General features: G+C 39.4%; 1 protein-coding gene across 2 annotated transcripts; it reads left to right on the plus strand.

Annotated features, from left to right (window-relative positions):
• The first annotated feature begins 11,532 nt into the window (after nt 1–11,532).
• ca16b (carbonic anhydrase XVI b) lies at nt 11,533–117,832 on the plus strand. 2 transcript variants are annotated; one of them, XM_046075676.1, is made up of 30 exons: nt 11,533–12,213; nt 35,485–35,592; nt 70,046–70,225; nt 76,293–76,441; nt 85,933–86,028; nt 88,404–88,470; nt 90,976–91,133; nt 92,312–92,504; nt 96,494–96,678; nt 96,807–96,854; nt 100,045–100,153; nt 100,271–100,320; nt 100,423–101,167; nt 102,051–102,189; nt 104,961–105,052; nt 106,780–106,871; nt 108,338–108,434; nt 108,551–108,633; nt 109,041–109,175; nt 109,296–109,430; nt 110,160–110,332; nt 110,466–110,601; nt 111,443–111,589; nt 112,028–112,121; nt 112,647–112,723; nt 112,910–113,038; nt 113,266–113,412; nt 113,551–113,693; nt 114,662–114,797; nt 115,387–117,832. In XM_046075676.1, the coding sequence occupies exons 1-30, from the start codon at nt 12,129–12,131 to the stop codon at nt 115,531–115,533; spliced, it is 4,275 nt and encodes a 1,424-aa protein (XP_045931632.1). In that variant the 5' UTR covers nt 11,533–12,128; the 3' UTR covers nt 115,534–117,832. The 2 variants fall into 2 exon arrangements, with proteins under 2 accessions (XP_045931632.1, XP_045931633.1); XM_046075677.1 differs by lacking the exon at nt 96,807–96,854.
• The last annotated feature ends 2,356 nt before the right edge of the window (nt 117,833–120,188 follow it).

Here is a 120,188-nt window from a genome sequence, read left to right on the forward strand (position 1 = left end):
ATTTAACCTCAGTGCTTCACAAACCTTTGGAAACCGTTTTTTAATTACACAACACTTTTTGGGCAAAACGTCAAATGAAAAGGGGAAATAAGATAAACAAATGAGACAGTAATCACTGCAGATTGTTGCAGTTCCAAACACTTTGCAACTCCCAGATTACCATGAGGTGCTAATTGTTGTTACATATGCATCTTGTTTGGGGGCGGTTTAACCAGTCACGAGGGATCACATCCATAATTCATTATTTTACCTATAAATTTAGATCACAAAGAGGGAAGAATTACCTTTTCTGAACATGGTAGAAAAACAGCTTCTGCATTAAGATACACTGTGCAAACACAGCATCAGCAACTTAAGTGAAAACATCAAAGATGGTGAATTGATTTGAGAATTGTCATTTCCACAGTTCCCAGTAAATACTAATAATCCCAGTACATATTTTTCCTCTGATTTGTGTTCTGTTTTGTTACCGTTATTTTTATCCAGCATTTAAAAGTGGTATACCACAATATAATGTAAGCAGATATAAGGACATCTCAAGTGTTTATTATACTCTGTTATCAGTCATTTGTTATACATATAGGGGAAGTTATCAATGCTGGCAAATATGTTAATAAATATTTAGAATTCACTTGTATCTGCTTAAAATTACATTACTGTGTATTGTAATAAAAAATATATACTATACACCAATACTTAGCACACTATGCTATATAGGGGGTGTAAACTGTGACTCTGAATTGAATTGTAGTGAATACGAGAACAGTCCATCCACCCTGTACATCCATACAGGGTGGGTGGACTGTTTTTGGCAACATCACCTGAAAACATACAAAGCCTGTCATCCGAGTCAGATCCTGCTGTCCATTTGTCAATATCACTTGTCATTTCTGCTTTCAAGGGCACACAAACGAAAGGTTGATCGCAGACATTGAACCTAATTATGCTGATGGTTGTGTGACTCTAAAAGCTGTGGGTCATTAGCTCTGATAAAGGTCCACATGCTGTCCCCTGAGTGACGTTCTGCTGAGGACAGGGAGATGCATCTGATGCATTTTTATGATAGACTCCACAATGACTGCGCCGAGAGGTTGGTCGATAAAACAAAGGCTTGGGGAGTGTCAGGAGTATATTGTTTTTTCAACTGTCAGGCCTGGCATCACGTGTTTAAATTGAATCTATGCTCTGTATGCAGGCCTGTATCATATATCTGCCGAGTAAGCCACTATTGTCGTCGCAGCAGTGCGGTGAAGAAATTCAATGCATGATTTCTGCTATGAAAGGGACTTAAAAACTAAATAAAACGTGTTTGTCTGCCTTCCTTATCACAAATATATTTCTACTTCAGCTGAGGATATTTTCCTGAGAGCTAAGTTTACAAATGCAAGACAGCTGTGCAACATAATTTAGAAAAACATGCTTCATTTCTTGCTATTGAAAACTGCAGCACTTTAGTGTACTCCCTTTAATTTTAAATTCTTGTGCATGTTTTGAGCTGGCTGTTCTCCCACGGGACATGTATCTATCTCCTCCACACAATAAAGCTTGATTTATTTTCAGTCTTCGCTGTGCATTGGATAATGTAGTTAAATCTGATTCAAGGCAGAATCCTGGCATCCAGGTAGGGAACGCTTCTATTTGTCTACTCTTGGATTTGGATCCATCTTTTTCTCTGGGACCTAAAACAAAGCGTGTGCTGGATGCAAGCCACTACACAGACGAGTAGCTCAGAAAATGATCTTCAGCATGCATCAATCCAGCAATGATTCAGGTGGGGAGACTGAATGGAGCTCGTCTGCAAAGCTCTCATTGCAAAGCAAACAAATGAAGGTGTCTGGATAGTTCCTCTTTGCATAGCATTGGATGGATAACAGCTTGTGAGAAAATAAGCTTTATGATTAAATGTGCTGTCTGTTTATATATTTAAAACATATCCAACACATTTCAAATGGAAGAAATACTAGGTCACGATTCCATACATTAAGTTATGCTACCACTGCATAATACTTCAAAGGTGAATTATCTGTTTCATAAAGGTCACACATATGGATTTTAATTGGATTTCATTGTTACTGTACAACCAGACCACCACAAAAATGTAACAGTATAAGACAGTTTAAAGCACACAAAGACTTGTGAGTGTGCATTGATGGTAAAATTGATTTTTCCGTCCTTCTCCATGTGATATCACATCTCCTATATACAAAAATAGTACGAGCAATAATCTCACACTTGACTGCAAGGTTTTATCATGTTATCCTTCGCCCATGAACAATAAACCCCAGGTGACATATTTCACTGAGAGCACACAAAGATTGCTTCACAGGTGATCTTGTGTTAGGAAGAATCAAATGGAAAACAAAACAAAATTAAAAAAATATAAAGTATATAGACCTGGGTCCAGGCATATTTGTCACGGCAAAATAAGATGCTCATTCACTTGGCAAGGAGATGTTTTAAAAAACGGTCTTCATGGGATTCGACTCATCTGTTCAAGCTCAGCTGCTCAGCTGTGATTTGTTTCTGTTTTTTCCCTTCATTCCAGTGATATATGCTGTACATCTGCATGCTTTGTATACACCAGTTTTACAAAGCATCATACTGGAAAATGACCCTGAAATATAACATAAGCATGACAACAACAGCAGCACTACATTTAACCTGTCTTCTGCATGTGTGAATGCTGTCTTGACAAGGTCTCCCTTACAAACGGATGGTTGATCTAATGGATTGATCTGGGTAACAGGTAGTGAAGTAACATGAGCAAATAAAATAAGTAGAACATAGTCTTTGTTATCAAATACCATTTGGAGGTACTGAGCCGACATGCTCAAACATTGAACTTATGATGCCCTCATAGCAGACATCAACACTATTCTGAAATGTTTACAAATAAAATTCACATGAACTAATTATTTTTTGCAAAGGCAATAGCCTTCTCTATAGCAGGACTATTTGTCTCTGTTAGATATAATAGCCCTTGTTAAATATGTTCCAGAAAATGTGAATTTAAAAAATCAATCTTTATAGACATAAATAAATAATACATGAAGTATTTGCATGGAGATTTTTTTATTTATTTCTGTATTAATTTCAAAGGACAGTTATGCTCAGGGTCAATTTGACCCAACGAACATCATTAATGGGTCCGAAAAGTGTTGTTAAAGAAAATATAATGAATATAGAGATGAAGGCAACAGGATTTACGCTCAAACGTTATCAACCTGGGCAACAGTGCCTCCTAACAGAGGAACAAAAGTGTGCCAGGTCATCTTTCCAGACCTCCGTGGTCCACCTGGAGTTAATTGAAGTCCACTGAAAGTAAAGGTTTTGAACATGTTGAATTTAATTCAATCGAGCAGATAAAGGGCAAAATAAATGTAGAGAAATGGAATATGTATCACTGCTGTCCTCACTGGAAAGGTTCAAAATGTGTCCTTGTTGATTGTACCTCAGCATGTTTAATTAGTTTTGGAATAAATTGTGTATAAGTTCACTGATGGGATCAGGTTTCACATTAGTATATGGTGTAGACATTAGCAAGATTCAGAATTTTTTACAAATAAAATTCATATGCAAATGTCAACTGATTACACACGGTATGTTCTACCTGTGGGTTAAACAGATAAAGGCTGTCTAAAAGCAATTTAGTGTTCAGACATTTAACACTTTCATTTAAAACCGCAAGGAGAGAAAAGATAGATTGTTCCATTATAAGAGTAAAGAAACCTAATTTAGACTAATAAAGTGCTGTAAGCAGTTTGACCTTGCTGCTGGGTTGTTTGTAGAGCTAAGCACTGCCAAGCATGGCTACTGCCTGGAATCTATTTTTCTTTTCTTTTAACCTGATTGGGTCAATAAAACACTGGACACATAATAGCAGTGAAGTTAAGCCTGTTCCACACATATACAGAGTTATAGTTTCTGTTATGATTCTTCTTTTTATTAATGTACATGACAAGAATAGAGGACAACAACACATTTCCCAATAGCAATACTTTTGTTCATCTGCATAACTCCACTTTTCATAATTGCATTGCTCAAATGGAACTCCAGGCACCTGCCCAGCAGCGCTATTTGGCGCTCTCCCTTATGCTGGATTCAGACTCTGGCTAGTGATTTTTCACACTTAGATAAAAAATATCGGAGATAAAAAATAATTAAAAAGCAGGCTAGTAAAATATTCATCCCTCAGTTTCGCATAAATTACATCTCATTATCAGTTGTGCATACAGTTGCGTACTTTTACAGATATTATTGATGTTATAGCAATGTAGTCTCTTCTGGGTGAGTTATGTCATTTCAAGCTACGTTATACTCCCACTCTACTGAATTTTGTCAGATATTGGACTTTTTACTTCACTCCATTTATTTGATAACTTTGCATATTTAGATTTTTAATACAAAATATAACTTTTTTTTTTATAGGTTATGCTACCGCGGTGTATAAAATAAGTAAATGGTTCTGAAATAGGCCATTCAGCAAATTGAGTACTTGGACAGTCATTTCCAGGGTCAATTTGAGCCAGCGAATATCATTAATGGGACCAAAAAGTGAATACTATAGAAGGATTAAAGAAAATATAATGAATATAGAAATGAAGGCAACAGGAATGAGTCAGAACCTTCTGATGTTGTCAAATTGAGGAACAGAACCTTGTAACAGAGGAACAAAAGTGTGTCAGGGCATCTTTCCAGACCTCCTTGGTCCCCTGGAGTTAATAAAGGTCCACTGCAAGTAAAAGCACCTGTTTTGAATTTATTTAATTCAATCAAGCAGGAAAAGGGCAAAAGAAATGTAGAGAAATGGAATATGTATAACAGCTAGCCTCACTTGAAAGGTTAAAAATGTGTCCTTGTTTATTATAATAAAATTCTGTATCAGGCCAACACTCGCCACCTCAGCAGGTTTAATTAGTTTTGGAATAAATTGTCACTGATGGGATCCAAAGCCACGTTTGTATTTGGTGTTTTATATTGGTAATTATGCAGGTGAGTGGAGACTCATTTAAATGATTAGTTGTGGCAAGAAGACCCTGGGATACCTGATGTTCGTGGGAGGCTGTGGATGAGCTGAAGTACATGATACAAAGTTAAACAAGATTAGCTCTGAGGATCTTCACACTTAATGTGCACAGTTGTTAACTACCAGAAAAGACTTAGCTGAAACAGTAATGGGGGATATCATGCTCAAATCATGTTAAGGATGCGGTGTACAACACAGAGGATGCAGTTCTCTGATGTGATGCTGACAGACTGATTTCCTCGGGACACATTACTCTGACAGCTTATTTTGTACAGCTCTGTGTGCCCATGTGTCTAAACATCTGCCAGCTCGAGCAGTCACTCTGTGCCTAAAAAGACGCCAGCTATTGCCAGGAGGGAGATAAATGCAGCGACTTCTGAATTATTGATGAAATTCAGAGGTATCTTAATTTTAATGACTTTGGACATGAGGGGAATTTGAGGATTGTCATTGCTCTTTTCAGTCAGAGCAAGGACACAAAAGCATCCTCTAATTTAACAAGGAGCCAACTTCTAATCTATTTTAGAAACAGTGGAGATCCCACAGCAAGTGGAACCAGGCTTAATGATGAGACACAAACCTGTGTAGATTGTAGTGGACGACCATGATGCAGCAGCCAGAATGTATTACTGTTACCGCCGTTATTTAGAAACAGCTAAGGTGAGAAATTACATCACATGTATAAAGACAAAATGCTTGAAGTTTTAAACCCTAACCGTATTATTTCCCTCTGCATCTCAATATCCAGTATAGCCATTTTGTATCCATCCTAGTAAGCATTAGCATGGAATCTGTTGAGGATGATCCATGTATGCATGTATGCTAATTCCTCGAGCAATTCAAGAAAGATTCTGTTATTCTCTCTCTCAGTTTTTTACAGCTGTTTTGCATCATTTGATAAATGGTGATAACGTTCAACAGTCCTCTGTGACTTGCAAATTAACGCAAGTTGTTGGAAGTGAAATGAAAATTGATCCCTGAGCTTTGCTGATCCTGGTACAAACTTATCTGTAAATGAAAATAAATAAATTGCTGTTTTACTTCACAAAGACAGAAATGGAATCTTTTTCTGTATGACAATGCACACAAACAAAGGCAATAAACTGGTGTCTCACAGCTTGATATTATAAATAAGGTACAATCGGAAAATAATGTTTTTCTTCTGTTTGAACTCTTTTGATACTAAATACATAGTGGGCGTCATCTTTTAAAAAGTGATTACCGGTGCAAACGACTACACAAACACTGACTCTATACACCATATCAAGTCAATTAGTGTGGCTTCAATTTAACACGTTGATACTCTGGCTCTATATCCTTGATTTCTTGGCTATGAAGTCATCCATCCAAGTTCTTTGCTGGGATGCGTTTCCCTACTGTGACAAATGAATCTATTATATTCTTCAGGAGCTTCGTTGATGGTCCTGGGTGGTTTGAACAACTGTAGTGATTAATGGCAACATGAATTTTGCAAAAACCCTCTACTGGCTTCAAATAGGAACTACTACCGCCTAAAATCATTTGAGTCATAACTCTCCTTTTCTCTCTCAGCCAAACGCTTTTTTTTAATCTTAATTCTCAGATCTCCTTTATCCAATACTGACCACCCAAATCTAAAACCTTCCATGTTTCTCTCATTATCTCCTCATTACAGAAAATGATTCTCCGTCCTACGTAATTAGGTCAACTGCACCAAGACATTACATCATGGCAAAGCCGATCTGATTTTGACGGTACAGTATTACTTTGAAGAATGAAGTAATTTGCACATATGAAACAACTGTAGGATCTTAAAATGATTTCAAAACTGTGAAAATGGGAAAACGGTCATTCAGTTAACACTTGCAGTGCGAGAAGTGCAGCATCTCTGACTGCCAGTGTAAGCCTTCACACCGAGGGAGACAGATGACCAATATAATATCATTGATAATCAAAATAGGGGACAGTGGTTGCACGTCTGTAGATGAATTCTCCTGTTTCCACAGGAACTGCAGAGATTCCTTTCTGCTCCTCTCAAGGGAAGCTGTCTTGATGCATGATTGCAAAACAAAAAAATCCCTAAATCCCTGAGGGGAATTATGAGCACATTCAATATCCAAGACTTAGCTGGCTGCTACAAAAATTCACATTTGATTTTGCAACATCTACCTATTTGCTTATAGATTGTCTTCGCACCTTTCCATCAGCATGATGAATGCAATCCTGTTTTGGCACCTGGCTTCTCACAGCGCATGAATACACCACACAGGCAGACTTCTCAAATCAATCCATGCATTACAGCACTATAAAATCAGACGTAATGTTCTTTGTAATGGAGTTGTCTGTCATACCCTAGAAATACTGAAAAAAAATTAAATGCAACCAGTGATTGCCAAGGAGGCATCAAAAACACATTAAAAACCGTGGCAGCTATCCCTGTCACATTCTGCTTCTCTGTCTCCTCCCTCCAGCCGCATTTCCACTTTCCCACGGCCCTTCATTGCCATTCTCTACCTGTCCACCAGATGCCCTCAGACATTTACACCTCTTTCAGACACCTCCTCCCACATCCACCTGCTCACATTCCTTGGCCTTCAAGCCTCTGAAACCTTAATCCTGAACCTTGTAACCTGCACCCTGTAACCTACCATAACCCTGCTATCCTATGGATTCAATACTACAGTTACTACATGTTTGGACATGCCTGTAAGCTTTTGTATTTTCATTTTTAACAATAAATCACTGAACCCTTGCTGCCTTGTGCTCACCCGTGTAACAATCCCGAATACTTGTGATTTCAGTAAATTGGCTACAACATTAGTCCTTTAATCTTTGAATCAAAACTCAGCAGTTGCCTTAGATTTGATGTTGTCATAGCCAAAGTGCCTTTTTTTCAGACTCTGAGCCTATTATTGGCTCCTAAATTTGGCTTCAAAAACACCGCAGCCTCGTAAGGCTTAGCGTTATGTAGTTCTAACGCAAGTATAACATAACCTACATTTTTCATATTAGTTGGAACGCCACTGATGAAGACAGAAACACACTGTCAGGAAGGAAGCACATGAACTGGAGTGCTTCCCACTTCTTTTACATTTTGGTTTTAAAGCATTTTTTAAGAAAAGAAAACCAAAAACTGGTAATGTCTTGCCTGTGAAGGAATTTAGGGGTGCCGTAGTCATGATAGGGTCAATTAAGCTAAAGTAAGCCAAAGGTGACTGCCAGGGACTCTCCAAAACTGTAGGTCAGACTCTCTCTGCTTGTTGACTGACTGCTGCAGTTGCCTTAATAATGATGCACTGTTATCCACCAAGATATCTTTATTTTGTTTCATTACAAACAGAATGACTGGCTCCATGTAGAAAGTGTTGCATGTGGATTAAATAAAACTTTGTCTTGACCAATTTGAACCAATAACCAATAGACTCTGTATCTCCTTGTCCGGGCTCAATAAACCATGCTATGTAAGTCTTTATAAGTCTCCAAAACTTCTTCATCACACCTGAACCTGGCTCACAATATTTTCAATACACTGCTTACTTTTGAACCCCTCTTCACAGTTTTAGAGCGCTACCCTTTTTAAGGACATCCTACCCCGGCTGACAGACACTCGTGAATACCGTCCTGAAGCATTAATGCAGAGTAGATTCAGTGCAGAAACATGACACATTAATGTGGAGAACTAAGGGATGGACCAACAAAAGATCAAACTATTTGGGGAGAGTAATAATGTTAAAAATATCTTTTGATTAAATAATGTATGAGATTGAGAATCAAATAAATTATATATGGTCATAGCCTGAATTGCATTACATAATTAATGCACACAGTCGTACATTATGTACCAACTGTCAACATGTGAAATGTGTTTGAAAAAATAATACAAGTGTGATCCTCAAACCACTTAAGGGCAAAGCGGAAGGAAAGGCCCATGGGACATCGCTGGTGTCATGACTGGACTTGCATGAATCATGTATATCTCAGCTTTTCTTTTCCTTTTTTAATCCGAAGCACAATTGAACTGTCAGAGAAAGTGTTAGGGTGCCTTTAGGGCCTCAGCTCCCAAAGGTTGAAAAAGATTAGAATGTCGGAAGTCAGAGGACATGTTAAAAATTCCTCATGAAACTACCAGAAAGTGCAAAGAAATACTGTGGAGAGTGAAGGGTAGTTTGGGGAGTTTTCAAGGTCTTGGCATGAAGCCCTGCATGGCGCTTTAAAGACAGAAGAAAAAAAATGGTCATGACTCATTTTACACTATATTGGCTGTGATTGCTTTTATGTGTTTGCAGCTATCTGCATGAGAAGGCATGACGTTGACCAAATGAATGCAGCGTCACCTGGGTTCATTTGTCAGACTTCCAGGTTGGGTGCCATGAATGCAACATATTGCTGTAATATTAATTATACTGTTCCTTTATTTCCCATGTTTCAAACAACAGTGCACTTCATGCAGAGAGGGTAATAAATGTTACTATTCAGGAGAAAATTGAGTTACAACAGGGGCTGCGATGCAACCACTAAAATTAGTCAACAAGTACAAACACTCATCTGACAAGAGAGTCCTTATTTGCATTTTGTTTTTAATATTCTCAAGTTAAGATTTACTACGAAGAACATGTCACCCATATGAAACATTGTGGAGCTCTTATGTTCCCTTTTTTTAAGCTAATAAGCCTGGATAATGTCACGGTTGATTTCAAAACAGCTGCAAGGCAATGTTTTGCACAAGACACAAAGTATCTCACAGCCTTGGCACTGTGGCTTAAAATATGTCCAGAAATGTTACCTTTGCCTTTTCATTTTATACTGTTGATTACTTAAGTTTACACTGATTGCTTTTTGTGCGCAAATTTTCCGACTTAAAGGTTGCACATTCTACGACATGAAAAGTAATTTCCTGAAATAGCGGTGAAAAAGGACACTCATGGGGCTACTGCATGTTAATGTTTTAACTATAACATAAGGGCTGCATCTTCCAATTATTTTTGTGACTGACTCATTTGTTATTTTAACAATGAATCTTTAAGATGGCAGAAAATAGTCAAAATATCCATCCAGACATCTTTAAATAGCTTGTTTTGTCCGAACAACCGTCCCATACCAAAATATATTCAGCTTACTGTCATGTAAAACAAAGAAAAGCAGCAAATACTCACTATTGAGAAGCGAAGTACGGCATGTTTTGGCATTCTAACTTGTGAAATGTTGCAGAATGATTTTCTTTCGATCGACTAATCAATTAATTGTGTCAGCTCCATGTGACAGATATTCAACTGAGCAAACGCCACTCACTAATAAGATGCGGTTAAAAGATCTGAAAAGAAAATGTGGAGTTTGAGTTAAAGTTATTAAGTCAAAATGAAGTGGTGTTCTTACAATACATGATGCTGATAAATGTATAATTTACAATGGGATATATTTATGTTCATGTACTAATATGAACTATGAGTGACAGTTAACGTTGTTTGGTTATTCACATATGTTTGATTTGTGTTATTGGTTGGGTGACCTCTACACATACGCGTATATGTGCTGGGTCTACTGCATGATTAATTTAAAGGGCCATCCTGTTGTGTCACCTGACAGACCAAGACAGAAAACAAAACTGAAGAGTAAAAGTTCTGTTCAGGTTAATTGCACTTGATCAGTCAGAATACAGTCAGCTCTGGAGTATTGTCAACCGTGGTAATGTTTTGCAGTGTGTACGGAGGCAGTGCAGCCTGGAGGAACGTGCGAGGATGCCCACGAGGCTGTGGGGGCTTTGAAAAGGTAGGCATTTTGGAGAGGAAGCAGATGGCCCACATTAAAAGCAAAGGGCCCTTGTGACTGTCTTCAATGGCCCTGCAGAGAACTAGGTAATTAAATGAGAAATTTAATCATATTCCTCAAATTAAATGTCCAGCTGGATAGTTCTGCAAGAACACCACTGACTACACATTTACCTAGGGGAGTGTCACCGGTGGATGCATAATTCTCCAATCAGTACACACTCATACATGATGATATTTCAGGTGATGATTACTGCTAAAGTATTCCATTCACAGTTCTGCCAGCAGGAGGCAAAGGGACATCACGGTGTGGCCACAGGAGGGTCATTTTAATAACGGGGCCTGGGAGGAAGCAACAAAAAGATTAAATGACAGGATGGGGGGTTGGAAACAGTGGCTTTAGCAGGAAGACTATTTTCTGTTTTTGAACAAGGCTTCAGTCCACTGTATTTTCTGAAACGGCCTCGGCTAGATGATATTCTAATAGTATTTCATCATGATTGATGCAACATGTTTGATGCAACATGTTTGATGCAACATTTAAAAGAAGCGGTGGAATCCACGCTGGACTTGGTGACTTGACAATATCACATGAGCAATTGATTTCTGGAGTCTTCATCATCGCACCATAGACAGAAACCAGCCTCTCGGTCCGTTCCGAGTCATTTTGCATTCAGCAAATCCGAGAACCGCCTCCCCCCTCCCTCCTCCCCTCTCCTCCCCTCCGCTGCTCCCGCCCAGTGCTGGCTCCCTCTCACACGCAGCCTGTCCGGTAGGATGGGACCAGCAGCCAGATATCCATGCATGCCTGACCGCTAGTCTACTTCCTGGATGGAAGAATGGGACATTTCCAGCACCACTTTTCTTCGCATTGTGCATTGCGCTTCGCCACGCTGACGCCGCGGACAATCAGTTCATAATGACCATGCGTAATCAATATTATTCGACCACTTTTCCCCTGTAGTTAAAGACAGCGATTGATCGTCGATTGACCCCTCCACACTTCGGGAATGTCGCTATCTGGAAGCCCGCTACAGGCACGGTGGAGTCCAGCAGATTTTGAGCTGTTTTTGCACGGCTGTGGTGTACGCAACGTTTCATTATTCCTCGAAGCTGAAAACAGCCCTTGCTCGGACCGGAGGCGAATAAATGTGTCTTCTTAAAAAGACAAAACAGTGACTCTATCGTCGAACCGCTAACCATTACTTTGATGCTCTGCCTTCGTGGCTGCTGTGCCAACTTCGTTTCAGCGTCGGACGTGTGTGTATGTGATTTTTTTTTTTCCCCCTGAAGAAGAGAAAAGACTGAAAAACTTTGTCATCCGTTGCCTTCTTGTTACTCTCGATGAGTAGTCTAACATGTGGAGAATACGGGAACCGAGTTACTGGTGGATTTTATCCTTAATGTTTTTAACCTTGCCCAAACACAAAGATTGTCACCCTGGTAAGTATCGTTACTCGCAACACGGGATAGCCGTCATGTGTGTAGCCCAACTATTGTGTTGAATTGGTCTTTTATAATCAAAAAGAGACTTTTGGTTGTCGAGTTAAACGGTTTTTCAGAGGCAACCTTTATGCTGGCTTGCATTAACGGTTACAGGGCCGAGTGTAACGTCCAACGGTTATATGTTCACGCCGAGACGTTTAGCTTCCGTGATTTGTGCGCACGTTATTGATTAGGCAGCAAGACTATGGCGCAAACTAACCTCCTGCTTTACCGTAACGTCAAAGCTAAACGTAGTCCTGGTTCTGGTCCTTCAACTCCCGTTTGACCCCGCCGTGTTACACGTTAGCTACGACACCGGTTGTTCACACGACACGATCACACGAATCCGTATATCTCAGGAAATGTAGCTACTATAACATTCCTGCAGGCACTCAGAAGATGTTTGGTAACGTTATTCATTGAGTTGGTATACTTGATCTCCTGTGAAATTGCCAGGATTGCACTGTCCGTTAAGCCTGTAGTTTAGTTGTGGTGTTTATGAGGTGTCCCAAGTTGTATTATAGGCTTACTATAGTTGTGGTCTCGGTTTATGTGGACGTTTAATCTATGTGTCTGCTTGTTGTCATGTGCGTAGGTAGAAACGAGGATGAGGGCGATAGTTAGCGCTGTTGGCTCGTGGATGGATGTGCATGTATAAAGGGCGATTAATGCCATCGGGAGCACAAATGTAGTCCCGGAAAATCGGCTATCAGTTTGGGATTATCGATGTTCCACTGCAATTTGTGACCCATCAGATTATATGTTGTTACACAGATTTAACTATTAAGAAGATTGATGGTTTTTATTGAATATTAACAAGTGAAGCCACAGCCAGAGCTTAACACTACTGGGCACTGCTACTGGAATTAAATCGCAGCCACCAAAATGCGATTCTCCATAGTTTTTAGATTACGTCATATTTTCTTAGGTGTAACCATCGGCACTCCTGACAACAGCGATGCCAATACAATATAACCATGGCAGTCATTGCCACAGATATAAAGCTAAAATTTCAAACAAGTCACGGAACATGGTACACTGGTCTTGTGTCAAAGTCTGTTTTCTCTTTCAAATTGTGTTTCCCAAATTGCAGCTTTCTGTGGGTTTGGGATAGATTTAGGTTAGCATGATGTAAGTTTATGGTTGGGCGTCACACAGATGACTGGTTGGAGGGAGGGCTAAGGTTGGGTTGAGGTTAAGCATGGAACAATGCAACTGGTGGGGATTAAGTTTGAGATTGCATTCAGTTCTAGATGGGTTGGTATAAAAATCAGTGTAAGTAAAATGTGTATCTTTACGGTAACCCAAAGGAGGTCTGATTGCAACAAAGGACAATGGAAGTCCGACACCTTTTTAACGAGTTCAGATACTAAAGATAGTTTTTTTCTTCCCACTTTGAAGTTGAAATAATTTAACATGTTCATTTGGGAATAAACTATGACATCTGTGACATTGTTTGGTTTTTATCTGCCGATATTAAGGCAATTTTAACAAAATCACTGTCAGAACTAAGATGAATCTGCACCACACTGCTGTTTCCCATTCATTGATTTTTTTTTTTTGTGACGACACGACATGCCACAATATGAACGCTGACTGCCACATACTATATACCATTTAATGAGTAAAATCATAATTCATTGTGGAGCTGCACACAGTGCATAGATTTGCTCAGCAACTCTGCTTGCTCGCTCCCTCTCTCCCTCACAAACCCATTGCAACAGAGCCGTGTTTATGTAGAAAAATAAATGCAATCAAGTTTACTCTAAGAAGTTATTCTATTTTACTTAACACAATGCTGTTGCTGAGACCCACCTTCAAATAAGTTATAAGCAAGCATGTAAGGAGCCTAGCTAATAAGGATAGTTAACATTGGAATACAGCTGGGTTGTCGAGCACGCTGTATATAGCTTCTACTCTGTATCAAATGCATTACATTTTGAGTGGTGTATACAATTTTCTGTCATCAGATTTTTCCCATAGCTCTACTTTTTATTTTTAACAATACTGGATTTTTGAGGCAGATACCCATATTGACATTTGAGAGTTAAAAAATCTGATCATACATAGGCTGACATGACTTGACGTCATGACACATGAATATAAACATTTCTTCTGAACATCCCTTATATTTGGTTAGGAAAGAATTGTGGAAAAATGTACTGAGTGAGAAATCTTTTGACTTGTTAGTGCTCACTTGTGGACAGACTATGCTATCTAATGGCGAGAGTGCTTCTATATTGCTATAAACATTGGTGGCATTTCTTATTGTCAGACAACATACATGCTAGGACTTATAGCTGTGATAGGCTAATATTGGCTGATGATAATTGCTCTCCAGTCTCAGCATGATTCTATTATCGTGCCATTAGAAGCATTTGAAGAGTAGTTCCATTGTATAATATGTTACACATTTCATTTTAACATTGTGGCAAATGGAGTGACTGTGTTGTAATGCTTTTTTTTGCATGCATCCCAAGTATATTAGATGTTTTCAACTGAGTGGCACCAATCATCCTCCATAGAGAAGAAGCAGTGATGTAACACAGGAGAATGGTTCCTCTCTGAGTCACCCCACTTCTGCCCCAAAATCCCCCAGTTCCATGATTCCACGTCCTTAGTTTGCTGTTTTATTGACTAGTAGCCTTCCAAGCCCCTAACACAGCTGAGATTTCTCATATGGTGTGTTTCACCAGACCTCTGACACACAGCAGAAAGGCAATACAGGCTGACTGGCAGACCAGCTAGATGGTGGTGGGGGATAAATCCAATTTAACTACTTGTACACTGTCACGTAACTGTACACATCTACCACTTTAGGCTGGGTGACCTCAATCTTTCTCATCATAGATAGTACAACTAAATCAGTGCTTAAGTTAACATGAAAAGAAAAGATTTGAAAGGCAGAGGGATTATTTTCTTTCTTATATCAGTGCATAACAGATTTAAAGCCATAGCTGTCGATAAAATTGGCCTGATTTTCATGACATCTTAGAGAATTTTGTATATACGTAGAGGCAATAGACAATAATGTAACATTTTCAGTCCTATTTAGAAAAGCAGTCTTGCATGTCTTTTCTCATGAACACAAATGTCCTTGGGTGGTTTCCCCCTAAAATGTCACTCCCTACAATAATATGAAGATAAAAAATTCTGTTAGAAGAATGCCAGGAGTTGCAGTGTTGCTGAAAACCGATAAAAGTACACAACCACGTTTGTTTTAAAGTTGTGTGGTAGGAATTGCAGCTCCACAGTCCTTGTCAGAGGCATGGCTTGTCATTAATTATAGAAAATCTTCTGATTGCATCACTTAAGTAATGAGGAAATTATTGCATGTTTTATGTGAATATAACTGTACAAAAAAGGAGTAAAGCCTTGCTATACCGCTGGGGAATAATTTGTGGCATAGACAATAAGATTTTAATAGGGGTGGGAGAATACGTTTATTCTTAGATGCATCGCGATGCGGACGTGGAAGATTCTTACTCGATTAACAAATGTCAAAATTGATTATTTAAATGTTTATTGATAACATCATGTAGACGAAACGCAAATGGCGGAAGTGCAGCGCCCGGACCGTCTGTGGCGCGCACATAACTGAGACCAGTGTTCCCCCTTTATTCGTCACACCACCGCTGCAGAATGAATAACCACTCTACTTAAATGTCACACAATCATTTATATCAACGCGCAAGTAATTGATTTTAACTCGCACGTTGTGCGAGCATGGTGACACTCAGCCCTTGGCTAGCTCACTGCGTATCCTGTGTGTGAGGCCGAGTGAGTGAGATAAAGAGCGAGCAGAAGAACATATTAACAGTAAGTGTCAGTCTGTTAGTAAACGTGCAGCGTAAGTGTGTCAGTTAATAAAAGTCTATCGTTTCCCCAACAGCTGGAAAGTGCAGGCGATTAGCGCGAGCTAACATCTCCCTTGTACAGCATGTGTTTTGGCCCCTAAGATGTAACACCAGCTAAATCAGTAACAAAGTAAACGTTAATGTTAGCTGTATGCCATTATTACTTACTTGTCCAGGGCTGAGAACATCAGGTACTAGTTAAACTGGTGTACAGCTCTGTCCTGTTCATCTACTGTACATCCTGATACTAGTTAAATTATATATCAGTTTTAAGAAGAGTCAAAAAACTGGTTATTAAAGAGAAGAAGGTGACCAGGAGGAGCTGTGGTTAGTAAAGTAAATTAGGGAAGCAAGCTAGTCCTTTTAAGCTAAGGAGTTTCTTTTAGATATTACTGTGCAAATTAAATGCATAGTAATTATCCAGAAATCACATTAAAAAAAAAGATGCATCAAGATGCATCGATAATCTTTTTATAATCGCATCGCAGCCCTCTGAATTGTAATCAAATCGTGAGGTGCCCAGAGATTCACACCCCTAGAATTTAAGTTTAAAAATAATTACTACTTTTTCACAACCATAATGTATTCTATAATGATTTATATAGCATATATCATATTGTAGGGATGTCCTTTTCAAATTACACCATCATGGTCCACTAGGCCACCAAATAGAATATTAGTGAGCAAACCTGTTATTAGTTTTATTAATGAGGTCCTGATGCACCGCTGTGCCAGCAGGATGCCGGCTCTCTGGACATCACTGATGTTGGCAACAGCATCATTATCATCAGCGTCCTCCTCAGCCTTCTCTGGATAATTGGTTCAATATGGGCTGTACTGACAGAACATCTCAAAACTAACTTTCTCCTAGTTTTAAAAATAGCATCAGTAACGTGCTCAGTCTCGATCATGGATGGGCTCAGCGCACTGTTATCTGTTGTCTCTCCACCAGCTGCCTGTGCCACCCACTAAATGGTCCAATGGGAAAACATCGCAACTGTAATCACTTCTCATTCATGTGCAGATAATTCGCTGTTTATCCTTTTTGCTAGTGATGCTCATCCTTTGCTTATTGCTTTCAAATTTAATGACTAGCTTATCTATCTGTTTAATTAGACTGGATAAACTTTAAAACAACATTGCAATTTAGTTATTAATAACAGCGTTTGAACTATGATGGTGCCGCCTTGAGACAGAGGTTTTGGAGAACAGTTGTGACTGAGTGTGTTGTTCATAGTGTTATGGTGGTTAAGCAGTGATCATCATTGTGATTTGGGAAATGCTTGTTTTTCTTCAAACTGATCAGCTGTGAAAATAGCCTGTGAAATGAGCTACATTTGATTATTCCACAGTTTCCTCCATAAATTATAGTTACTGATAACAAAGTTAGTTTTGTTTATGCTACAACCTGGCAAATTAGGACAATTAGACCTACGCTAAATTGCTATGCTAAAACATTTAAAGTACCCTAAGGTAAATGGAACCAGTTTTTTTTTCTTGGGTCTGGAAAATGAGACCAGCTTTTGCCTGAACGCTTGAGGGATCATTTAAGGTTTGAAATGATTTCTTGCAGTAGTGTATTAATTATTTTTTGAACGTGATAAGTACTATTGTATGTATTCATTTCCGACTCCTAATGGCTGTGCTGCTTTTTTAAAGGTAGAGTGGTGTGAAGTTTTTTTTGTGTCCTTGAGGTCTAATGTTGAATGTTTTTTCTTCATCATACAATATTTGCCAAGCAGATTTAAAAAATAGATCTCCCCCGCCCAACAATTCGGAACACAGGCAAACTTCAGATTCATTGCAAAGTTTAACCATCATAGTGGGAAAATCGTTTTATTGCCGCCGTTACTTTTTAAAGTAATAATTAAGTACATCGTGATGCAGAGTTGCTGAGAAAAGACGGATGCATGCTCTGTTTAACTCTCACAACTGATTTAAAAGCCGTTGCTTTCGCCTCCACTGAGTGAAATCCCGTAGGCTGTGACTTGGGGCATGTTCAGTGGTGTAAGTGGGACACTGGGCATGCTAGTCGTCATAGAAACAGATCTTAAGATTGTGATGTTTATTGCAGCTTCAGTAATATCTGCCGCCTTGCCTTTGACACACTGCTCCTCTCGCTCACTGGAGCTGCTGGTCTGTTTGCCTGTTTTTGGCACAGCAGCATTCATGTGTTGATAGGCTATTACTTGTGACGTGTGACCAATCAGATAGGGCTGTGGGCGGGACACGGAGTGACACTACACTAGTGGCGACTACTGACAGAGAAAGGCAGCTATGTCAGATCCAAAGTAACGCATTTTTAAATAATTTAACCCTAACTTTATGTTTTGTGCTGTTCAGAAAAATGTGACTCAAAATCTTGGTATGGTCCGAACCGTGGGTTTTGTGATCTGTTGCACCCCTAATTTAAATAAATAATAATAAATCGTTCTTCTTCTTCCCAGCTTTGTTAACATGACTGTTGATCAGCAGAATAGTGTGAAATAAGCAGCAGGATATATCATGTCACCTGCATGCTCACGCAGGTGTCCTTCTTTGCATCGATGCTTCGTTTAATCCATGTAACTATACAGCACAGTGTTTCGACATTTATTACTGTCGCACATCGCGCTTACGCTGTGAACACAACATAATTTTAATGGAGCTGTTTGCAAAGTCGAGTAATAGAGAGAAAATAGAGAGGGACAAAGAAGAAAGTTTCCAAAGTATGGGATTTTTTCAAGCTAAAGAAAACAACTCTGTAATGTCACAGTCCATCCACCGTAAAACGAAACTTATGTCACCTCGGCGACAACACAACGGCAGCTGAACAAAAAGCCCCGGTTTTCTGCCAGCGGACCACAGACAAGGTAACAGCAACTTTAGCAATTAACTGAAATCCTGATTGATTGTTGAGTTGAAGGTTAACCAAAGTAAGCCGCAGACCTCAGCTGAAAATGTACACACGTGCGTTTGTTGTTCTCCTTTTTGGCCCGTGAGTTGTAACCTCACAGTAATGAGTTAACTGGCTGTTGGGGAGCGCCTCCGCCGCCAAGCAAAAGTACTTGACCATATGATGGCAGTCATGAAGATGATGTGGCATTCACACTACGTGTCACTATGGGACACACACACACTACAGGAGCTGACAGCAACTGTGTCACCCGACGCTGGTTTAAACCAGAAAACACGTCAAGAAAACACGTGAAATGTGAAACGGGAAATGAGGGATCCTGCACACGAAACAGCTGGTTGTTATTATAAAGATGACAATTATAAAGACAGAATCTGGGTGAAAGGATGGATTAGTACACGCTGGTAGCAGGGATTGTCTGAGCTACAGAGAGAGCTGGAGGTGAGTTAAAAGGTGCAGCTCCCCGACACCCAGTTAACTCATGACTGTGAGGTTACAACTCACGCTATTTACTCTCTCTTCTTCCACTTTGCAAACAGCTCCACTATAATCACGTCGTGCTCACAGCGTAAGCACGATGTGCCATAGTAATAAATGTCCCTGCGAAACACTGATTGTAAAGTTATATGGATTAAACGATGCAAAGAATTTGTGTCGATGCATTTTATTAATTGATTTTATCGATTGAATCGTTTCAGCCCTAAACAAGATGGCCCAGTAAACTGTTGTTGAGAAATAAACTGTTGTTGAGAAGCTAGTTGTCTAGCCAAACAGATATTTGTAATTTTCTAAACTTAATATAAGTTGAGATAAGTTAAGATAAGTTGATCAGATAATTTTGTAATTAAATTCAGTAATGTAATCAAGATTGTGTCAATTTTCCCCCATGATATCCAAAATTGATATTTTATCAAAGTTGGAAATTCCAGTATCGTGACAACACTTCTTATCATTCAGATTCAAAGTGCTACTAGTGGTCAGACACTCAACATGGTGCCTTTTAACACCTGCTGGATCGAAGTAGTTAAGACTGACCAAAGACTGATCACCAGCAGGGCGAAACATGCATGTAGAAGTAATAAACTCTAACAGTATACATACACTCTACCGCCTATATCCTGTCTCTCCCTGCTCTTCAGTTGTATGTTGTTATAATTCAATTATAAGGGAATCGATACCTATTATTTTGTGGAACATTAAGAAGTCAGATCAGTGCCAAGGTTGACCCACTCATGTCCACTGGGTACGACTACATCGATTTCCAGTTGTGCCCCAGCTCTGTCACGTCGTGATTTGAAATAGCGTTTCAGAAGTACAGTATCCTTGAGTCTTTTCTTCTGCAATCACATTTCCAATTTCCAAATGTTTGTTTATCTTTTTAGTTATAATTTTTTTGTCTGTTTATCCTGAATATCATGAATTAGCAGGAAAAACCATTGCAGGTATTGTCCTGCTTCCCAGTTACAGGAGACATAAAGAAACAAGACATCGATAAAGACCAAGTCAGTAACAAACAAATCGTCAATACTTTTTATACATTTTCACAAGTGAATTTCACGCTTCAGAGAAGTGATCTGCTCCGGCAAAAATAGACCCGGTGCATTAAAATAGCTAAGCAGGGATGGTTGGTTTGAGATGGTCCGTTCACACATCTGGTGCACATGGGCACACTGGCAGTGTACCATTTCCAGGAGGTGCAACTGAACCGGAACGACCAGTGGACATTACGGGTGAGGTCGTCCTGTCTGGAGATGCAGGCATTATTAATGAAGTGGAATGTTTCAGTTTATGTGAGCTGAATATTATGGGAACAATGCTTTATTTTATGTGATAATTATAGTAAATTGACATTAATTGTGATTAAACTGTTTATTTGTTTAACTTTATGTTAATCAAGGCAATCAGTCATCACTTCATTACTCGGTGTGTATGGTTGAGTTCACTCGCTCTTTCAGCCAAGATACTCCAAGCTGGTCACAGTAGCATTTTAATCATTTAGAATGACTCACAGCCACTTCACTCCGAATCATTTCATCCGTCCTAGCAACAGCCAACCCAAAACACGCACACAAGCACACACGCACACACAGAACACAAACTAGATTCGACCAGGCTGGTTGAAACAAGGGAAGAAAAATGCTGTTGGGGAAACTATTGTGCTTATTTCCTGTGCTTCATGACAATAGTGATTAATGTCCAGGCAATAAGGCACTGCCACCGAAGGACATATACTGCTGCACTCAAGGACTTGGCCATATCAATAAATGTCCCATGTCCTTCAGTTGCCACGTCCTCTTTCCCCTTAAACAATCTTGCCGTGATGTGATACTGTGTCAGCTTTACTTACAGCTGAACTGTCAGTCAACGCTGCCCTGTGGAGAGAGGAGACAATGGAAACCTTCAGGCTCCTTTTTCCTGCATTGTGTTATTGTGGGTCAACAGAGCATGTGTTTGCTTTGTGCTCATTGTTTTAAAAAAAAATTTTTTTGTGGGCAACATTCAAGATTGTTGGCGAGGAAAAACAAATTCAAAAGTAGGCTATCCCATCCGTCCATGAGGCTCATTTCCCCCGTTGTGAATTATGGAGACAATCACTGAAGATGTAGGACTGGGCTGTGCATGTTTTATCAAGCTCAAGGTGCTCTACAGAATGCAAAATGCGCTTGTTCAATAAGAGTCAACTTACATTTGATGAATTGAATTTTAACCGTCGCATAAATTATATTGTCATTTTGAGCGGCTGTACAAAAAGACTAAAATATATCTGTGCTTAAGTGATATTGTACATTTGTTGCTAGGCATTCAGGTCACTTTTAGTTCAAAACGCACTCACTACAGTATTTATATTTAAAAATATAGTCATTTCCCAACTCTTGAAACTCTACAGTGGTAGTCACTGTGTATAGTAGTCATCACTGTCAGGACAGACAAGTGTTTTGTTCGAAAGGAGCAGCAGCAGAATGCTTAAATGACATTGAAACGATGCCATGCAAACCTGACAGTCCCTTAGATCTTTGGCATTGGCTGCTTTTTCAGCAAAATCTGCAAAACAACACCCAGGGGTATTGTTTTATGCAACAGAAAGCTTTAACTGTGTCATTCCTTTTCAGTGAGCTGCTTTTAAATGTATTGATATATATATATATATTTTTTTTTTTAATTGTGTAAAAGACTATAGTTTTAAATGCCTTTTTATTATTTAGTGTTACTGTCAAGGCCAATGTCAATATTTGAGAGCTAAAGACAATGTACTGACAGATTTTCTGACATAAATGCAACACATTAACAGAAATTTTATGATTCCTTGTTGAGAGAGAGTTGTGACCAGGATATGTACTGAGTGGGGCATTTTACAGTTTACAGAAAAATAAACTTGAAAGAGCTCACTATGTAATGACAACTCTGTTTCTAAATGACTGCAAACATATCTTGGTTACATAAGCCGACATGTGCCAGCACCGATATATCTGTGATAAGCTTTGGGCCAGATGATTTATCAGTTTTGACTCTTTACATATAAATTGGTATGAAATTAATATACCAAAATATAGCAATTTTACCTTCAATGTTAGAACATAATCTTTACATTCATATACAATTGCTGTGAGTATGAGAGGAGTATGATGCGAGAAGTCGGCTTAAAAAACAAGTTTGTTTTTTTGTAGCTGCTGTTGGCTCTGTAATTTCCAGTTTGGCTGTTTTTGATCACTTTATGGGACTAATTTAAGTCACTGTTACAGAAAGAAGACAAACTATTGCACCCCGTTGCTCTGTAATCAACCTCTACCTTTTGAAAGTGTTGACTGTAGGAAGTCTGAAAAGGGCTTTTGCTAAGGGAGGAAAACAGCTGTTGCTACCCAACAGCCTAATACTCAAAAGATTTCGGGTATTAGACTTAGCGATGATTAAGCAGCTTCCAATCACCAGAATCAGCAGACTGAAGCGTTTACAAATTTGTGCTCCTGGAATTTAAATGTGTTGGAACCATGATAAGGAAGTAGCTTCGACATATCGCATCATAGTTTAAAGATATAGTGTTTAGTTTGGGATATAAACTAAACATTGTACTGCCGTTTACACAGAATTTTACTAAAGCTCACCACATATCAGACTTGATAATAGAATAATTATTTAGAGGTCATTCATCATGGGCATATGACATAAGTGGTAAATAAAGAAGAATGGTTGTAATCAAATACAGTTTGGCAGGCTATGACCGTAACGCTGAGTTGATATCCACTTTTCCACTCCAGTGCTAAACCCATTTCATTAATTCCTTGTCGAAGGCATTTTTTTTTCCTCCCTAAGTTAACACCCTGAGAGATCAGTCCCTAGGCTCTTTCCTTTGGGTTTAAAATGAGATTGATGTTCTGTTTGTTTCTCTCACACACTTTGACGGTCTCTCTGGGAGCTTTCTCCATTTTGAAAGAAAGTCCTTAAAACAACAATGGAAGGGGGTCAGTAGTATTTAACCATGTTAGTAAAAAGACGGCAAAGCATTCCAGGTGGTGGTTAGGCCCTTACTAGGTGACTCATATATATATATATATATATATATATATATATATATATATATATACTATACTATACTATTTCATCTGAAAGCTTACCTTTCGAATCTGTGGTATTGCGAAACTGACAGAGAAAAAAATTTGTGGAGAAGATGTGCTAAGTTAGATTTAGGAGGCAGAACACTGGTTTAGAGAGTACCCTATCGATCCTGTTGACATGCTCCCCCTTTGGGGAATGCAAATGTTTCGGTTCTTCAACACAAACATTCAAACCCTCCTGGTAGTGGAACCCTAATTAACTAGGGATTTGAATACCGTGGCCTTTTCATTTGACATTTTAATATTTCAGAAAGACCACTGTTCCACGCTTCCTCAAAAAAGACAACTCTCACATTTATTAGACTGTGAAAAGAACTTGTACGGCAACACGGTCAACAGTTGAATTAGTTGAGCATTGAAAAACACAGAAACTAAAACACCTCCCAGGTGAATCTCGGGTCACTTTAGCCCCGCTGCCATACAAATTCTGCCTCCCTGCTTATCTGTCATCCTCTGGTGTGAGCTGAAGGTGTGACAGCTGCTGTATGTTATTGTCACTGCTAATCTAAACCTCACAACACAAGTGTTTATCACAGCAGAGGAGACCCATCCCCAGGTAGGCGCTAATCACTCAGGGATTCCTGAGATCATCTGTCCCTGCATTTAACAGTCACCGTGAGGCAGGTGGGAGCTAACAACCACTCTGCCTCACCAGCCTCACAGTTTTCACGACAATCATCTGTGTCTCTGTAATGTGTAGAATTTAATGCTTTCAAGTGACGTTACTGAGTGCCATCTTTATGAAATGGAAATTGTTGCGTTTAGATAAAAGCCTATGAGTATTGTAATTGCCCCATTGCAGATAGATGAACATATTTTTTTATTTGGTGAGGAGGATTCAGAGGGCAGTATTGAGGCCATTCAGCATTGCACTGACAGGACTCACCATTTTGTGGTGAGCAGTTGTTCCCATGTCTGAAGATAACCGTAGATGTGACTGATTTGTGTAGAGCAGGAACAATTAGTCATTTAGTTGACTGACAAAAAATGAATTGTAAACTATTTTGATAATCAAAAAATCACTTTAGTCATTTTTTTTTAAATGGCAAGCATTGCCTAGTTCCAGCTTCTCAAATGTCAGGATTTGATAGTTGCTCTTTGTCATACATGGTAGTAAACTGAGTATTTTTGGGTTTTGTAAAATTGGTTGAACAAAACAAGACATTTGAAGACATCAGCTTGAACTGTGGGAAATTGCAACAGGCATTTTTCACTTTTTTTCCCTGATATTTTATAGACAAGGCAAATAATTGGTGATTGAGATTGATTGATGATGACAGTAATTGTTAGTTGCAGCCCCAGAACTCAGGAATGTACTGTAAATTTTGTCCTATTTTTTAAAGGTCAGGATTCAAAGCGTATTCCAGTGTGTGTCCTTACTGTGTTATGATCAATTACCTCTGACCTGTAGTCAGGTCAGGCCCACAAGAACTGCAGTATAAAATGATAAAAGGGCACATGGCTCTTGCTCATGACGTGAAGCAGTTTAGGTGCTTGGGTTTAGAACCAATAAGCCAATATGAGCAAAATGCAGATAAATCAGTATCTGTGTTTATAACCGCAGATAAATGACAATTAAAAATGAAACGAAGAGGCAGGTCCTTTAATCATGTTATGAGTGTTGCCGTTTAATAGTTTGTCCACCAGAGGGCACTCTGCAACTGCAAAGGTACTACTTTATGTTATGTGTTTCAGAAAAGCAGGGGGGAAAAAAAGAATATTGGCTGTTATGTTGGAAGATCGGATTTTAAAATCATAAAATATCATAATCGGCATCACTCTTAAAAATCCCATAATGGTTGGGCTATACGTGGGATGCAAGCGTTTCCATAAATGAGTCACAAGTGTTCGATAGTTGGTTTATTTTCATTCCCAAAGTAGAAATAATGTAGAACAGATTACTGCAGATGACTAATGGCACAGAATATGTGTTTTCTAGCACATACATTTTTTACATTCAGTTAAAATCAGAGTATCAGCAACTCATGTTTGAGAGGGCAGTGCGGAAGTCTCTGATATTATAATACCTGATATATACTGCTGTTGCTAATCTTTTTTTCATACCCGAGGTGGAAAGATGGGCTGTTTGTAAGATAAACAAGACAGCCCCGGAATCTTAAAGGAAACTGAATAGGACTTGAATATAGTTGATATTTAAAAACGAGCCCTGCGCTATAATCATAGACAACAGAAAACATGTCCATAGCATTTGTGACATCATCCATATGTTTCTGTTCTGATGATACACCGAGCAACTTTTAGAGCAATGGTTCTGGGCAATGTTGCCGTCAACGGTAATGAGTAAAGATTACTACTGTAATCCCCTTTCCCCATCACTCTGCCACCCTCCCCGCACCACCGCTATCTGTTGAAAACATAGTCGGACTTGCCACCAGCCAGATTGCCCAGCAACATTGCTCAAAAAGTTGCCCCATGTATCATCAGCTTAAAGGGATGTTTTAAAACCTTGATTTGGGTTTACTGTTGGGCTGCAACCAACATTATTCACTAAATGAATCAAATACTATTTCTTTTTGAACAAATTGTGAAAAATGTCTGTCAATATTACTCCAGAGCCCAAGGTGACATCTTCAAATTGCTTGTTTTGTCTAAAACATGGTGATATTCCTTTTACAATGATATAAAACTGAAAATCTCACATTTGAGAATCTAGCATCAGAGAATGTTTGGCATTTGTGCTTGACGAATTACTTCATTTTTTCTTTGAATTTGGTACAAATGCAGTCCGGCATTTTCCTGGACCAGCATGTATCTGGCCAGCAGTGCAGCTAAATGCACATGCTCCACCACTCAGCTGTTGTGTTGCTGCTTGATTAGAATCATTACCTTGAGTCACGGCCAAGTACGGCTCAATTGAATGCTGTTTTCCAGCCTTTGTTTGCTCCTGGTCTTGTGTGCATTACATCTCATGTTTATTAGCCTTGGATTTGTTTTGCTGCAAGTTTTACTACATTTAGGAGATGAAATCTGTGCCAAGGTGGCTTCAGTAAGTTTGATGTGAAATTGTTTGGTCTGCTGTTGATTGACCGGAATGGGATACACTTTCATATCAACAGACAACCGCCGGGCAGCCATGAATGTGAGCAAGGCCAAACAAGTGTGCGAGTGTGGAGGAGCCGTGGTCTGAGCAGATGTCCTCATTTGTCATGAGTTATATGTTGGCATAGCTGATGGGTACTGTAATAGTCTTGTAATCCCTTTTGGCTAATTAGCCACCATCTTATTGTGACATGCCAAAAGATTTCATGCATCGCAATACCTCTTAACTTAAACAGCGGGAACATCTTGTTGTTGATCGCGGCTATAAAACTCTGTCCCTATCCAAGATTTTAAGTGTGACATTTCTTTCCCTCTCAACAACTTTATATACGGACTCAGATGTTATTAGTTTTTTAGGAAACTGAATATGAGACCGTCAAACTTGACAAAATTTACTACTATTAGTAATTATAATGGTGTTTCTTTCCCCCCTTTCGTTTTAGAAAATGTCAGCAAAATTAATCAGTTTGAACAGTTGGAAACAAATACTGTAATTTGAGTTGGCAGAAAGGTAACAGTGGGGATGAGGGTAACTACAGGAGACTGACAGTATCATGGTGTGAAAAAGAAATATTTTCCTTTCTTGAACTCATAATTACATTTTAGCATGCTATTTTTGGGGTATTGTAATGATACTAAAACCTGACAGTAGGTAATGAATACATCAAGATTACTAGGAGTACTTGCAGCTTTGGTGTGCATGAAAAAATTGAATTTACTGTGCAGAATACATTTACATTTAATTTAAATTATAAAGTAAAAGTAAAAAAATAATCATCTGTAATTTGAGATGTTATCCAAGGGAAGCATGGACCCAGCATGCGGTAAATACACTGATAAAATCCAATTAATACAGTAGTAGTCACATGAAACATTGTATTAAATCATAAGAGGCTCAAATGATATTGTTTTTTGCACTTGGGTAAAATGTATGTTGGAACCTTCTGGCCTGGCAGGTCTATGCGGTATAGAGTTTTACAATGCGTACGCCTCTCATTACTTGCAAAGTTCCTAAGAAATAAATAATGAAATGCGTACAGTAAACCTTACATGCTAATGAGGCTGCTTATAAGGCTGTTGCCAAGACATCAAGTGCATCTCTCTTCGTGGTTTTATTTATCGTTTCTAAATTCTGCCTTCGAGTATTGATTAGAGTCCAACATCAAAAAGCATTTAAAAAGGAAGGGAGGAGGTCTGACTGCTTGTATGGCCCTGGGCAGGTGTGAAAAGCCTAGTTGGAAGTGATGCATGCTAAGTCCTAGTGCAGTGGTATTATTTATGGATAACATTGAGTCATTTGGCCGGTGAGCTGCAGGTTAGGTGTTTTTCATCCGTACTAGGCAGATGTTTTCTTCTCAAGCACATTTCCCCAGGTATTTGATTCCACTTGAATTTGCAGCTTTATTATAATGGTATTTTATGACTGCCGTTTTGTAGACGCTTTTACTTAAATCACCAAACTGTAGCCGTGACAACATACATTTTCAGTCTGGCTGGGTGTCCCGAGCTGTGATCAAATCACTGGCCTGGCGTTTTCAGTGCCACGCTCTACCCGTTGCGTTAGATGGACCCATTTACATCGCCAGTAATCAACCATCACCATTCATGAGTACCAGTAATGTGTGAGGAGTGTAATGTATGAGGCAGAGGCAGCTGAATTTATTTCAGAATCAATAACTAGACAATTCATGCGAGCCTGCACACCGTGTCCTGAGGAGTGACCTCATAAGCTCTTGGCACTTAAGTGATCCAATTGCCACATATTGAAAATTGAAAACCTCACTTTAAACAGTAAATTTTCCTGACACTGTCAGAGCTGTTATGTGTGTGGAGACAGTTTTGAGGATTGTTTATTGTAGTCTGCGGGGGGAACAAGCTATAGCTGGTCTGGTAAAGAGGTCACTAGCCCTGAATTTGTTTAATCTTGTTAATGGTTTTCATCAGAGCCCCTGATGCACTCAATCAGTGAGCGCTCCAGCTATTTATTGCACTTAATTCACTGTACCAGCGTTACCCATCGAAGCACACTCAACAGCAGATTGACACAATTCAGATTTACTGTATAATTTTTCAGAAGTAGCTGCTACTGTAGATACAGCCTGTATGTGAGTGGTTTTGTTAAACATTGACTTCTCCCCAGGAAGTCATGCAGTTTTAATTCATAAATGAGCCAGTTTTGGTCAGACAATAGAACAATAGTTCTTTACCAGCTCCTTATGAATAGAGAATAAATGCCAGGATGTGTTTTTTTTCTTTCTTTTCTGTCTTTTTTTCTATTCAAGGAAGACTGAATACACTGGAGACTTTCATCAAGACCTTTTCGCCCACATGCTCCATCAAAGTGTGACATTTGATGTACTGTGTTTCTCACTTATTCCTTGTAGTAAAAGGTTGAAGAACAGTGTAACACGCGACACATTGCGCTGCTCAGGCTTCATCACCTCTGACTCCTGTAATATTATAGCACAGATAAAATGAATCTTCAAATATACCTTTTAAAGAGGAGAAAAACTGCAGGGAATGCAGGTGTCTGGACTGAGAGTGGGTTGAGAGTCGGTGACACATTTGGATTTGATTATAATGAGATGGCCTTATCCACTTTTCATCAGATTCGTTTCGAGAAAAGACTGCAGAGAAGGTTTTTGCATAATGAGAATGTTGAGGATATCTCCTTTGCCCTTCCTCCTATTCTGCCGTCTTTGTTGTTCTTCAAGTTATTTAATGAAACGCAAACAAAAAAATGTTTTCTGTTTGGGAGGGAATCCAAGGCCGTAATGCACACAATACAAGTGTGTATGTGTGTGTGTTGGCATTATTTTGGACTTATTTAAAAGTTGGTTTTGAGTTTCTGTCACTTCACTGTTTCTACTTGTCTCTGTATCTCACTATGAAGATGTAGCCTACTTTGGGCTTTCAGCACCCTGCAAGGCATTGACAAAAACATCTCATCTGAGCTCTGTTGAATGTGCAGGAGCACATCCTGTCAATTACCATGATGAACAAACAGCCAGACAGGTCTTGACATGCACGCAGACATGCTCATACATGCAAAAGGAGGGGAAAAAAGAAGATTAAGACAAGGTGTCAGGGGGAATTTTTTTATTTTAGTTTATTTTTCAGTCAAGGAATAATGTTAACTCTAGACTAATGGGCTTAATTTTGCTGTAATATGGCTATATTTTTTTGGCCCAGGGGTGCTGTTGCCCTCTTTGCTGAAACAGCTTGTTTGCTTTTAGCTGTGTACGCCTAAATATCTGCATTGGGATTTTATCATATCTGAGCTTGATGTTTTAGCCTCGGCTGCCTCTGTGCCGTGTCTTTGGCTGATCTTAGCAGTTCTCATGTTCGCGAGGCCCTTGGTGTGACTCGAACACTTCCGGGGATATCTAGCCACGTCGCCCACTTCCCAAGGAATGAGAAACAACATGCACTCTCAAGATCAAGCTCCACTCACCCCTTTTCTATGCTCCTCTGCTTCACGGAGGGACTCCCAACCTCGTTTTACCACAGTTACTTGTAATGGTAACCATGTAAAGCTCGGATATTTGGCATTTGAAATAACATGAGCACATTTGTGTGTGTTTGTCATAAATAGTAATTCACCAAAACAGAGAGCTAAGCAGATGTCCTTACGTTTGACAGTTGACTCCATGCCTTGCAGATGAGATTGTACAGACAGCAGCTGTCTCCGTCAGTGTGCACACTTGTTTCTTATATACATAGGAATTTTGCATCAGGAGTCTGCCCTTTATGCACTCATGATGCCTGTGAAAATTACAGCTCCCTTTTGTTCAGTACAAATTCAGACAGAATAGTGTAAAAGTCGACTGTTTGTCTAATTACATTTAATGATATGCCTATATGCCTTCTCTCTATAATTAAAGGACAAACTAAGTAAGTGGGGATAGGTAAAATGAATGCTTCCCTCTCCCTCAATAACTCCTGTCAAAGTGTCTGTGTACGTAACTGTATGACTGTAAAGCGGGCCGATGCTGGAGGAGAATGTGAAAGATAACACTGACTGACGTGTTGGAAAAGTATTCATTTTAGCCTTCACCTTTTGGCACATCACGCTCATTAGGCATGTGAAGGTGATGTGGTGAAACACGTTATTTATTAAAGGATATAATATTATTTGAGGAAGTTAGTCATTTTTCACTGATTTTTCTTTTTTTTTTTTGAGCACCTGGTTGACTGGCGAAGTAGTGTCAGGACACATAATATATTGCGGAAAGAGTGCAAGTGAGCTGAGGCTGACTTTCCCCTGATAGTTAAGTTAAAATAAACGGAACTTCTCTCGCTGATAATGGCTTTTTAACAACACAAAGTAACACCAGTGCTGTGTGGCCACAAGGGATTTCAGCTGTTCCACTGCTAAGTGTGACACCCGGTTAAAGGTTGAAGAGGTTTCGCTGTGTATAAAACACAGCAGAATACCAAGACTATTCCATTGCCCTTTTTCTTGGGGTCAACAAATCCCATGGACACATCAAAACCAACAATGAATTGATCCTACTAACAAGTAATGTCTTGCGTTGCCAAAGCCTCCTCTGTGCCATAGATCTCAATTTATGTCCAAAACTGTCCAAAAACACATCAATCATCACATCACACTATTGTTCCTTTGTGACATGTTCCTTTATTACCATTACCATGGTAACTGTAGTTTGTATTGAGTCAATCCCACATACACTATCCTGTTTCAGTAATTACTCAGTAACGCTCACGGCTGAAAAATAGTCCTCAACAAGTAAGGCTTGCTTAAAAACTACAGTTCCCAGCTGGTCCGTAAAACAGGCCTAATATTTTATTTCTAGTGTTCTATTTTCACAGTGTATATTAGCCATTAGCCACCTATTGCCACAATGAATCACATTTGTGAGCGGAATAATATTTTTATCACATCTGACGCTGTTTCTGTGTATTGATAATATGCTAAGCACTCACACTATTTTAGTGGAAAGTGTTTATTTTGCACTGAAATGCTGGCATGCATTTTCTTTAAAAGTGGCGCCACACAATTAGGACAGCAGTTCTCACAGTTTTTGTATGTGGGTTAATGAATCTGGAGTCAACTATATTAGACAATCTGTAGGAAAAAAAATGAGAAAGGATAAATCTACCATCCCTAGAACTTGCGAGCTTAGAACTGCATGAGGCTCGAGAAAGTTGATTGCTTTAAGTACTTTAACAGCAGCGCATAATGTATAATTTAGAGTTGTACTTGTAGTATAATTCACCTCCTCACGCACATGTGGCATTGCTTTGCCACTCTTTGTTCACCCACATTACATGGACATTGTTACTCGGGATGCATTTTGATACCTTAATCCGTCCCCTAATAATCCTTCCGGTGACATGGACGTGTCAGCCTGGCTGTCCCTCACGTACCTGATGCTAACATTGTAGATGAGATTGATATTTCAACTCCAGCCCCCAATGACGAGTGCAAGTTGAACGGTCCTGTGGATGTTGTTAGGCTGCTGTTTTTCAATGGCTCTCAGGGGTTCTTGGCTTGTTGTTGAGTGTGATATTATGGAACAAATAGCAGGTGTAGATGATTTAACTGCCCTCTGGGCAATGAAAAAAGGAAAATGATTTTTTTATGCCTATGCATCGTACAAGGTGTTGTTCTGTAGGTGTTTTTGAAGCCTTTTTATTTTCTCTGCACTTCCTAAAAACATACTTGGATGTAAAAAATAAGGCAAAGTTTCACTATGTATGACAAAGTAAAAATACCTTTTAGGCCAAACTCTCTGTATAGAACATGTCATTCAAATTACCGGTTAACCTACATAATTGCTATTCACTTGTGTTTTAATTTAGGATTTATGAGCCTCGTTTGGGTGCAGCGCGGCTCAGCCTCAGTCTCCTTCAGGCCCAACACTGACTGTGTTGTCTGCTCTGCTCTATCATAGATGCTGTGGCTTTAATCCTTTGCCCACAGGGGACGGCTGACATGGATGAGTGTAAACTGTTGACATGGTGCTGTCTCCTATGCTCTCTGATCAAAGACGGTGTAGCCCAACCTGCCTTCAAATATGCTCCAAGTCTCTGCCACAGAGGCTCCCTTGCTCGCCATTTCACACTTTATGTTAACCTGTGTTTCCCCTTGGTGAATTGATACAGTACATCTGATAATAACAAAGCAGCCATTTATGACTTCACCCATTTAGCCTCTGTGGCTTCCCTCCAAGCAACGAGTTTGACTTAAGAAAACGGCGTGTAAGTGGCTCTTACCATAGCAGAGCCCATTTTTGGAGACAGCTATGCACTGACTTTAAGTGCAAGGAGCGACTTGGCTTGATGTAGTGCTTAGTTTAATTAATCCCCGGTAATGATGCAACTATTAGTAAGAGCTGAGCTTGTCTTAAGTGGCTGGAGGTGTGTGTCTGTGTGTGTGTGCGCGTGTGTGCAGATGCTGATCACACCAACTCCATCTCTCTAAAATGTAGCTTCAGTGAGCCCTGCTGTTGTTCTAAAGTTACCTTCAACTTCATGAGACTCTTAACAAGTGTGATGTACTGTAGTTGTCATGGTTACATTGTCATGATGTAGCATAATGTAGTGCTTATACAATCTGAAAAAGGAAACGTGTCACATGTACACTGTAAATAGGGATTTTAAAACTGGTATTAATGTTGTAGGAAAATCTATAAAACAAGCATATTCTGTATCGATTGAATCTTATGTGTAGTATATAAATATTTTTATTAGATAGTAGAGCTCTTTTTGCTAGTGTTAGAATGAACTGATGCTGAGACACTCCTGAATAGACTAGACTTTAGTGCTTTTTGGATGCGGTATTAACCGATGTGTGAAGGTACGTGGCAACTGTGTGAAGAGTATTAAAACGACGCGCACAGTATTGAGTACATACAATGTGTAACCACTTGTACAACAAAACTGATAAAACATGGATTATCTAAATGCATTGAGAAACAGTACCTCTGCAAGGAAACCGTGATTTCGGCCTCCATTTTGAGTACGGCAGATTGTCATCTTTGGTTTTGTTTTTCCTGCCATTCCCTTTTTATACAAACAATCTGGGTACCCAATTGTTAGAAGGATGCTAACAATCCTTCAAGCAACCGGGAACCAGTATTAGCCAATACATCCCCAGGTTTTGAATGCCACAGTGGGTTTTGACTGCTTAAAGCAACACAAAACACTGACAATGGCTTCAGCTAGACATTTTCCACTGGCACAGGCTGCATCCGTTGTGGAGCACATTCTCCCCAATGAGTTTGATTATTGCAAGTCTGGGACTATACATGCTCTGGGGAGTGTGTATGCTTAAGGACAATTTGTGCCTCTAGCCTTCGCTCTAATTCTGTTGACAATGTTTGATTTCTTTCAGGCCATTTGCCCCAAGAAGCTAAAGAGACTGTGCCCATAGGCTGTCTGTATTTTACTAAATGAAGTTTCCACAGCAGGGAAGCTGTTGTGGCATTATTATATCCATTTATATATATTATTAAATCCAGCCTACTTATTTATTTTTCCTTCCCAGCCCAGCTGCTGCTGTGAAGAATATGATTGATTGGAGCTGTAAGAGAGCAAAAAGCATCATAGGAGGAGATCCCTGATGGTGCTGATCATTACTACCCATTAAGGCATTGTGTCAAATGATGGTGCCTGGGCCTAAAACACACATGCAGTAGTCACCACAGTTGCTGCTGCTTCTGTTTTCACTGGTGCAGCTTGTAAGGCTAGGGAGTTCAGGAAGCCGAAATTTTTCAGAATAGGTAGACAGACCTGAAGATAAATGGTAGAGGTTCTCCTTGTTAAAGTGCGTTTCAGTTGCTGTCATCGGGGTGGGGTGGGGGTGGGGGGGTGTGGGGGAAGCTACAGTCCCTCGTGTAACAGCTGCAATTTGGGAGATGATTTGAGGCACTTTGACTGAATGTTGTTATTAAACTGAAGTATAAAGGTACTTTTAGCTGTAATTACAATGTAAATTACAATTTTGAGCATTTTTAAATTATATTTGTGTAAGTATTTACAACCCATTTGCAAAGCAGAACATTGATCTCGGACGATTTCCATGGCAGTATGTTTTTTTTTATTTTTTATTCTGTGTTTTTCACATGACAATTACAGTATGGTTAAGAGCTAAGGGAAAGCTCTGGGATGATATGGTAACAGGTGATATGGTTCAAATCAGTATCAAAATATGAGTATTTTTCCATAATAAATATATATTACAACAAGGCAAATGAACTTGCTAAATTGTAAAAGAAACATGCAAATGATGATCACTGTTGTGCATTACACCAAAAACATGTAAAACACCTTTAGGACCTTAAGGAACTCAATTAGGTAGTTTTATGATAAACTTTAAATTTAATAAATAATATATGTATATTATAATTAAATTTTTCACTTTGACCACAAAAATGTGTAAACTGATAACATTATGTTCACATCATCATGATACTGCTGCTGGTTGATTAAAGATAATTCTGAGTTATTGCCCACCACCAGGCTGCACACCCATCCATCACCCCACATTTCGCTAAGCTGCATTAAGGCCACACTTCTCTCTGCACTGGCAAAATACAAAACTGAACTGACAAAAACTGAATTCGAAGGGAGACTGGACTTTGCATTCAAGAATTTATTTATATTATTTATTTTTCTTTAGAAATCTCTCGCTATGACAACTTTTGACATCAGCCATAGACATTTTCTCATACTTTTAATAGATTGCTGCATAAGTTTCCGCAGAATTTTTTTTTCAGGTTGTGAATGACACTTTTCTTCCCCCGTGTATTTTCTTACCTCTGACTCTGACCTCCCACAGTTGCATCGGGTGGCCACCCTCACCTCCACGCTGGAGACGGGTACCATGGGAGCACAGTCGTAATGAGGGAGAGGAGGGCAGCTGGTGACCCCTACTGGTCCTATTCAGGTGAGCTCTCATTAGTGTGCCGACCGAAGCCCTGGGTAGAAAGGGAAATGCATTTACTTGCCCAGCGGTGCTCTATCTTGCCTATCATTTTCCCTTTTTTTGTCTACCATTAACCCCTTTTCTCTCTTCACTGCCATAGCCAGAAGGGCTGAATTAGGCAGTTAGGATTCATATAGTTCATACCTGTACTGTATGTTTTCATTGCTCTTAATAATTCTAATTCAACTAATGCACCGGAGAGAAGAAAACACTGACATATGGCAAAGTGAGTTGATGTTCAGATTATGTTGTAGCCAACTGTGATTAACTGCATATGAAGAGTCGGCTCGATTAAATTGTATTTATTTATTGTCAGGTTTTGTTCAGGCATTTAAATTGTGTGGATTGAAATGCATGAGGATCAGTTTGTGTGTGTGTGTGTGTGTGTGTGTGTGTGTGTGTAATTTAATGAAAACAAATTAGTTAGTGAACCCTACTCCGCTTCAACAAGCAAATAGGAAAGTCAAACACATGGCATAAAGGACGATTACAACCTTTAATATGCCACATTTAGTCGTGCAGTTGGCAGCTGTTTTCAGCAGACCTCCATTTGTATATTGTGTCAGAAATACAATAGGCCTAACTGTGAAAATCAAGCTCAGTTGTTTTTTTTAATTCCTGCCTCTATAATTGATAATGTATGCTTTAAATGCTTCTCGGAATTTAGGCTTTCCTCCTCCTCTAATCTAAAAATGGACGGATATTGCAGCCCAGAGTGAACAATCAGATGTACTTTCTAATGGATGATTCATTATGTCATTTTTGTGCTGGTAAATATTATCAGAGTATTATGTGTTTGCATATGTGTTTTTGGGCGCTAAAGCTGGGGTGTGTTTTCCCAGCCAAAGTGGCAAATTGATGCGACATGGAGTATTTTGCAGTATTTATACAGTAGACTAGTTTCGTATCCAACCACTTATAAAATTAAACATTTTAGTTACCATAAAGGTTTCTCATGAAAAAATTAAATTGGAGAGAAAGATGCAACTTCTGTGTTATTTATTCCTCTTTATGTTTAATTGTATGATGCTGTTATTTATTTATTTATTTATTTATTTTTCATTTTACATTTTTAGGCATGTGAATGCAGACTTGAAGGTGTGTTTTTTTTTTTGGTGAATAGTTCTGATAGGCACACATTAATGTTCTTTCAGAGCCCGGCTTCACATTCAGTCATACACATTCACACCTTACTGCAAAAACAGCCCTCTGTTGGCCATTGAGCAGCTCCGGTGGGAAATAGGGGTTATATGCTTTGATCGAGGGCACCTCATTGGAAGAGCTCAGGAAGGGGAGAGCAGTCAGTAGAATTTATATTTACAGGTTCCAAGGTCCAAAAACATCACCTAGCAAATAACCAACTTGGCCCCTCTGCACAGCTCTGAAAATAATTATACTGATGGAATATTTTGTCTTTTGACACTGCAAAAACATGTATGTATGTATGTATGTGTGCGCGCATTTACACATCAGGCTTGATCTGGACAATTAAATTTTAGGGCCGTATGTCTTTTATTTGACAGATTGTTATGTGTACTGCGTGTGTGCAGAGCTGCATGCATGTGCTTAGCAAGAAGCAGGCTGGTCATTAGAGAGAAGATAGGATCTCGAGGGCTATGCATCATTCTCCCTCTTTTTTTAAATGTCTGTATAGCGAGGGTGGATAAAAAATTAACAATCACTGGGTTAGGGAACCGGCTGACAAGGGTTGACTTTTGGACATTCATTTCAGGCCTGTGCAGAGCACTAATTCCAACCAGTGAAGGCAGCTGGCTGATTGTACTGAGAAAAAGGGAAGCATTGAGGGAACACAGAAATGTCCATTGCTTTGGAAAGGTAATTAGTGGCTAAGGCTGTGAATGGGGGACAGACAAGCGTGCCTTAGCAGCTAAATGGTTATTAAGGGCATTTGCTCTGAGCAAGTGAGTGTAAAAGAAATGCACACAGTAGGGTTAGCCTGAAGCTAGTAGTAACTAACTAGTGCAAGGCAGACTTAAGCTCTATGAGCGAGACACACATAGAGTACATAATGTATAGTGGAGCATATCACCCATTGTTTCACACATACTTTCCACACCCTTCACTGTGTATCCCAGTCTACAGAGCTGTCTGAAGAATGTGGAAAAATATGAGTCTCAGAAACTGGAGCAGTAGCAAATAAAATTCAGTAGCAATTTTATGAAGTAAATACTTAAATTTTTTTCTGTTGTTTGTTTCAGTTGTGAACGTTAAAATGTACAGCACATGTTGTAATGACGGTGGGAACAGAAACAAGTTTATACAGTGCTTTAAATGTTTGGTAATACATGCCATAATGGTTTGAGGTTTTTACATTACTTAATGATATTAATCTCATCAGCATCCAAATATATCCTGCTCTCATGATCAGGGAGATTGCTAAGCCCTTATATTTTACACGGTCTCACAGACTTGCAGTCCAATGCGTTGAGACATGAGGCACACAGTGCAATGAGAGCTCTTATCATCCCATGATGTGTCACCTTCCTGTGTGCTTTGGTTATGAACCTCAATGCGGTAGCCTCGAAACCCGCACCCTGAAATTTGATTAAAAGTTATTTAAGGCATGCTGTTGTGTGTGTATATGTCTGTCTCTGTGTGTGTGTGCGTGTGTGTGCGCGCATGGAGGCATTTTTCATAAGAGGGATGATATCATACTCACCATAACACTCCCACAGGAACAGGGCTATGCATCATTTTCCCCTTTTTATATCCCTGCAGGTTTTCACATCTTCTCTGTTAGTTTCTCTGGCTTCCTTTATCGGGAGTTTTATGTTTTTGGCCAGTATGTGCAGTAGTTTGCTTTTGATTGCACTCTAGTTTGATTTATTGTTCTAGTTTAATTACAGCACAACAGTTGGACTACCTTAATGTGCATTTGCAGAAGCATTAAGCTTGATCCCCTCTAACAGTGTGTAGAATGAAAAACAAAAAAGAAAAACCAAGCAAAGAAATAATGGAATTAGATGTAAGAAAATATAGATTAACGCCCTGGAGATAACCGTGTACTCTACACTCGATTTTTGATTTTCACTGTGTTATGAGATTTCATCAAGTCCCTGAATTAACTCGCATGTCATTCCAGACTGATATGAAGCAATTATGCCTAATGAAGGATTGATGTTCTTGCTGTTCTCCCCTGTGCATAGTTGGGGGGGAAAAATGCATTAAAGAGCACATGCTACTGCAGCCCAAATCGTTTAGATGATATGGTAGTGTGCCTCCACAAATGAATAATAGCTATTACAGCACTACATCTCAGTGATTTTTCACATTTATAACTTACTCTGAGCTCTGTGCTTTGTACAGATAGACCTCCTACTGTCTATTTTCATCCAGCAGTCATGGATGTTTGGATGGGAGCCACCCTGACAAGCTGTTGTGGCCACTGAAAGAGCCTGCGATTGTCTGATACGTGTGGATTGTAATTCCCCTCAGCCTGACTGTTTTATTCCACTTCACCGAGGTTGCCTGTGATCATTAGCAATATTTCCACTCATGTCTCACATAATGAAGTGAATGAAGTGTCATTTTCAATCAATTGCTATGTTGATCCAACTTAATTAGTACTTAGAGGATACAAAACAAGATTAGGTAAGTCACGGTGATTGCCAGGGCTGTTTGTTTTGGCTTTGAATTAACCCTCAATTCTCCCGCTGCATGTTCTTTCTGTGGCTTTGTGTCGTATTTCTTCACTACTTTAGCTCTATCTAATTATTCCCTTAATTCTTTGGTAAAAATATGTAGCTAAAAAATGCAGTAATTGGGTATCCCCAGCTTTTAGAGTAAACATGTCAATCAAACATTATTCTGCAGATGTACAATTGAACTCATTAGTAGAAATCTTTACAGTGAACCACAGTTGTTTGAACAAATACACCACGGGATGTCGGAGCAGAGTTTTTGGGGTTGACTTCAAAATGTGACTACGCCTCTCAGATTGATTAGTTGGTTTTTGACATGTTAAACCCTCTGATTCGCATAACCTTAAATTGGCTGGGTGCTTGTGAAGGCAGTGCACTTTGTCTCTTGTGGCCCGACACCCTCCCTACAAAGGCTGGAGGGAAAAGAGCGATGCCATGTTGTCATGGTGCCTGACAGAAAGAGCTCTGCCTCCTGGAGGTAATGAAACAAGGGGAGGATTGGTCCCGGTAGACCTTCATGTATGAGAGGCACTTTGCTTTAAAGCAAAGCTCCCTGACTATTCGGCCTTACGGGGGGTATATGAATGAAGGATAAAGTAATGCGAGTTCTATACAGGGTTTGAGGGACATACTCTTCAGGGATGAAGATAAAAATACCAGTGTATCCCAACGTATGTTTTCATCTGAGTTTTTCCTGATGAAAAATATGGAGGTAATTTTTACAAGAGCTCCAGGGAGCCTGCCCCACTCCCATTTGATGAAATCTGATTTATTCTAAATAATGATGTTTTCCCTCCTGATTGTTTTGAGACAATCAAATAATGGATATTAAAGCTATTGTGGGATTTGTATTGTACCATGAATCATGATGCGCAATTTTTGTTGTCCAAATGAACACAACAGTGCAATTGTTAAATCAGATTTCTGCCAGAATGAAGTACTTTCAATGGTAGCGGAAAAATCACAGTTGAATTGAATTTCCAATTATCATGCAGTCCAGTGACCATCAGCTAGACAATATGCCCTGTGATTTGCCAAACAAAGTGACTGTAAGTGATAGCATTAGTCGGTCCACAGGTGAATATATGCTATTGTCAACAGCATCTTCATTTTAGTTCAGGGAGGATTCGCTCTTCTCTTATACCTACCATTTTATCTCCATGCACACCGACCACTATGCATTCACACAAGATTTCCCTCTATTCAGATGACCGAACCTTGCATTGATTCCTGCTGGCACCCAGTCGGCTGGTTGGTAAAGCTTTGCCTCTGCCCACCAACCTCCACCCGCTAAAATCCAGTTAAGCCTTTAAAGTGATTTCCTGCTCTGTTCGAGTAATTAATTCCCCAAAGGGACTGTAGATTGTGTTGTTTCTGGTGTGTCACTCCTAACAACATCAATAGTGAATGTTTATCAAAGAAATTATTATTATATATTTTAGCGGCTCGAAAATGGTGTAGTGTTGCCAGAGCCGTCGTTTTGGAAGCCCATATGTTTAGTGTTGGCTAATGCTTCTGTCTGTATGGTGCATTAATGTGTGCTACAGGTTTCAGTCGAAGCAACGTTACGTGATGGGGCTGGTTTGTGTTGCACAAAACCCTCCCCTTTTCCCTTTATTTCGAGAAAAAGAACTGTGTTCATTTACAGTGGTGTGGAAACCTTAGGATCTTGTGAACTTTGTTGTGCTCATCCTGCACAGTTCCTCCATTGCCTCCTGTAGCCCCCATGCTTTCTGGACTTGATTAATTTCCTCCTCCTCGGAGAACAGAGCGAGATTCATCTGTCTCACACCCCTGCATTTATAGTCACAGCCATTCTCTGTGATGATGGAAGCTAAACACAACATCATCTATATTCCTCCAATCTTGCTGATGTGTTGTATCAACCTGTAGTTGTGCCTGCACTCATTTTCTGAGAAAATGAGAAGTGCAGGTACACTAATTATTAAAAATGAATTTTGCTGGGGCTTAAGCTGACTCATTATTCATCTTGGTTATTGCTAACAGTTTGGATCAGCCTTCGTCTGCCAGAATTGGTCCATTTGTCTCTGTCAGGGGTGGGCCCTTGACAGATGTGCCAATATGGCTGCCGAAGTTCTGCGCTGGGGGAGAGGCATCTTAATTCTCCATGATGTATCACACTGGCAGCAACCAATTTAGCAGAATTGAGCTCCAAATCATCTTACTTCCCACTGCTTCTGACAATCTGTTTCCTTTCTCTAGATGAGGTAAATATGTTAAGGATGGAAATAAATTAGGGATTCCTGTGCCCTCAGCTTATACTGTATCAGTGACTTTTTGTTTGAGTTGATTGTTTGGATTGTCACATTAGCCATCCAGAGAACAATTCAACTATGATAAATACAGCCAAATTTTTACTGGTTTTCCCTGTTTAGGGCAAAATGATGAATTGGACCGACAGATTTGTTGTGCAAACCTAACTAATTGAATTTCAGGTGTCATGTGGTTTCGGTGTGCCTTGTGGCAGCATATTAGGCCTTGTTGGTGGCTAAGATCCACCATAATGGATGTGGACATGCTTGGCCTGCTGGGATTGCAATATTGAGGAAGTGTGAGATTGCCAGCACACAGGTTTCTTCTCTAATGTGGTTATGCTGATGAGATGAAATGAGCTAGCTAGCAGCTCAGCACATTTTTAAACTCATAATCATGATGACTTACTTTGTAATGAGTACTTACCCCCCACCCCACCCCCACCCACGAGGTGAGGAGTTAATTGTAGGGGACAAAGCCATAATAATGGCATAATGGCACAGTGCTGGAAGATGTGCAATGCTTTTTTGAATTATAAAACGGTGTTTGATTGACAATCTTGTGTTCAAATGCTGTATGGTTGGTATGAAATTGCACATGTGACTGCGTGGCACTGAGTAGTAACTGTATAGAAGCAGTTGATTCCATTTAGTACTACATCACTAATAGATCACTGACGTTCCCAGGCTTGTTAGATCATTTATTCTGTGCTACTATCTCTAGTTTACTGAATTACACCACTAACTATTGATTTCTGTCTGGATTCTAAATTATAGGGACACTTGCTGTGTAAACATGTAGCCATTGTTGTCCCTGCTTAGCTTGCAGAACAACTGCAACATAGAAGAGTAATGGCTGCTGAGGGGGTGAGCTGGGCTTAGAGAGGGCAGTAGCTCAGAGTGGTTCAGGCTTTATTTTTCTGTGGGCTAATGGTGCCTTGTCTGGTGATATGGTTTGTTTAAAAAAAAAAAAAAAAACGTTAAAAATTTACGGATTTGATTTTTGTAATTGCGTAAATATAGTCTATAATTTGGTTTATCAGTCACACTTATTGTTGGTTAAGTATGTTAAAAACCTGCCCACACAATTCCACAGTGAAATCTGACAACCCACACCATTATCTTTCTGCAAAGACCTTTATGTTAATTTAAGGTGATCCAGCTTCATATTCACACAGTGGCAGGCAGAAGGAAGATCACTCAGGCCTGTCATTCTTTGTCTTGTAGAGCCTCATGACTCATTTAAGTGGGAGCTCATATACCTGCAAGGTGTAATAAATAATGTAGATGTATCATGGAATTATTGGGGTAGAAGCTGTTCTTTGCATATTGCTCAAAAGGTTTTGACTGTCACACATTTTAGAATGCAAACACCTTTTGTTTCTTGTCATATTTTCTGTTTTTTAAAGCTGAAAGCTGAAAAATATGACTTTTCATTTAGTGACAGCAGCATAAATGGATCTTTTTAATTGGAGCAAAAAATAATCCCCATGTTGGGAAACATTTTGAGTGTGCGAATGTGTCCAGTTTTCAGGAACATAAATAGACCAGTTTCCCTGTTCTTTTCTTTTTTTTTAAATAATATTTTTAACATCATGCAGCAGAGGGGAAACTTTCAAGCCAGAGGGGAAAGGTCCACTTTGTCAGTCATCCACGTGCACACCACTGCCTCTGCTTCTTCAGTCAATAGCTGCTTTGGTAACATCACCGAGCTCATATTTAATTTCTTTAGTCATCACTTAAAGTAAGCTGGACTCAGTGCATGTGTCTGTAGGAAGAAGGCGTGGTAAAGGTTCAACAGAAGGAGTCAGTGGAGGGGAATTTAGAGGAATTGTTACTTTTTCAGATAACTTTATTTTTAATTCCGTACCTAGTGGAGACCTACCCATACCATACATTAATTATGAAATTAATTTAACCGATCCTCACCGGCACTTACCCATCCTCTCCGATCAGTTTTCTGTTATGAGCTCCCTCCCTCCTTCTATCCCATAATTTCCCTCCTCATCTATCTTTCCTAATGCTGGCCGCATCTCAGTTGTGAGCAGGGGTTTGCATGAGGGTGCTATGGCAGGTAGTGAGGAGGGTGAGAGACACGGACTGGATTAAGCCTGGATTTAAAATGGCTGCTTGCCGTGCTTAGCTCACCACTCATCTGGGGATGTGGTCATGTGCTGTCTTGTGATTTGAGGCCAAATTAGCAGTTTTGGGGTACCCGAGGCTTTAAAAAAATAAAACCTGCACAGTTTCTTCCTGGGCTACACTCAGTTTTAATTTCTTCCACTCTCTTCCCTCTCTGTGTCTCTTGACGGACACATGTAACCCGCATATGCACACACTCACCCATTCTCAAGCTGTAAAAATACAAGCAAAGGTTGTGGACTGTGTGAAGGCAGTAGAATTGAGGGTTTCGCTGTGCAGAAGGAAGCTTCTCTATACAGCCAATTTGTCATCGTCTGCCGGAGTAAATAAATACATGTCTGTTTAGTTCAGGTCAAAGTGCACAGGTGCAAAACGGAAAGATCATTTGGCTAAAGTTGATTTTTACCTCCTCCTCCAAAAAGGTTATGTTAAGATGGCCTCTGGCTGTCTGTTTCAGTCTGTTACCAACATATCTCACACTAATGGCTGGATTCACTTGGATTTTATTATGTTCACCTGTGATCTCTTTAGAGAGTTAATGCAACAAACAGGACAGCACCTATTAGACGTGGAGACTCTAGTCTGTGACCTTTCCTACACAATCACCATCATCTGCAGTGTGGCTATATACAGTTCTACTGTGTTATCTGCCCAAGACACTGTTGATTATGAACGTAATGGTTAGCTCTGGAGGTTATTAGGACATGGTCGAGGTTTTTACTCTGTTAAGTGGTTACCTGTTTTTGCTTTGCCTTCCATATGCTTCTTGCTGATCAATCAACCTAAACTTTTCAGTGAGTGAAAATATTACACATTACTACGACTACTGTGCTACTAGTAACTAGCACATAGTAACTAGCAATTACTTCTAGTAGTGCGTATAGGAGAAGTTGTAGCATTTCACTGTTGTCTCACTGTCATTTTATTGTTAGTTTTTTTTATCTTACCTTTGTCAGTGAATTTCTGTCCAATTAACTGCCTGTTTGTGCACATTTTTGTATTTCTGTTTTCGACGAATAGAAAAATAAAAGCTCAAAAACCTTTGGAAGATAATTACAGTGTCAGGACAGTGCCTGCATCTCTGTCCCAGACAGCTGGCGTACATGTGATTTAAAAGATCACATGTACGCCAGATTGATAAAAGATGAAAATCAGACTTTTCTCCCTGATTTCAATCTGTATCTGATATTGAAAAATAAAATGGCCAATATTAGAGACAGGTTGTGTCCTCCACACATATTGTAAAGAAGACGTACTGTATGTGTAACCACCGTGTCACACTTTAGACATCTTGAGAAGAGATAAGCTTTTATATAATGGGCAATTTAGGGAGGATTTATTGAGACACATTCGCCGTTTTTCACAGAATAAAATTGCCATTGTAGGACCGAACACTTAAAGTAGCAGCTCTCGCAAAAAATAAAATGTACAAGCAGGCGAAATAAAAAAATATAACAGATAACATGTCATCTTAGGGTTCACTGCGTAGGTGGAGATCTTTAACCTCCACCTGCTGACTGTGACTAATGGTCTGCTTAGTGGTGACCTCATGCTGCGGGGTCGTCCCGACGCCGCGACAGGCAGGTAAGTGAGAGAGCTTGTGAGACGCACAGAAGCCTGTCCTCTGGGAGACAGCAGCCTGCCTGTCTTCTTATGCCTGTCCTGGTTTATCGCTCTGCAGTGACCCACACTCATCCTGCTGCCATTGCGTACCTCAGTCAAGGAGACGAGGGCCCTCTGGCAGGCATCTACCTGCGCTCTCTACCCTCCCCCCCTATCTGATGGCCAGCTGCTTTATGCAGGAAACTGTGACACAACTGGTTCTGTAATCCTTTTGTCTGACAAAAATAATATCATACCCATCTGCCTCAGCTGTGCTTTGTGTTTACAGCTAAGTAGAAAATGTTAGCATGCTAACACGCTAAACTCTGATGGTGAAAATAGTAAACACTTCCTGGTTAACATCAGCATGTTAGCATGCAGATGTTAGCATTTAGCCTAAAGCCCCGCTGTGCCTAAATACAGCTGCTAGCATGCTGCAGACTCTTAATCGTGTTTCCCATCATAATATCATAAACACGATTGGTGTTTTTCACTCCGCCATAACAAAATGCATATTTAAAACTGATACAAGACAACAAAGCCATAATCTAGAGAGCGTTTCTAACTGATTTACAATCCAGCATTATCATATTTAAAGTTCAGCACTCTCGTTAGTCAGTTGAGGAAGTGGCCGCAATAATAGTCAGGTGCAGAAGTCCTGTAGATTAGTGGAAGTTCCTAGAGCCAAAGAAGAGATAATTAAACTAATGGTTGAAGCTGCATAAATGGAATATGAGGGTATGAGAGTTCAAAAAGAGGTGATGGCTTAGAGAGAGATAAGGTGCTCTCTGAAAAGAAGCGTAACAATGGGAGTAGATGGAAAGGGTGATGTGACAAATTGGAGATGGATTCCGTTATATTTTTGCTGTGTGTGCGTGTGTGTGTGTGTTGGTGCACAGTCCAAATATGCAGGGCCCTGATAGGTTCAGTTTAGAGAAACAGATAATTTGCTGTTTCATCTGAGGACTTGCATAAATACATATTATGCAGATGTCCTCACACATTGCATGCATCTTATCTACTTCAGCTTCAGTGCATCATCTCCATTTTAAGGGTCCTCTGAATTTCATAACTACTGAAATTCTCACTAATTATTCCTTAATATAATATTGACTGTTGAATACAATCGCTGTTTCTGATATTAAAACGTCCATCAGGCGACCAGCTGCAGGACATTTATGAGTGCCGAGGTTAGCGTCTGTGCTTCCGACAGTTAGCTGATATGAAACAGTTGCCCTTGGACAAAGCAGAGTAATGTAGCGTCACTAATCAGTGTTTCACTTTGCGGCTCTACAGAGGAGATCGGTGTTCTGCTCGACAGAGTGCTCACCTCTCTCTCCTGTTTACAATTAGCAAGAGGTTTCCTTACACCAATGCAGCATTGGATTGGTGTCAATGAGCACTGATACACAGAGAGGGCAAAACCCAAGAGAAAACATTTACTGTTTCATACTGTGTGGAAAAACAACTTCTTAAATGTGTGGAAAAGCAACTATGAACTTTAAAGAAACGAGCTTCAATTTACTTGCTTTAATTACTTTAGTTATGCAAAACCCTCTCTCCGCAGACTTAGTCATTATAGCCAGACAAACATAAGGTTTGTATCCTAAACTAAATGAGCTAAAGTAGAGGGAAGTGTGTTATGTAACATCTTCACCAAATACAGCACTTATGAGCACCAGGGACCAAACTCATTTGAGCTGGATCTAAAAAAAAAAAAGAGACAATTGGTTAGACAAAGATATGTTTTCCCACAGAGCTGTGTTATTGAAAGGGAAGGTACCAAACATGAGCAACGAACATTGGTACATATTACAATAACACCTGCTTTTGAAACCATAGGGTTTTATTAGGGATTATTTTTTTATAACCGCATTAGGGATGAAACGATTACCGGTTTAATGGTAAACCATGGTAAAATTCCCGACGGTTATTATTATCGTACACATTTTAATTACCGTGATAACTGGGTACGGTTAACCGTACTGTTATAATCTCACGGCAAACACTGTCCAGCGTCTCCCAGACTCAGGCGCGCATGCGCAGAGTGCAGTGTGGGTTTGTTTGGGTCAATGACAACATGGTGGAAGACAACGCTGTGGAGATTTTTCAGTCACTCTGAAATCCGGTCATATTTTAGTTTTTATGAGAGCGCTGAGGGAAACTTGATTGAACAAAATAACCTTATAGTGAACGCAGGGTGAGTTAACTTTTAGCTTTGGTTTGTCTCTCTGACTTGCTAACAGCATGTAAACTGATGCTCTCAGTGTTGCTGCTCTTGTAAAAACGCTACACATTGTTCTGTTGCTGTGTGCGTCGTTTGTCGGCAGAGTCTATTCGTCCACTGCACATGATAACACGTTACGCAGTTTAGTCAACCAACCAGCATATCTAGAAACGCGACAGACTCCTCTATATTTATGTCAGTTTTTGGGCTCATTACAGTTACTATCACTGTCTTCTAAAGACTTATTTGTTTTCATGTAATTGTCCACGGGGTCATTGTATTACCTATATAATATACCATGGATATATACCTGGATACCATTACATGACAGCATCATAACAATGCACATTCATACACATTTAAATTGCATAACTAGATGTTTAAATATAAAATGTAATCACCCCTTCCAGTGTAGTTCTCCAGAAGCCACACAGCATTTAGGCAGCTTATTTTTTTTGGCCAAATGCAATTACCGGTCAGCTTTTCTTTACTAGAGTTTGATAATGTGATGACATGAATCTTTCTTTTAAGCTTTGTTTCCCTTTGGAGATGTTGAGCTTGTTTGAGTGGAGGTCATCTTTTTGACATGGTGAATGCACAAAGATAATGAACAAATTTGTCTACTTAAAACACTACAATTCTCATAACAAAGAAAATTGTCTCGCACTCTCAGTTCAAACATGGATCAGATTTCATCCACAACCCTGATGCACCAACAGAGGCTGACTGATCAGTTTGTCTCACTTTTGATTAAAGTTGTATTTAACTGTTTACATTGGCTGTTTACTACACAATGAAACATAATTTAATTCACAAGTTAAACATGCACAAGTGAATTATTTGAATCATAAATGAAATATTGTCATCTCTGTGCAGCACTTAAAGCCTAACTCATTCTTGGGTCAACAAAAAGGGCTATAGATTAAAATTGCTCACTATCATGCAGAAAAATAAAGTGGGCTGCTGACAACAGACCTTGGTCTTACTGGTTTTTATGTAAGAAAATGTAGGAGCTGACTGTTCACTCTAACTCCCTGTTGATCCAAATTTGGCAGATCAATTTTGCAAAGGATAACCGTGGACTGGGAGGGAATGGGGAACAGCCACAGTAAACTGGTGAGGTTCACTGAGCCATATTCAAGCCAACAGTGGCACAAGACCATCTTATCATAGAGAACACATGTAATTATTTGCTAGGAGATGAGAATGCATAGGTATTTGCTACATTTATAGTTTATCAAAATGTATTTTGCCTTTTAAGGAAGAGGTGCGGACACTCACTCACTCCCTTAGTACTGCTATTGATTTTCTTGCCATCGCCATGTAAAGCTTGGCGTGCAGTAAGACAGACATTCAGTATTTAGAATTCAGCCTTAACTTTTACTTGGTGTTAAATTTGAGTGGGTGCTCTCACTGCTAAGCAGAGATATCACATACAGTGTTTTTAGCTTTACAAACTGGAATGAGGTTAAAAGTGTGGTTAACTAAATAAACATGTTTTCAGGGGGCTGTTAACGCTCCCACATTGAGCGAAGAGACTCGCAGAGTGCTCTTATCACTCAAGTCACACCCACTTCTCTTTGCTTTGAAAACTTGATATTGGTTTAAGCTAATTATTTTGTGGACGTAAGTGCAGAAAGATACTACAGTCTACAGCTGTTTGATCTGACAGACCGAGCTGTCCACCTGCTGCTTTGTCTCCAGTCACCTGCCTTGCCTGTCGCAGAACAGCAGCTGTGCAGTGAGGCAGAACAGACAAACAGGGACACACAGAGAGTGATGGCCCACAAACCATGTCCATCTCGTCTTTCTTCGGCAGGCTGCATATAAGTTAGCTGTGTAACACCTATCATATTCAAGAATAAAGGTGTGGAACTCAAAATCGAAGTCTAACTGGGCCTGCGGGTATTTGTTTATTCTGGCTGTGTGTGGGCCTATTTCAATACATACTGGATCTGTGATTGCAAGCTACCCACTGCCCCCGTGTTCCTTCCCCCTACCTGCTTCTAGCCCCCATCGCTCGAGGTGTCTGCCTATTAAAAGGGAGTTTTTCCTTGCCACTGTTGCCAAGTGCTTGCATACGGTGGAAATTGTTTGGTCTCTGTTTATAATATTACAAAAAGTACAGTCTAGACCTGCTCTATCTGAAATAACTTCTGAGATAACTTCTGTAATGAATTGGCACTCTATAAATACAACTAAATTGAGCACTGAGGGCTCAAGTCAGGTTTAGCTATCAAATATAATTTTGCAATGAGGCATTGTTGGAATGTAAACTGATTTTGTCATAATTTTGCTCCATCCTCATCAGATCTTTTTGCAATGTGTTTGCAGTTAAGTTAACAACAAGGTGTTGATGAATCTTTAGGTAGCACAGTAATTTCTTGGGTAATGGGCCTTAATGAGTATAAATGTAACCTTGTTGGAATTCTGTCAAATGTATTTGCTGACCATCCAGAGTTCCCTTCAGAAGCACAGGATCATTTGTAGGCATGGCCCCTTGCCACATTGAAGGGGAAACTGTTAAAAGTTTTTGAATTGTAGGGGAAGCTCTTCCTCATGGGACAGAATGTATTTCTGTCCCTCTCTTTCTTCACACAAGGTCCTGGAGATTATTTTTACAGACTAGGGGATGTTGTACTTCTGCAGCAGCCAACACCCAAGAACAGGAAGCCACAGTTTCTATGAAAGTCCACGAGATGGAAGCAGATAGCGCCAAGGGAAAACAATATTTTGGCTGGAGCTCATTCTGGTGGCCAATTAGACCTCAATGTCTGTATGATTTACCACTTCCCCTACCTGCTTTTATGTGTTTGGGGCTGCTGTGTGGAACACAATGACCTCTGATTAAAGATTGAGCTCAGGCTCTGAGACGGCCGTGGCGCCATTCTTATCAGATGCCTTCTTCTCAGAACTGAGCACAACCAGCTGAAATCAGTGGTTGTATAGTCTGCCACACTGACTATACTGAGAGACAGTGAGGATATTTAGACTTTATTTTAAATATTGGCAGTTTTGTGAAAAAGCAATTAATTTTTATACCAATGATTCTGGTGCGACTTTTGCTTTTCATGCACTGTTCCCCAATGGTCTTACATAATGGAGGACTGATCCTGACAAATTCATAAATATATACAGAAATAAATAAATGCTCAATAAATAAATAAGCATCTGATTAAATGCACAAAAAATAAAGTAAATAAATGTAGGCAGTAATTAAATTATACTATGACACATAAATGTATATATCTATTTTAATTAGCTTCTTTACTTATTCACCTTCATAATAATTACCTTATTTATTCATTGTCTGTTATAATCTTCAACTTTATTTATTAATAACTTATTTTTTAAATGTATTTATTTATGTGTGTGTTTTTAATATTTTTGTCTGTTTTGTTCTTCCTTTGCATTTTCTACCCTATTTATTTCCCCAATGGTATTTATTTCTGCCTGTCCTTTTTACATTTCTCTATGCTTTTCTGCCTCATTATGCAAATGAGGAGGAGCTGTGTCTCAAGGGGTGAACTTCTCCCCTATTGGTGGACCAGTCAGACGGGAGAGCTCTAGGCCTACCCTACCTCCACACATCAACAAGCTTGCTCCTCACACAGTCAGATGGCTTCCTTCAGTGCGCTGAGGTGTTTAGCAACTCTATTTGAAGACAGTACTGCCAGCCATGTCTTCCTTCTTTTTTATGTGGACACTCTGACCTACAAAGTTTTCATTTAGCGACTTATATGGACACAGAACTGCTGGAAAGTGAGCTGTTGTTTCTGAGAACCACATGCTCAGTTAGCCGCAGCTAAATCTGGAGTGCATTCCTATTCGAGTATTTACGGTAAATGCTTCCACACGGAGCAGCTCCTTGCTCTGCTGTTAGCACCTGCTGTTTCAATAATAACACCATTCAGGGTGAAAATTCAACCGTGGTTTTGTGTCAGGAGATGCAGTGACTTAACTAGCGGTGAGTAAGAAATATTATGAATAATACATGTAATTTGTTAAGCAATGAGGAGAGTCCGCTAGCCGCTAGGCTAATTTATGTAGTGTTAATTTCATATAGGCTAAAGCTGTTAAGCTAGTGGTGGTGACTAACAAATAAACTAATCCTGGAAGTTACCATTAAGAAGAATTTTATGCTTCTGTTAAATGTGATTGCTATGAAGCCGTGTTTTATGTGTGGTAATGGAGTCCAATTTAAAGTTAACTTTACTGCACTTAACCAGTCGAAATGATTTAATGTAGGCTAGTTACTGTACTTCTATGTCTTGCACAGAAGACAGAGGAGGAGGCATGCGGAGAACATAACCATATTTGTCAGAGGAAAAGAAGAAGAAGAAGAAGGAGAGCAACAAAGAAAATAATAAAATAAATTCCTTTTATATTCCCCCTTACATGCCTTGTTGTTTGTGTAGATATAGAGGAAGATTTTTTTTTTATTTATTTATTTTTATTTAACCAGATGATCTCATTGAGATTTTAAACCTCTTTTCCAAGAGAGACCTGGCCAAAATAACAGCATATTGACAAAGCACAGTTACAAATATGAAACACACGCACACGCACAACAACAGAGAACAATTAACAAGACCCATACGATACATACAAACAACATTAGACCATTTAAAAGTACAATTTATACATACCATAAGTTTAAAGAATTTAGTTATTTTAAAAGCAGTGTTGAAATACGCCAAAAGGGATCAGATTTCGCAACTGCAAATCAGTCTGCAGTGTGTTCCAGGTGGATGGGGCAGCATAACTAAAGGCCTTTTTACCGAGCTCTGTACGGACCATAGGAACAGATAACAAATACAAGTTACCGGAGCGCAAATTGTAGGAACTGATGTTGCATGATATATAAGTGCAAAGATAAGAGTGGAGCATAATGCAACATAGACTTGTAAATAAAAGTGAGCCAATGTATGTGCCTCCTCACTGATAATGAGGGCCAGTTTGTCATTTTGTACAAGGTACAATGATGTTTTGATGCTTTACATCCAGTCACAAACCTCAAAGAACTATGGTGGACAGTATCTAACAAAGAAAAACATCGGCCAGGCGCATTTCTATAGAGCAGGTCACCGTAATCGAGTGCAGTGAGAGAGGTTGCAGCAACTAATCTCTTCCTGGTTTTCCAAGAAAAGCAAGATTTGTTTCTAAAATAAAATCCTATTTTTAGTTTGAGCTTTTGTACCAGTTTATCAATGTACGACTTAAAAGAGAGCTAATCATCATTAATATACCCAAATATTTGTACAATTGGATTTGTTCGATCTGCTCACCATGTATAGTAAAAATACTTGAAAGACTGTCCAGAGACTTCTTAGATTTTGAAAAAAGCATAATCTTTTCTCAACATTCAAAACTAGCTTTACTTGATACAGTTGAACCTGAACAAGGTTAAAAGCAGATTTTAAATAAAAAAAGCTTGATGTAAAGTAGCAGCCTTACAATAAATAATGGTTTCATCAGCATAAAAATTGAAATGAGACTGTGGGATGTCTTGACCCAAGTTATTAAGATAAATAGTAAATAAAATTGGACCCAAGACAGACCCTTGCGGTACACCACTAGATACATTCAGTGTTGCAGATTTGAGATCGTCAAAATAAACACACTGAAATCTGTCTGCCAAATAGTTGGTAAACCAGTCAACAGTATGGTCGGAAAAACCAATATTGCGTAGCTTTTCCAGTAAAATGCAATCAATATCAAATGGTATCAAATGGTTTCGATAAAGCTATAAAAAGAGCTACACAGGTGTTCTTGCAGTCCATTGCTTCAATAATGTCATTAATGACCTTCATTTTAGCAGTAGTTCGAAACCCAGACTGTGAGTCAGACAAAATATGGTTGGAAACCAAATGGTCCTATAACTGATCACCAACCAATGATTCTAAAACTTGAGCGAAACCTGGTAACTTGGAAATCGGTCTGTAATTATCCAAAAGCGAGGAATCACCTCCCTTTAAAAGAGGGAGTACATAGTCCAATTTCCAAATTATTGGAATCTCATTGTTGACCAGGGTAGGGTTAAAGATTTGAAATTGGTTTAGCAATAAAATCAGATTATCATGACCAGGAGATTTACTTGGGTCCAAGGCAATGAGAGCTGTTTGCACATCTGCAACAGAGAAAGGCGTTAGGCAAAAGGCCTCTTTACTCACCACAGATTTCGGGAGCGGACCTGAAGAATTTAAGCAGTTTGTCACGGTTGCATTGCTTGCAAAGAGCTGACGCTCAAACAAGGAACCAGCTTCCACAAAGTGCTTATTAAAACACTCCAACATTGCAGACTTTTCTGATATGACAACTTTGTCATTGATAATACATGGAGGTAATTCATTATGAGAATTTAAAGTGCCACCTGATTTCAGTGCTTTCCAGAAATTCCATGGATTGTTTAGGTTTTCTGTGGTAGCTGCTAGCCTTTTTAATAAAAAAGGTGCAGCGATTGCGCAGCTGTCTAAACCTGAGCCAGTCTGAATCTGTCCCAGATTGCCTGGCTTTAGCCAAGACTTGGTTTCTCTGCCGAAGAAAATGAGCCAACTCTGGGGTAAACCATGCTTTCACGTCCCTTTACCCTTAACCTCTGGAAGGGAGCATGCTTGTCAACAATTCCAATAAAACCATCATAAAAATATTTCCAAGCGAGCTCCACATTGTCAATAAGTGCAATTCTGTCCCAGTCAAAGTAAGACAAATCATGCAAAAATGTTTGCTCACAGAAGAGCTTCAAATTTTGTTTAAAGGTTATTCTAGGTTTAATCTTAGGGAGTTTACTTAAGAGTAGATTTAGGATTTATGGTATTAGATCTAGTGGGACTATTTATTATCTGTATAAGATTTATACCATTACAGTGATTTTTAAAATCACAATCCCAATTTAAATCTCCAACTAAAACAATTTCACTGCCGTTAAGTTCATTTAAAAATGCCATCATATTTGGTAATGCATCAGCAACAGCAGAAGGGGGTCTGTAAGAGCCAATAACAGTAATATGCTGACCTTTGGCTATTTCAAGGTCTAATGCTAAGATCTCAAATTGTTTAACAGTAGATTGAGAAAATAACATCCTGGTGTTAAATTTAGTCTTAACATAAATGGCAACACCGCCCCCCTTCTTTAGACGATCACAACAGAAAACTCTATAACCATTGATCACAATGTCCTTATCTAAGGTAGATTTTTTAAGCCAGGTTTCAGAAATTACTAGGACATCTGCATCTGTTTGAATAGCCCATGTCCTGACCAAGTCCATTTTTGGTAATAAACCACAAACATGTAAGTGAATAAAACCCCTCCTGGATTTAAAATCTTCAGGAGTACTAAGACTGTTAATGTTAGGGCCAGGATTAGAATGTATATTCCGTTTGATTAACAGTAAAATAAGAACAAGGCACTGCCTTTTTCGAGGTGTACATTGAGAGTCATTATAGGCATTGGTAACTAAAATGTGATTTAGGACAACAAAGCAGTCCTTATAACCCCCGTAGAACAGAGTCAGTAGTCACAAGGGATGATTGGTACAGTTTCACAGTAAGACCAATGTCGGAGGAGGTTCCTTCAGATGAGATGTAGAAGTATGTCCATACCTTTTGAGAGTGAACCACCGATGTCTTTTCATTCCCTGTGTAATCCACCGCGATCAGCAGGAGAAAGGCTGCTGTTAAAAACGCCATTCTGGAATGATGCGCTACTTGGCGTCTCCCAAAGTAGCCAGTGATGTTGTAATCAACTTCACGAAGGAGGAAGAATCCACAAGCAGCAATGCAATGTATGGCCCAACAAAGCCAAGCAAGTTTATTTCACGCGGATCCAAAGCGTGAGAGGAATGGGACACAGCACACATCTCATCGTTACTGTGTGATTATAGGGCATGGGAGAACAGTGGATACTTTTAATGCAGCCCACATCCCTAATATTGCTGTGTAACTACAGGATAACAAGTGGAGAACATTCAAGATTTTTTACAACTGTCTGCATAGTTAATTCATCTTGTGTAATGAATGAAAATAAATAGACCTACAAGGCTCCTCTCTACTTTGACATTTAAGATTAGGTCTGTTTGATCCACCTTCGTACACAAATGTGACATTACTGTACAACTTGAGAAAGGTAAGTTGTTTTCCGCTCCAGCCTGCCTAAAAGAAAAGCATTTTTGGGATTAAGTGGTCTTTATTAGCTGCTGCAGTGCAGGATGAACTAAGAACAGACCCATTTCTCAACTTATTATTCTAAATCATGCAATGAAGAAGAAGAAATGTCTGTCCACAAATACTGTACAGCATGTAGTCTAATGAACAATCCTTGTGTTATAGCTGACTTGGCAGTGAAATGTTTAATTTTTTTAACTCATGTGGTCATAGTTTTCCACAACTCAAATCAGAATTTAAGGAGAAATTTTTTTATACCATCTCAAAAAGACTTCCTATCAGAAAGGTAGGAAGGTACTTGAATGTACAACTGCAGAACTTCAATCTAAGTAAAGTTATTTCCCTGACATTTTTATGTCATTTTACTTTTAATAGACACATGTAACAGGTTTTATACTTTCAGTGAATATAATCCAATTAATCTTATTTTCATACTGTATATCCGTTGTGTAATTTGATAAATTGTGTTACTACTATTGAGTACTATTAAGACTTCATTGCCCCTCTTCAGATAAGACTGCAACATGTGTCTTGCAAAGAGAGAAAGCGAGCCTGTCAGCTCGCTCTGCCACGTTAAAACTGAATTTACCGTACAGAGTTGAATATGAGTGCGCTCCAGATTTAGCTGCCGCTATCTGACCGTGTGCTTCTCCCTATATCACAGTTCTGTGTCCATGCATGCAGCAAACTGAAAACACTGTCAGAGCATCCACGCGAAAAGGGAAGGAAGACATGGCTGGTAGAATTGTCCTCAGATTGAGTTGCTAATCACTTCATTTCATTAAAGGAAGCCATCTCTTGTGACTGTGTGGGGAGCAAGGCTTGTTGATGTGTGAGTTCACCTCTGTTGTCTCACTGATTAACCAATAGGGTAGAAATTCACCTCTTGTGACACAGCCCCTCCTCATTTGCATAATGAGGCAGAAATGCATAGAGAAATGTTAAAAGAGAAGGCAGAAATATATAACCACTGTGGAAATAAATATGGAAGAAATGCAAAGGAAGAATAAAGCAGACAAAAAATATTAAAACACACATGAATTAATACATAAAAAAAATAAAGTAATTAAAAAATAAATTGATTATAACGGACAATAAATAATTAAGGTAATTATTACAAAGGTGACTAAATAAAGAAGCTAATTAAAAGAGATATATACATTTATGTCTCCTTGTATAATTTATTTACTGCCTACATTTATTTATCTACTTTATATTTTGTGCATTTAATCAGATGCTTATTTATTTATTGAGCATTTATTTATTTCTGTATTTATTTCTGAATTTGTCAGGATCAGTCCTCCATATTACATAGGCGATCAAGTACTCCATGTTTATCTCTTTGCCATGCATAAAGCATAATGTTGTTGCTTATTTGTAAAGGGCAGTCAACACATTAAATTCTAAGGTATATAAATAATTAACTTTGAAACATACAGTATATTTAAGGATTTGAAGTCAGTGGCTAAATGTTAAGGGCTCTTTGTCTTTAAAGCCTGTATGGAGACACATTGTATATGCAGAGAGACTGATGGATTGTTTGTCTTTTCCTCCACCCTTTTTCCTGTAGACATGGGCTGGAAGTGAAGCCCGGATCTTGAATGGCTGGGTGGAGTGAGGGGTATGAGGTCACATTGTTAATTGCATAATGAAACATGTCTGGGTAAAGATAACGCCTCAAGGAAACCGTTGTGCAACCTAAAATCGGAACTGACTTAAATTTGATTCAAATTTACTGTCCAGTCAGAAAGTATTAGGACAGCAAAATGTTTTAGTGTTTTGGCTACAGCTACTCTTTGCTTGAAGGATGTTTAAGGGTGTGTAGGAAGGGGTAGCCCTTCTGTGTTTTGTGTAAATAATACACCAATTTCAAGGACAGTGTAGTAGGACAGTGGTCCTAAATAAACAGACCCACAACCAGTTTTTTTATGGTCAAACAGTGGAGTGCTCTTGAGTGGCCAAGTCATTTGACTTCAGTCCAATTGAGCATATATTTCACTTGCTGATGACCAGACTGAAGGCAAAAAGCCACTGAAACAAGTAAGAAGGGAAGATGGCTGTAGTACGGGTCTGGCAGAGCATCACCAGGGAGGATTCCAAGTGTCTGCTGATGTCTCCAGGTTGACAATTTCAGGCATTGATTGAATGCAGAAGGATTTGCAACTAAATCTTAAATTAGGCCATATTTAAGTTTATATTTTCCATATGTCCAGTTACTTTCTGTCCCCTTAGATTTAGGAGATTCTGTTCAAAAAGTCCTATAATTCTTCATTTCATCTGATGTTATTATAACACCATCAAATTAAAACTGAAACACCTCTCAGCTGTTTCATTTCATGTCCGTTGGGCTGGAGTATAGAATATGTTTACTAACTAACTTGCTGCTACTTTCTTTAGACAAAAATCTCACTTTCGAGCATCCTCTCAGTAACTTGGTTGCTCAGTGGGGGTCTTTTTTTCAAGTAGTAGGAATTATTTACTATGCCAGCAAATTCTGCACTTTTTCTCAGGTGTCTACCATATGTGAAGGCCCTTTGCCGGCATGCTTCAATTTAGTTTTCTCCTTTGGGAAACATCTATAATTTCCCCAAACCTCAAAGGAACAAAATGAAGTCAACATTAACTTCTCTTTTTGTTTGACATAAAAGTCTCCAGATTATATTGTTTAGCACCCCACTATACTTTCACTGCAAACTGGCAACCCAAAAGCTGCTCACTTGAAGGTAAAAAGAGATCCCAGTGTCTGGCAGTGGTTGTGTGCCCGCTGGTGCCTGTCAGTTAGTGTCAGTTCATCTAACATATCAGAAAGAGATAATAGTACTCTACAAGAAAGCAGAATACAAAGTACCTATCCAGCTGGGTCGTATCTAGACCTTTTCTCATCTTTTGTTCTCTTGTAGTAATCATCACATTGTCATAAAGACTACATAATTTTAAAGGGTTTGGCATTAAAAGTCCACAAACAGATTGGCTTAACTTGTGAACAGGCTTTCCGTGAGCCTCTTCCCACCATAACTCCATGTTATGGCCTCATCACATTCTAGGTTGTGATTATTAACTTCTCCGGAGATGAGACATTTAACCTCCACTTCTGTCCACGTTTGGCTTCAGTCCTGCTAATTGGTCATTAGATCGCTGTGAAACGCTTGAGAGAAACTACTAGAGGAAGAAAAAGATTTCTCTTGACACTGGTTTGCTTTATTAGCTCTATTGAGGTGACCACTCTGTCTGATCCTTTTTGGTTGAGTCATGGGAGCTTGTACCAATTTCTGAAAGGCAGACTGTTTTGTAGAGAGCAATGCTTTTGAGAAAAGTTGAGTTGGAGTACTCTGTGTGTCCAAAGTAGTGGCAGAAAGTGTGTTTGTGCTTGAGGATTGTTACTGTACAATGCATTAATTTGGCTTACAACCTCCATGGCAGGCAGACAGCGGCACAGCTTTCAGTTGGGTCTGCTAGAGGCGTAGTGGTGGCTTGAGCTATAGTTGTAGGAGATGATAGATGAATGCGGCTCTTCCAGACAAATAAAGCAGATTAATATCTAGCACTTCGGACCACCCCAGGAAGCACTCTGAGGCCCGGAAATCTGGCTCATAATTTAAACTGAAAGGGCAGAATCAGTTAACAAAACGTGTGTCTTATCATATCAGTCATCACCAAATTCCAAAGGAACTGGCTCTTCGTTATATAAAAACCAATTTGAACTTATGTAACATGGGTCAGTAAATGACCCGCACCATCAGGGAAAGGGAGTGCAACTTCAAAATGACTCCTGTGGAGTTTCATTTTGATGGTTGAGATAGCAGAGGATTATTGATGATCCATTGGATTTGATGATTCATCGGATCTTGTCTGCTTTTTCTGTCACTTCTGCTTTGACATTACACATGGGGTGAAAGTAGTTATCTTATCTGAATCTCCTGCCAGCTATCTCCCAGAACAGCTAGACCTTTAATCACCTCTCACCGTTGGTGTCTGTAGTAACTCCAAGGAAGCTGTAGTGGTTCTGGATAGGATGATGGAAAGTTATAATTATGGGGCAAGTCATATTTATTAAACGTTATAATGTTGCGAAAGGTCTACAATGGAGAGAGGTTGAGGAAGTTGTTAGATAAGAGGATAAGATCTGATCTGAAAAGCAATAGCACATAAATAATAAATGAATATGGCCTATAATGTACAGGTGAGTGACAAATTAAAGGAACATAAACAGCATTAAGGCACTGAGCGAATAAAAGCCACCAGAATAGCTTCAATGGGAATTGCCAGAGATTTCCACTGTGCAACTGGAGGGATAAAACACTTTTCTGTGTGGAAGCATCAGCATTCATTATGTTTCAATTACTTCTGTTGCCATATATATATATATATATATATATATATATATATATATATATACTTTCTGGGAAAAATTCTTCAGTTACCAGTAAAGCATGATGATTTTTAGCAAAAAAAGTAGAGGAAGTGCACTTAGTTAACTTAATGGCTCCATTTGATATCTGGTACCATTTTTAGTCATTAACCAATGTGCATCTAGATTCTGCTACTTAATGAATAACGCGTGGTCCAGATGGGAGCACACGCAGCTAATGCTGTTCTTTCCCACAGCTTTTTTACATTCCCCCCTGACTGATTCAAAGATTTATGTGCTATAGGAAACATTTTCTCCTCAGGCACAACACATTTTGATTCCTTTATAATGTTCTGTAATGCTGTTCTTGAAGTTGTTTTGTTATAATAGTTATTATTGTAGTGTTGTTTTTCAAAACTGGTGAATTTAAATATGCTCACATAACAAATTTCATTAAATATTATAATATTTTCAGAATTAATAGTGTGTCCAATGCTTACAGTACATTAATACATTACATTATTTATATTGAACTTCCAGGAAATCTAGACCTGTAAATGTACCTTGAAAAAACAACTCAAATTGAATTTATTATGGAAAATGTATTAAAAATAATGACTAATTTTAGATGGATTAGAGGGTGAAATTTATCTGTCTGATGGTGTATCTGTCTGATTATTTTCTCAATAATTGTTTTGTCTACAAAACATCAGCAAACATGTCCTGTTTTGTCTACCTACTGTCCAAAACCCCAAAAATATTTAATTTACTATGTCATTCATCATAAAGTCACACATTTGAGAACTTGAAACCATCAAGCCCACTGATCTGTTTCCAACATGTAGCCTAAAACCTGACCTATGTTGCCTGTGTTGTCACCGACTTTCTGAAATGATCATAGTGTGACCTTATGATGGAAGGCTGTGATGAATGAAATCCAACACATTTGCAACCTAATTTAATTCTGACATCATATGAGTTTGTTTTATTTTCTCAATTACTTTATAACTACTTTTTTTTGGTACTTTCATACTTTGACTGAGTCAGGTGGCACCTTTAACACCCCTTGATTCTCCGCCATTGAATATAGTAGATATTTATTGTTTGCTACGTTCTAAAAACAGTCACTTCTCATATCACAATGACATACACATTAATAATGATTGTCAGTTAAAGATTTAATCCAAACATAGCCCAGCCCTACTCTTTGACACCCTTTTTCATCGCAGATGTGAATTTTGTGCTGAGTGCATTATTTGCTGTTACAAATAATGCCCTTAATAACTATTATTTGCTGTTGTTTTATTATTGTAATGAGACTCATTAGTGCTGTATTTTGATAATGGGCCACCCTTGAGGACTGGTGATACATGCTTTCATACAAAGCCCACACTGTATTACATTCGCTACATATTCAATGAAAACGTTACCTTGTTGCTAATTATGCTTTGGGGAAAGTTAAATGAATTGTTCTAATAACATTTCATTGTAAGCTGTCCCCAGGAAACGTGGCTGTCCTACTTGTTGGGGCTGAATTTTCTACACCCGTTCTCAGCTGACCAAATGTTGTCATTTTTATGATCTTTCTCAGATGTAATTCTCATTGTAGTGCCACTATCTCAACAATAAAGTAAAGGAACACAAAGAGATTATTTTTGGTGTGCCTACTTGTCTCTGCACCTTTGCTTACGACAGAACTGACAAGGTCAAATAAATGCACCTTTAATTTGGTGAAGTGTAACTGAAGACTCACTCAAGCATCACCCTCTGTGTCTCCCGCAGTGACCCCAGATGCCATTTTTTTTTTCAGTCTTATAAACTGCGCTGATATATTGGGTACCTGCTCCTTTAGATCTCCTCTGACGAGTGGATGTTAGACAATATTGAGAAAAAGCTTTCTAAAGCGCTGAAGCAGACTCTGCAATTATTTTCTCATTTTATAATAATTCCTGGGTAAAAATTATTCTCTGTTCTTCATCATACATTCCCTCACTTGTCTTTGAAGCCTGCTGACGCCCACTGAGGGCATTATGGTTTTTACCTTCATGGTTCACTGATAATTGAGTCGTCTTATGCAGACTGGCCAGTAATAGAAGATCTGACAAGAAACTTCTTTGAAAGTATAGTTCCCTATGAATACAAACCAAGAGATAGAAGGCTAATTGTTGGAGTTTATGGTTGACTTTCATAAATATCCTTTCATGTACCTAAAAGTTTCCACTGTTTGTCTCTGTGAGACTTCTGTGGGTATGTTGAAACTTCTCAGAATAACAATTTGCATTAATAAAAAAAATATATTTCACCTGTTGAACAATACAGTAATGGCAGCAAAAAAGACCCTGTCCTCGGTTGAACTAGTTGTTGCACATTTCACTCTGGTGTAACATTTTGTAGTTTTGGCAGCATGACCTCATTTAGACTCGGGAACAGTCAGTCACCAAAATTGGCTGCCCCAATTTTGCCAGGATGATTTCCCTCACTTTGATTGTAGTTGCATGCAGTCCCTTGTTGTTGTATTTCTTAAAAGGAAAGCCAGGATCCCACATGGCATAGAGAAATGAGTGTCAGACTAAGCCCCACTCTAGGTATTTGTAAATCCAAGAAATTTAGTTAGTGACTGAATTTTTAAACCATATCCATCCCTGGTTGTTTGTTACACCTGGTGCAGTTGGAAGTCTGGATCTTTATTGTTAAACGCTTACAAATGGCATCGCTCAGTAGACTGCGTCTGCTCTCTTCTCCCAGTTGATTCAGTTCTGCACTGAGTTCTCTCCCTTTTCCTTCATCACATCCAAGCCATTAGGTCACAGAGCTGCCAGGAAGCATGCAACGAGATCTGTTGAACACAGACAGTGGAACGAAGTGATGCTAGAGGATGGGACAAAGTCTGCCGGTTTGTTTTGTACAAAAAAAGCTCTGGTATTGCAGTTTACAGTAGATGGGACTGAAATATGCTCATGTTGTGACAAAGCAGTACCATGAAATTGCCATGACTCATGACTCAATGTAGAAGACAGGAATGCTCTCCACATATGCAGCAAGGGCTCCATATAATTAGCAAAATCCATATTAAATTACAGCTGTGAATAGTTATAAGAATATGTATCTCACTGGAGTATCTCACTAATTAAAAAGGCTGAAAGGTATGTTTGAAGCACGATGCTTATGAATTTCTTGCTAATCTTAGAAAAAATGACAAAGAAATACATGTCTCTATGGATGGCAATTTCTGTCTGTCTGTTGCCTCATCAGTTCATCAGTTTGATCCAGACTGAAACATCATAACAACTATTAGATGGATTGCCATGACATTTGGTTCAGACATCCATGGTCCCCTCAGTATGACTTGTAATTGCATTGGTGAGCATGTTTGTTAGTTCAAAGCGCCGCCTAAAGATGACTTTGTCAACTTGTTGTGAAATAGGATGAACATGCTTTTAACACACATGACTTTTTACTGCACTATTGTATGTTTGTTCTCTTTTAGAGGGTAAAGTTACTGTCTACTGTAATTCAATTCAATTCAAATTAGCTTTATTGGCATGAATGTGTAACAACAATATTGCCGAAGCATCATACATACAACATAAGAACAATCCACCCCATACAGTTCATTAAACAAGTAATTAAAGCGTAAAGTAATCAAAGCGTATGTGTGTTTGTGTTAAAAAAAAAGGAAGAAATATTAAAAAATAAAATAAATAAATAAAACAGTAAGCGTGTGTGTTTGTGTGTGTAAAAATAAATAAATAAAATTATTATTATTATTTATTATTAGTAATTGTAAATCAACCAATATGAGCCAGTTGCTGATAGAAATCGGAATTGGTGTTTATAAAAGCCGATAAATGACAATTAAAAAAGAAACGGAGAGAAAGAAAATGGATCCTTCAATCACGTTATGAGTGGTGTTGTTGCATAATTATTCCAGCAGAGGGCACTCTGCAACTCCTCTGTTGGCAACACACTTGTTTGGAACACTGCAAAACACAGCAATCAGCTGTACTTGTAAAGTTTATTTTTAAAACTGCATTATGTCATGTTATCTTGGTGAGGTCTCATAACTACACATAACAAATGTTAGTCTTTGTTTATGTTGTGTGTTTCTGAAAAGAATGGGGGGAAAAACAGTATTAACTGACATTTTGGAATATCGGATTTTAAAATCCTCATATCAAAATCATTATGGTCATCAATCGGGCTCTTATTCTAAGAGTGTGCACAATTGTTAACGGGAGTTAATCAGTGTTAGTCAAATTCCGATTAAATAAAACGTGTAAAAATTTCATATAAATTTAAATATCAAATATCCGATTTATAATGGTTGCGGTTACCTTTTTAAAGGTAAACCAAAGTTATTACAGTAGTAGTAGTAGTACAGTTTTGCTACCTGTGTCCATCAGTTATGACAAAATAGTCAACTAATTAATTGCTGAGGCCTCGAAATCGCTAAAATTACAGGACACTACAAACACTAGAGATGAGATGATCATGCAGGTTGTAAACAACAGTTTAACCAAATAAGGTACTATTGAAATTTAACCAACATTGAGCATGCCAATAATACTGCTAATAGTTTCAGACAGTTTGGGTAATCATTTTATCGGTCGCCTTTGTTTTCAATTAAATTTGACTAACCTGGGGGTTTATTTTTAACCAGTGACCGTCTTAATACTCGTAAAACTACTTGTTGCCCCATTTTTAGAGATGTGTTTCTTTCATCTCAGCCATTTTCCTTTTAGTCTTTGATTTTAAAAATGTCGTCCTAATTGTGTTACTGGCTGACAGCAGATCTGTCATTAACTCGTCATCAGTTGACTGATTACAGACCATTAAATATTCAGACCTGTGCCCACCTTGTACAAGCTATGAGCCCATCAGATGTCTAACCTGGACATTTGATCCTCCCCAGTCCTGCAATGCCTGTGTCTCTACCATCTGGATTGTTATCAGCATATTGAAACTGACAGCTGGAATGTTGTTCAAAATGTCATCTGATGCTCCTGCAATCACTGAAGGGATTCAAGAAGCATTCGCAAGGCTTAGGTCTCATGTACCTCTTTTCAGTCTAGACAATGGTGTGACCCTTCTCACTCAATGCCGCTGTCACTATGCCTTACTGTATATCTGCTGGCCACGTTTTGTTGTCAGTGCTACTCATACATATGGACTGATGAGCGTAGAAGTGCCAGAGTGCCAATTCTGGGAGGTCTGCCAGGCAGCATACAGCGTGGATGCTTTCTCTCAGAGGGACAAAACGGAAATGACAAGGCAATCGCCGTTCTGTCAGCATTGCCATGGTAGCACAGGCACGGCTGTTTATCCCAAGGTTAATGGGATGACGCCTGGAACTGAAAGTGCCAGATTGAGAGAAACATCTGCCTGTTTTACTTAAAACAAGTAGATGGCAGAGAGAGTTGTCACATCACGCAGAAGTGAGCCCAGAACAGGCCGGATTAACAAACATTGTGGACATTATAAACCATCACTCATCTTCTAGCATAGATCATAAATTACTAAATTGAGACATTATTGAATTGCTCAAAATCTTGATGTAGATGTGATGTTTTGACATTGAGCCTGTGCTGCCATTGATCAGAACATCTTAAATGTGCAGAGTGGTACTGAATCTGATAAAAGCAGTCTTATGAGAATAATGAATTGTGTAAAAGCAGGGGGTGAATGGAGGCTTATGGATGTTTTAGCATTACACCTGCTAAAATCCATCATGGTGAGGAGCTTTGCACATGTTTTGTACTGATATGTTTTAAGAGATGTGACCTAACGCATACAGTATTAATATGTACAGTAAACAGGGACACTGCAAATGCAACATTGTATGAATTCACTACAAAATTCAGCCACGCATTCAATTATTGCAATTAAAAATTGTCACTTCAGTTTAAACTGCGTATTTATGCCCTTTTGTCCATCAGTTTTACTGTTTTTCCATGAGTGTACAAATTCACTTCTGATTCCCATCATGGAGTAATTTCAATTAACGTAACAATGTCTTTACACAGATTAGAAAAAATAGAGATGATGTGATCATTGGCCAGCTTATTATCCCCCCCCCTTCTACATCAGGATTGTGACAAACGTTTAGCTGTAATTGGTTATTTATAATTGTGAATATGTTTTATTTTATGCTAACACTCTGTTAACACACTATACCAACAAAATCACATCTGCAAGCGGCTGTGTAAAATTACAGTCTGCTAGCTCTGGGCATTCAATAGTGACCCAGCTGGTCATCAAGTGACTTGCTTAATGTTAGAGTTAGGGTTATTGAGGAATTGGAAAAGGTCATTTTTATTTTTTCATCCTACAACTGGTCTCTAAATTGAAACAAGAATACAGCTACTGTAGCTACCAGCCTGATACACTCACTTGAGTGAAAGCCATTTTGTTTCACTTCATTCACTCGCTGAATAAATCAGAGATGTGAACGGGCATTCAGAGATCTTGAACAAGGCTAGGTAAATCCTGTGGAGGACCTGAGTTTCCCCTGCAATGAGGGTTAAGAAAAGCTCTGCTGAATATTTTTATATTCCTGGAATGTGAGCTGTAACAACGGTGTAACTCACTCATCTTTGTCCATCACAAGTATATAAAACTATTACTATACTGCACAAATTACCTGATGGCACCTATAAAGATTTTCATTAGAATGTGTGTGTTATGCAGCTCAATGTGTGTGGGAGCTATTCTCTGAGCCATATGATGAACGTATTTGCAAATGTGGCGTGTGTTGTTTTAGATAAATCATTCTATGTCATTTTAAAACATGTATTTGTTTTTAAATGTGTTCACCTCAGCCTTATAGAGTGGCAAGGCTGCAGTGGGAAAGGCTTAACCACTAGGATTATAGTCATTCTGATGGATGGCAATGAGACACATTAATCGACTGCCGTGCAACCCTCACTTATCTGATTTTAGCGCTGCTCCTCCCTTTCTGTTCTTGAAAGGCAGAATTATCTCTCCAGCAGTAAATGGGATGTAATATGTGTTTTAATGGAAAATTAGCGAAAGATTACACTTTTCTCAAATTACACTTTGAATAAAAGTGGCCTGTGAAACATTTCAGTGGGTTCAGTACACTTTGCCTATGTTTGCTTATATTCTTTTATGAAATTTATTTATATTCTAGCTTTATGTTTTCATACACCAACCAACAATACATCTAGACCTGTTTGTTTTGTAACTTCCTTTCATGTTCCTAGTCACCATCTAATCTGTCTCTGCACAGCTGACCTATGGAATTTGTTGCTGTTGTGAGATATGGCAGTCACATTTTGTGAGGCCCTATATATCTCCATAACATCTGAAAAGGTTTTTGTAGTTTGCCACAATTCACTTAAGAAGGGAAAGAAGAAAAGCCAGTAAGTGAGGGTTGAAATTGCCCACTGGAGAACCAGAATAGTTCTCAGTATTTTTATAGTGGAGAGCCCACATAGCACTCTTTGTTAGGGGAATGGTGTTCAAAGCAACTGAAGGCATTGTACTTCAGACAGCTCTGCAAAACAGAATATATATTTTCTGCAAACACTAATGGGATGGGAGTATGTCATAACCATTTGTACAACTGCCTCAAGTGTGTACTACTTTATCAACAATATTTCCCAAAATTGTATAAATATACAGCTAACCCTACACAGTTTCAGTCCGAGCTCCAATGTTTGTCATAGAAACAGTCAGATACATACACTGAAAATTAATACAACTGTGTGGGTACATGTGAACTAATATAGCTCATCTCTCAAGTGGCATCAGGTTGGTCACATATTCTAGCCCGACAGATATAGCAGCTGTGAGGCAAATACTGATATTGATATTTGGTAATGTTTTTCTAACATAAACAACGATCTTGGTATGTATTCACCTCCGCCCCCTTTGTTTGACCAAGATATTAGTTTTACAGTGGGAAAAATCTACATCCTGTCAGTACGCTCTGGTGGACAAACCATGTGATGGTGATAATGTTTCAGAATTACCTCAAACCTACTTCAGCATTTCTGTCCTGCAATTTGTTAATACTAAATGACCGAAATATACCACGATATAGATATATCTGCAATAAGCTAATATCGGCCCATATAGTGGTCCAGACTTGGACATTTATTCCAGTGCAAGCCCTTGACAAATAAAATTGTTCCATAAATAATGATCAAATATTCCTATTCTGGTAAAATATGGCATAAAATTTAGCACCAAAAGCAAAACAGTTCAATTTTGTTATGACTTTAACCTAATTGCCAAATAATTGTGGGTTAGTATTGAATGTTTCACATTTAACAGATACAGAACAACATGGGAATCCCACTGCAGTCCACTTTCTGGCCTCTGGCGTGGGATTTTGTCCTGGTTTGGTCTATCTTCCTCAGTTTAGCTTGCTAGATGTCCATCTTTTTTCTTCATCTCTCCTATATTGATTGTATTGTTGACTCTTAGTGAAAGAGTGGCTTTAGTAGCAAGGCTTTTTATATTACTGGGAGTCATTTGCTATGGTGTTGATAAAAAAACATTGTTTCATAGAGCTTTAACCTTTAATCAAAGTATTGTTTAATGGAGCCAGTTGGATTGAACCTCATACAAGTTACATGTTGATGGCAATGTTAAGGCTAACTTGTCAGCAACCACACATCAAATGGAATGAAGGATGGTAATAAATAATAAATCCCTGCTGTGTATTTGATTGGCAAGCAGCTTTCTCTTGTAATAGTATTGCAGTCATAATGGGTGCTATTCCACGATATGAAATATTGGAGTTGTACTGGTACATGCACATAAGTCAGTCTAAAGTCATGACTGACAAACTTAATCCTGCTTGCTAATGCAGTCATTAGTTAGAAATGCAGCTCAAATCCATTCTAACATTTACATGCAATCTGGACCCCACCAGTCCATAATCTTGCAGGTGGTGTTCAGAAGACAATTGATCTTAATTTAACTGGACAAATCAGAAAAAATTTACAAGGGCTCAACAGTGTTCAGTGCGCTATTTTCCTAACCTAGTGACATTTTCATTAGAGGGATGAATGGAATGATTCCTGTTTATCTGTCTATACACCCCACAGTGCAAGTTTATGGTTGTTCTCTGGCTGACGTGGTAAAACACTGGATATTTCAAATTAATCCTGAATCACGCTATCTTTTTGAGGGACGCAAGCACAGTGTCTTTGGCTGCAAAGTGTTTATACATAGCAAGACATAAAGCCACCCTTGATCCATGGGTGTTTTGGTAAAGAGGAGTTCTCATATCTTTTTCATGAGCCAGTAGCAAAGTTGCCCCATATCTGTAGGGAATGGGATCATGGATATTGTGTTAACCCAGAAAAGTTAAAATCCATGCATGCTTCCTTGTTCCCCTGATCCCTCAGCTTTTGTTGTTGCATTGCCCCATTGTACCCGAGAAGAGATCAAGGGGACCCCTGTCGGTTGTGGATTATTTCTTTGTAGAAGCGCCACTGTAGGGGATAGAGGATTAAAAGAGCAGACAGTGGAGTGGGATTCTACAGGAAGTTCGTTTGCAGCACACACTGCACATGAATTGTTAAAGTGGAGTATGTTCTATTGAATATCCTATTTGGTGTGATGTTTTTTTTAAGCATATCAGAGGCATGAACCCACATTAACTCTGTAGCCATTCTAGTCTAAGTTTCAGGACTGTAGGAATATTCCTCATCATATATGGACAATTAACGCTGGAATTGCCTGTAGCCAGATGATGAATTTTCATTGTGTTTGTGTTATTTTCCCAGCTGTTGGGGGGAGGGGTGTTTAGACGGCGCTGCAGCTGAATGAATATGAAAGAATCATTGTCCTCTTTCTCTCAATTTCCGTTAAGGGCATATTGAAACCTGGATGCCGCTGTGGCAGTAATATTTTCACAGGGGTTCTAATTTTGTGTGTGTTGTATCCAGAATCTGTAGACAAAGGAGCTTTCTGGGGACTAGTCTACATTTTTTATAAGCTGTTGTTTCTTCTGTTTTTGCAGGAAGCCATGGACCTCGAGGCTGGGCAGCCTCATACCCAGAGTGTGCTGCGAAGAACCAATCACCTGTGGACATTGCAGACGAAGAAGCTTTGGTTTCAGAGGAGTACCAGGAGCTGGAGCTTGACAAGTTCAACACTGAGTCCTCCAACCAGACCACCATGAAAAACACTGGAAAGACAGGTCTGCGTCAAAGCAATGTTGGGGCTCATTTATGCCCTTAATCACATTAAACACACTAACATAATAATACCAAAATTCAAAATTCACATTTCTCTGAACTGTAATGATTTTTTGGTTTTGTGAATTTCTAATGATGGGATAAAAATGGGATAAAAATCATGCAACCATGCATTTAACTTAGCTGATCCCTTTTATACATTTTACTTCTGGTTGTATTTGATCATTGCAGACAATGTAGCAAATGATTCAGGAGGATGGCCTTATGGCAGAATGATTTTCCAGATAATTTACCATTGCACAATAACTGACAATGTGATATAAAAATATATAGACGTGATAAAATATCCATCTCACCCACTCCTAGTGTTGAGTATTGCATTTAGAGATAAGATATTAACATATGAATCTTTAAATCAATCTAAATGTATGTAGTAAAACAGGCTTACCTCACAGACTTTCAATAGCAAATTTCACAACTGAGCTCTCATGTTTTAGTGAAGCACATATCAGTCACACATACTATCACTCGGTCATGATTCTTGTAAATCTATCACTGATTTATTATTCCCTGTACTGCCCACTGCTCTCATTTATCTCGCACCATCCTCTTTGTATCGGCCTGCATGGCGTGTTTACAGAAACATTTTGCAGCTTAGTTGATTAACTGCTACTTCAAACCATTGACACACTTTCTTTTTCAATCAGCTAATCCGTGGACCATTGGTGTGAAAACCCTGACCTTAATTGATCTAGTCTGCTTTTGGCACCGTTTCTCTCAGAGAGCGGTTTCATATTTTGCGTTTGATCCTAATGAAAGTTGTTAGCCTCCATGACAACCAAGGCCACTGGGACAGGCGAGCAATGCTGCGGGCTGCTTATTTACAAAGATGGAAATAACACGGCTGGTTGTAATTTTGGGCATAAACAGTACAGAGGGAATTTTCGATTGTTAAGCACTGTGAAAATCAGGAAAATTCAACAATGTTACCACAAAATATTATCATGCAAGCTCTATTTAAAAGAGGCCAACTTAATATTTAGCAAATTCACCTCACAGTATTGTGAAATTGATTTAATAAATGAGGAAACTGTAATTTGTCATTAATTCTACCCTTTCGAAATTACCATGACATGAACATTACATTTTTGATTGAATAGTAGATTAGATATTACATTAACAAGATGAAATGTACTACAGAATATAACATGTGTTTTTAAATATTGAACAACTTGAAATTACATTTAAAAATAATAAATATCTGGACAATTCAGGGATGGATGGATGGATGGATGGATGGATGGACAGATCGATCAATCCTATTACAGCTTCCCTGCTCTCTCGTCCTTTAATTGGTTAGCTGATGCTCACTGCCACCAAAGCCTGAAAACCAAAGTTGAAAATAAAGCAAACTTTCCTCTGTATTTTCAGGGCTGCATTTGATCGACTTTATCACTTGAAATGTGGATGAATGCCGTCATGGACTAAATTTTTTAAGACATTGTTAGTTATTGATCCTAACAGGAATTTGTCCTCCTTGTTTTTCCGTTTCAAAGTTTTGAATATTACACATTGTTCCCCAAATGAATCTTTGGCCTTCAGAGTTGTCTTTTGTTTTCCACATCACGACTTGTTGCATTGATATTTTGTGTTTGCCAAGTCCGCAATTGTTTTCCTGCACCCTCCTTGACAATTTTGTATTTGGATTCTACTTACGTCGTTAAAGATGACATCAAACATGACTGAATGTACTGAATGTGTCCAAGCTCATTGTTGCCTTTGTGTGGTTGTCACAATGCTGTGGTCCTCAGGAGCTGAGAAGAGGTCTGTTAGTGACACTTCACTCAGTCATCTAATACCGCAAGGCTGTCAACTATGATCATGGTTTTAAGCATTTTGTATTATGGTAATTCAACCATGCAGTATCTCCTCTCATCGTAGCTGCAATGTTTCAAACATCATATACCTCTTTGCCAGTTACAGTGTGTTGTCATGAGACTATCCTCCTTTTTTTTCCATTTGTTTCCATGCACTGCTACAAAAGAGCGATGTAGGGGAACGCTTCTAGTCTCAAGTGTTTAGTCTCAAACGTAAAACCTTCAGTCAGAAGTGCACCAGAGTATGACCATTTTACATGTAGCCTATATGTGAGTAAAATTTGCCCAGTGCGGAGCAAACACAGGCACAAAACCACCCACATATGGTCAGTGCATACAATGCTAGCAAGCCTAATGCTAACGTCTGTATATTGCAATATAGCTGGCTTTATCAACGATTTTGATATATTTTCCCACCCATCAGTTAGGGAGCAACATTAGCATTCATTTGGAGCCGTGTTTCCAAATTCACTCTCTTTTAGCTCTGTTTTTGGTCTCTACCATCTCCTGAAGAAAATAGTTGGTTCTTTAGCTGCTAAATGCTCCTCTATGATCACCAACTAGTTGCTAACTGTGTCCGTCTGCCGTTTGGTGCTGAGCAGGTAGTGTACAGAAGGCTTTTAGAGCTTTTTTGCTGAAAACCGCTGCCTTGAGAACCAAAAAACAGGTCGCAGGTGGGACGCCTAAACAGTAAGCTGAAACTCATTATGATGCTCCGTAAAGCCAAGTTTTCCCATTCTCTTTTGTCATTCATTGTAAAAGTTTTGATTGTAGCCGCTTTAAAGTACAATATATTTGACGTTATTATTATTGAAGACTTTTGACATATTGGATAATAATAATCATTGCCTGTATTCATTGGCATGCAATGCAGTCACCCAAAGTGTCCTATTGAAGCTGCCACTAGGGGACGCTGAAGTCAAAATGTTCAACTCCTGCACAGAGGAGCTTTAACTTCCTTCATACTATTTAAAAGTCAATGTTGTAATTAAGAACTGAGTGAATAGATCATAAAAGTTCATTGAGATTGATTGCACGTTCCCTTGTGCCCTGATCCGTTTTGAGATCGAGCTGATTGGCCGCAATTCAAGCAGCGTTCCTCAACAAAACATCTCTCAGTGAAATTTCAAACAACTCTCAACCAAATTCATGAGAAATCGGAAGGCCCCAGAGACATTTGCATTGATCAAGGATTTACTTTCACACACACTCCCCTTCTTTCACTGGCTGTGATTCAAGGTCTTTTTGGCTTAGCTTCTAATTCCTGCTCTACTGTTGGAGGGTTCAAACACACCGAGGACCGCATTTCTAATGAAACTCCCAGGGCCAGCCAACATCCCCTTTCCTTGACTTTCCTTGTGTTACAGACAGGATTACACTACTTCAACAACAGCAGGATAAAGGGTTTATCACCATCCCTGTAAATATCTATGTTTGCAAATATGTTGCACAAATGTAATCATGGGATGGGTAGTTCTTTTCTATGTAGACTGATTTTCACTTTGACCTGATGCTTTCAGTCTTGGAAATCTCCAGCATCTAAGACCTTATTCTTCATACTGTGGGCCATCAGCTTAAGCAGCACTGACTTGTTAATACTTCTGGCAGAGTCTTTCTTGCCTCACGTCAGGGGCTCAGCTCATCCCTCATCACACTAGGTTCTCCTCTCTTCAGATCTCCTAGTCTCTTCACTCATCTTCTCTGGATCTCATACTCATCCTGCTAGTAATGATTGCACGGCGATCTGTTTCACTTACCTTAATTTCATCCATTCTCTCTGTACAGCTTGTTCATCATGTCTTCTGTGTTTACTGACAGCCTGTGTTTGATGGTACACATGCTCATCCTCTTGGTTTTCTTTGTGATATGATTACAAGTGGGCTGTCCTCCCAGAGAGGCTGACTAAATCCCCCTGTAACAGGGTGGGGATCAGCCGACAGAGCATCGGCTCTAATCTGGCTAATGATGTCAAATGTAGACGTGGTAAAGGGTTATAGATAAATTAACATGTAACCTCAGCCAGGACAGCAGAAGGATGATAATCTGCCTTGTCATGATGGTGGTGAAGATGCCATTGAAAACTGGAGAACTAACACAGCTTAAACTCAGCCTTACATGACACTGCTGAGTACATCTACAAATGTTGGCTTCCTCTAAAGCAGACAGGCTGAACTTCTAAGGTGAATCCAAATTGGTGTTGTCATGTAGAAACCTCATAACAGCAATAATGTCTGTATTTTGACTTCAGGAGGAGGATTACACGGTCCACTGTAAAATATGAGCATTTTATGACCTTTAAAAAACCATCTCAGAAGCCACTGCAGGGTCTTAAAGGTGCTTGGTGATCAACTAGTAACAATTATTATTTTTCTCCACTACAATTTGACATTTTGGAGATTCTGGACCTCTTTTGGCAGACAGCGACAACATGCAAAGCTGAGGTTTCATCCCTTCTGTGATAATGTAAGCAAAAACCAATATCTTTTTGAGGTTATTGAGGTTAATTGCTGGCTTATGTCTGCAGAGTTTAATTTTACAAAAACATTGCTCACACAGTGCAAAGATTTTTTTTATACTGCATCACCTCCTAAATCTCAGCCTTCAGATAGGCAGTTAGTATAATGGTTACAAAAAAACCTAGATTGACTACCCCTGGGAGCCTAACTATAGCAACACAATAGGAATAGCAAGCTCATAATGAAAATGTCCATTCCAGAACAATAGAAATCATTGATTGTTTTTAGGTTTTACTGTTTGGTTAAGTTTGGATTCGATGACCTCAGGCTTTGTAAGCAAGTTCTTGTCAGAAGACACATCTAACATTAAAATCTACGAAATTGCACAAAATAATGTTATGATCACGTTATAGTCTTTGTAGACTGATACTGTAAATAAAATATTGTAAGTACATTTGCAGAAACTCTTCATAGTCATGCTTTTAAATTCATATTCTTGTGTTATGTTAATTAAACTCAGTTACTTATTTCCATAAATAATTGTGGCGCCACATGAAAAAATGCCACAAAGAAACCCACCTAGATCTTCCAAACCGAGCTGTCTGTGAAGAAACTTTAAGCAATGCAGAAACCGCTAATGACCTTGCATAAGAGAAAGTTTTCGAAATGCTTGCTAGGCAAAAGCAACAAAATTACAGCTTTGCTAAAAGCTAGCAGGTGCAAGAAGATCACAAAGCAAGTGAAGGCCATTTTGTCTTCTTAGCGAACCATGTAACAACTTAAAGAGAGAGTGGCTTTGTCTGAAGCTGTTCGCTACGCTTCCCACAGTTAACCAATGAAACGTCAAGGCCACTGGAAGAGTCTGGTGTGTGCTCCGTCTGAAGGGCATATCAGTGGCATCATTGTGAATGTGCCCACCACTGACATTGTATCTAGCGATTAAATGATTCCCCACGTAGAGGGTCTTAAAGAAACAAACCATGTCAGCCAGGTAGCAAAATGTCCCTCTTGCTGCCCCCTGAGTCCAGATCTGTGGGGATTTTACAGCTTCTTAGCCCTCTAAATAGCCTCTAATGAAAGGATAAAAGCACATTGATCAGTCGTAATGAAAATATCTTTTTTCAGAATAAAAGTCTGTGTTCAAGACTTAGATTTAGATTCGGTTTCATCAATAAAATTTGATGTAGAGAAAGGAAAAGTTGCACAGTTCACATATGCATAACCTTTAAAACAACTCTAAGCCAGTACATCGTCTTTGGCGATTTGAATTTTGATTGCCCAATTTGTGTTCCTTAAGAGTCTATCCAAGCTTTTAGTTCACACAAGGAAAATCAATGAATGATAAATAAATGAATCAGTGTCTGAAGCAGGTAGAAATTGCATTGTGTCATTTAATAATAGAAAACAGATTACGTTTGATGTTCTGAGATAACAAAATCTCTCAGGATCGGAAGCCCAGAATAAATATGAACACTACATAATTTAAATGTTAGATTGAAACCATGACATAATTGAGTTGTCATTACAAAAAAAACAGATGAGAATTCAGATAATGAGAATAAAGTTGCAATCTTGAGTTAATCGGCGTAAAAAAAAAAGATGAGCAGCCACCACCACTCTGAGCTTCTGTAGAATTAGTTCTTTGACTACAGATTTCCTCTTCACTGCCTTTGCACCAGTGTACTTAATTTCCCTTCTTTGTTTGATTCCATTTTTTAACCCCTCTTTCTCTCCAGTTGCTGTTCTCCTTAAGGATGACTACTTTGTAAGAGGTGCTGGACTGCCGGGGCGTTTTAAGGCTGAGAGGATGGAGTTTCACTGGGGCCACAATAATGGATCAGCAGGCTCAGAACACAGCATAAATGGCAGAAGGTTCCCTGTAGAGGTAAAGCATCCTGTCACTACACTACACTTTGACAAATGTGCAATATGGGGCCTTGGGGGAACGCTGAATGTTGGAGCCTGGCAAGTCACTGGTGTTAAGAAATATGAGATTTTTATAAAGACCAAGAAACTCCTTCTTAACTGTTCTGCCTCATCGCCAAGAGGCACCGCTGGGTTGAGGGCTGAGGATTATTTAGACCAGTAAGTAGTAGTAAGTAAAACTTAATTCATCGTGGTCAGAAGAGATTTTTAGAGAAACTCAGACTTTCAAAGGATGCTTAAATGGACACTAAGAAGTCAATCAAAATAAAATAGCAGCTTCCTAAATTAAGTATCTCCCCAAGTAAAACGGTGCCTAAAATATAAATATATATATGTTTTCTCCAACAGGCTTCTAGTTGCATGAGAGATTTTTAAACCAATCCAACCAACAGATTCCTGAAGAGCTTAGCTCACTGTTATAAAGAAGAATGCCACAGATTTTACACATAAGTCGGTTTACTAGAAATTGACAATCAAACAAAAATTTGTGAGAAAATAATCCTGATAATGTCATCAGAGGTTATGTCAGTTTGTGCTGGGAGACCACAGATTTATAACAGAAAGTCTGCATTACAAACGGGGTGTGGAGTTTGAAAGATGTGTTGATTTATTAACAAAAAGAGGCTTACGAGTTGTATTATGGGAAGTGTAGGATCCAGCATTTTTGGAGCTTAACCCATGCTAGGGACTAATAGTTAGGAACCCTCACATTCTGCCGCTTCGATTCTCTTTTATGTTTTAACTTTCCACCACAGCCTTCGAAATAAGTAAGTAAGTAATACCATCTTTAATAACTAACCAGGTAGACTAACCAGCAGAGTGAAAAGGCATAGGGGAAGAATAATGTTTTGTTGTAAAGTTTAAATGAAATTAGCACTAAAGCAGAAGTTCAAACTTTTCTTGCTGTTAAAATATTTTTTCAGAAGGTCACAACAGTTTTCTCAATGCCAAAAGACAAAGAGCAGACAAAAGGAGCAAAGAGAGAACAGACTTCAAGTAATAAAGGGATGCAGAAAAAAAACTCTTATAGCTCAGATATAAAGGGTATTAAGTCTGAAACCTTTTGGTATTATTTATTCTAGTTCCTGGATTAAAGCAGAAATCCCATTCTTTTCATGTGGTGTGGAGAGCGAGTTATTACTGCCTTTCAAAACTGTATGATTTATAATGCAATTCCTATTCATTATCTAAAATGAATTTGCGTGTGTCATACTCTTACATTTTGTGGGGTTATATAAAATGTTTTTTTTTTTTCACCTCCTCTATTGTCAAATGGGTAATAATTAGTGTAAATATAACAGTGTATGAAAACAGGAAATGGCTGTTGGTGTGCCTCCCATCTCCAAACACACAGCTAGAGTCCTCATGTGTTTGTTTCTTGGCCCTGTTCTGTGGAGCCCTCTCAGCAGGCATGGCTTTTGATGCTGAATGGCTGAGTAATTAGATTTATTTTTGCCACATCATTTTGTGTTCAGCGTAGTGTTAAAGGGCACCAGATTATATACAACTATTATAAAGCTGTTGCATATGGCTCCTTTGATCGTGTGCTTCTAAATTAGATGATGGAATTCACTTTAATGACCACTTTGGGCAGCTGTTAGAAAAACGCTGAGCATAGACGAGAAAACAGTGCCCTCCAGATACATTTATATCAATTATACATGTGAAATATAGATTTGTAGCATAGCATGTCTTTGTGTGTAGGCTAAGGTTTTTGCAATCAACCTCTTTGTCAAAGGACACAGATTCCAAAGCTCATGTGCTTGAAATTTAAAAGGATGGTGCTCTTTTTATATAAAAGAAAAAAACAGGAACATGATACAAACCTACCGGGAGTACTTGGAAAGATTGTGAAATAGCTGATCAGTTGTAACACCTGAAAACCATGTGCTGCAAGTTAGTACTGCAACTAACGATTATTTTCATTGTCGATTAATCTGACAGTTATTTTGTCAATTATTCGATTGATTATTTGGTCTATAAATTGTCAGAAAATGGTGAAAAAATGTCAATCAGTGTTTCCCAAAGCTCAAGATGATCTTCTCAAATGTCTTGTTTTGTCCACAACCCAAATATATTGAGTTTACTTTCATAGAGGACTAAAGAAATATTCAATTATTAAAGAAGCTGAAATCAGAGAATTTTTACCTTTTTCCTTAACAAATTACTCAAAACAATTAATCGATTATCAAAATAGCTGCCGATTAATTAAAAGCAGACAACTAATTGTTGCTGGTCTGCTACAAATGAGGGTGTATTAAAAACTAGTTTGCAAGCAGATAGAAAAGTTTAAATAAATAGCTGAAAGTAATGGATAAATGATACAGTACAAATGCCAACCTTGATCAAACCTGCTTAAACAACAGAGAAAGTTGGCAAGCCTAAACATTGATAATTACAGGATTACAGACTCTGTACTGTATGGGGAAAAAAATAATCTCTAAGGATGGGTGACCCTCTTCTTGTACCATTTTTATTCTGTTAACACCTATGTCAGGAACATGTAGCCCAGATAGGGTTGACTTGACATAAAGTATGATGGGGGACTGTGGTCTCGTTAGTGACAGCATGGAAAAATTACCACATTAGAAAAAAAGAGAGCTGACAAAAGACAGCCACTCATGGAAACGTTAACAGTCATCATGGGAAATGCAGTAGAGCTGACCTTTCCTACAGGACATGCAAAAAGAAATATTCCACCCACATATCCACAAAGATCTTTCCTGTTAACTATACAACTGTATATATGTACCGTATATGGTGTACCGTATGCGCAGAAAAAAAAACAGTGGGAGGTCTGCTTTTAAAATATTATTCTCTTTATCAATAAGTCAGCCTAGATGTATCAAACATGATGTATTATTTCACACTCTGAACCAGAAGGTGAAGGAGTAGACTCAAATGATGGATGGTTGAAGGGGAATATGGTTATGCAGGATCTTGCCTTTAGCCATTTAACTGCTTCATCCTCTAAGATGTGGAATTTTCATATTTCATATTTATGCCTTGACAGAATTTGATGTATTTGCGAGTGTATTACATCTGACTCCACATGTGCGGCAAAACTCTGCCTTTATAAATATTTTTGTTTGATATACCCAGCGATCTTTTATAGTAGAGGTTGGCTTTTGTTTTGTTCTTCGAGAGCTGAGCAGCATGACCTTGGAGGTTGAGCTCCGGGGCTTGTTTGTCTCTGCTAAACAGAGACTGTTTCCCAATCTGCTGTCTAATTATCTTTCCACTCCAAATGAGTCACATTCAGCCCTGAGTTGCTTCTAACACACTGCATAAAGCATTTACTCTTACAGTGGTGGTCGTGGTGGGGGGGCTCTAAAGTGTTTATCCCACCTGCCCAGAAGCATGAAAACACACACAAATATAGTTCACGCATAGGTACAGAGGGTGGAAAGACAAATCCAATGAGCTGTATTATGGAGCTGCTCTGCCTTTGTAACGTGGTTATGTTTTTTTTTAAAAACTGCTCGGCCTGTGGCTCCTGAGCTTGACATTAATCTAACCACGGTCTTTTTCGTGGGAGTGAAGTGGGGAAATCGATAGATAGACCACCTGTTCGCTCAAACAGCACAATGAAAAATGAAACAGTGGATTTTTTTTTTCTGCCTCAGGGTACCATAGAGAGATCTTTTGTGATAATATATTACAGTGTCACCAAGGTTAGATTAATTATACATGGATTACAAATCACACCTTGGGAAGAGTACATGGTTGCACAGAGTACTGCGGATGTATGAAGTGCGGCTGTACAGTACCATACATTTCGCTAAGAGGAAAGCTCCAGTTGCACTGAATGTAAGTCTTCAACAGAAACTTGATAGAGAATATACAGTAAGAGTCTCAGATAGGTCAAGACTAATAGGGATTGACATTGCGACCCTGAGAGCTTGCACACTACAACTGGAAAAAAAAACAAATAAGAAATAAGAAACTGTATTTATACAGCACTTATCAAAACAAAGTACAAAGTGCCTCACGGAGAGAAAGATGAAATACAATACCACAGTGAAACATAAAATACATGAGGAGAAAAATAAAATAAAAACAAAATAATAAATAATAAAATACGCAGGATAAAAGAAGAAATAAAATGAGAGTAAAAACAATAAAACAAACAGGGAGCTCAGATAAATCCAGGATATACTTTCCTTTAAAAGTGAGTTTTAAGAAGAGACTTTAAAGAATACACTGACTCTGGTAGCCTAATTTCCTCTGGCAGGTCATTCCAGAGCCTCGGGGCCCTCATGGTAACAGCTCTGTCCCCTTTAGTTTTCAGCCTGGACTCAGGAAGAGACAGGAGACCCCTGCCCAAAGATCTCGAGGCTTATTAGGAGTTAAAAGATCAAAAATATAATCTGGAGCCAGGTCATGGAGAGCCTTAAAAGTAATTGATAAGAACTTTAAATCAATCCTAAAACGGACAGGGAGCCAATGTAAAGAGGCTAAAACACGTGTGATGCGATCATACCTCTAGGTTCTGGTAAAGAGCACAGACTGTATATAAGAAGTGGACATAGTCATCGTGACGTCACACGTTGGTTTGTGGACTGCCATTTTGAAGCTTCCAGTTTGGCCGACAGGGCGCCACCATATTGAGTTTTTGCAACCAGTGCCACCGTGACCATATTTGGACAAGACGGTTGAGCTAACAGCCGTTTCCGGAGCTAGCTAGCTTGCTTAGCTAGGTGCATCTGTAATTCATGTTAACTGTCATTTTAACAGGGCTGACAATTTTGTCTAGCGAACAACAGTCTTTAAACTAAATGTACTCACCAGAGAAAGTGAACAGCCAACTCCTAATAAGTTTTTTCAACAGGGCTGGTTAAATTTACGTATTGCCGTGAGTACGAGTCAATCTAGCCTGATTGACAGGTCGCCATGTTAACGACTTGTCAATCATAGATGAGACATACTCTGCTTTATGCTCTATGTTAAAATAAATGGGACCATTATTTACTAAATGAACATCATTTTGTATTGAAGAAGGCATGGAACTAGCGACTGAGACCATAAACTCATTAGGAAAGTGTTTACTGAGGTAGTTATTCAGGTGAGAAGTAGGGTAATTTTGCCATTATTTCTAATGGAACCGTACTTCTTTTTGCAACCAGAAGTCGCCCCCTGCTGGCTTCCGCATTTGCATCATATTGCTGACTGGAAACTTCCCGCTTGGTTAAGAGCCTAGTAGCTGATTTCTGTACAGTCTGTCGTTTCAAGGTTTTTTGATTAAGACTAGAGAAGAGGCTGTTGTAGTAATCACGGTGTGAGGAAATACACACAGAACAGTTTCTGCATCTCTAAAATTTAAAATAGATCTTACTTTAGCAATATTTCTGAGGTGATACAAACATGACTGGACAAGCTCAGTAATGTGTTACTCAAAACATCAATTTCTATCAAATAAGACACCAAGATTTCTTGCAACAGGCTTGATATATTGTGACAGGTAGCCAGTAGATGGCAGTATTTGTTTTGTGATATGTTGGGGTTTAAAAACAAGTGTTGTGTTTGAATTTAGCTGAAGAACATTTTTTGACATCCAATTTTTTTAAGCCAGGCAGTCCTGTAGAGAACTCTACATACTGAGGTCAGTGGGCTCCACAGGGAAGTACAACCGTGCGTCATCTGCATAACCATGGACAGAAATATTATGTTTACGGATCACATCACCCAAAAAGCATGCAGAGGGAGCAACAAAATTGGTCCAAGAATTGACCCTTGAGGCACATCATGGCGCAAATAACAAATTAAGTCAACAGATTTATCAGCAATACAAGCAGCATTTAGAAGACCGCAAAGACATGCAGCAAGTTGAGAAACACATTCACCAAAAATGGCTACTTGGGTTACTTACATGTTTGAAGTTGCACTGGAAATATGGAAAATACAACCAAATACAGAGATGTACTATAAATACAGAAAAAAAACACAAGTAAATATACAGAAAACATGAATGCAGATAATACTACAAACACATCAATGAGATGGAACTAAAAAACTGATAAATACGCCTGAACGAGCAAATAATTGCCTCGATTTGTGGCGCATGGAAGCCAACAACCCATCAGTAGAGTTGGAAAATGAGTCAATGACAAATTGGGTGGTAGAAAGGCTAACGCTAGGTGTATAGCAATTAGCTACAATAATATCTGAGATCATGCCATCATATTTGGTTGTGCTTGTGTTTTTTGTATTTGCACATGTCAAGATGCGGTGCAGTGAGGTCTGAGGGCCACCGTAGAAACAAAAGTATGATGTCAGTGTTTTCCATTAATTAACGAGACCATGGGGGCCTGTAATCTCATAATATATTACAGACCTCTAACGTTGTGTTTTGTGAGCACTGTTCCGCGCTTGTGTAAGCTCGCACGCTCAGACACTTTGGCCTCCGACTCAAGACAACAACTTTTCTTACCGGCCTGTTTCTGTCACTAGTTTGTAAGAAGGCGATTAAGCTAGCCGTGCCTACATTTGGAGTGCACACGTATTAAAGCCTTCATGGTAAATCATGACCAGTGTGAGCTGACAGGCAGGTTAGCGACTTTATCCTGACAGTTTCGCTCTTTACAGAGACAAGTGTTGCAGTATGAGAGTCCTACCTGCAGAGAGGCAGTAAAGTCTTCATTTTACGCGATACGAGAACCACATACAACATTATTTATCAAGTTCAGACTGTAGTTGGACTTAATGAATTTAGCGTGAGGATACACACAATGCCCGGTTTTCAAAATAAGGTGTCTATACAGCGTGGAAATAAGATTAATTGGATTATATTCACAGAAAGTATAAAACATGTGTCCAATAAAAGTAAAAAAAAACAACAATAAAATGTTAGGGAAATTACTTATTCAAAATCAAATTAGCTTTATTGGCATATTCTTTGATTCAGGGTTTTTGGGAAACATTAAATAAATTTGTTGACTTTTGTTGCTGTGTCATCACCATTTATAGCTATACAATGGGTTTATGATCAAATACTTTATTAGAGCACAACATTGTTTACAAGCGTACCAAGTTCTTCATAGATAGCCTCTTAATTTAGCACCAAATTAATGCATTTAACTTTAAAATGTACAAAACTTTCTTACAGGGGGTATGCCCCCGGATCCCCCAGTGAGAGGGTTCAAGGCCCACCCACCATAGTCTCTTAAAATCCTGTGGGAAACACTGGATGTGTTTGTGTTTTATAGTGTCTGACACTCAAATCATAGCAACAGTAACTGCATTGCTGTTAAACACTAGTTATGTGTATTTACCAGGTATTTGTTTAGTTTCCCTCAACCGTATTAGGTCCACATGGAAATGGGCAAAGTCCATTAAACAGAGATCTTGTAGTGAATCATTCTTACTGTAGCAAACATTAGGCTGTAACGGTACATGGACACGTTATACATTACATCTGTTGTTTGTTGACTGTCATCCTGTTGTCTTGTGCTGTCCCTTTTCATTGTTTATCGTCCTTTATCAGGAAACTGTAATATGAAACACCAAGTTTCATATTTGTTCAGCAGCACTGTACATATTTTATGACACTTTATTCTTGAAAATGAGTGCTCTAGCACTTTGTGGGTGCTCAGATGAAAGAAAAACATAGATGGTTATGTCTGATTGGAATGAGAGAATCATACTGTGTTAAATAAGACACATTTACCTTATAACAGCAAAATGCTGCAGTAGCACAGTTGAAAAGAATAAAGTAAGGAAAGAAGAATAAATATGTGCTGCTGTGATAAATTTGAAGGTCTCTCCGCGCATAAACGCATTTCTTCTAGTTTTCTTGTCTTGCCTCTATGTCTCGCTGTCTTGGGAAATCATGCCAAACATGACTTTGTTTTTCACCTGTTTGTGCTTAAATGGGACTTGGGAATGCAGAGCGGCTCCCAGCACTTCTGTTTGCTCTCACTTTGTGCCGGAAAACGAACAGAAAAAATATAAAATGATTTCAGACTGAAGAAGGGCTCAGAAGATGTGGACAGCATGGGCTGTCTACTCTACAGAGAAAACTAGAGGCATTTTATAAAACTGAAATAATGTTTTGTTACCTCTGGTCTTTTGCAAGCTGCCTTTAGAATTTGGCTTTACATATTTCTCTGTACAACAGTATCGTAAAATTTGTACTGACTGAAACAAACATGTATGTGTCTGACTGTCTTAAGAGAGCTTAAAGATTGGTCAGACCACCCGTCTGTCCTGCTTAAAATCAACAGCTTCCATTGATATCCATGCATGTGAAATGAAGCTTGCATTACAATGAGGGGTTCTGTGTCTGAGCTCGCAAACATACAGTGAAACGAAGCGTGCAATCAAGTGATTCAAATCACTTTCGGCAACATTTATTTTTATTGGCTGCTATGAAAATGTCTGATAATTGAATATCCCGTTTTCCAGTGCGCCGTTAACAGGACCAGGTCACGTGAGCCAATGTCAGTGAGTAAATGAAGCCTAAGGGGGCCGGCATAATTGGGTAATGTAGTTAATAACATCTGAAGGGTGATGAATAGTCAGAACTCTTTCTTGCTGGGTTCTCAGACAACAAATTAGTTCCATTAAAGGTTGCAGTTAAAGGAACTCTAAAGGAAACTGATCACTTTAATTCACTTAAATTATCTGGATTGAGTTATTTTGTTAGGCCTGCGGTACGTATTAATGTTTTTATCATTATTTATATGCTTATTTATATTTACTTTTTGCATCTATTGTCAGCACCGCCAATTTTGGCTAGGGGTTTCTTGTAATATTCGTCAGGAAAAGAAAAAAGGCAAGCATAGCCTTTTTAATTAAATCAACATCTAGGACCTTTTTCTTATTGCCAATTAACTCTGTTCAGCAACATGAAAGGCTTTTTTCATTTGGAAGAGGCTCGAGACAGTGAGATGATGGACAGCCCCAATTGCTACTTTTAGAATCATTTGCCGAGTTTGATCAGCACTACCATTATATGTCTCTTTGAAATGAAAGGAATGGAAATCTTTTTTTATAGGAAACTAGAGCCGTGACAGGTATATGATCTATTCTGTGTACGATGGTTTCACATTAAATTTGCACATGCTAAGCTTTGTTGTGAAATCAGAAGTGGTGTTGCGGATGATTTAAGGTAATTGGGTGCAATGATTAAAAGCATACCATTCTGTTAGATCTCAACAGGAAAAGAGCACATTCCTGCAGTTCTCACTCTCTGCTCGTGACTTGTCTATGAGGACAGTCACCCTCAGGAATGGGATGCTGTATTTCTCTAGCACCATCCCGGAGTGGCAGAACACAAAGGGATGACACAGATTATTGTAGATTTATGGGAGTGATAAATACACCCTCTTTTATGCCCCTCAAAACAGCTTTTCATCAGCTCCTCAGCACTGTGTCCATGTGATTGATGACAGAACTGTTCATTCCTCTTGTCCACTCCTCAAGCTGTTTATGCTCTGTTTCCCATCCCAGATGCAGATCTACCTTTACAATTCAGATGACTTTGACAGCCTCAGCGCTGCCATCAAGGAAAGACGCATCATTGCTGCCATGGCCGTCTTCTTTGAGGTAAAGTATCTGAAGGTCAAGACAAATGTAATTGAAGAAAACCAAGACAACACGGGTGCACTTAGACACACACACAGACATTTTTATCCATGCCGGCAGCTGGCTCTCAGGGAGGACAAGGTTGGTCTGTCAGTCCACTACTTTGGTCCAGACTGAAATAACCCAACAACTATTGGATGGATTACGCTGACATTTGGTACATTCAAGTCCCCCCTCAGGATGAATTGTAATCACTTTGTTGAGCCCCTTTTCATGTAGCTTTTTTTCTATCTGTTCAATTCTTTGGTTTATGACCACAAACCTGCAAAATGAGATTCCCATCAGCCTCGGCTATACTTGCTAATGTTAGCATGCTCAGCTATATACTAGCAAATGTTAGCATGCTGTCATGCTAAATTAAGATAGTAAACATGATAAACATCATACCTTCTTAACATTAACACATTAGCATTGTCATTGTGAGCATGTTAGCATGCTGAAGTCCATGCACAGCGGCGCCTCACAGAGTTGCTAGCATGCAGACTTTTGGAGATGCATCCTTCATAACCATTTAGTCTTCTCAGAAGAGTTATACTGCTCTTGAGGAAACCCACCCTTATAATGGCTCTTCATTTAGTTGTTGGTAGTATTGCATAAGTTTATAAAATGACTTCATGGACAGGACATGTACGTAGTGATTACCACCTACTGTAAGAAATAGTGTATACAAGGAGATGAACGAATTCAAATAAGAGAAAGAATGGATAAAGAAAAATTGACAAATTATTAGCAGAAAATATGTAAATTATACTAAGAAAATAACAATAAGAGTCAAACAGGATGGAAAAAAACAGCAGTGAGGCAATCATGACTTAAGGGGGACAGATGGAATTGTATTAGTCCAATTATGAAAAGGATGAAGATGTGAATTACTTTTTGAGGTTCAGAAAATGATAGATATGTATTGGAAATGATCTTTGGCACTGTTGTTGTGATAGGAGAGCAGCTGATTATTTTTCTGTTCTGTGGCACATTGCAGATTGCTTACTGAGATACTACAAATTGTCCCCTGCAGGTCTGCGCACATAAGCTCTTAATAGACAAGAATGGTCCTAATTTCTGTTAACTGTAAAAACACCTCAGAGATTTATGAAGCATAAAAAAAGCTTGCACCAGCAGCACTGACGACTTTGGGGATCCCTCTCCATGTTACGCTCCTAATTTCTATTAGCAGGATCTTCGTGATTGGTGGCAGATGATCAATGCGGGCCAACATTGAGCTTAATAGTATATAGGCAAGGGTCAGCTCTCGGGAAGAGGGAGGCTGGAATGGGGACACAGGTGTTTCTAATGTAGGTCTACTCTCAGACAGTGATAAAACCGTGTGTGTACCAGAACCTAAATGCCTCCGCTGGGTCCTGACAGCCCTATTGCTTACTGCAATTAGCACCACCATACACAATCCGCTGAACAGCAGTTTACAGTGTGAGGTTTTTTAAGCGGGCACACACACATTGGCTCAGATTTACTATTTCTAATCAATGAGGGGAGTTCTTCATGTGCTCCCCAAAGACCTATTAATGGCCTCTAAGGTGTGCATATTATCCACATTCAGCATTCAGTTACACACAATTATTCTCCTCTGACTGACCTGAATTAATGTTGGGCAAGAAAAGATTGTTCCCCGTGTCCCAGCGCTGTTTTGTCCAGTCTTGTCACTTAACTAGGACATTGGGAATATCGTAGAATGTGGGGCTGAACAAAATAATTTACAATATTTTTCAGTCATTGCAAAGAATTAACGGTGGGCCTAATAGATGAGGGAATCAACTGTCCTCTGGAGACAGTAGAGCTAACAGCCAAATGGCCTCAGAGAGTGGCTGGATAGCATCAGCTACAGGAGCATAAAAAGCTCATAAAATTATCAGAGTCCAATGTTTATTTGTGGTCTTGTGTTGGTACATGGGAACCAAATCTAAAAACTATCAGTTGATTTTGTAATCACAATTTTTCAAATAAACATTAAATATTGCTAATCTAAGTATTTGATAGAATAACTGCTATTTTTTGAGTTTGCATAATTAGTTGGGACAAAAAAGTCATAATACAATACAGTCATCTAGCACAACACCAGAAACAAAAGTCTTGCCTACTGTGTAGTCAGCCTACAAAATCTCACCAAAAATGGAACATCACAAACTCCACAATAGTAACAGATGGTACTTGATGCTGCTAGATTAAATTGTATTGTAGAGATGCTGCCCTTATTGTGTCCACCCCTTGCATTTTGTTCATATTGATCGTCTTTAGTTATTATGTTAGATTATAATTCTAGTTTTATTATTCTGGTTTTGTAATCCCTTTTGTGCTCCTTTGACTCTGGCCATTTCCTACAGCTGGGCCAAAAAGACAATCCAGCTGTGGACCCTATCATCCAGGGATTGAAAGGAGTAGTGCATCATGGTAAGTAATAGGGATGTAACCCCCACTTCCAAACTCTGCTTTATATAGAACAATCTTATGTACTGTATGTGGTGAATGCATTTAAATATGTCAATAAATATAACAACATATAATAGTTATTCTTTGTTTCTCTGTTTGTTTTTTGTTTGTTTATTGATTTATTGTCCACTGATATTGTTTTACCAAAATCCCCTCCACATGAAACAATACTGACTGAATTAAGTTCATGTGGGATATTCAAAAAGCAATTATCCCTTACAAAATCACTTTGGCATTGCTGTTGTTGATGTTTTGGTTGATCCTAGGAGTAAATTCCTTGTGACAGTGCAGACATTGTGCTCCTCCCTACCTCCATAGAACACAGATTGATGCTCGAGCTGCGCAAACATTTGGCTTCTTCTTCTTTTTTTCTTTTTTTTTAGATCCCAAATTAGAGTCTAAACACAAGATATGAGCATAGTTTAACTTCAAAAGGAGGCAACATTTGCAAGATACCGCCTCTCCCTTGCTAGTGTAGCGCCACAGTAGGGAGACCTCCCAAGGAGCTTCACTCATAGAGGAAGAACTATTAATTACATCCGAGCCTCAATTAGACAACACTGACTCAGACATACATGTATAGGCTCTTGTGGGCCGTGGCTCCTGCAAAGGCTCATATTCACATATAAACTGTTCATGTCTTGTTTTGTATGCCGAGGCACAATTATTCATTGCATATCGTCTTAAATGAATGCTGCTTTGCTGGTTCATCTGCATGCATGACTTATGCAGACCATAAGCAGATGCTTTAGCTTGACTGTGTAATCCTTTACTGCATCTGGGGACACAGCCGCTCTGTTTACACGGACACGTATGACTTGTTTTACAACATGCCGCTGACAGTCTTTATGTGAGCATAAGCATACACTGACAAGGACATCTAAATGGATGAGGATCTATAGAAGCATGGAGTAATTACTCTGTACCCATGCTGGTTCCACAAGACCCAGTGCTGGGCTTCATTGAGTCGTTTCTAATTATAATTTCACTCCCTGTTCTTTCTGGAGATGGATGTTTGATATTGTGCAATGTGTGCTGGTGAGGTTGTGGCCTGTTGTGTTGAGCATTGGGAGAGAAAAAGAAAAAAAAACATTTTCAACTTTCTAAATAAGCAGGAAAAGAGCTGAAAAAACAAGTAAGGGGAAAAAGATCACTTACAGACCCATAGAGATTCTTCAAAATACATGTGAATTGGCCTCTGAATCAGAAAATGGGTCACTTTGTTCATTGAAATCTCTATGCTTTTTTCAATTTCATTGAAGTAATTGCAATAAAGAAAGTAGCCTTTTTTTCTGATTGGTCTGTTTTCAGCTTGGAGGCCATTTCACTTGTGATTTTCATTTCACAAAGGTATTTACGCTCCACTTTTCTTTCCTTATATAATTTTGATAAAGGCGTGGTGCCAAAAAAACGCTTGTTATACTAGATTATTTTCTGAATCTCCACCAGTCTCCAAATGTGCCTGAGCTGCGTGCTGTGTAGCTACGCAGATGTTCGTGCACAGTATCTCTCATCTCACAGCTGAAAGAGAGCTTGATGTGGGTGTGGTGGTTTTTTGGACTCTCTTCCTGCTGGCTGCTAAATGCTCCTCGCCTCCTCCCTCGCCAGGGTGGTTGGTTTTCCACTAGCTCGTTATCCCACAGTCATCCATCCATCAGCATCTTGGCGGCCCATGAGCGATAGGGCACGTACGCTGTCTGAAGACAGGAGAAGAAACGCTGTGAATACTGAATTTGACTCTGAGTACAGATGAGGCATGGGGGCGAGGCATCCATTGCCTCAGTAGAATCAGTCCTATCACCCCAAACCTTCTTTTAGATAAGGTCATGAGCTGTGCGAGATTGGATTTGACATAAATTCAGTTTTATTTGGGTTTTTCGTTTCATAATTCAAGGAATCGAGAAGCCCACTTGCATAGCCCACACAGGGTATTTGCAAGAGATAAAAGGATCTTCCTCTGGATCACAAACATTTCCTGCTTGTTTTCTTTTTTCCTGTTTTTTTACACAGCATTGCCTTGTTCTGATCACGGAGGATAGAGCAGATGTAATCATTTGGATCTGTCTTAATCCCCATGGCCCATGCCACAGTTGTTACACTGAGCAGAGCCGGCTCCCACCTAGCCACAGATCAGCTGTCAGAGCAGGCCATTTTATCTGACTCCTCTCCCTTTGCTCCTCTCTCAGCCCATCTGAGCACAAAGATCTGGCCCGAGTGATAACAACTGGTGAGGCTTTTAACTGCAGTCACCATCATTGCACCAGTGGAGGTTCAGCAAAAGCAGTTAAAATGCCACAGCGCAAGTGAAATGAAACAACCTTGTAAATGTTGGCGTAAATGTAACTCAAGATATGCAGGGTTGTTAGCAAAGCGAGAGTGAAAGATATGACATTTTCTGTACCCGTACAGCAAACTGTGCTCTTCATTTTTGTGTACTGACAAGTATTGATCCCATTCTCTACCCAGAAAAGGAAACCCACCTCAGGTCGTTTATCCTGAGGGATCTGCTGCCATCGTCAGTGGACAGTTATTACCGATACACCGGCTCTTTGACCACGCCACCCTGCAGCAAGGTAGTGGAGTGGATCATCTTCTCCAGGCCCGTGTATTTGTCCCACTCACAGGTTCGTTTAGTCCACACACATACACAGACACACACACACACACACACACACACACACACACACACACCCAGGCTGCTATATTCTCAAGTCACAGTCTGATCCTATTTGCATACACACAGTGGATCACTTGCTGTCCCACAGTGTCGACACATAAGCCATTTTTCCTCTTATCTATCTCTCTTCCCTTTCTCCTCATTCCTCCCCAACTCCTCTACATGTGAAACCATAACTGCCTACATAGTGGGTGATTAAGCAGGAAGGGGAAGCTAATTACTGGCATTTGAAAGATCGCGGGAGAGGGCTCTTATATCATGCTGTTGGTCTGAGAGAGCGACTATAGGGTCTTAAATAGAATACTGCTGCACATGGAGGCTGGTTATCATACTGTTAAAGTTGTTTAAGTGCAAACATGTTCATCATTAATTTAAACGTTCATTGATCTAAAATATTGCAGTAAAGGTTTAATGAATATGTGTAATGGAAAATGTTGCATTTTACGGCACTCCTATGTGCTTTACAACGGCTTACCTCCAACTGTTTATGCCGTTTGTGATTTTGAGAGATAATGTATGCCAAATCATGCCCCGAGCTTTTTGCTGATCCCATACAGAGTCCTTTGCTGCATCTTTTATACATACAGTTCTTGGGTTACCCAGCTGCATATCCTCTAGAGCGTTGTATGCTGTAGAAATTTGCAAGGCTCAGTGGAATTTCTATCAACTTGCAGGAGGACAAATCTTTTGTTCAGAAATGACTTCTGCTGCAGGAATATTGACCACCGCTACAATGTTTGTGACGCTCACAGATAGTCTTTTATGAACCTGTAATTCATTTCTTCAAGCACGCATAGGACACATTGATTCCACAGTATCTGTAATGTGTAGTCATTACAGCACGCGGCAGGAGATCATTCGTAGCAATCAATGGCTACAAATTTGCCCCATTGAGAAGTTACAGCCCAGTAGGTAGCCAGGATGATGATTGAGGTCTGTGCCTGCTGGTGCCTGTGGTGTGAATGTTTCTTGCAAATACTGTGCTCCAGTTGTGAAGAGTCAGCTGCTGGCAAGTGCCTTCAAATGCAGTCCTGCATGATATATTATATTCAACACACACTCACACAGAGTAACAAAAGCACTTAAATTTACTTCAGTTTCTATTCTCTGTTTCTTTCCATCTAGCTGGAGGCCTTTTACTCCATCTTTACAACAGAGCAACAGGACCATGTGAAGTCTGTCGAGTACCTGTGGAACAACTTTCGGCCCCTGCAGGACCTGGACAATAGGAAGCTCTTTAAGTCGGCTGTAAAAGACGCATGGCAAAAAGACTTGACTGAGATCCTGGGAAGCCCTCATAGCCCTGAGGCTTCAAGAGGTAAACTTTTTTTCGGGTCTGAATCACATTCTCCCTGTCGTTTGCATTGTAGCACTACTGGTTTAATCTGAGCATGTCCTATAATTATAATCATGTAATTACAATCATTACTTAATATTTTATTAGTTATTGCAAACTGCTGCCTGAATTACTCAGCGTAGACAGAGACTGCTGTAAACTCAAGGCCTGATATTACAGTTAAGTGTGGATTAGTATTACATTATGCACACTGTGTGTAGGCCAGGGTTACGCCAGAGATCAGCAAAATCCCATCCCATCCAAAAGCAGCCCAACATCTTGCAATTTTTGCTAGTCTAGAACCTTCAAAATATGTCCTAATTGACTTTAAGCCCCTAGCCCTTAGTTACTGTTGCTATGCATGTCAAATGTTCATTTCTTGCACAGCAATGTTAAAGATTGCAGCTTACGTTAGACCAGATAAACACATTTTCTTTTGTCCATTCCTTAAACTTTGTGTTTTTTGTTTTGGAAAGACTGAAAAGAAGAGACCTTTAAATTCCTAGAGTCACTCTTAATAGAGTCCAATACTCCTCGCTATAGCGTGTGGAGTAAGTTTGATGGGCCGGCCATGCCGAACTATGATTGCACAAGGGGGTTAGCGTATGGGCAATCGGCAATTGACCCTCATGCTGAGGTGGCCAGACTGTTATAGCAAATAGTGTCTAATGATGCCTCCAAACTAATGTAGAATGTGTCAAAAACAACATGTTCTTTGTAATATGTATTATCACAGGACCTGTGAGTCCTAAAATATGCTACAAGTCATAATTGTATGGGGCTTGTATTACCAGGGGTCCTCATGGATCCTATATTTATTTATTTTTTTCACAAAGACTGCTCAGTTTTTCAGCACTATTTTCTTTCTGGTCTACAGTGAAAATTATTAATGAGATTTTTGATAGTATTTTTGATCCAAATTCAGGAAGCTCCCCTAGCTACTAAGAATTGAGTACCATTCATAGGGGCTATTAATAGGTAATAATAGGAATTTCAGGAGATTTTGGACAAAGCTTGTCCTGTCAGAATAGTGCATGTCATTCTCTCATTGTTACAACTCACTCTTATATCAAAGAACATATTAACACAAAGTGCAGACCTCATGCAGGGCTTGATTAGAGTATTTTTATTCGTCTTCGTCTTTCATGTGTGCATCTTGCAGTGCTTGCTTTAACAGAACAGTACAGGAACTATGGAGACTAATGAGAAAGGCTGCTGCGCCATAAAGTGGTGTTGTTGGTGTCTGGCGGGGAGAATTGATTGGGAATGCTTGTGATGAAGTTGGAGCACTCTAACAGGGCCGATCAGCAATCATCATTAATATGTGGCACAGCTAAAATAGACCCATACAAATTAAGTTGTGAAATTGCTTTTGTGGCATGTCAGTGGGCAGAATGAATGTGGACCAGTGTCTCCTTTTTTTTCCAGCTTCCTTTTTTCTCCCTTTTTTATCTTTGTGTCTCTTTCTCATTTCTATTTCACTGTGTTAAAATGTAAGAATCCATACTTAATGAGAGTTGCAGGAAGTATAAAGTGTCAGTCATCTCTTCAGGGGTGACATCTGTCAAGGGTGTGTGTGTGTGTGTGTGTTATCTGCACACAGTAAATGATGACTTTTGCTTATAAAATGTTGTGCGAGCCAAGGCCACACCTTGACTGACTGTTCCATCACTGTGACTTTTACAGCCACGAATGTTGTCTGGCCATTAGTGATGAAGAGCTAACCTTTCTGATGCAAAGTGCAGGTTGCAGATTAGTTTGTTTGGCCCAGATTTATTGTTAGTGTAGTTATAATAACAAGATACAGAGGGCAGTAATTATTGTGTTTGCTCTAATATTGTATATCTGCATACATGCAGATATACAATATTATATTATATTCTGTGCGAAAACAAGCTCCGGCACCCTGTGCATGCAAGCCTTTTTCTCACATGGAGATTAGATTTAGTGTACCTCTATTTTGAATTTGGTTTGTTAATGTTGATATTGTCCATAAGGTTGCAACTAACTTTAATTTTTTTTTTCATTGTATTAAACAATTGCATAATGTACAATTTTATTTTATATGTATATCAGGCATTGAACTACTAACCAATTCATTTTCTTTCAGTCAACTAATCGATTAATCAAAACAACAACATAATCTAATATTATAATGGTAGTCAGTGTGAAGACTGTGGTGGTACCTGTAGCAAGAGTCATGCATATAGACTGTATCAAAGAAATACGCAGTGTAGTGACCGTGTTGGTATTTAGCCAGATGACATGAACTTAGAACTTAACTTTCCTTCAAAGTTCAGAAAATACCAATTATTTATGTTAAAGTTGGCTATATTTCTTTCTTTGTGTTTTCAGTGAATGTCGGTCATCTACACGCAGCCTCTTATTGACGTATTGTACAGCCTTGAGAGGAGAAAGGCAGTCGAACTGCTGTTTGTTGACAACAGTCAATTCATCCGCTTTATGGTAGAAGCTGCCAGGAGAAAGATTCATGGTTTACTCTGAGTGGTATTGCAGACTGAGGTGAAACCTATATCAGCCTTATTTGGGGGGTCAATACATCAATAGCATGTTAGTCAATAACATGTTAAGCAATATAGCCAGTGATGAGACATTAGGGAGTATTCTCTCTCTTAGGGAATATTTTGTTTTTCAATTAACCTAACCTGGAACACTAAATCATTTTGCTGCCAATCTGCCTTTATATTTAAGGATTTGGGCCTTAGATCAATTACATTTGACGTCATGTTTGCTCAGTGCACCACATGTAAGAAAAATTGCCCCAAAATTGATGAAATAGCATGAATTAGCAAAAATACAAGTAAGAATCCCAACTCTTTATTTTATTGCAAGGTGCACTAGAGGTGTTGATAAGACATGTATCTTGTTGATCTTCACCCGCTGTTGATTTTAGTAGTACTACTGTGCATTTCTAGCCAGCATTGGTGATCAAAAGGATGATGACTGTCATGATGGTAATGATGCAGGCAGTAAAATCACGATGATGTCTTCAGCTGTTATTAAACGGCTGTTGTTGAGCTACTGAAGTTGACAAAGAACATCTGACGGGTTATAATGCATTTCGCACCTGTCACACCTCATCAACACCCCAGCATATTCTCGGTATTGTTTTTTTTTTCTCCCCCTTTTCCCCTCTGACTGATTTCCTCTCACCCTGTCTCCTTTTCACATATCATGGTGCATAATTTGCACCACAGCTTCACTGTGTAAATGGAAAAAACTGTGGTGACTATTTCAATTTGACAGAAACCCTCTGTGCATATAATCAGTCTACACTGGTTCCTGATTGCTGTTGCCCTCATGTGCTGAGAAGCATGTCCAGCTTGTCCCTTACTCATACTGACAGATTCATGTGGAAATATCCATGCTGCAGCCTACACTGCCACCTTGAGGCAGACCTACAGGGTTTTGTTTAATCCTCCTCCTCATACATCCTGTTTAATGCTGCACAGACAGGAACTTGCAAATTACGTATGGGCAGGAAGTTGCAGTATTAATTGTTCACCACACATTTATCACTACACCCAGCCTGTATTCTTCATGGAATCACCTGCAGTGTTGTGGCATGAAAAAGACACAAGTGTCCGGATTGACAATGTACACTGACACCTCGAGGTTATGCCTGACTCCAGTCCACCCACCGGGAGTGTTTTTGTTATTGAGTTACTGTATTATCTTGCACCTTTGAGGTTTCTCAAGCGGAAATGGCTTTCAGTCAACTCAGCAGCAGACAGTAATAATAGGCTTGTTAAAAGGCAGCCTGCATTCTGCCCATACACATAAATGGACACAAATACATGTGGTCAAGCAGTCCTCCCAGCCATAGCCTTTCATGTTCACCCAGCTACATTCAGACGGTGTGACACAATTTTATTTTATTTTCCTTAGCGTGAAAAGCAAAATAACTACTGCTTCTTTATCTTACTCCACTTTTCTTGCTGCTCTTTCAGTGTGCAGCAGTGCCCCAGTGAGCATGAAGATCTGGCCGCTGAACCAGACTGCATTGATGGTGAGCTGGGAACGCCCTCTGACCGTCTACCACCCGCCAATCACCAGCTACATGGTCTCCTACAGCTGGGTGAAACGTGATGTGGCTGATGAAAAGACCTTCGCTAAGACTGGGGACCAAAGCATGGTGAGCGTCATTATCACAACTGCTCACACCAGACCAAAGCAGTTTGCCAGAACCGCCTACATTTTTGTCTAAATGTCTTTCTATTTTTCAAGATGGATGTGCTTTGAACAGCTCTGATTGGTTTGCAGAGCCTGAGATGTGTCTGGCAGGATCAGAGGGTGACTGCATCAGTGACAGTGTGTACAGGAGGTGACAGGTTTTGATGAACGATGTTGGTTGATATGAGGGCCCAGACACTCACCTGTCTGAGACACGTAGGACTGTCACACACACTGACAAGTCTAACAGATATATATATGTGATGTGTTGACAAATGCAAGCATTTTCCATCATCTTCTATTTTCCTTTTTTTTTACTCTATGGTGCAGGTCACTATATTCAGACTCATGCCGCAAAACGTAATTCAGATAAAAGCATTATAAACCAATATAAGGTTTATAAAATGCTTTTTTTAACAATTTGAAATAATCCAACCTGTTTGTATCATTTGAATTTTATAGATTCCAGTTCTCAATGATTATTCACAGTTTCAATTCCAATATGGTTAAAAAAAAAACAGGTCAAATGTTTAGATGGCAAAACTAGCTTTACTCTTAAGTGTTTACTTTGACCTTTATTGTTTCATCAAAATAATTAAATCCACAGTCTTTTGAACTGAACATTCACAAAATAAATACATACAATAAAAATGTATGATCCACAGGCAGTACATACATTTTCTTGTGGATGCTGTGGTATTTGACACTGCCCTTTTTTCTCTTTACTCATCTTCCTCTTTGCCAAAGAGAACGGTGTGTCGCAGCTTAGTATCCGTGAGACATCAAACACTGAACACTCTTTCAGGTTGACGGCATGCTGCCTTACATTTTTGGTCAGATTTGATGTGCAGCCTGACTTACAGCTAATTAGCTTTCCGCATGCATTGCACTTTGCTTTGTCATTTGCCATTTCAAAGCCTGATAGTCACGTCCTTGCAGATATCTTGCCTTTTTTTTGCAGTGCTAAGGGTTATCATGTTTAGGAACCGATAAGCAGAACCGAAATTAAAACATTTTTAACAGGTACCCGGTTCTTGGCTTTTTGGATGTGGTTGTTATTTGGAACTGGCTTTCGGTTCCCAACTGTCTGTTTTCAGTTAGTGGAGGCAGCTCTTTGAACACAAACTGTCTTCTTTGAGTAACCAATGCAGGCAACTGTGCAAATGTAGTCCTTTAGATCTCAGTGAAGTTTTTGACACCAGTGATCATACAGTTCTGCTTGTGTGCTTTAAGCATTAAGTTACCACTTCAGTTCTCACTGTCTCTCCAACAGAACACTCACTGTCTCTACAGAAATATATCCTCCTCCTGCAGGAGGTTACACCTACAGGGCTCTTCTCCTTCACGCTATATATTCTTTTCCCTGGTAAAAAAATCCTTCCAGTTGTGGGATCCCAACACCCAGATGTGCATCTCTTTAAAGCCCACTGGCCCCCAGCTGCCTTTACAGTCTGCGTGACTGCCTCTTTAGATATAACAGTAGAGGGGGCCAGTGGGCTTTAAAGAGATGCACAGTTCAGGGGCAAAACAGTTACCCACCAGTTCAGAGACCTAGGATCAGTTGGTGGCCGTTCTACCTCCAGCTTGGCCATACGTTCCAGTAAACACAGTTGTCATTGTCGTGAGTGGGAAGCTGGTGAGGGATCATGCGTTGTTGCTGCACCAGCAATTTCTACTGGTTGATTTGAGCAACTGCACAGAGGGAGTGGGATCCGAGGAGAATGGTGTAAACCTTTGCTCATCTCCTCCACCCAAGAATGTGTTTTGCGTACTGATGTATGTGCAGAGTTTTTTTAATTCATATTCTACAAGAAGATTTTGTGACATTGTAACCAGTTTTGGCGGGCTTCTCCAGGGCACAAATACTGAGAGTGGGCCTTTTGAAAGAAACAATACTCACTCATTCTGAGAGAGAGAGAGAGAGAGAGAGAGAGAGAGAGAGAGAGAGAGAGAGAAGGAGGAGGAGGAGGAGGAGATGTAATTTTAAGAATTGTTTACCTAGGTAGTTCAACTGTTTTGTGGAAAAAAAACATATCAGATGCAAATTATTATTCCATGCAGTTTATCTTTGTGTCTTAAAACCTGCCTGGAGGGGAATCTTTAACTTACAAACGAGTTACTGAAGCTTAGAGACAATGGACAAGCAAGTTGAAGTATGCAATCAGGCTTCCTGCAGTCAGGAACTGCCTCACAAATTAAATAAACTAAAGCTGTCCTCAGCTGAAGATAAATGAGCATCTATTTCCTCTCCTTTAGATTACTGTAGCTCATTTAACTCCCGCGCCCCTCAGAAGTCCATGTCTCTCTGGCAGCTTGTTCAGAAAGCTGCCACAACAGTTCTGTCTGATATTAAACATAGAAACCATCTCACCTCTATTTCAGTCTCTCTGTGCTGGTTACCAGCTGCCTTCAGCATCATCCAGCTACATTTACTGACCTTTTAACTTCCAATCAGCCAAACTGCTCTCTGAGGTCCTCTGGCTGAGCCGTCATATGTCTACAGTCTAGTCCTCATTTTTTTTTGTATTCTCTGGTCTTGACACGAGACACAAGAGGGTAGAGCATTCTCTATATGCTGTGGTATAACTTGATTGAAAAGCTTAGATGTCAAATATGAAGTAGAGTCATTTCTTAAAATCTATATTTGAACTTTGTTGCCTTTCAAGCTGAACGACGAAGTGGACTGGTGAGACTTGTTTGTGGGGAGACTTGCTGTCTAAACAAATATTAGACTGACTGTTTTACAAACAATGGATTAATATGAATTAACGCTTTGTTGTTGTTTTCATGTGATATCTCTGTTCTGTTAAGATTAGTCATCTACTGCAAATGGCTGACTGTGTCAGTGAGCTGCTCTGTGCACTCCATTAATGCAGTCGATCAGTCGCTTTTGCTGACAGTATTCTCTGCACCTCTCTGTCTGCTCTCAGCCGGTCTTATTTTGCCCACTTCATTTCCATTTCAATTTTCACTTTCTATCTCAGGACACCTTTATCTGAATTATTTTAGAGAAATACTAGCTCTCCAGCACCAGAGGCAAACACCCATCCGTTCAGAAGGCCATTTTAATATAAGTAAAGCCATCTGCAAGCTGCACAACACAATTAACTGAGCCCAGACACAAGGTTTTAAATGGCATAGAACTTGTGAGTCATAGACTGTTGATAGAACAGCGCCTTAGCATAGAATGTTTTCATTTTAGGCAACATGAATGAACAGCATTTACAGTTTTAAATGTATTTTGAGCTACATATTGAAGCATTACTTAAAATGCTTTTGCATGTTGTTCTCAGTGTGTCCGTTTGTGCATTTTTTTTTTCTCTTGCAGAAAGCAGTCATCACTAATGTGTCCCCTGATGTCCTGTACCTGTTCAGAGTGCAGGCAGTATGTCAGCATGACCTGCGCAGTGATTTCAGTCAAACACTGCTGTTCAGAGGTACCGGGTCAAAACCCTCCAGCCTATGAGTCACTATGTATTTTTAAAGAACAGTTTCCTGGCATGTCAGACACATGAAATGGATTTTTAAATGCTTGCTTGCTCTTTACTTTTCAGCGAATACAACAAGAATATTTGAAGGGTCCCGTATAGTGAAGACTGGGATGGTGAGTTGACCAGAAGATGGCAGTGCACATTTCTTTTTGTGTGTTAGTGCCATTCACGTGGTTCTGTTGGATAAGCACTTTTTCTCTGACTGTCTCCCTCAGCCCACAATATCCCCAGCGTCCTCGGCCGACATGGCTCCAATCAGCTCGGGTTCCTCCACTTGGACATCCTCTGGCATCCACTTCTCCATTGTCTCCATGGCAACAGGCATGGGCCCCTCCTCCAGTGGCAACCAGGCCACAGTGGCATCAGTGGTGACGAGCACCTTGCTGGCAGGCTTGGGTGTAGGCGGAGGGGTCATCTCTTCTTTGCCCAGCTCTATTTGGCCCACGCAGGCACCCCAAGCCACGCGGAACCCCACCCGTCCATCCGTCCCGCCTGCGAAGTCCAGCACTGAGCAGGGAGCGCCCCAGGGCTCCGACGCAGACGCCCCGTCTGAGGAGGGCCAGGCTGCACGTGACGGCGAGGAGGACGAGGAGGAGGAGGGGGAAAGAGAAGGAGAGCAGGAGGAGGGAGAGGAAGAGAAGAAGAGAAAGAGCAAGACTGCACCTGATAATGAGGAAAAGATAGCGAACGGCACTGTGGCCAAAGAGCCTTTAATCCCCACCCCCGCATCCACAGCCAAAGAGAAAGGAGATGGAAGGCCTACAGACAAAGGCAGCACAGTACCTGCGAGCACTGGTGATGACCAGTTGGTCAACGTGCAGAAACCCACAGATGTAAATGCAGTGGCCACTCAAGAGCCTCGTAATGACAGCGCAGAGATGCAGATCCCCGAGAGCTCCACGCTGTCTCCAAAGATTAGTAGTGATGGAAAGAGTCTCTGGCCTTTCTCTGTCCACACCGGTGAGCAGAACACTCTCTTCCGCACAGATATGACACAATACTGTTTTGTGTCTCTCAACATCCTTCCCAAGCAGAAACATCCCTTTTGAATTCTCAGTCGCAGCTTGTTCTTTTGTTGCCCACTATCATACAAGGCAAGACTTCTTTCCGAAGCAGAATTCTGTAACAGTTATGGAGCCCAATTTAGCATAACAAATAACTTGATTTAAGAGTGTAACAGCACTGGTTATCATCTCAGTCAAAGACAAAGCTCCAGGCTTTTGTGTCACTACAACACAGAGGCCTGGAGGCAGAAGTAAGCCGTCTGCCAGAGGGGTTCTGCCTGGAGGAATTCCTTTGAGTTTACTTGAAGGGAGAGCGTTTTTGAAGATTTGTTTCATTTTTTTTGTGGGCCATATTTTTTACTTTCACAATGTTAGAAATAGAATAAGTGTCTTGAACAGTGATTGAAAGCTACCAGGCAGATTTCATGCAATACGTTTGGCCCAACCAAAGCTGGTTTGGAATTCTGTTTTGTGAACAGAACAGAATAAATTGATGAAAGATTTTTCATTAGATTCATGTGAAATGGTGAAGGTTTAATGCCCCTCTGTAGAAGTGGAAAATTTCTGACTTTGGCGACTCCTAGTGGTAGCATCAAAAGACAGCACCGGATGCTAATACACCCTTCTTGGATCTGACCTTGAGGCACAGAATAAAAGGTTGAAAGCCACACAGAGTGCACCAATTTTCACCAAGATTGTCTCATTTTATCCACAAACACTTTGGCCATCAGAGTCATTTGAAGCGTGCGATAATTTCATAAAACTCACTTTAAAGTTGGCAAATGAGATGGTGTCGAATATTTTTAGGCACGTATTCATGTGCATGTTTTATGTTCCAGACAGGACCATCTTGCCCAACATGACCCGAACCCCCCACCCGGGGATGGGCAGGATGGTGTGGATTGTCCCCTTGGTGGTGGTGTCTGCTCTCACTCTACTCTGCCTCATAATGCTGCTGATTGTGATGGTCTACTGGAGGTGAGTTCAGTATACCTAACCTCATTCCAGGCGGGACATTTTACTGCTCATAAACAGGAAAATTACATTACGTCAAGTGCTGGCACATACCGAAATTCCTCATCTTGATAAGGGTGTATGAAACCAACCTGCCCCTCACCCACACTGACCCCATCCAAACATTTTTTCACACTCACATTTTGGGTTAAATCCAGACCTGCATACATGCATGTCTGGATTTTCCAGTCAGTCTGCTCCACATTCAGACCCGTTGTGTGTTAAGCGCATATATGCAATTCCAAACAGCCTGGTAATAAGACTGCTCTCTTGCCTGCCATGTCGTACATCAGGCCCATCTCCCACCTGGGTGAGGGGCAGGAGACCTGAAGGCCCTGCAGTGCCAGTAGGGGTCCCAGCTGTGTCTTCATCTGCTGGGCCATTTTCCAAGCATGCTATTGGAGCCCCAGTAATTACACTGGCCAGGCCACTGGCACATGTGGGATGGTTAATGAGTTACAAATAGCACTATGGGCCATTTCCTCATCTGGTCCCATGCATATTTACAGTCTGTTTCTAGCTGGGTAGCATTTTTGTTTATTTGTTGAGTTTTCTTTGAAATGTGTTAGATGCATTATTATTGATTTTTTTTCTAGAAGACATTTTTTAAGTGTGAGATCGCTATAGCAAATGTTTATCGGCCAACAACACCTTACTGTGGCATTCTGTGGCGTCAGATAATATAGGAGCGCGCGGTATAAATAACATCCTGGTTATCAGCTCCATAGAGGTGTTCAAAAAGCAGACATCTGAAAACAATATGACTGTAGCAGATTCAGTCAGTTGATGAATAACTGGGAGTTGAGGTATTTGAGGAGAAGAGCTGGGGCAGCTTTGAGATTAGAAATGGCCATCACAGCTGTTGTTGTGACAACTCTGACAGTTCACAGACAATGCCTGCTTCCCCTGGGGAATGGACCATGACGAAAGATGAAATCAACCCATTCACACTCTCTTAATCTTCATGCTCTGCGTAGTCTCTCTTGGTGACAGTGCAGCTATTAAAACCAGTGCTCACAGATGTTTTGGTCATTAGCAAAACAATTCATGTGATTTATAAGTGTTTATTTAAAAATATGTGATGTGATGGCCCCAACGGACCATCTTTTGAAGTTTAATACAGTTTTCTTATTTTTTGTATTCTTTAAAAATTTTTTTGGTAGTTAATCTTATGTTATGAGTCTGTCTACAATGCAATTAATTGCTGGCGTTACAGTACACATCTGGAAGTCTCTGAGGCTGGAGGTGCTTGTTGGAAGCTCACAGATGTTCAGGGAAAAAATTCTCATTTCATGTTAGTGACTCTGTGCTGCTGATTCCGGTGTGAAATGGGATACCTCCATCTGTTTTTTCTTTACAACTGACATCCATTCAGAAAGCCTATTTCATCCCAGTATCCATTCCCCCAAAGCAAACTATTCTTCTGAGACCATGGGAGAGAATCAGGTAGGAGGTGTCAACTATGTTGGCTAGTTAACTGCACCACAGCTGCACCCACAGGGAGCCATTAGATTGGGAGGCTGTGATGCAAGCCAGGGGGGAGTTCTCCTCCCTTTTTGTTTTTCAACCTCCTCTCTCTCTCTCTCTTTCTCGCTTTCTCTCTCGCTCTCTCTCTTTCTATATCTTTTAAATCTAGTGCAGCCTTTTTATTTTTGTTCCATCTCTCTCAAAGCATGACAAGCCTCTGCTCCCTCCTCTGCATCAAGTACAGGTAGGATTAAACCTGGGAAATGGTGGTACTGGGATGAAACATAGGTCTTTTATATGCATTCATTAGTATACATTGTGTGTGCAAGGAGGGAGTGGAGGCTGCAGAGGATGTGCAAGGTGTTTAGGACCTTAGAGATTCCTCACTTAGAGACAGTCTCTCTGTTCTTCAGGAGCTTTCTAAAAAGTAAGGAACTTTATTATTATATATATTATTATTTTTTATTATTTCTTTTATTTAAATAACTTACTATTTATCATGTAAAAAAAATTGATTTCTCAGTGCAGGGAAGGATGTCTTGAAAAACTGTACAATTCATCTTTTTTTACAAAGCTGTAATATCCCTGGAAATCATTGAGATTTTCTCTAAAGATCACAGCTGCCTTCAGCCTATTAGCAAGATTTTCAGTTTTTCAGTCCATGAAGTTTGGACCTGTGTAAATTTTGAGCAGGATTGTCTAACACTGGGCACAACAATGTTGTCTTTTTATAAACAACAGGAATTACTTATGGATAAGTAATGAATATCACAACTTTGTCAATACAAGTTTTCATATGAACATCTGTGCACCGGGCAGCAGCTGTGGCAGCAGTCACAAACATTTTCCCCAGAAAAATGCACCTTTAAGTTGCTTTTGTTGTCCTCAAAGTGGAGTGGGACCTCTTGAATGTTGTGTGTGTATTGCCCTGGAGAGGGAGTCTGTGTTTGGATTAGTTGTCTTCGGTTTGTGTAAAGAGCTAAATTTGGTGATGCGCAGTGTGTCACTATGAGTTGTTTAGCTGTTCCCTGTAGTCAGCTCAGACTGCCTTTTCAGGAGCCGCTCACCGCCAGCGACTCTATCTGTGCGTGATCAGCTGTGTCTCAGCTACTCGGGGGTTTTCATTAGCAGTTTCTGCCGTCCTTGTGTCATTCTATTCAGCTTTTAGATGCTGATGTTGACAGACCGGATCTGAGAACAATGAGATAACGACTCCCTAATAGACTTTACTGTGGCATCCCACTGTACTTTTCTCTGTGTCCCTGTAGGAGATTTTTCCAGACAGCTCACTTCTATGTGGAGGAGAGCAGCTCTCCACGGGTGGTGGCCAATGAGAGTATACCAGTCATCCCTATACCAGGTAACACATATTTCCTAATTATATTAGATAATGTATAATCAGGATTCACTTTGTTGCTTTGGTTGTTGAGATGAGTGATCCCCAACCATGGGTTCTTGTGTTATGTGGTACACAGGGAGTATGCAGTTAGTTTGGCATATGTGGAGAGATTGTGGAGTAGCTCAAGGGAAAAAAATAGAAATTACAAATGGAATAAAAATAAATCCTCATATTAAGTCAGCTGTAACACCAGAACAGAGTGTGTGAAAGCTAATTAGTAAGCAAGGTAAGTTTTAAGTAATGGATAAACAGTTTGAATAGTTAACTTAAAGTAATGGATAAATGGTGAAATAAATGAAATGGTTTTGTGGAGGAAGGGGTACTTGAGTTCATTTGACAGGACTGTGGGTGGACAAAAATATATAATTTAACCTAAAGAAAAGTATGGTTTTAAGATGGAAACTACCGGTGAGTACCAAAAAAATCACAGAAATGACAAAGCAATATTGACTGACTTTAAATATTGTATATCTACAGCTATAAGCCACCATTAATTGTTCTCAAATGGGTTTCTCTATTAAGTGATCTCTGCATTTGCACAGTTTCTGTTCATTTACATGTGAAATGACTCTGAGAGCACCTCTGTAGGAGTTGTCAGAATGTCTTTTTGTAGCCTTTAATGTCCCAGACAGTGGCAGCGCAGTGGCAGCTAGTCGATATCAGACTTTACTTACAGTCGCTTTAAGCTCAGGGACATTTCAAGGCTGTGATATTGTAGTTAAAGAGCACAGTTGATGCCGTTATTGACTCCACATTCATTAAGCCTTTATTGCTTGTCCTTTTTCTTTCTTTCTTTCTTTCTTATACTCTCTTAGCAACTGTGGCAATGTTCTCACAGCACATATATTCTGACTGACCATGGATTTGAGTTGAATATGTGCTACACAATGAAATTCATAAAACGTTGACTTTATGGGCTCAGAATTTGCATTACCTAATACTTATTATTACTTGATGATCATGTCTGGAAAATGACAGAATGAGATATTCCCATGTATTTATATAGCAGATAGTACTGTGGGACATGCAGTTAAACATGTGAACATACCTCTGTACAGTTTTATTACCTGTCAAGAGGGTTAGGGTTAGAAATAAATTGGCCCAATCAGCCCTACTTCATTTAAATATCTAGCTCCTAAAGCCACATTTCACCCAGAACCACTCTGATGAACTGATTAGACTGATAAGAAGTCTCTTGACATTAATACAGGGGAGGGGGAGACATTTTGATAAATGAACAGATTAACAAACCAGACTTCTCCTTTACGCTCTAACCACTGAGGCAAGTAAGAGCCTGAGCGGCCTCAGCTGCAAGGTTGCATTAGTTAAGACATTGGCCACTATCAGCAGCGATGGCAGCTGGGTCCCCTGCACTATTGTCCCAGTGTGATGGTGACCAGCCCTTATCCAAGATCCCTCTTGTGTGATTTGGAGCTGATTTGGCTCAGATGAGACAGATGCTCCCCCACGTATAAATGCTCAATATTCCAAATGTAGACATTTGTGATAGAGGTTTGTTTGCTAAAACAGCATTGCATTTGTTTCCTTGTGTGCACTGACAACACACTCACACGTGCACAAATTCTCAGAATACATGGTGATGAGAAACAAACCCTAATAATGCATTATGGACCACACACACACAGAATAATGGGCATTTGGCTAACTGTTCTGTGTTTCTCCTGCAGATGATATGGAGGCCATCCCCGTCAAGCACTTTGTTAAACACATCATGGAGCTCTACAAGAACAACCTGCAGGGTTTCTCTGAGGAGTTTGAGGTAGACATTTAACATCACTAAAGTGAGGATTTGTTTTGAAGCATTGTTAACTTTATATATAACTTGGCAGCATATACATATAATAAATTCTGTTTTTACATTGGAGTTGAGTTGAGTTGGTCAGTACATAGTGGGGAAAAAAAGATCCATTGTTGCTTTCCTTCATGTTCACAATGACTTATTACACACTGATCAAGAGGAGGAAACATGGAGTGTTGTGGACTGACAGGTGACTCATTGATTACAGTTTTGGCGACTGTTGTCGTGCATCATTAGCACTACATGGACTCAAGCGGGAAAATCAAAGTTCGGTCACAGACAGCAAGTCTTGCAGCCTCATGTATTGATTTATGCTCATAAATAAATAATTGATAATGAGCATTGTCATAAATGGTAATGAACGGGTAGAAACAGGACAAAGAGATGCTTTTTACTGCCGTACTACAAGGGGATCAGTTACTGTGTGGTTGCTACATTTCATGCATTTCGCTCACTTTTTATTGGCTAAGTTTGAAAATACATAGTTTGACTACATATATGGATCTCTTATAAGATTGCTTTCTTAACAGTTCCCCACCAGCAGATGGATTTATCATTAGTAATTGAGGTTTTGAATAATCTAAAATCCAATTAAAGCTTTCACACCAGCCTAAACAAACCAATCCAGACAGGCAAATGCACAAGAGTTTGAGCTGCACAAACAGGTTAGGTGTGAAAGCACCCCAAAACTGGAGAATACATAAGTACATTTGTCTTTTTTTTCCGGAGTCAAGTACTGATGGTCTACTCAGCAAAGTTCATCTATCCCTCTATTGTGCGCATGATGTCTGCAAATGGGCCTGGGTCTGAACCGTGGTTAGAGATGATTCTATGTGTGCGTTTGTGTGCAGGGTTGCTAATTTTGAGCAGATGGTTGGGAGAAAGATGGAGAGAAAGATCAAGAGAGACGGAGGTTAATTAGAGAAGGTCTGTCTGCTGGTTGAGTGGATGGGAACACATTCTCTATGTAACCAGGTTAGGAAACGAGGCAAAAGTTTCACCCCTAGAGGATTCCTTCCTAATTGGGGTCATTTGATGTGAAGCTTGTGCGCATAATTTTCAAATGTGCCACAATGAAGCTGTGTTAGAAATCGTTGTTGTGTTTTAGGGGCGGGGGCAGGTTCACTGCGGTGTGGTGTGGTGTAGTGAAGAATAAGAGACAAAGGATGTCCTGCTGGAGGCCTGAGTTCAAGCCCCAGTGGCAGTAAAGCATCTGCTCTGCTGAAGTGTCCTTGACCAAGACACTGAATCACTGCTGGAGGTTCTGCTTTGCAGTTTATCCTGAGCTCTTTATTTTATATAAAATTTTTTATATAAAATCACTGTAACAGTTTAAGTAAATATAACTTCCTTAGAGGAGGTAGTTCCTTTATATCTTCTCTTCTTGTTTAATAAAATCAATCTTTGTCTATTTTGTCTCTCTTCAGGAGGTCCAGCGCTCCACAGCAGATCTGAAAATCACAGCAGAACATTCCAATCATCCTGACAACAAGCACAAAAACAGATACATCAACATTGTGGCCTGTGAGTCAGCTGTAAAATCTGATTATGATGTCTGCCGCTACGAAATCCAATAATGTTTTTATAACATGTTTTCATCCTTTTAATAATTCACGCAAATATGTCAATGCTTTCCCTAGATGACCACAGCAGGGTGAAATTACGAGCTCTGGCGGGGAAGGATGCCAAACATTCGGATTACATCAATGCCAACTATGTGGATGTGAGTTTTTACCAACCACTTGACATTTTTACGCAGGTCCCGTTTGTGTTTTGGGTGTGGGAGGTTTGTGTGTGCTGCATGGTCCTGTCTTGAATGAAACAATTACTTAAAAGAAGTGTTCACACTGCTAAATGGCACGATGACATCTTTATTTGAAACATAAATTGAATTATCAAAATTGTAAAACAGACAAACAACAATAAAATAAAAAATTTGTATCTGTTTTATGAGATATTGATTAATGTATACATATTTATAATTTCTGTGAGCTGAAGGAGTGGATTTCATGACCTATCTATGTCTTCTGTCAATAAAACTAGTAAGCTATATCAGGGGGTTGTGGGGTCATTTATACAATATCAATTGCCTCTTAGTAGTAAAAATATTCCACCGCTCTCCTGTTTCAGGGCTACAACCGTCCCAGAGCTTATATAGCTGCTCAGGGTCCTCTCAAGTCTACATTTGAGGACTTTTGGAGGATGGTTTGGGAACAGAACACTGGAATCATCGTCATGATCACCAACCTGGTGGAGAAAGGAAGAGTAGGTTCACTTTAATCATTCACAAGACATGAAAATATCAACCAATATCGCTTATGATGACCGTTTTTCAGACATGGCACAGCATTCATTCACAGCATTCTGTCTGTTTGTGTCCTTCAGAGGAAATGTGACCAGTACTGGCCGACAGAGAACAGCGAGCAGTATGGGAACATTGTGGTGACGCTGAAAAGCACCAAAGTGCACGCCTGCTACACACTGCGGCGTTTCCTTATAAGGAACACTAAAGTTAAACGGGTAATTAAGAGTCAGACTTAACTAGCGATTTTCTAAATTGGGTTGCACCATTAGAATTTAAGGAATGTCTTAGCTAGTAAAAACTTTAGTACTTGGTAAATGAATTGCTAGGAATCATCAGTAATACCAATCAAAAGCAATCAACTAAGTAAACAGGAAGTTCCTGTAGCATCACACACTGTAGCATAACTTCCAAAAACAGTTTTAGGGGCCAAGCGTTATGTTAAACCTAGCTGCTAATTCTTTGCAGGTATGGCTTTGTTTTATTTATATATGCATACATGGAGAAACATATTGTTCAGAGTTAGAGGTATGACATTTTGTAATTAAAAGTAAATAAATAATTATAATTAAAATTTTGCCACTGTACATTGTTATGAGCCAGTATTTTGAGCAAGTGTCAGGTCAGCTGTGTTGACCATATTCCATATCATTGCTTTTACTCTTAAATGTAAACAAGTCGCATATTTACAAGCTAGTTTTTTTTCAGCTGTTCAGCTGTAGCGACATATTTACTGTTACACATGTTAGAATAAGTTTGAATGGTGCGGCCCCTTTTAATTCATTGTTGCATCAAATCTCTACTTCGTTAACACTTCTGTTGGAACTTATTCCCTACTTGAAGCAGCTGATGACGCAGCCGGCCCGTGATAATTTCCTCTGTGGATGATAAATGAAGAGTCTACATTGTGTTCTCACCAGGGTCACCCGTCTGCTCTCATGTTCTAGGGTCAGAAGGGGAACCCAAAAGGGAAGCTAAATGAGCGCGTCGTGGTCCAGTATCACTACACTCAGTGGCCTGACATGGGAGTGCCAGAGTACACCCTCCCTGTCCTCACCTTCATCAACCGCTCATCAGCGGCTCGCACTGCCGACATGGGCCCTGTCCTGGTGCACTGCAGGTACAGTACTCATTAGCGAGCTCCTGGGCTAAATGAATGTTACTTTTGAGCTTCTAACATGTGCTGACTTGGTTAACAGCTCCCTCTATGGGCCTGCCATCATGCTCATATTGCTTTGTGTTGTACTCCACAGTGCAGGGGTTGGGCGCACAGGAACGTACATTGTCATTGACAGCATGCTTCAACAGATCAAGGACAAAAGCACAGTCAGCGTCCTGGATTTTCTCAAGCATATCCGCACACAACGCAACTACCTAGTTCAGACCGAGGTAAGACACCCTTATGTTGTGAAAATTGGATTCCTTCTCTTAAATTAAAAAGGTCATCTATGATTAAAGTTGATAGGGAGTTATGAAAGCTATTCAGTTTGATGCTCTAAGCTCAGGTACGGTAAAGGTCACACTTTTCAACACACAGTACAAACTGTTATTCACTGACCACAACACAGATGAACGTATATAAGACCTGACCGCAGTCATGTATTTGAGTCTGTGGTCCTTTTCCGTGTCCTTCTAACCTCATGTGCATTTAAATTCCCTCTACCCTCACTATCAGGTCTGTCTAGACAACCTCCGGTAACTGTGTTTTCTGGCTCTGTTTAGGTTTTGCCTCTTATTACGTTTCAGAAAGCCTTCCGACTTAATTTTCCAATTGCTTGTTTATTCTTGGCATTCCAATAAATCATATAAAAATGATGTAAAGTACTTTGATTGCATCTTTATTGCTAATTGGAGTAGCTGCATCAATAAAAACAATGTAAATGTTTAGCCTGATGCTCTGGGTGTCTTGCTACTAATCTCACTTTACTGTCTCCTTTCCTGGGTCCCTCATATGGAGGCCCAGAGTGTTCAAAATTATACAAATAAAGACAAAATAATAATAATAATAATCCTACTAATAACATTATTAAACAAATTTTATCAGGCTTCTACTCACAGTAACAGTGTGTATTGCAGGCAGGTTGGAAAGTATCTAAGTAGATTTGCGTGTAGGTATTTCACAGGGTTATATTGTTTATTTTTATGTTTAATGACATTATTTATTTCATAATCATTTTTCTATATATACTGTGGAACCGTTTGGGTCTCAAAACCCTCTTTCTCCCCTCAGGAGCAGTATGTTTTCATCCACGACGCTCTGATGGAGGACATCCTGAGCAGAGAGACAGAGGTGCCCGCCTGGCAGCTGCACAGTTATGTCAACAGCATCCTCACGCCCAACTCGACAGGCCGCACACAGCTGGAGAAGCAGTTCAGGGTGAGTAAACCTTTCGGTTAGACGAGCTGTCAGCCGTCTGCAGTGGTACCACAACCTGAAGGCGGTCTTTGGATCAGAAGCTTGTTAGCAATGTGCTCTGTGGCTTTCCAGTTCCAGACGGGAATAGATAGAGAGCGTCTCTGATGTTGGCTGTAATAAAGTCGTGTCTGTCACCCCTGCTGCCTTATGCAAAGCTTGATGAATGTTTCATCGAGCTCCTCTTTCAACATCAGGAGAGAGAAACTAATTGCTTGCACATAATGTCACTTCCTCTTGAGCTTCACCATCACATCATTAATGTGAAAGACTTGCTGTTAATCTTGGGTGTTAAACAACGTTATATCTTATTTTTCATGTTTGATTTTAATTTACAGTGACTCTCTCAGTGACTAAAAAAGATTTTCTGATCTTCTGGTCTTTGCCCCCCTCTCTCACCAGCTTCTGACTCAGTGCAACGCGCGCTTTGTGGAGTGCTTCAGTGCCCACAAAGACAGCAACAAGGAGAAGAACCGCAATTCCTCAGTGGTTCCCTGTGAGTATCTTATCTGTTTTACCACAGCACACTTGCAATGGAACTGAGGTTTTGGAGAACCAAGGTCATGTCGAACATGTGAAGCCGTTAGAGGGCTGGTTAATAGTGGGTTTGCGTAGGAAGTTATAAGGGTGGATGTCTGTGTAAATTTTTAAATTTAAAGGATAAAATTATATTTGTATACTATTAAAAGTATTTCCTACAAATAAAACCTGTTCTGTGTCCTTCCTTTTTGAAATAGATGGAAATTAGAGTCCTAATGTAATATTCTACATTTTCCTATTTTTCATTCAGTAAATTATTAAAGACGATTCGTATTCCAAAATTAGAATATATTTCCATAATCCTATAAGTTAATCTTTCTATGCGTTCTCTGCTCCCTGACGGGAGAAGGAGGTACATGTTGCTATGGCAACAGCAAGGACTGGTAATGAATGTGTGCATTATCCGCCAGTGTGATATTATAGAGGCCTTTTGTATTAAAGTTTTTTTTTTTTTTTCTTCCATCTCTCTGCCTCTCCACAGCGGAGCGAGCAAGGGTCGGACTCACCACTCTGCCTGGAATGAAGGGAACAGATTACATTAATGCATCCTACATAATGGTACAGTGTGAAAGTCTGGCTGTGATAGCCACTGTGTTTTTTGAACAATGTTATTGACACGTCTGACAGTTCCTGATGACAGTTCCTTAGAAAATGATCAGTAGTCTGTCAGCTTTCACAATCATCCATCAGTGTGAACGGTCTGGGCTTTAGAGAGCCTAACTAGCTCACCTCTTGTCACCTCAGGGTTACTTCAGGAGTAATGAGTTCATCATTACTCAGCATCCTTTACCCCACACAACTACAGACTTCTGGAGGATGATTTGGGACCATAACGCTCAAATTATTGTCATGTTGCCAGACAACCAGGGCCTGGTAAGTAACTCAGAAAGTTTTTTTCTGGTCATTTTTCACTGTTTGTCCTTTCAGATTTGTGCTATCTAATTTAGGGCAAATCTGTAATCTACTCTACATAGAGACAGAAAGCATAATGACAGCTAAATCTATTAAACAAAGAGATAGTGGTAAATAAAGATAAATAAAGGCACCTGCAGTATACCTTGTCTGACTTGTTTGTTTGACCCGTCGTTGTTTCTCTGCAGGCTGAGGATGAATTTGTTTACTGGCCGAGTCGGGAAGAGGCCATGAACTGTATAGCCTTCACCGTCACGCTCATCAGTAAAGACAGACTGTGCCTCTCCAATGAGGAGCAGATAATCATCCACGACTTCATCCTTGAGGCTACGCAGGTACCTGGAGCTCTGCTTCGTTACACATACTATATAGTGTTGATTGCTACGATGTGTACGTTCATTGCCTGGAGTGACACTCCTCTCGTGTGTGTGTGTGTGTGTGTGTGTGTGTGTGTGTGTGTGTGTTTGTGACAGGATGACTATGTTCTGGAAGTGAGACATTTTCAGTGCCCTAAATGGCCCAACCCTGATGCTCCTCTCAGCAGCGCCTTTGAGCTTATCAGTGTCATCAAGGAGGAGGCCATGACTCGAGATGGCCCCACCATCGTGCACGATGAGTACGTTTGTGTTTACCTCCACTGTATGTTGTCAACACAGAGAAAACCTACTTGTAAGGGCAAACACACACCAACAGGTTTTATCCATCCATCCATCCATCCATCGTCAACCGCTTATCCTGTGTACAGGAGGTTTTATGCAGGGGTTTCAAATTGGAGATAAACCAGTCCAGGACTCAGTAGATAAATATGATAATTAACATTTTTATTGCATGTTGTTGGTCCTGCTTATTGGTTGCATCTGGATCGGTATTTAAAAGGTTGAGAAGTGGCAAAATAATCCTGAGATGTTTAACTACCTTTGATTTGTTCTTGTTAAACTGTAGTGTTTGCACTAGTAGGATGGAAAATAAGCCACTACTGTAAAAGTGGAGAGCTCTCCATGGCATGGGGTTTGAAAGTCCTTCGTTGTATGCCAGCACTGAGAATCTACAGGCAGCTACTAAGATAAACAGAAACAACTCTCCAAAGTCCCTTAGTAACCAGGCAACCATAGCAACTTCCATGGTCGTTCCCAGCTGACGTCTTTCCTACAGACCTTTGCACCTCAGCTGCCTTTAGCGAAAACATCCGCTAATTGGATAGTCTGAACCACTGAAGGTCCAGACGATCAATCACACTTCATCCCTCATTTACTTAAAGCTGGTGTCTGAAGTTGTCACAGACTTAATAAGAGGCCACTCTGTCTCCCTACCCATTTACACTAGATGCTAATATGATGAGATGCTAATTGCAAACAACAAGGATCTGTATGGAAGTGGTTGCTTGCATGTATATAACTTGATAACTTCAAAGTCAGCAATTTGTTAAGGTCATAATGAGATCCAAACTCCAAAACTAGAAACAGCCCTACATATTGTCATTTTTGAAGCACTTAGTGGATGTTGTTTTTTATGAACACTTAAAACAGGAAGACAGTTTAGACAGATAGTCGTCCCGCAGAGCTGATTCTGAACATTTCCACACAGGTATGGGGCAGTGTCAGCAGGCATGCTCTGTGCCCTCACCACACTGTCCCAGCAGCTGGAGAATGAGGGAGTCGTCGACATCTATCAGGTGGCCAAGATGATCAATCTCATGAGGCCGGGAGTCTTCACTGATATTGTAAGTTCACTTTAATGTAAAATAAAAACAGGAGGGATTCAAGATTAGCATTTTAACAACTGGGAACAATTAAAGATGAAATTAAAGCTGCGCTCATGAATGTTTTTATTTATTTAGTATCAACCACTTCCCCTCAGCTGTATGGTGTTTTAGCATCTTTCAGCTAATTTGTGTTCAGGTTTTCTGGCCTGCATCTTTATGGTTTCCAGCAGCAACAGGCAGCTTTGTTCTCAGAGATGTCCCGTACACTACCTGCCAGGCAGACAAACAGGTAGAGGTTTGTCCAAGCTTTTTAGCTGGAAACAGTTGTCTAATGGAGGTCAATGAGACTTGTTCAGCCATAACCATACAGTAATTATGTGGAGCCAATGAGCTAAAATAGTCTAAAAAGCTCCAGAGAGCTGCAGAGTTGGGTGTTAATTATGTTAGGATCATCACTACAAGCAACCCCTTCAGTCATTTGATTCAATGTTTATATCAAAAACACTGATTATTGCAGCTTTTAATGTAATGTTGTGATTTTCCATAGTTTTGTAGCATGCGAAAGGATGTGATCTGTAATGTCGTGTGTTTGTGTTTATGTGCACAGGAGCAGTACCAGTACCTTTACAAAGCCATGCTCAGCCTGGTCAGTAACAGAGAGTGTGGTCTGAGCCCCATGCACATGGACACTAATGGGGTGATGGTGGTTGCAGACGAGTCGGACCCTGCAGAGAGCATGGAGTCGCTCGTCTGAGGACATTCTTCCAGGCACTTAATTTGTAAAGAACTTTTCTGAGGCCTTTTTTGCCAGACTATTGATTAAATGAATAACCTTATTACTTTTTATACTGATAAAGGTTTTTTGATATTTATGTTTTTGTCCTTTATTTCTTGTCTTAAATGTTATCCTGCTGAGCGTTTGCACCTGTTTAAGTTGACGTGAGGAAAAAGCAGCTCTGTCCAGTTTGCACTATACTATCAGTGTTACTGCCTAAATCCAGTGAGTGAAAAACGTTTCCCAGTTAAATCCTGGCATCACGACACAACTGGGATATTTGGACCGCATTGAGACGAACCTGAAGCGTGAAGAACCAGGATGAGTTACGGCGATCCACTACCCGATAATGTCTCAAAACAAAACGTCACTTCACAACGTAGCCCAGCATGCATTACGTCACTTTTGTCACCTTGATCAAACTGTTTTGAGGCTCGGCTCCACAGGGGCGAAGCTCTTTATCACATGTTAAGAGACTATTACCTGCCTATTATTCATATATTGTCCAAATATCTCACTGCTGTCTTGTATAATGTGGCTTGTTTTGTTGAAGTGTGTTACAACATCTAATGTGAACATTTATTGCTTTTTACAGGGATTTATATTGTTATAATTGTTTTGTAATATATATATATATATATTATATCCTTAATAGCCAGCCAATGTTTTCTTTTTTTAAGTATTTTTGCCCATTGTCCACTGGCCTTGGTGTAGATTTTGTTTGTTTTTTAAAGTATTCTGTAGCTTGTCATGAATAATCTACAACGCTCAATTTTCTTTCATCATACTTTCCAGCTTTTCTAACCTCAACCGTCGAAGCTGTTAACACTTGTAAAGGGTATCCGTATTGAAACAGTACAGTGGCTACAAAAAGTATTCACCCCTACACAAACTTTGTTTTATTGTTTGACAACATTAAATCACAGTGGATGTACTAATGATTGATTCTTGACATTGAGCAACAGAATAAAGTACTTTTAATGTTAAAGTGAAAACAAATGTCTACAAAGTCATCTAAATTAATTACAAAAAAATTTTTCCAGGTTGATATTAATTAAAAACACCTTTGGCAGCATTTACAGAGAGTCTGTGTGGATGGCTTTGTACATCTGGACACGGTTGCAATTGATAACGTCTAGTTTAATAATAATTGTTCTGCTAAAGACCTTCATGTATAGCTGTGGTTATATATTTTATATTTTGTCATCGGTCTGATGAAAAAGAAATCATCTTTCAGTTCGCTCCCATCCTCCAGGATGTCTTTATATTTTACTGCATTCATTTTACTCTCCATCCTCACAAGCCTTACAGGGAAGCATCAAGGGTGTGTTCCTGCAGATGTGTGGTGTTTGGCTTCCACTCCACAAAGCATTTACTGTCATAAAACCACCAGACGCTTGTTCTTTGCCACTTTTACATACAGCGGTGACTGATTAAACTCCAGGGCAATGCCTCCTATCTCAGCCATGACACCCTGCTGATTCTTCAAAGCTCCCATGGCCTCTTTGTGGTCTCACTAGTGCCCTCTTGCCCTTCTTCTCAACACACTCAGTTTTTTAAGGATGACCATCTCCAGGCAGATTTTAAAGCTGTGCCTCTTTCATTTTCTGTAATCGTATTATGGATATCCTGTGCCTTCAAAGTGTTTCTTATATGCTTCCCCTAATTAGTACCAGTAAACCTGTCACAGATTTGTTTGGATTATTCTTTTTTGTTTTTTCAGTGATGATTTCAGTCTCATAGTAAAGGGATGAAAACGTGCAATCACTTGTTTGATTTTTTTTTTTTTTAGGCTTTTGTTTTCACTTTTACAATGAAGAGGGTTTTTTTCTTTTGATCAGTGTTGAAAAAAATCCTAATTACATCCACTGTGATTTTTTTAAAAGTTGTAAATAAATAAAAAGGAGGTGAATACTTTCTATAGGCACTGTAGTTTCTTTCTGGGAAGTGATGCTTTATTTGTAACCAAAGATGTGGTTCCAGTTTGCAACATGTAAGTGGTTTTATCTTGATCTATTTAATCAACTAGAATTTAAAATTAAAATCAGAATTAAATCTTGCAGTACAGATTATCAGTCTCAGAGGTGCGAATTGAACGAGAGTTCAGCATGTTTCTGTTCGAGCCTCAGGATTACAGTAGATAATCCGAGTTCATTAAGTTTTCCTCACAATAAGATTGAAATTTCAGACTGTAAAATGTATTTTATTTGGGCTGATATTCTGTCTCTGAACTATTTTGTGGCTATTAATTATAAGCCCTTTTAAAGCCTGAACATCCCTCTCTCTTGTTTGATTTATGTGTATCCTCACATTCTATGATGTACTATTTTCTTCTTGTTACTTTTTTCTGTGAACGCCCACTTCTCTGACATAAGGGGAGTTTGTTAAATTCAGTGAAAACTCTCCAACATTTGGAGACAAGTCCAGATTGCTGATCACTTAGCTGCAACGAAACTTTTCCTTACAGCAACTCTTCTTTCTTCTTTTGAATGAATGCCAGCGGGCATCCATTCTGTCTGATATTTCCACACTAATTGAAAACAAGAATGTTGTGGCTGCGCACATTTACTTCAAAAACAAATGTCTTTGTCTTTGTGATCATAAAAGTTTATATTTTCATACAAATATTTGGTTTGTATAGTGGCCCTGTGACAGATTGTACTTTCGTGGGAAATGTATTATCCAAATCCCCACAGTCACATCTGCCCCTCTGAGGTCCATGCTGATATTTAAACTAGATTTTCCGGACAAGGATCCAGTATGTTAGCCTCAGTGCATTTCAGCCAGGTTGGTAGTTAAGTCTGTTTAGAAAATAATACAATGGTTTTGTCCATCATCATATAACATGTTTATATGATAGTATCATAGCCATATACTTCTATGATGCTGTCATATACCATATTATAGTGTACTAGTGTTATTTAATAGGTAAAACTGTATTTCTATACATTAAATAAAGTTTGAGTTTGGGTTCCCAGCAACCTTGTATCACATGAAACTACTGATGAAGGAGTGTTTAGTTAAGCTGCTGAAAAGCAAATAAGCAACCTCTTCATCCTGTCGCCCCCTGCTGTCAGTCTGTCACCAAACAGCAGTGGTGGAAGATGTATTCAGATCCTTTACTCAAGTAAAAGTAGCAATGCCACTGTGGTAATACTCAATTACGTTCTGCCTGCAAAAGTTTACTTAAGTGAAGCATCAAAAGTATTAGTGCTTATTATGTAAAATGGCTCATGCTGCATTATTATTAGAAATGCATTAACGTGTAGGCAGCATGTTAATATTGCTTGTCAAGGTGGAGCTTGTTTTAAAAACTTTATTTTCTGGTAAGTAGTTTAATCTGTCAAAATGCATCATAATTTCTACATTTTCTGTAAAATCTTAATCTGTAGAGTAACTACAAACTATTAAATAAATGTAGAGTAAAAACTACATTAATATTTCCCTCTGAGATGTTGTGGAGAATACTCATATACGCCATATACGTAGCCTATAACAATAGGGCTTCACTTTGCTTTTAATGGTGGCAATTTGCAATGAATATTGTTTACATTTCATGCAGATTGCCACCATTAAAAGTATGCCGAATTAGCTAGTAGCAGATCAGGTTTGCAATGTAGCCATGAATGTACAGGCAGCTACATCTGGATTACTGTGATACTGCAGAAAACAAAAAAAATGTGATCATTCTCAGGCGAGTTCTGGAGTTATAAGAAGTATCATTGTCTCTGAAGTCTAAGAGGAAGTCACACTTAATATCTCTATGTATATCATGTAAGTGTGTTAAGATTGGACTGAGTAGTACTTGGGTAAAGGTACTTGATTACTTTCCACCACTTCAAAACTAAAACTTTATGTAGCTACAGTTCAGTGTGTCTATTATTGTGTCTCAGGTGGACATGCAGCTAGTAAACATGACAGAGGATGCACATGTACAGTAATTTTTATTTAGAGGCCACAGCTCTTGCATATTACAACTGTTGGCTTTCATAAGGCAAAAGCAAGAATGAATCCACCAGCTAATTCACACAGAAAACAGAAAGCATTTGGGGAGGGTGGGAACCCACAGGCATGCAGCGATGGCTCAGAATGCAATGTACAGCATTTTATATTTATATATATATTTATATAATATATACAAAACAACAGTGAGACCCAAACAAATGCCAGACATCTCATTCTACACAATTACTGAACAAAGACTGACCAACTTTTTTTTTAATAAAAAAAATTATTTTTGCTCTTTTCTCTGTAAAAGTGCAACTCAATTAAAATAGAACCTGTTTCAAGGCCTTTTAATGTTGAAATAAAAATAGAATCTCCCAAGTTATCAAAATGGAGCTATGAGAATATTGCATCTCTAGAATACCCACTCGTTGAAGTTCAAGATTCCCGTGGAACCATGTCTAATCAGTAATTGAGATAAGATCACATAGCATTGACACATGATAAAAATGCAGGTCTGGACTTACTGTTGATGTTAATAACAGTGAGTAGACAACAGTGTATCTGTAACAGCCGTAAACAAATACAGAGGTTTATTTTCAGTTTGAAGCAGTTGGCATTCACTTAAAAACAGACAAGACAAAGAAAAGGGTCCACACACTCATCATCACGACAATGTACCATTAATG

Source organism: Micropterus dolomieu, linkage group LG18 (genome assembly GCF_021292245.1).
Source record: "Micropterus dolomieu isolate WLL.071019.BEF.003 ecotype Adirondacks linkage group LG18, ASM2129224v1, whole genome shotgun sequence".
Lineage (NCBI taxonomy): Eukaryota > Metazoa > Chordata > Actinopteri > Centrarchiformes > Centrarchidae > Micropterus > Micropterus dolomieu.

Bases quoted from the DNA above. Each gene is read 5' to 3' on its own strand.
- ca16b (XM_046075676.1), top strand. From the start codon at position 12,129: ATGTGGAGAATACGGGAACCGAGTTACTGGTGGATTTTATCCTTAATG. The intron at 109,431-110,159 runs GTAATTAAGAGT...CTCATGTTCTAG, and splicing joins GGAACACTAAAGTTAAACGG to GGTCAGAAGGGGAACCCAAA. The intron at 110,602-111,442 runs GTAAGACACCCT...TTCTCCCCTCAG, and splicing joins ACTACCTAGTTCAGACCGAG to GAGCAGTATGTTTTCATCCA.